This window comes from Pseudophryne corroboree, assembly GCF_028390025.1.
Source record: "Pseudophryne corroboree isolate aPseCor3 chromosome 3 unlocalized genomic scaffold, aPseCor3.hap2 SUPER_3_unloc_19, whole genome shotgun sequence".
NCBI lineage: Eukaryota > Metazoa > Chordata > Amphibia > Anura > Myobatrachidae > Pseudophryne > Pseudophryne corroboree.
This window is the reverse complement of record NW_026967507.1, coordinates 1878318-2022496: the sequence shown is the minus strand read 5'-3', so window position 1 is coordinate 2022496 and position 144179 is coordinate 1878318. Positions and strand designations below refer to the sequence as shown.

Below are 144179 nucleotides of genomic sequence, written 5' to 3'. Positions count from 1 at the left end.
TCTGCAGCATATGAGACAGTGTCCCTAGACATGTTGTCACATACACACCAATCACCCCACAAACACACAGGGTACTGGGTAGACAGAGTTTCCCCCCAAGAATGGCAGAGAGACAGAGATTGGAGCCAACCCACACACAGCGCTATTATAGGTATAGGGAGACCCCAAACCAGCGCTGACTGTGTCCCTTAATAGGAGACACAGCCTATACACAGCCTCCCCTCCCTTCTACAACCCCCTGGTACCGTACAGATAGCTGGAGTTGAGCAGGAGGGACCTGGCATCCACTGGCAGTGAGTTGCAGGCAGGAACATGGCGCTGAACACTGCTGGGTCCGCTCTGAGAAGCTCCGCCCCCTTAATAACGATGTCTTCCCGCTCCTGTGAGATTATACAGGCCCGAGGATTTGTTTGCTGGCTGAGATCCGAGGACCCCGACAGGCTGGAAATGGTCAGGTGCTGGCTCAGGGCGCCCCTCACAGTGCCGCACTGAAGTACCGCTGAGCCGTCCGGGAGCGCGGTTAATACCGCATTCCTAACCATACAGCCGCCCTCTTCACACTGACCCTCCGCTTGTATGGGGGGGAACAGTGACTCACTCACCAGTAAAAGCTCTGCAAGGGGGTGGCGGCTGGCTGTCGGGGTGAGCATTCCCCTGTGGCAGGGCGCGATCTGTCCCCTCAGGAGCTCAATGTCCAGTCAGCGGAGTCAGTGGCTCAGACCCCACAGGGCGGACACTGCTCCCCCTCTCAGTCCCTCGATGCAGGCAGGCTGTTGCCAGCAGCCTCCCTGTAAAAAAAATAAACTCTAACATAAACTTTTACCAGTAGAGCTGCCCTAGCTGTGACCGGCTCCTCCGGACACCTTTTCTAAACTGAGTCTGGTAGGAGGGGCATAGAGGGAGGAGCCAGCCCACACTATTAAACTCTTAAAGTGCCAGTGGCTCCTGGTGGACCCGTCTATACCTCATGGTACTAATATGGACCCCAGCATCCTTTAGGACGTAAGAGAAAAATACATTATTAAGGTATTGTTTTTTGGCCTATTTAGGGTGAATACCTGACTGATATAAAGGCAGAAGATATAGAGAGAGAAGAAGAGACGTATGTGACTGATATAAAGGCAGAAGATATAGAGGGAGAAGAAGAGACGTATGTGACTGATATAAAGGCAGAAGATATAGAGGGAGAAGAAGAGACGTATGTGACTGATATAAAGGCAGAAGATATAGAGGGAGAAGAAGAGACGTATGTGACTGATATAAAGGCAGAAGATATAGAGGGAGAAGAAGAGACGTATGTGACTGATATAAAGGCAGAAGATATAGAGGGAGAAGAAGAGACGTATGTGACTGATATAAAGGCAGAAGATATAGAGGAAGAAGAAGAGACGTATGTGACTGATATGAAGGCAGAAGATATAGAGGGAGAAGAAGAGACGTATGTGTCTGATATAAAGGAAGAAGATACAGAGGGAGAAGAAGAGACGTATGTGACTGATATAAAGGCAGAAGATATAGAGGGAGAAGAAGAGACGTATGTGACTGATATAAAGGCAGAAGATGCAGAGGGAGAAGAAGAGACGTGTGTGAGGGGTGATCAGCAGTGTAAGGAGGAGGAGATCCCTACAGATATTGGCACAGGTGAGTAATAAACACTTATTACAGAAAAGAGTCACATATTCTCATTGCTCAGTCACTACAGCAATCTCTTATCCTACACCCTCCTCTGTCAGTACAGACTAATGAGGGAGATGTATCTGCCCAGTGGGGGAGTCGGGAGCCATCAGCCCCTATTATACTCCTGCTCTCCCCCTCACATCATGTCACCTTGTGTTACCAGCCCATATATCTGACCAGTCTCCTCCCCACACTCTCTGGTGTGTCTCATACATCAGTAGACATCAGCCCCTATTATACTCCTGCTCTCCCCCGTCACATCATGTCACTGTGTGTTACCGGCCCAGAGATCTGACCAGTCTCTTCCCCACACTCTCTGGTGTATCTCATACTACAGGTGCCATCAGCCCCTCAGAGGCACTCGCAGTTGGTTGGCAAAACAGGAAGTAGCTCACATTCTCCCATGGGCCAAACACCATCTTCCGGCCATATCAGCGGTTTTCATACCAGGGACATTCAGCAGGGAAACTGACTTCTTCACATCATCAACTGGTCTCTACACACACAGAGGTCTTCCAACTCCTGGTGCACAAGTCGGGCAAGCCAGACGTGGACCTCATGGCCTCCCGACACAACTACAAGGTTACCGTGTACAGGTCCAGGAGAAGGGATCCAGAAGAACCCTTTGTGGATGCCGTGGCCATGAAATGGACCTTCCATCTGCTGTGCTTCTTCCGTCCAGTCTTCCTCTTTTTGGGTTCTTTGGAAGTTCCAGCAAGAAATACGCACCATCCTCTTGGGTAGCTGTAGCATGGCCCAGGCATCATCGCTCTACAGAGTCTCCATAGACGCTCTCTTTCTACTTTATGACCAGACCTGTTGCCTCAGGGTTCCTTTCTCCATCCAGACCTGGCCCCATCTGTCTTTTGATGGCATGGCTCATGAGGGTTCAAATTTTTCTCTCGCTCTGTGGTCCAGACCTTGCTCAAGGCGCGGAAGCCGGCCTCCACCTATATCTGTTACCGGGTGTGACATACGTACTTCCGGTGGTGCGCTACCCGACACCGGTTTTTAGTGTTTCCCGGATCCTTCCCTACAAGCTGGATTGGATCTCGGACCCCACCTGGCCTCTCTGAAAGTGCTCATCTGTGCCCTGTCAGTCTGGTTCCAATGCAGAATTGCTCCACTGCTGAATGTTGAATGTTCGCATCTTTCTCCAAGGTGTCCTCCGTGTTCAACCTCCCTTTGTCCCACCAGTGGCTCCATAGGATTTGTCAGTGGTTCACCAAGTGTTCCCTATTTGAACCCTTGGATTCAGTGGATCTCAAGTTGTTAACTGTGAAGACTCTTTGTTCTGGCTATTGCATCTGGCCGAAGGATGTCAGATTTTGAGGCGCTCTCCTGTCGCTCTCCTTTTCTGATTTTTCATTGGGACAGAGCTGTTTTTCTAAGTTGGCCTGGCTACCTTCCCAAGGTAGATTCCGATTTCCACCTTAATGAGGAACTTGTGGCACTGACCTTCCTCTCCCTGGAACTTCCTCGATTTGGTCTGTCTCTGCGGATCTACGTGGATCATACCAGTTCCATCAGGAAATTGAATTCCCTCTTTGTCCTTTATGGCTTCCATAAGAGGGGCTGGCCTGCTGACAAACAGGCTCTGGCCAGATGGCTTTGCATGACTATCTCACAGGCATTCTGACCTTCCTGTGCCTGCTACAGTCTCTGCTCATTCTACTTGCTCTGTGGGTCCTTCATGGGGTCAACTGTGCAAGGCGGCCATGTGGTCTTCTGTCCCCACCTTTCTTGGGTTTTATACCTTTGATACATTCGCTTCTCAAGATGTTTCATTTGGACACCGGATTATCCTATCTACTCAGGAGCATCCTCTCACTTGAACAACTGATTTGGGACATCTCCATTATCTCCCTTGTGGAAACTATGCAACCCGAAGAAGAAAAGGAGAGTTATGGTAGACTTACCTTGGTTAACCCACCCTGACGCACCTGACTTCTATGGGTCTCTTTCCTTGGTTACCATTTCCCTTTTCCTGTCCATGAGAGTGTGTTCTTTGTGTGTACCGTATCTTCCTTCTCTCCTATCCTGTTTCTGCCGTGGGCTTGTTGACAACACTGAAGAGCCTGAGCTGTGGGTGGGGTATAGGGAAAAGGACTGGAGCATCTTGGGATAACTAAGTTTAGCTGCTTGGTGCCCGGTCCTTTACCACCACCTACACCCCACTGTCTTCCTGTGAAGCCTATGGACCTTGAAGAAAGAGAGTTAACCAAGTTTAGTCTACCATAACGCTCCTTTTTTTGTATTTACTTTTAAGTTCTCCCCTTCATACACAACTGTTATACCCAGGTCTTAGGTCTCTTAGTAGATGTCCCTGAGGTGGTTATGCTTACTCCCATCTATCCAGAAGCGCCAGGGACCTTCCTCCATCTGCTACATACCTGCATTGTACCCACCCTTCCATTTGTTTCCCCTGTTCTCGTCACCATTCTGTCTTTTCTTTCTCTACTCTCACTTATTTCTTTCAACTATATATGTTCAATATACTTATGTTTGATGGGTGTTCTGTTCTCTGCAGATGGACATTGCAAAAGGACTACCTCACTTGGCTTACCTCCAGATGGGGAAATGGAAGATGACATCACACAAGCTTCTCTAAGAGAAAACTCTATTACTCCAATGATAAATTCCGTGCTGCTTGGTTCACATATGTCATCTAACCCCGCTTATCATGAGGAATGTTCCCCTGATAGTGTAACATCTATTATAGCTCCTAAAGCAAATAACACATTTTCCTGTTCTATAGATAAAACATATTTTACGCAGATAACAAATGCTATTACTCATCAGCGTACTAAGGCAGATGAGAACCCATTTCCATGTTCTAAGTGTGGGAAATGTTTTACAGAGGAATCAGCTCTTGTTATACATCAGAGAACTCACACAGGTGAGAAGCCATTTCCATGTTCTGAGTGTTTGAAATGTTTTAGAAACATATCATCTCTTGTTAGACACCAGAGAACTCACACAGGTGAGAGGCCATTTCCATGTTCTGAGTGTGGGAAATGTTTTACAGTGAAATCAAGTCTTGTTACACATCAGAGAACGCACATGAATGAAAAACCAATTCCATGTTCTGAGTGTGGGAAATGTTTTAGAAACATATCATCTCTTGTTAGACATCAGAGAAGTCACACAGGAGAGAGGACATTTCCATGTTCTGAGTGTGGGAAATGTTTTATAAACATATCATCTCTTGTTACACATCAGAGAAGTCACACAGGTGAGAAGCCATTTCCATGTTCTGAGTGTGGGAAATGTTTTACACGTATATCATCTCTTGTTAGACATCAGAGAAGTCACGCAGGTGAGAAGCCATTTCCATGTTCTGAGTGTGGGAAATGTTTTACAGTGAAATCAGATCTTGTCACACATCAGAGAAGTCACACATCTGTGAAGCCATTTTCATGTTCTGAGTGTGGGAAATGTTTTACAGTGAAATCAAATCTTGTAAGACATAAGAGAACTCACACAGGTGAGAAGCCATTTCCATGTTCAGAGTGTGGGAAATGTTTTACAATGAAATCAAGTCTTGTTACACATCAGAGAACGCACATGGATGAAAAACCATTTCCATGTGCTGAGTGTGGGAAATGTTTTACACGGAAATCAGATCTTGTCACACATCAGAGAAGTCACACAGCTGTGAAGCCATTTCCATGTTCTGAGTGTGGGAAATGTTTTACAGTAAAATCAAATCTTGTAAGACATAAGAGATCTCACACAGGTGAGAAGCCATTTCCATGTTCTGAGTGTGGGAAATGTTTTACACTGAAATCACATCTTGTAAGACATAAGAGAACTCACACTGGTGAAAAACCATTTCCATGTTCTGAGTGTGGGAAATGTTTTACACTGAAATCACATCTTGTAAGACATAAGAGAACTTACACACGTGAAAAGTCATTAACATGTTCTTAGAGTAGAAAATGTTTTATACTGAAATAACATGAGAGACAGAGAAGTAACAGGTGTGAAGCCATTTCTGTGTTCTGAGTGGGGAATGTTTTCCTCAGATATCAGATTAGAGACGTCACAGGGGTGATAAACCCTTTATATATTCTGAGTGTGGGAAATGTGTAATACTGGAATCATCTTGTTATACATGAGATGTCACATAGGTGAGAGGCTTCTTCTGTGTTCTGGGTGTGGGAAATTTCTTAATAAACATAAATCTCACAGGAATTTTTTTTTAATTGAGCTGATTGATAGACATAAAGCATTAGTACTGTAAATATGGAAGCCATTGATATTAATATAAATGATAAACACTCATACTTTTACAGAGTGTATTCCCAAAGGTGGTGTGATGTCACTGTGTTATGGACAACTTATTGCAAATTACCATCAGCAGGCATATGTGAAATATACAGTACTGTGCAAAAGTTTTAGGCAGGTGTGAGGGAAAAATGTTACGAAGTAAGAAAGCTTTCATACATAGAAGTGTTAATAGTTTATTTTTATCAACAAAGTGCAAATGAACAGAGAATGAAATCTAAAATCAATATTTGATGTGATCATCCCTTGCCTTCAAAACAGGGAGATTGTTCCAGACATCTTGGAGAACTAACCACAGATCTTATGTGGATGTAGGCTTGCTCAAATCCTTCTGTCTCTTCATGCAATCCCAGACAGACTCAATGATGTTGAGATTAGGGCTCTGTGCGGACCATATCATCACTTCCAGGACTCCTTGTTCTTCTTTACGCTGAAGATAGTTTTTAATAACATTGGCTGTATGTTTGTGGTTGTTGTCCTGCTTCAGAATAAATTTGGAGCCAATTAGATTCCTTCCTGATGTTATTGCATGATAAGTGAAGCTTGATTATACCCTTTCACTATATTTTTGATGTTCTATATAGTCACCAACTGCAGGGAACTGTTGCTTCACTGTAACTATTTACCAATTGCTCGGAGCCAAGAACTAGCACAATAACTGTCCACCAACTGTCCAGAGCCAGGAACTAGCACAGTAACTGTATCCACCAACTGCCCAGAGCCAGGAACTAGCACAGTAACTGTATCCACCAACTACCCAGAGCCAGGAACTAGCACAGTAACTGTATCCACCAACTGCCCAAAGCCAGGAACTAGCACAGTAACTATCCACCAACTGCCCAAAGCCAGGAACTAGCACAGTAACTATCCACCAACTGCCCAGAGCCAGGAACTAGCACCGTAACTATCCACCAACTGCCCAGAGCCAGGAACTAGCACAGTAACTGTATCCACCAACTGCCCAGAGCCAGGAACTAGCACAGTAACTGTATCCACCAACTGCCCAGAGCCAGGAACTAGCACAGTAACTGTATCCACCAACTGCCCAGAGCCAGGAACTAGCACAGTAACTATCCACCAACTGTCCAGTGGCAGGAACTAGCACAGTAACTGTATCCACCAACTGCCCAGAGCCAGGAACTAGCACAGTAACTGTATCCACCAACTACCCAGAGCCAGGAACTAGCACAGTAACTGTATCCACCAACTGCCCAGAGCCAGGAACTAGCACAGTAACTGTATCCACCAACTGCCCAGAGCCAGGAACTAACACAGTAACTGTATCCACCAACTGTCCAGAGCCAGGAACTAGCACAGTAACTGTATCCACCAACTGCCCAGAGCCAGGAACTAGCACAGTAACTGTATCCACCAACTGCCCAGAGCCAGGAACTAGCACAGTAACTATCCACCAACTGTCCAGAGGCAGGAACTAGCACAGTAACTGTATCCACCAACTGCCCAGAGCCAGGAACTAGCACAGTAACTGTATCCACCAACTGCTCAGAGCCAGGAACTAGCACAGTAACTGTATCCACCAACTGCCCAGAGCCAGGAACTAGCACAGTAACTGTATCCACCAACTACCCAGAGCCAGGAACTAGCACAGTAACTATCCACCAACTGCCCAGAGCCAGGAACTAGCACAGTAACTGTATCCACCAACTGCCCAGAGCCAGGAACTAGCACAGTAACTGTATCCACCAACTGCCCAGAGCCAGGAACTAGCACAGTAACCGTATCCACCAACTGTCCAGAGGCAGGAACTAGCACAGTAACTGTATCCACCAACTGCCCAGAGCCAGGAACTAGCACAGTAACTATCCACCAACTACCCAGAGCCAGGAACTAGCACAGTAACTGTATCCACCAACTGCCCAGAGCCAGGAACTAGCACAGTAACTGTATCCACCAACTGCCCAGAGCCAGGAACTAGCACAGTAACTATCCACCAACTGCCCAGAGCCAGGAACTAGCACAGTAACTGTATCCACCAACTGCCCAGAGCCAGGAACTAGCACAGTAACTATCCACCAACTGCCCAGAGCCAGGAACTAGCACAGTAACTATCCACCAACTGCCCAGAGCCAGGATTCAGCACAGTAACTGTATCCTCCAACTGCCCAGAGCCAGGAACTAGCACAGTAACTGTATCCACCAACTGCCCAGAGCCAGGAACTAGCACAGTAACTGTATCCACCATGTGCCCAGAGCCAGGAACTAGCACAGTAACTGTATCCACCAACTGCCCAGAGCCAGGAACTAGCACAGTAACTGTATCCACCAACTGCCCAGAGCCAGGAACTAGCACAGTAACTATCCACCAACTGTCCAGAGGCAGGAACTAGCACAGTAACTGTATCCACCAACTGCCCAGAGCCAGGAACTAGCACAGTAACTGTATCCACCAACTGCCCAGAGCCAGGAACTAGCACAGTAACTGTATCCACCAACTGCCCAGAGCCAGGAACTAGCACAGTAACTGTATCCACCAACTGCCCAGAGCCAGGAACTAGCACAGTAACTATCCACCAACTGTCCAGAGGCAGGAACTAGCACAGTAATTGTATCCACCAACTGCCCAGAGCCAGGAACTAGCACAGTAACTGTATCCTCCAACTGCCCAGAGCCAGGAACTAGCACAGTAACTGTATCCACCAACTGCCCAGAGCCAGGAACTAGCACAGTAACTATCCACCAACTGCCCAGAGCCAGGAACTAGCACAGTAACTATCCACCAACTGCCCAGAGCCAGGCACTAGCACAGTAACTATACACCAACTGCCCAGATCCAGGAACTAGCACAGTAACTGTATCCACCAACTGCCCAGAGCCAGGAACTAGCACAGTAACTGTATCCACCAACTGCCCAGAGCCCGGAACTAGCACAGTAACTGTATCCACCAACTGCCCAGAGCCAGGAACTAGCACAGTAACTGTATCCACCAACTGCCCAGAGCCAGGAACTAGCACAGTAACTGTATCCACCAACTACCCAGAGCCAGGAACTAGCACAGTAACTGTATCCACCAACTGCCCAGAGCCAGGAACTAGCACAGTAACTGTACCCACCAACTGCCCAGAGCCAGGAACTAGCACAGTAACTGTATCCACCAACTGCCCAGAGCCAGGAACTAGCACAGTAACTGTATCCACCAACTGCCCAGAGCCAGGAACTAGCACAGTAACTGTATCCTCCAACTGCCCAGAGCCAGGAACTAGCACAGTAACTGTATCCACCAACTGCCCAGAGCCAGGAACTAGCACAGTAACTGTATCCACCAACTACCCAGAGCCAGGAACTAGCACAGTAACTGTATCCACCAACTGCCCAGAGCCAGGAACTAGCACAGTAACTGTATCCACCAACTGCCCAGAGCCAGGAACTAGCACAGTAACTATCCACCAACTACCCAGAGCCAGGAACTAGCACAGTAACTGTATCCACCAACTACCCAGAGCCAGGAACTAGCACAGTAACTGTATCCACCAACTGCCCAGAGCCAGGAACTAGCACAGTAACTGTATCCACCAACTGCCCAGAGCCAGGAACTAGCACAGTAACTGTATCCACCAACTGCCCAGAGCCAGAAACTAGCACAGTAACTGTATCCACCAACTGCCCAGAGCCAGGAACTAGCACAGTAACTGTATCCACCAACTGCCCAGAGCCAGGAACTAGCACAGTAACTGTATCCACCAACTGCCCAGAGCCAGGAACTAGCACAGTAACTGTATCCACCAACTGCCCAGAGCCAGGAACTAGCACAGTAACTGTATCCACCAACTGCCCAGAGCCAGGAACTAGCACAGTAACTGTATCCATCAACTACCCAGAGCCAGGAACTAGCACAGTACCTGTATCCACCAACTGCCCAGAGCCAGGAACTAGCACAGTAACTGTATCCACCAACTGCCCAGAGCCAGGAACTAGCACAGTAACTGTATCCACCAACTGCCCAGAGCCAGGAAGTAGCACAGTAACTGTATCCACCAACTGCCCAGAGCCAGGAAATAGCACAGTAACTATCCACCAACTGCCGAGAGCCAGGAACTAGCACAGTAACTGTATCCACCAACTGCCCAGAGCCAGGAACTAGCACAGTAACTGTATCCACCAACTGCCCAGAGCCAGGAACTAGCACAGTAACTGTATCCACCAACTGCCCAGAGCCAGGAACTAGCACAGTAACTATCCACCAACTGCCCAGAGCCAGGAACTAGCACAGTAACTATCCACCAACTACCCAGAGCCAGGAACTATCACAGTAACTGTATCCACCAACTGCCCAGAGCCAGGAACTATCACAGTAACTGTATCCACCAACTGCCCAGAGCCAGGCACTAGCACAGTAACTGTATCCACCAACTGCCCAGAGCCAGGAACTAGCACAGTAACTGTATCCACCAACTGCCCAGAGCCAGGAACTAGCACAGTAACTGTATCCACCAACTGCCCAGAGCCAGGAACTAGCACAGTAACTGTATCCTCCAACTGCCCAGAGCCAGGAACTAGCACCGTAACTGTATCCACCAACTGCCCAGAGCCAGGAACTAGCACAGTAACTGTATCCACCAACTGTCCATAGGCAGGAACTAGCACAGTAACTGTATCCACCAACTACCCAGAGCCAGGAACTAGCACAGTAACTGTATCCACCAACTGCCCAGAGCCAGTAACTAGCACTGTAACTGTATCCACCAACTGCCCAGAGCCAGGAACTAGCACAGTAACTGTATCCACCAACTACCCAGAGCCAGGAACTAGCACAGTAACTATATCCACCAACTGCCCAGAGCCAGGAACTAGCACAGTAACTGTATCCACCAACTGTCCATAGGCAGGAACTAGCACAGTAACTGTATCCACCAACTACCCAGAGCCAGGAACTAGCACAGTAACTGTATCCACCAACTGCCCAGAGCCAGTAACTAGCACTGTAACTGTATCCACCAACTGCCCAGAGCCAGGAACTAGCACAGTAACTGTATCCACCAACTACCCAGAGCCAGGAACTAGCACAGTAACTATATCCACCAACTGCCCAGAGCCAGGAACTAGCACAGTAACTGTATCCACCAACTGCCCAGAGCCAGGAACTAGCACAGTAACTGTATCCACCAACTGTCCATAGGCAGGAACTAGCACAGTAACTGTATCCACCAACTACCCAGAGCCAGGAACTAGCACAGTAACTGTATCCACCAACTGCCCAGAGCCAGGAACTAGCACAGTAACTGTATCCACCAACTGTCCAGAGCCAGGAACTAGCACAGTAACTGTATCCACCAACTGTCCAGAGCCAGGAACTATCACAGTAACTGTATCCACCAACTACCCAGAGCCTGGAACTAGCACAGTAACTGTATCCACCAACTGCCCAGAGCCAGGAACTAGCACAGTAACTGTATCCACCAACTGCCCAGAGCCAGGAACTAGCACAGTAACTATCCACCAACTGCCCAGAGCCAGGAACTAGCACAGTAACTGTATCCACCAACTGCCCAGAGCCAGGAACTAGCACAGTAACTGTATCCACCAACTGCCCAGAGCCTGGAACTAGCACAGTAACTGTATCCACCAACTACCCGGAGCCAGGAACTAGCACAGTAACTGTATCCACCAACTACCCAGAGCCAGGAACTAGCACAGTAACTGTATCCACCAACTGCCCAGAGCCAGGAACTAGCACAGTAACTGTATCCACCAACTGCCCAGAGCCAGGAACTAGCACAGTAACTGTATCCACCAACTACCCAGAGCCAGGAACTAGCACAGTAACTATCCACCAACTGCCCAGAGCCAGGAACTAGCACAGTAACTATATCCACCAACTGCCCAGAGCCAGGAACTAGCACAGTAACTGTATCCACCAACTGCCCAGAGCCAGGAACTAGCACAGTAACTGTATCCACCAACTACCCAGAGCCAGGAACTAGCACAGTAACTATATCCACCAACTGCCCAGAGCCAGGAACTAGCACAGTAACTGTATCCACCATCTGCCCAGAGCCAGGAACTAGCACAGTAACTGTATCCACCAACTGCCCAGAGTCAGGAACTAGCACAGTAACTATCCACCAACTGCCCAGAGCCAGGAACTAGCACAGTACCTGTATCCTCCAACTGCCCAGAGCCAGGAACTAGCACAGTAACTGTATCCACCAACTGTCCAGAGCCAGGAACTAGCACAGTAACTGTATCCACCAACTGCCCAGAGCCAGGAACTAGCACAGTAACTATATCCACCAACTGCCCAGAGCCAGGAACTAGCACAGTAACTGTATCCACCAACTGCCCAGAGCCAGGAACTAGCACAGTAACTGTATCCACCAACTACCCAGAGCCAGGAACTAGCACAGTAACTGTATCCACCAACTGCGCAGAGCCAGGAACTAGCACAGTAACTGTATCCACCAACTGCCCAGAGCCAGGAACTAGCACAGTAACTATCCACCAACTGCCCAGAGCCAGGAACTAGCACAGTAACTGTATCCTCCAACTGCCCAGAGCCAGGAACTAGCACAGTAACTGTATCCATCAACTGCCCAGAGCCAGGAACTAGCACTGTAACTGTATCCACCAACTGCCCAGAGCCAGGAACTAGCACAGTAACTGTATCCACCAACTGCCCAGAGCCAGGAACTAGCACAGTAACTGTATCCATCAACTGCCCAGAGCCAGGAACTAGCACTGTAACTGTATCCACCAACTGCCCAGAGCCAGGAACTAGCACAGTAACTGTATCCACCAACTGCCCAGAGCCAGGAACTAGCACAGTAACTGTATCCACCAACTGCCCAGAGCCAGGAACTAGCACAGTAACTATCCACCAACTGCCCAGAGCCAGGAACTAGCACAGTGACTGTATCCACCAACTGCCCAGAGTCAGGAACTAGCACAGTAACTGTATCCACCAACTGCCCAGAGTCAGGAACTAGCACAGTAACTGTATCCACCAACAGCCCAGAGCCAGGAACGAGCACAGTAACTGTATCCACCAACTGCCCAGAGCCAGGAACTAGCACAGTAACTGTATCCACCAACTGCCCAGAGCCAGGAACTAGCACAGTAACTGTATCCACCAACTGCCCAGAGCCAGGAACTAGCACAGTAACTATCCACCAACTGCCCAGAGCCAGGAACTAGCACAGTAACTGTATCCACCAACTGCCCAGAGCCAGGAACTAGCACAGTAACTGTATCCACCAACTGCCCAGAGCCAGGAACTAGCACAGTAACTGTATCCACCAACTGCCCAGAGCCAGGAACTAGCACAGTAACTGTATCCACCAACTGCCCAGAGCCAGGAACTAGCACAGTAACTGTATCCTCCAACTGTCCAGAGCCAGGAACTAGCACAGTAACTGTATCCACCAACTGCCCAGAGCCAGGAACTAGCACAGTAACTGTATCCACCAACTACCCAGAGCCAGGAACTAGCACAGTAACTGTATCCACCAACTGTCCAGAGCCAGGAACTAGCACAGTAACTGTATCCATCAACTACCCAGAGCCAGGAACTAGCACAGTAACTGTATCCACCAACTGCCCAGAGCCAGGAACTAGCACAGTAACTATCCACCAACTGTCCAGAGCCAGGAACTAGCACAGTAACTGTATCCACCAACTACCCAGAGCCAGGAACTAGCACAGTAACTGTATCCACCAACTACCCAGAGCCAGGAACTAGCACAGTAACTATCCACCAACTGCCCAGAGCCAGGAACTAGCACAGTAACTGTATCCACCAACTGCCCAGAGCCAGGAACTAGCACAGTAACTGTATCCACCAACTGCCCAGAGCCAGGAACTAGCACAGTAACTGTATCCACCAACTGCCCAGAGCCAGGAACTAGCACAGTAACTATCCACCAACTGTCCAGAGCCAGGAACTAGCACAGTAACTGTATCTACCAACTGCCCAGAGCCAGGATCTAGCACAGTAACTGTATCCACCAACTGCCCAGAGCCAGGAACTAGCACAGTAACTATCCACCAACTGCCCAGAGCCAGGAACTAGCACAGTAACTGTATCCACCAACTGCCCAGAGCCAGGAACTAGCACAGTAACTGTATCCACCAACTGCCCAGAGCCAGGAACTAGCACAGTAACTGTATCCACCAACTACCCAGAGCCAGGAACTAGCACAGTAATTGTATCCACCAACAACCCAGAGCCAGGAACTAGCACAGTAACTGTATCCACCAACTGCCCAGAGCCAGGAACTAGCACAGTAACTGTATCCACCAACTACCCAGAGCCAGGAACTAGCACAGTAATTGTATCCACCAACAACCAAGAGCCAGGAACTAGCACAGTAACAGTATCCACCAACTGCCCAGAGCCAGGAACTACCACAGTAACTGTATCCACCAACAAGTCAGAGCCAGGAACTAGCACAGTAACTGTATCCACCAACTGCCCAGAGCCAGGAACTACCACAGTAACTGTATCCACCAAGTCAGAGCCAGGAACTACCACAGTAACTGTATCCACCAACTGCCCCGAGCCAGGAACTAGCACAGTAACTGTATCCACCAACTGCCCAGAGCCAGGAACTAGCACAGTAACTGTATCCACCAACTGCCCAGAGCCAGGAACTAGCACAGTAACTGTATCCACCAACTGCCCAGAGCCAGGAACTAGCACAGTAACTGTATCCACCAACTGCTCAGAGCCAGGAACTAGCACAGTAACTGTATCCTCCAACTGCCCAGAGCCAGGAACTAGCACAGTAACTGTATCCATCAACTGCCCAGAGCCAGGAACTAGCACAGTAACTGTATCCACCAACTACCCAGAGCCAGGAACTAGCACAGTAACTGTATCCACCAACTGCCCAGAGCCAGGAACTAGCACTGTAACTGTATCCACCAACTGCCCAGAGCCAGGAACTAGCACAGTAACTGTATCCTCCAACTGCCCAGAGCCAGGAACTAGCACAGTAACTGTATCCACCAACTGCCCAGAGCCAGGAACTAGCACAGTAACTATCCACCAACTGCCCAGAGCCAGGAACTAGCACAGTAACTGTATCCACCAACTGCCCAGAGCCAGGAACTAGCACAGTAACTGTATCCACCAACTGCCCAGAGCCAGGAACTAGCACAGTAACTGTATCCACCAACTGCCCAGAGCCGGGAACTAGCACAGTAACTGTATTCACCAACTGCCCAGAGCCAGGAACTAGCACAGTAACTGTATCCACCAACTGCCCAGAGCCAGGAACTAGCACAGTAACTGTATTCACCAACTACCCAGAGCCAGGAACTAGCACAGTAACTGTATCCACCAACTGCCCAGAGCCAGGAACTAGCACAGTAACTGTATCCTCCAACTGCCCAGAGCCAGGAACTAGCACAGTAACTGTATCCACCAACTACCCAGAGCCAGGAACTAGCAATGTAACTATCCACCAACTGCCCAGAGCCAGGAACTAGCACAGTAACTGTATCCACCAACTGCCCAGAGCCAGGAACTAGCACAGTAACTGTATCCACCAACTACCCAGAGCCAGGAACTAGCACAGTAACTGTATCCACCAACTGCCCAGAGCCAGGAACTAGCACAGTAACTGTATCCACCAACTGCCCAGAGCCAGGAACTAGCACAGTAACTGTATCCACCAACTGCCCAGAGCCAGGAACTAGCACAGTAACTGTATCCACCAACTGCCCAGAGCCAGGAACTAGCACAGTAACTGTATCCACCAACTGCCCAGAGCCAGGAACTAGCACAGTAACTGTATCCACCAACTGCCCAGAGCCAGGAACTAGCACAGTAACTGTATCCACCAACTGCCCAGAGCCAGGAACTAGCACAGTAACTGTATCCACCAACTACCCAGAGCCAGGAACTAGCACAGTAACTGTATCCACCAACTGCTCAGAGCCAGGAACTAGCACAGTAACTGTATCCACCAACTGCTCAGAGCCAGGAACTAGCACAGTAACTGTATCCACCAACTGCTCAGAGCCAGGAACTAGCACAGTAACTGTATCCACCAACTGCTCAGAGCCAGGAACTAGCACAGTAACTGTACCCACCAACTGCCCAGAGCCAGGAACTAGCACAGTAACTGTATCCACCAACTGCCCAGAGCCAGGAACTAGCACAGTAACTGTATTCACCAACTGCCCAGAGCCAGGAACTAGCACAGTAACTGTATCCACCAACTACCCAGAGCCAGGAACTAGCACAGTAACTGTATCCACCAACTGCCCAGAGCCAGGAACTAGCACAGTAACTGTATCCACCAACTACCCAGAGCCAGGAACTAGCACAGTAACTGTATCCACCAACTGCCCAGAGCCAGGAACTAGCACAGTAACTGTATCCACCAACTACCCAGAGCCAGGAACTAGCACAGTAACTATCCACCAACTGCCCAGAGCCAGGAACTAGCACAGTAACTGTATCCACCAACTGCCCAGAGCCAGGAACTAGCACAGTAACTATCCACCAACTGCCCAGAGCCAGGAACTAGCACAGTGACTGTATCCACCAACTGCCCAGAGTCAGGAACTAGCACAGTAACTGTATCCACCAACTGCCCAGAGTCAGGAACTAGCACAGTAACTGTATCCACCAACAGCCCAGAGCCAGGAACGAGCACAGTAACTGTATCCACCAACTGCCCAGAGCCAGGAACTAGCACAGTAACTGTATCCACCAACTGCCCAGAGCCAGGAACTAGCACAGTAACTGTATCCACCAACTGCCCAGAGCCAGGAACTAGCACAGTAACTATCCACCAACTGCCCAGAGCCAGGAACTAGCACAGTAACTGTATCCACCAACTGCCCAGAGCCAGGAACTAGCACAGTAACTGTATCCACCAACTGCCCAGAGCCAGGAACTAGCACAGTAACTGTATCCACCAACTGCCCAGAGCCAGGAACTAGCACAGTAACTGTATCCACCAACTGCCCAGAGCCAGGAACTAGCACAGTAACTGTATCCTCCAACTGTCCAGAGCCAGGAACTAGCACAGTAACTGTATCCACCAACTGCCCAGAGCCAGGAACTAGCACAGTAACTGTATCCACCAACTACCCAGAGCCAGGAACTAGCACAGTAACTGTATCCACCAACTGTCCAGAGCCAGGAACTAGCACAGTAACTGTATCCATCAACTACCCAGAGCCAGGAACTAGCACAGTAACTGTATCCACCAACTGCCCAGAGCCAGGAACTAGCACAGTAACTATCCACCAACTGTCCAGAGCCAGGAACTAGCACAGTAACTGTATCCACCAACTACCCAGAGCCAGGAACTAGCACAGTAACTGTATCCACCAACTACCCAGAGCCAGGAACTAGCACAGTAACTATCCACCAACTGCCCAGAGCCAGGAACTAGCACAGTAACTGTATCCACCAACTGCCCAGAGCCAGGAACTAGCACAGTAACTGTATCCACCAACTGCCCAGAGCCAGGAACTAGCACAGTAACTGTATCCACCAACTGCCCAGAGCCAGGAACTAGCACAGTAACTATCCACCAACTGTCCAGAGCCAGGAACTAGCACAGTAACTGTATCTACCAACTGCCCAGAGCCAGGATCTAGCACAGTAACTGTATCCACCAACTGCCCAGAGCCAGGAACTAGCACAGTAACTATCCACCAACTGCCCAGAGCCAGGAACTAGCACAGTAACTGTATCCACCAACTGCCCAGAGCCAGGAACTAGCACAGTAACTGTATCCACCAACTGCCCAGAGCCAGGAACTAGCACAGTAACTGTATCCACCAACTGCCCAGAGCCAGGAACTAGCACAGTAACTGTATCCACCAACTACCCAGAGCCAGGAACTAGCACAGTAATTGTATCCACCAACAACCCAGAGCCAGGAACTAGCACAGTAACTGTATCCACCAACTGCCCAGAGCCAGGAACTAGCACAGTAACTGTATCCACCAACTACCCAGAGCCAGGAACTAGCACAGTAATTGTATCCACCAACAACCAAGAGCCAGGAACTAGCACAGTAACAGTATCCACCAACTGCCCAGAGCCAGGAACTACCACAGTAACTGTATCCACCAACAAGTCAGAGCCAGGAACTAGCACAGTAACTGTATCCACCAACTGCCCAGAGCCAGGAACTACCACAGTAACTGTATCCACCAAGTCAGAGCCAGGAACTACCACAGTAACTGTATCCACCAACTGCCCCGAGCCAGGAACTAGCACAGTAACTGTATCCACCAACTGCCCAGAGCCAGGAACTAGCACAGTAACTGTATCCACCAACTGCCCAGAGCCAGGAACTAGCACAGTAACTGTATCCACCAACTGCCCAGAGCCAGGAACTAGCACAGTAACTGTATCCACCAACTGCTCAGAGCCAGGAACTAGCACAGTAACTGTATCCTCCAACTGCCCAGAGCCAGGAACTAGCACAGTAACTGTATCCATCAACTGCCCAGAGCCAGGAACTAGCACAGTAACTGTATCCACCAACTACCCAGAGCCAGGAACTAGCACAGTAACTGTATCCACCAACTGCCCAGAGCCAGGAACTAGCACTGTAACTGTATCCACCAACTGCCCAGAGCCAGGAACTAGCACAGTAACTGTATCCTCCAACTGCCCAGAGCCAGGAACTAGCACAGTAACTGTATCCACCAACTGCCCAGAGCCAGGAACTAGCACAGTAACTATCCACCAACTGCCCAGAGCCAGGAACTAGCACAGTAACTGTATCCACCAACTGCCCAGAGCCAGGAACTAGCACAGTAACTGTATCCACCAACTGCCCAGAGCCAGGAACTAGCACAGTAACTGTATCCACCAACTGCCCAGAGCCGGGAACTAGCACAGTAACTGTATTCACCAACTGCCCAGAGCCAGGAACTAGCACAGTAACTGTATCCACCAACTGCCCAGAGCCAGGAACTAGCACAGTAACTGTATTCACCAACTACCCAGAGCCAGGAACTAGCACAGTAACTGTATCCACCAACTGCCCAGAGCCAGGAACTAGCACAGTAACTGTATCCTCCAACTGCCCAGAGCCAGGAACTAGCACAGTAACTGTATCCACCAACTACCCAGAGCCAGGAACTAGCAATGTAACTATCCACCAACTGCCCAGAGCCAGGAACTAGCACAGTAACTGTATCCACCAACTGCCCAGAGCCAGGAACTAGCACAGTAACTGTATCCACCAACTACCCAGAGCCAGGAACTAGCACAGTAACTGTATCCACCAACTGCCCAGAGCCAGGAACTAGCACAGTAACTGTATCCACCAACTGCCCAGAGCCAGGAACTAGCACAGTAACTGTATCCACCAACTGCCCAGAGCCAGGAACTAGCACAGTAACTGTATCCACCAACTGCCCAGAGCCAGGAACTAGCACAGTAACTGTATCCACCAACTGCCCAGAGCCAGGAACTAGCACAGTAACTGTATCCACCAACTGCCCAGAGCCAGGAACTAGCACAGTAACTGTATCCACCAACTGCCCAGAGCCAGGAACTAGCACAGTAACTGTATCCACCAACTACCCAGAGCCAGGAACTAGCACAGTAACTGTATCCACCAACTGCTCAGAGCCAGGAACTAGCACAGTAACTGTATCCACCAACTGCTCAGAGCCAGGAACTAGCACAGTAACTGTATCCACCAACTGCTCAGAGCCAGGAACTAGCACAGTAACTGTATCCACCAACTGCTCAGAGCCAGGAACTAGCACAGTAACTGTACCCACCAACTGCCCAGAGCCAGGAACTAGCACAGTAACTGTATCCACCAACTGCCCAGAGCCAGGAACTAGCACAGTAACTGTATTCACCAACTGCCCAGAGCCAGGAACTAGCACAGTAACTGTATCCACCAACTACCCAGAGCCAGGAACTAGCACAGTAACTGTATCCACCAACTGCCCAGAGCCAGGAACTAGCACAGTAACTGTATCCACCAACTACCCAGAGCCAGGAACTAGCACAGTAACTGTATCCACCAACTGCCCAGAGCCAGGAACTAGCACAGTAACTGTATCCACCAACTACCCAGAGCCAGGAACTAGCACAGTAACTATCCACCAACTGCCCAGAGCCAGGAACTAGCACAGTAACTGTATCCATCAACTGCCCAGAGCCAGGAACTAGCACAGTAACTATCCACCAACTGCCCAGAGCCAGGAACTAGCACAGTAACTGTAACCACAAACTGCCCAGAGCCAAGAACTAGCACAGTAATTGTATCCACCAACTGCCCAGAGCCAGGAACTAGCACAGTAACTGTATCCACCAACTGCCCAGAGCCAGGAACTAGCACAGTAACTGTATCCACCAACTGCTCAGAGCCAGGAACTAGCACACTAACTGTATCCACCAACTGTCCAGAGCCAGGAACTAGCACAGTAACTATCCACCAACTGCCCAGAGCCAGGAACTAGCACAGTAACTGTATCCACCAACTGCCCAGAGCCAGGAACTAGCACAGTAACTATCCACCAACTGACCAGAGCCAGGAACTAGCACAGTAACTATCCACCAACTGCCCAGAGCCTGGAACTAGCACAGTAACTGTATCCACCAACTGTCCAGAGCCAGGAACTAGCACAGTAACTATCCACCAACTGCCCAGAGCCTGGTACTAGCACAGTAACTGTATCCACCAACTGCCCAAAGCCAGGAACTAGCACAGTAACTGTATCCACCAACTGCCCAGAGCCAGGAACAAGCACAGTAACGTTATCCACCAACTGCCCAGAGCCAGGAACTAGCACAGTAACTATCCACCAACTGCCCAGAGCCAGGAACTAGCACAGTAACTGTATCCACCAACTGCCCAGAGCCAGGAACTAGCACAGTAACTGTATCCACCAACTACCCAGAGCCAGGAACAAGCACAGTAACTGTATCCACCAACTGCCCGGAGCCAGGAACTAGCACAGTAACTGTATCCACCAACTACCCAGAGCCAGGAACTAGCACAGTAACTATCCACCAACTGCCCAGAGCCAGGATCTAGCACAGTAACTATCCACCAACTGCTCAGAGCCAGGAACTAGCACAGTAACTGTATCCACCAACTGCTCAGAGCCAGGAACTAGCACAGTAACTATCTACCAACTGCCTAGAGCCAGGAACTAGCACAGTAACTATCCACCAACTGCCTAGAGCCAGGAACTAGCACAGTAACTATATCTATCAACTGCCCTGAGCCAGGAACTAGCACAGTAACTGTATCCACCAACTGCCCAGAGCCAGGAGCTAGCACTGTAACTGTATCCACCAACTGCCCAGAGCCAGGAACTAGCACTGTAACTATCCACCAATTACCCAGAGCCAGGAACTATAACAGTAACTATCCACCAACTGCCCAAAGCCAGGAACTAGCACAGTAACTGTATCCACCAACTGCCCAGAGCCAGGAACTAGCACAGTAACTGTATCCACCAACTGCCCAAAGCCAGGAACTAGCACAGTAACTGTATCCACCAACTGCCCAGAGCCAGGAACTAGCACAGTAACGTTATCCACCAACTGCCCAGAGCCAGGAACTAGCACAGTAACTATCCACCAACTGCCCAGAGCCAGGAACTAGCACAGTAACGTTATCCACCAACTGCCCAGAGCCAGGAACTAGCACAGTAACTATCCACCAACTGCCCAGAGCCAGGAACTAGCACAGTAACTGTATCCACCAACTACCCAGAGCCAGGAACTAGCACAGTAACTATCCACCAACTGCCCAGAGCCAGGATCTAGCACAGTAACTATCCACCAACTGCTCAGAGCCAGGAACTAGCACAGTAACTGTATCCACCAACTGCTCAGAGCCAGGAACTAGCACAGTAACTATCTACCAACTGCCTAGAGCCAGGAACTAGCACAGTAACTATCCACCAACTGCCTAGAGCCAGGAACTAGCACAGTAACTATATCTATCAACTGCCCTGAGCCAGGAACTAGCACAGTAACTGTATCCACCAACTGCCCAGAGCCAGGAACTAGCACTGTAACTGTATCCACCAACTGCCCAGAGCCAGGAACTAGCACTGTAACTATCCACCAATTACCCAGAGCCAGGAACTATAACAGTAACTATCCACCAACTGCCCAAAGCCAGGAACTAGCACAGTAACTGTATCCACCAACTGCCCAGAGCCAGGAACTAGCACAGTAACTGTATCCACCAACTACCCAGAGCCAGAAACTAGCACAGTAACTGTATCCACCAACTGCCCAGAGCCAGAAACTAGCACAGTAACTGTATCCACCAACTGCCCAGAGCCAGGAACTAGCACAGTAACTGTATCCACCAACTGCCCAGAGCCAGGAACTAGCACAGTAACTGTATCCACCAACTACCCAGAGCCAGGAACAAGCACAGTAACTGTATCCACCAACTGCCCGGAGCCAGGAACTAGCACAGTAACTGTATCCACCAACTACCCAGAGCCAGGAACTAGCACAGTAACTATCCACCAACTGCCCAGAGCCAGGATCTAGCACAGTAACTATCCACCAACTGCTCAGAGCCAGGAACTAGCACAGTAACTGTATCCACCAACTGCTCAGAGCCAGGAACTAGCACAGTAACTATCTACCAACTGCCTAGAGCCAGGAACTAGCACAGTAACTATCCACCAACTGCCTAGAGCCAGGAACTAGCACAGTAACTATCCACCAACTGCCCTGAGCCAGGAACTAGCACAGTAACTGTATCCACCAACTGCCCAGAGCCAGGAACTAGCACTGTAACTGTATCCACCAACTGCCCAGAGCCAGGAACTAGCACTGTAACTATCCACCAATTACCCAGAGCCAGGAACTATAACAGTAACTGTATCCACCAACTGCCCAGAGCCAGGAACTAGCACAGTAACTGTATCCACCAACTGCCCAAAGCCAGGAACTAGCACAGTAACTGTATCCACCAACTGCCCAGAGCCAGGAACTAGCACAGTAACTGTATCCACCAACTACCCAGAGCCAGAAACTAGCACAGTAACTGTATCCACCAACTGCCCAGAGCCAGAAACTAGCACAGTAACTGTATCCACCAACTGCCCAGAGCCAGGAACTAGCACAGTAATTGTATCCACCAACTACCCAGAGCCAGGATCTAGCACAGTAACTGTATCCACCAACTGCCCAGAGGCAGGAACTAGCACAGTAACTGTATCCACCAACTGCCCAGAGCCTGGAACTAGCACAGTAACTATCCACCAACTACCCAGAGCCAGGAACTAGCACAGTAACTGTATCCACCAACTGCCCAGAGGCAGGAACTAGCACAGTAACTGTATCCACCAACTGCCCAGAGCCAGGAACTAGCACAGAAACTGTATCCACCAACTTGCCAGAGCCAGGAACTAGCACAGTAACTGTATCCACCAACTGCCCAGAGCCAGGAACTAGCACTGTAACTGTATCCACCAACTGCCCAGAGCCAGGAACTAGCACAGTAACTGTATCCACCAACTGCCCAGAGCCAGGAACTAGCACAGTAACTGTATCCACCAACTGCCCAGAGCCAGGAACTAGCACAGTAACTATCCACCAACAGGTCAGAGCCAGGAACTAGCACAGTAACTATATCCATCAACTGCTCAGAGCCAGGAACTAGCACAGTAACTGTATCCACCAACTGCCCAGAGCCAGGAACTAGCACAGTAACTGTATCCACCAACTGCTCAGAGCCAGGAACTAGCACAGTAACTATATCCATCAACTGCCCTGAACCAGGAACTAGCACAGTAACTATCCTCCAACTGCCCAGAGCCAGGAACTAGCAGAGTAACTGTATCCACCAACTACCCAGAGCCAGGAACTAGCACAGTAACTGTATCCACCAACTGCCCAGAGCCAGGAACTAGCACAGTAACTATCCTCCATCTACCCAGAGCCAGGAACTAGCACAGTAACTGTATCCACCATCTACCCAGAGCCAGGAACTAGCACAGTAACTGTATCCACCAACTGCCCAGAGCCAGGAAGTAGCACAGTAACTGTATCCACCAACTGCCCAGAGCCAAGAACTAGCACAGTAACTGTATCCACCAACTGCCCAGAGCCAGGAACTAGCACAGTAACTGTATCCACCAACTGCCCAGAGCCAGGAACTAGCACAGTAACTGTATCCACCTGTTATGATTCTAGTACTCAGGTCTGGGGTGATCTTATATGAAAGGACTTGAATACCAGAACGTAATGCTGGAAAAGGGGAAAGGAATGGGAATAGCCCCTGGCACCCTATCTCCGTTGTCTCGCCCGTGCCGTCAGTACACTCTTGCGAGACTATGGTTGCTTGAGCCCATGACAGCTGCGTTTGAAGGGCGGATTACGTCTACCCAACTCCGATGCCCCCTCAGGTCTTAATGAGAGACAAAGAGTGAACCGAGACAGGGAGATAACAAGGGGCCCTCTAACTAAACAACAAGGCCAGGGGCTACTGACAAACCTAAAACTAAAGTATGCGCGGATTACCGCCAGGGAAAAGGACAGCCAAAGTACTCCACTTTTCCACTCTCCTACACGGCACCGCCGAGTACCGGAGAGGACTGTGGAAGCGGATACCTCCGCAAATGCTCCAAAACCAGCAAACAATATTAAGCGGCCTAGGCCGCAGCACGCAGCAGAGCCGCCACTCAGGAAACCAAACGAGATCCTCTATAGACGGTCACAGGTAAATGAGGACCAGGAGAACTCCTTGGGATGAGATGACAAACACCAAGACTCAGGAACTCAGAGGACTGGAACGACCGGGCACAGCAGACCAGGAACAGACATTCACCAAACATGAGCAGCATACAGGAAGCTATCACCGGCGTCTGTGTGAGGCACTGAGAAGGCATTTAGCAGGGAATCCTCCAATCAGAGTCCAGAGCCTGATTACAATGAATGTCGTGCAGCTGCCCTGCTGCACGACCAGAAAACATGTGTGCACAGTTAATTTAACCAATCCTGCAACGGGGAACGTGGTCCGCCCGTGGCGTCCCCGTTGCTAGGGTCCCGGCGGCTTGGCGCGCCCGGCGTCCTAGCGTTGCTAGGGAGCCGGCGACTCAGCGCGCACGGCGTCCTAGCGTTGCTAGGGACCCGGCGGCTAGCGCGCTCTGTGTCCCTAGTTGCTAGGCGCCGGGCTTGGAGGAAGTCCCGGACCGCGGCGCCTAACAGTAACCCCCTCTTGAGGAGGGGTCAACGAACCCCTAAAGCCAGGTTTCTGAGGAAATTCCTGAAAAAATAATCTCTTGTCTAGGGGCATGCAGATCCTTATCCAGGACCCAAGACCTTTCCTCCGGACCATAGCCTTTCCAGTGAACCAAAATATAAAGCCGGCCCCGGGACACTTTAGAATCTAAAACCTTCTCTACCAAGAACTCATGTTGTCCCTGCACATCCACTGGTCCTTCGAGGAAATCTCGTGGAAGAAACATATTGTTTCAACAGGGAACAGTGGAAAGTATTTCCAATTCTGAGAGATCTTGGCAAGCGTAGCCAAAAAGCAACTGGGTTGACCTTCTTAATGATAAGAAATGGTCCAATAAATTTAGGTCCCAGTCTAGCCGAGGGTTGTCGGAGCTTGATGTTACGAGTTGACAACCATACCTTATCTCCCACCTTAAAAGTGCAAGGACGTCAGAGTCTATCAGAAAATTTATTTTCTCGGAAGGCCGCTTTTCTGAGGGCAAGGTGCACTTTTCTCCAAATTGCTCTGAGATGGGAGGTTAAGGTCAACGAGGAAACTGGAGAATGATGGGAAAAAGAGTTGGCTCAATAATGAAAACCAAAGACTGAAAAGAATGGGGACTCCTTGGTGGAGGAATGACCAATTATAAGCAAATTCGGCCAAAGGAAGAAACTCGGACCAATCATTCTGGAGTTTGGCCGAATACAAGCGTAAGTACTGTTTTAATGACTGGTTGACTCGTTCGGTTTGCCCGTTAGACTGTGGATGGTAACCAGATGTTAAAGACAGTTTCATCTTCAATGAGGCACAAAAACGTTTCCAAAATCGTGCGATGAATTGCAGACCCCGATCAGAGACAACATCAGTGGGCAAACCATGGAGCCTGAACACATGGCGGAGGAACAAAACTGCCAACCCTTGAGCAGAGGGTAATCGGGGAAGAGCAATGAAATGAGCCATTTTACTAAAACGGTCCACTACCACCCAAATGACTCGCAATCCGGCTGAAAGGGGAAGGTCCACCACGAAATCCATGGAAATATGAGACCATGGCCTGAGAGGAACGGCTAAAGGCATGAGATGCCTGATGGGCAACGAATGAGGAACCTTAAGCTGTGCACAAACCTGACAGGAATGGACGAATTCCTTAACGTCTTTAGAAAGACTCGGCCACCACACTGAGCGAGAGACTAGCTCCAAGGTCTTAGTGATACCCGGATGCCCCGAGACTTTGTTGTCATGAAACTCAGTTAAAACAGTGCCTCTCAAAAATTTAGGGACAAAAAGATGACCAGCAGGAGTAAGTCTAGGAGCTTGGTGTTGAAGCTGGTTTAACTGAGTAAATAAATCCTGTGTGAGGCCTGCCCGGATGACTGAAGATGGAACTATGGGGGTAGTAACAGGATTGCTATTGTGAACAGGAAGAAAGCAACGTAACGGCATCAGCTTTCGTATTCTTGGAACCAGGTGATTATAAACCTGAAACGAGTAAAAAACAATGCTCAACGTGCCTGCTGAGCATTAAGCCGTTTAGCTGACTCAATATATTGCAGGTTCTTATGGTCAGTAAAAACAGTAATAGTATGCCTAGCTCCCTCCAGCCAATGCCTCCATTCCTCGAAAGCCCATTTTACTGCCAGTAATTCCTGTTTACCAACGTCATAGTTGGATTCAGCGGAGGAGAATTTCCTGGATATGAAGGCACAAGGATGTAACTCCTGAGACTCCGGATCTTCCTGAGAAAGGATAGCCCCCACTCCAACCTCTGAGGCATCAACCTCCACAATAAAGGGAAGCTCCGGATTAGGATGGCTGAGGACAGGAGCCGAAAAAAAGGCCTGTTTCAAGTCCCGGAAGGCTAACTCCGCTTCATGCGACCAATTGGAGGGATCCGCTCCTTTTTTAGTCAAACCTACTATGGGGGCGACCAGGTCAGAAAAAGTATGAATGAACCACCTATAATAATTAGCAAACCCTAAAAAGCGCTGAATTTCTTTTAAATTAGTGGGTTGCACCCAATTAAGGATGGCCTGGAGTTTTTTCGGTTCCATGAAAAATCCCTGGGGAGAAATAATGTACCCCAAGAAAGACACCTCTGTGATGTGAAAATCACACTTCTCAAGCTTAGCATATAAATGATTTTCTCGTAATTTTTGAAGAACCAGACGCACCTGGGTAACATGTTGTTCCATAGACTCAGAGTTTATCAAAATGTCGTCTATATAAATGACCACGAACTTCCCAAGGAAGTCACGGAGAACATCGTTAATGAGGTCTTGAAAAACCGCTGGAGCATTTGACAGGCCGAACGACATCACCAGGTATTCATAGTGACCCGACTGAGTGCTGAAAGCCGTCTTCCACTCATCCCCAGACTTTATTCGGATGAGGTTGTAAGCTCCCCTAAGATCAATTTTCGAAAAGATCACGGCGGAACGTAACTGATCAAAAAGCACTGAAATTAATGGCAAAGGATAGGTGTTTTTCACAGAGATCTTATTCAGGGCCCTAAAATCAATACATGGTCTAAGCGACCCATCTTTTTTCTCAACAAAGAAAAATCCTGCACTCAACTGAGATTTTGAAGGCCTAATAAAACCTTTCTTAAGACTTTCCTGAATGTAATTATTCATGGCCGTGGTTTCTGGCCCGGACAGGGCATATAATCTCCTCTTAGGCAAAGTGGCACCTGGTACTAACTCAATTGCACAGTTGTAGGACCGATGGGGAGGCAGAATGTCCGCATTGCCTTTGGAGAACACATCGGCAAAATCCTGATATTCCACAGGAATAAGCTCTGGGACGACTGCTGCAACCCGGACTGGATGAGAAATACATTCCTTAACACAAAAAGGACCCCATTGGGAAATCTCCCCGGACCACCAATCAATGGTGGGATTATGAAAGGCACGCCAAGGGTGACCCAAAACTACAGGAACTGCTGGACAACGTGTAAGGTAGAATTCTATATCTTCAGAATGTAAGGCTCCTACTGTAAGTAATACTGGAGGTGTGCGGTGAGTAATTATCCCATTGGAAAGTGGACCCCCATCTAACCCGTGCATGGTGATACGTTTATCCAACAGTATCTGAGGAATGCCTAAGGCCTTAGCCCAAGTTAAATCCATAAAATTTCCTGCAGCTCCACTGTCGACAAAGGCCGACACCAATGAACTGAGGCTGCCAAAGGAAATCTTAACAGGAACTAAGAGAGAGTCATTTGAGGAGATAAGCTGCAGACCTAAGTGAACCCCCTCACAATTCACTTGGTCAGAGCGTTTCCCGACTTGTTCGGATAGTTGCGAGCAATATGTCCCTTACCACCACAGTACAAACAGAGACCAGAACTAAATCTTCTGGTTCTTTCCTCTGGGGACAGCCGGGAGAGACTCATTTGCATGGGCTCCTCGACGTCCTCTGGAAAGGTATAAACACAAGGACTAGGCCTAAAAGTTGTTCCTCTTTCAGCCCTCCGCTCTCGGAGACGACGATCTATTTTAATAGCAAGCTCCATGAGTTTATCGAGAGTCTCAGGAGCGGGGTACTGAAGGAGACTGTTCAGATAAACCGAGGCGAAACTGACTGCACAGGGCCAGGTCATTCCAGCCACAGTCGTTCGACCAACGGCGAAATTCGGTACAATACACCTCTGCAGGATTTTTACCTTGTTTAAGAGCACGCAGGTGACTCTCAGCTGACACCTCTCTATCTGGGTCATCATACAACAAACCTAATGATTTAAAAAAGGCGTCTACTGATAACAAAGCAGGATCTTCAGTCTTTAACCCAAACGCCCAGGTCTGTGGATCCCCCTGGAGCAACGATATATTAATCCCAACCCGCTGAGATTCAGTACCAGAGGAACTAGGCCTTAAACGAAAATATAGCTTACAAGCTTCTTTAAAATTAAAAAAATCTTTTCGGTTACCCGAAAAACGGTCGGGTAAATGCATCTTTGGTTCTGGGACCACTCTCGGGGAGGCTCGCAAAAGATCTTCCTGTGATCTCACCCGAAGAGTAAGGTCCTGAACCATCTGAGTTAGTTCTTGAATTTGGTTAACTAAAAGCTGATCGGGATTTGGTCCAAACCCTGCCGGATTCATGAAGCCAGATTTTACTCTCACCAAAACAGAATGGGAAAAAATGTAAAACCCCATATTTTTCATTTTTTTATTTTTTTTTAACGTTTTTTGGGCCGGTGATAATGTTATGATTCTAGTACTCAGGTCTGGGGTGATCTTATATGAAGGGACCTGAATACCAGAACGGAATGCTGGGAAAGGAATGGGAATAGCCCCTGGCACCCTATCTCCGTTGTCTCGCCCGTGCCGTCAGTACACTCTTGCGAGACTATGGTTTCTTGAGCCCATGGCAGCCGCGTTTAAAGGGCGGATTACGTCTGCCCAACTCCGATGCCCCCTCAGGTCTTAATGAGAGACAAAGAGTGAACCGAGACAGGGAGATAACAAGAGGCCCTCTAACTAAACAACAAGGCCAGGGGCTACTAACAAACCTAAAACTAAAGTATGCACGGATTACCGCCAGGGAAAAGGACAACCAAAATACTCCACTTGTCCACTCTCCTACACGGCACCGCCGAGTACCGGAGAGGACTGTGGAAGCGGAAACCTCCACAAATGCTCCAAAACCAGAAAACAATGTGAAGCGGCCTAGGCCGCAGCACGCAGCAGAGCCGCCACTCACGAAACCAAACGAGATCCTCTATAGATGGTCACAGGTAAATGAGGACCAGGAGAACTCCTTGGGATGAGATGACAAACACCAAGACTCAGTAACTCAGAGGACTGGAACGACCAGGCACAGCAGACCAGGAACAGACATTCACCAAACATGAGCAGCATACAGGAAGCTATCACCGGCGTCTGTGTGAGGCACTGAGAAGGCATTTAGCAGGGAATCCTCCAATCAGAGTCCAGAGCCTGATTACAATGAATGTCGTGCAGCTGCCCTGCTGCACGACCAGAAAACATGTGTGCACAGTAAATTTAACCAACTCTGCAACGGAGAACGCAGTCCGCCCGTGGCGTCCCCATTGCTAGGGTCCCAGTGGCTCGGCGCTCCCGGCGTCCTAGCGTTGCTAGGGAGCCGGCGGCTCAGCGCGCACGGCGTCCTAGCGTTGCTAGGGACCCGGCGGCTAACGCGCTCTGCGTCCCTAGTTGCTAGGCGCCAGACCGGGAGGAAGTCCCGGACCGCGGCGCCTAACACCACCAACTGCCCAGAGCCAGGAACTAGCACAGTAACTATCCACTAACTGTCCAGAGCCAGGAACTAGCACAGTAACTGTATCCACCAACTGCCCAGAGCCAGGAACTAGCACCGTAACTGTATCCTCCAACTACCCAGAGCCAGGAACTACCACAGTAACTGTATCCACCAACTGCCCAGAGCCAGGAACTAGCACAGTAACTGTATCCACCAACTACCCAGAGCCAGGAACTAGCACAGTAACTGTATCCACCAACTGCCCAGAGCCAGGAACTAGCACAGTAACTGTATCCACCAACTGCCCAGAGCCAGGAACTAGCACAGTAACTGTATCCACCAACTGCTCAGAGCCAGGAACTAGCACAGTAACTATCCACCAACTGCCCAGAGCCAGGAACTAGCACAGTAACTACACCAACTGTCCAGAGCCAGGAACTAGCACAGTAACTGTATCCACCAACTGCCCAGAGCCAGGAACTAGCACAGTATCTGTATCCACCAACTGCCCAGAGCCAGGAACTAGCACAGTAACTGTATCCACCAACTGCCCAGAGCCAGGAACTAGCACAGTAACTGTATCCACCAACTGCCCAGAGCCAGGAACTAGCACAGTAACTATCCACCAACTGCCCAGAGCCAGGAACTAGCACTGTAACTGTATCCACCAACTGCCCAGAGCCAGGAACTAGCACAGTAACTGTATCCACCAACTGCCCAGAGCCAGGAACTAGCAGAGTAACTATCCACCAACTGCCCAGAGCCAGGAACTAGCACAGTAACTGTATCCACCAACTGCCCAGAGCCAGGAACTAGCACAGTAACTGTATCCACCACCTGCCCAGAGTCAGGAACTAGCACAGTAACTATCCACCAACTGCCCAGAGCCAGGATCTAGCACAGTAACTATATCCACCAACTGCCCAGAGACAGGAACTAGCACAGTAACTGTATCCTCCAACTTCCCAGAGCCAGGAACTAGCATAGTAACTGTATCCACCAACTACCCAGAGCCAGGAACTAGCACAGTAACTATCCACCAACTGCCCAGAGCCAGGAACTAGCACAGTAACTGTATCCACCATCTGCCCAAAGCCAGGAACTAGCACAGTAACTGTACCCACCAACTGCCCAGAGCCAGGAACTAGCACAGTAACTGTATCCACCAACTGCCCAGAGCCAGGAAATAGCACAATAACTATCCACCAACTGCCCAGAGCCAGGAACTAGCACAGTAACTGTATCCACCAACTACCCAGAGCCAGGAACTAGCACAGTAACTATCCACCAACTGCCCAGAGCCTGGAACTAGCACAGTAACTGTATCCACCAACTGCCCAGAGCCAGGAACAAGCACAGTAACTGTATCCACCATCTGCCCAGAGCCAGGAACTAGCACAGTAACTGTATTCACCAACTGCCCAGAGCCAGGAACTAGCACAGTAACTGTATCCACCAACTGCCCAGAGCCAGGAACTAGCACAGTGACTGTATCCACCAACTGCCCAGAGCCAAGAACTAGCACAGTAACTGTATCCACCGACTGCCCAGAGCCAGGAACTAGCACAGTAACTGTATCCACCAACTACCCAGAGCCAGGAACTAACACAGTAACTGTATCCACCAACTGTCCAGAGCCAGGAACTAGCACAGTAACTATCCACCAACTGCCCCGAGCCAGGAACTAGCACAGTAACTGTATCCACCAACTGCCCAGAGCCAGGAACTAGCACAGTAACTGTATCCACCAACTGCCCAGAGCCAGGAACTAGCACAGTAACTGTATCCACCAACTGCCCAGAGCCAGGAACTAGCACAGTAACTGTATCCACCAACTGCCCAGAGCCAGGAACTAGCACAGTAACTGTATCCACCAACTACCCAGAGCCAGGAACTAGCACAGTAACTGTATCCACCAACTGCCCGGAGCCAGGAACTAGCACAGTATCTGTATCCACCAACTGCCCAGAGCCAGGAACTAGCACAGTAACTGTATCCACCAACTGCCCCGAGCCAGGAACTAGCACAGTAACTGTATCCACCAACTGCCCAGAGCCAGGAACTAGCACAGTAACTGTATCCACCAACTGCCCAGAGCCAGGAACTAGCACAGTAACTGTATCCACCAACTGCCCAGAGCCAGGAACTAGCACAGTAACTGTATCCACCAACTGCCCAGAGCCAGGAACTAGCACAGTAACTGTATCCACCAACTGCCCAGAGCCAGGAACTAGCACAGTAACTGTATCCACCAACTGCCCAGAGCCAGGAACTAGCACAGTAACTGTATCCACCAACTGCCCAGAGCCAGGAACTAGCACAGTAACTGTATCCACCAACTGCCCAGAGCCAGGAACTAGCACAGTAACTGTATCCACCAACTACCCAGAGCCAGGAACTAGCACAGTAACTGTATCCACCAACTGCCCAGAGCCAGGAACTAGCACAGTAACTGTATCCACCAACTGCCCAGAGCCAGGAACTAGCACAGTAACTGTATCCACCAACTGCCCAGAGCCAGGAACTAGCACAGTAACTATCCACCAACTGTCCAGAGCCAGGAACTAGCAGAGTAACTGTATCCACCAACTGCCCAGAGCCAGAAACTAGCACAGTAACTGTATCCACCAACTACCCAGAGCCAGGAACTAGCACAGTAACTGTATCCACCAACTGCCCAGAGCCAAGAACTAGCACAGTAACTATCCACCAACTGCCCAGAGCCTGGAACTAGCATAGTAACTGTATCCACCAACTACCCAGAGCCAGGAACTAGCACAGTAACTGTATCCACCGACTGCCCAGAGCCAGGAACTAGCACAGTAACTATCCACCAACTGCCCAGAGCCAGGAACTAGCACAGTAACTGTATCCACCAACTGTCCAGAGCCAGGAACTAGCACAGTAACTGTATCCACCAACTACCCAGAGCCAGGAACTAGCACAGTAACTGTATCCACCGACTGCCCAGAGCCAGGAACTAGCACAGTAACTGTATCCACCAACTACCCAGAGCCAGGAACTAGCACAGTAACTATCCACCAACTGCCCAGAGCCAGGAACTAGCACAGTAACTGTATCCACCAACTGCCCGGAGCCAGAAACTAGCACAGTAACTATCCACCAACTGCCCAGATCCAGGAACTAGCACAGTAACTGTATCCACCAACTGCCCGGAGCCAGGAACTAGCACAGTAACTGTATCCACCAACTGCCCAGAGCCAGGAACTAGTACAGTAACTGTATCCACCAACTGCCCAGAGCCAGGAACTAGCACAGTAACTGTATCCACCAACTGCCCAGAGCCAGGAACTAGCACAGTAACTGTATCCACCAACTGCCCAGAGCCAGGAACTAGCACAGTAACTATCCACCAACTGCCCGGAGCCAGGAACTAGCACAGTAACTGTATCCACCAACTGCCCAGAGCCAGGAACAAGCACAGTAACTGTATCCACCAACTGCCCAGAGCCAGGAACTAGCACAGTAACTGTATCCACCAACTGTCCAGAGCCAGGAACTAGCACAGTAACTGTATCCACCAACTGTCCAGAGCCAGGAACTAGCACAGTAACTGTATCCACCAACTGCCCAGAGCCAGGAACTAGCACAGTAACTGTATCCACCAACTGCCCAGAGCCAGGAACTAGCACAGTAACTGTATCCACCACCTGCCCAGAGCCAGGAACTAGCACAGTGACTGTATCCACCAACTGCCCAGAGCCAGGAACTAGCACAGTAACTGTATCCACCAACTGCCCAGAGCCAGGAACTAGCACAGTAACTGTATCCACCATGTGCCCAGAGCCAGGAACTAGCACAGTAACTGTATCCAACTACCCAGAGCCAGGAACTAGCACAGTAACTATCCACCAACTGCCCAGAGCCAGGAACTAGCACAGTAACTGTATCCACCAACTGCCCAGAGCCAGGAACTAGCACAGTAACTATCCACCAACTGCCCAGAGCCAGGAACTAGCACAGCAACTGTATCCACCAACTGCCCAGAGCCAGGAACTAGCACAGTATCCACCAACTGCCCAGAGCCAGGATCTAGCACAGTAACTGTATCCACCAACTGCCCAGAGCCAGGAACTAGCACAGTAACTGTATCCACCAACTGCCCAGAGCCTGGAACTAGCACAACTGCCCAGAGCCAGGAACTAGCCTAGTAACTATCCACCAACTGCCCGGAGGCAGGAACTAGCATATTTACAGTATCCAACTACCTTGACCAATTAACTAGTGCTCAGGTTCTCAAACTCGGTCCTCAGGACCCCACACAGTGCATGTTTTGCAGGTCTCACAGAATCGCAAGTGAAATAACTCCACCTGTGGATCTTTTAAAATGGGTCAGTGAGTAATGAATACACCTGTGCACCTGCTGGGTTACCTGCAAAACATGCACTGTGTGGGGTCCTGAGGACCGAGTTTGAGAACCTATGAACTAGTGCAATGGATGGATTCACGAATAGACCTACAAACACGTTAAACAGAATATTGTAGAATGATGCATTTATCGGTTTAGGCCCCTTATGTACATGTGTGGGTGCACTGGGGCAATAATAAAAGTTCAATCTTTATTGGTATACATGAAAAAAAAAATTGCATAATGTGAAATTCCACATTGTGCTAAATTCTTTTAATGTATACCAATAAAGATTGAACTTTTTTTTTTTAACTTCAAGAATGTTTTTTGAGAAAAAATATAAATTTTTATGGGGTACAGAAAAGAAAAGAGGGGATGAGTAGTACATCATACAACATAGTATATAGGTATACAGTAAGACATAAATAAAACGGAGGGATACAGGAGGGGGGGGGGACGGTAGGGAGCATCCTGTAAATCCAGAGTCCTTGTACTCTCACGAGCTAGAGAGGAATCAAGAGAACTTCCTTGAGAAAAAGAGGGGCAGAATACTCCCAACAGGTATAGATGTAATACTAGAGATCCTAAAGCTATAGTACGAGGAGGAAGAGAGTTACAAAGGGAAACCTAAATTCCAGCACAGTGAATAGATGCTGTGGAAGAAAAAGAAAGAGGAGGAAGGTATGTAGGAATGTGCGGAGGGCCCATCGGTGCACTAACAGAAGAAAGAGGAGGAAGGTATGTAGGAATGTGCAGAGGGCCCATCGGTGCACTAACAGAAGAAAGAAGAGGAAGGTATGTAGGAATGTGCAGAGGGCCCATCGGTGCACTAACAGAAGAAAGAAGAGGAAGGTATGTAGGAATGTGCAGACGGCCCATCGGTGCACTAACAGAAGAAAGAAGAGTAAGGTATGTAGGAATGTGCAGAGGACCCATCGGTGCACTAACAGAAGAAAGAGGAGGAAGGTATGTAGGAATGTGTGGAGGGCCCATCGGTGCACTAACAGAAGAAAGAGGAGGAAGGTATGTAGGAATGTGTGGAGGGCCCATCGGTGCACTAACAGAAGAAAGAGGAGGAAGGTATGTAGGAATGTGCAGAGGACCCATCGGTGCACTAACAGAAGAAAGAGAAGGAAGGTATGTAGGAATGTGTGGAGGGCCCATCGGTGCACTAACAGAAGAAAGAGGAGGAAGGTATGTAGGAATGTGCAGAGGACCCATCGGTGCACTAACAGAAGAAAGAGGAGGAAGGTATGTAGGAATGTGCAGAGGACCCATCGGTGCACTAACAGAAGAAAGAGGAGGAAGGTATGTAGGAATGTGCAGAGGACCCATCGGTGCACTAACAGAAGAAAGAGGAGGAAGGTATGTAGGAATGTGTGGAGGGCCCATCGGTGCACTAACAGAAGAAAGAGGAGGAAGGTATGTAGGAATGTGCAGAGGACCCATCGGTGCACTAACAGAAGAAAGAGGAGGAAGGTATGTAGGAATATGTGGAGGGCCCATCGGTGCACTAACAGAAGAAAGAGGAGGAAGGTATGTAGGAATGTGCAGAGGACCCATCGGTGCACTAACAGAAGAAAGAGGAGGAAGGTATGTAGGAATGTGCAGAGGACCCATCGGTGCACTAACAGAAGAAAGAGGAGGAAGGTATGTAGGAATGTGTGGAGGGCCCATCGGTGCACTAACAGAAGAAAGAGGAGGAAGGTATGTAGGAATGTGCAGAGGACCCATCGGTGCACTAACAGAAGAAAGAGGAGGAAGGTATGTAGGAATGTGTGGAGGGCCCATCGGTGCACTAACAGAAGAAAGAGGAGGAAGGTATGTAGGAATGTGTGGAGGGCCCATCGGTGCACTAACAGAAGAAAGAGGAGGAAGGTATGTAGGAATGTGTGGAGGGCCCATCGGTGCACTAACAGAAGAAAGAGGAGGAAGGTATGTAGGAATGTGTGGAGGGCCCATCGGTGCACTAACAGAAGAAAGAGGAGGAAGGTATGTAGGAATGTGCAGAGGACCCATCGGTGCACTAACAGAAGAAAGAGGAGGAAGGTATGTAGGAATGTGCAGAGGGCCCATCGGTGCACTAACAGAAGAAAGAAGAGGAAGGTATGTAGGAATGTGCAGAGGGCCCATCGGTGCACTAACAGAAGAAAGAAGAGGAAGGTATGTAGGAATGTGCAGAGGACCCATCGGTGCACTAACAGAAGAAAGAGGAGGAAGGTATGTAGGAATGTGTGGAGGGCCCATCGGTGCACTAACAGAAGAAAGAGGAGGAAGGTATGTAGGAATGTGTGGAGGGCCCATCGGTGCACTAACAGAAGAAAGAGGAGGAAGGTATGTAGGAATGTGCAGAGGACCCATCGGTGCACTAACAGAAGAAAGAGGAGGAAGGTATGTAGGAATGTGTGGAGGGCCCATCGGTGCACTAACAGAAGAAAGAGGAGGAAGGTATGTAGGAATGTGCAGAGGACCCATCGGTGCACTAACAGAAGAAAGAGGAGGAAGGTATGTAGGAATGTGCAGAGGACCCATCGGTGCACTAACAGAAGAAAGAGGAGGAAGGTATGTAGGAATGTGCAGAGGACCCATCGGTGCACTAACAGAAGAAAGAGGAGGAAGGTATGTAGGAATGTGCAGAGGACCCATCGGTGCACTAACAGAAGAAAGAGGAGGAAGGTATGTAGGAATGTGCAGAGGGCCCATCGGTGCACTAACAGAAGAAAGAGGAGGAAGGTATGTAGGAATGTGCAGAGGACCCATCGGTGCACTAACAGAAGAAAGAGGAGGAAGGTATGTAGGAATGTGCAGAGGGCCCATCGGTGCACTAACAGAAGAAAGAAGAGGAAGGTATGTAGGAATGTGCAGAGGGCCCATCGGTGCACTAACAGAAGAAAGAGGAGGAAGGTATGTAGGAATGTGCAGAGGACCCATCGGTGCACTAACAGAAGAAAGAGGAGGAAGGTATGTAGGAATGTGTGGAGGGCCCATCGGTGCACTAACAGAAGAAAGAGGAGGAAGGTATGTAGGAATGTGCGGAGGGCCCATCGGTGCACTAACAGAAGAAAGAGGAGGAAGGTATGTAGGAATGTGCAGAGGACCCATCGGTGCACTAACAGAAGAAAGAAGAGGAAGGTATGTAGGAATGTGCAGAGGACCCATCGGTGCACTAACAGAAGAAAGAGGAGGATGGTATGTAGGAATGTGGAGAGGACCCATCGGTGCACTAACAGAAGAAAGAGGAGGAAGGTATGTAGGAATCTTCGGAGGTCCCATCAGTGCACTAACAGAAGAAAGAGGAGGAAGGTATGTAGGAATGTGTGGAGGGCCCATCGGTGCACTAACAGAAGAAAGAGGAGGAAGGTATGCAGGAATGTGCAGAGGACCCATCGGTGCACTAACAGAAGTAAGAGGAGGAAGGTATGTAGGAATGTGCAGAGGACCCATCGGTGCACTAACAGAAGAAAGAGGAGGAAGGTATGTAGGAATGTGCAGAGGGCCCATCGGTGCACTAACAGAAGAAAGAGGAGGAAGGTATGTAGGAATGTGTGGAGGGCCCATCGGTGCACTAACAGAAGAAAGAGGAGGAAGGTATGTAGGAATGTGCAGAGGACCCATCGGTGCACTAACAGAAGAAAGAGGAGGAAAGTATGTAGGAATGTGCAGAGGGCCCATCGGTGCACTAACAGAAGAAAGAGGAGGAAGGTATGTAGGAATGTGCAGAGGACCCATCGGTGCACTAACAGAAGAAAGAGGAGGAAGGTATGTAGGAATGTGCAGAGGACCCATCGGTGCACTAACAGAAGAAAGAGGAGGAAGGTATGTAGGAATGTGCAGAGGGCCCATCGGTGCACTAACAGAAGAAAGAGGAGGAAGGTATGTAGGAATGTGCAGAGGACCCATCGGTGCACTAACAGAAGAAAGAGGAGGAAGGTATGTAGGAATGTGCAGAGGGCCCATCGGTGCACTAACAGAAGAAAGAAGAGGAAGGTATGTAGGAATGTGCAGAGGGCCCATCGGTGCACTAACAGAAGAAAGAGGAGGAAGGTATGTAGGAATGTGCAGAGGACCCATCGGTGCACTAACAGAAGAAAGAGGAGGAAGGTATGTAGGAATGTGTGGAGGGCCCATCGGTGCACTAACAGAAGAAAGAGGAGGAAGGTATGTAGGAATGTGCGGAGGGCCCATCGGTGCACTAACAGAAGAAAGAGGAGGAAGGTATGTAGGAATGTGCAGAGGACCCATCGGTGCACTAACAGAAGAAAGAAGAGGAAGGTATGTAAGAATGTGCAGAGGACCCATCGGTGCACTAACAGAAGAAAGAGGAGGATGGTATGTAGGAATGTGGAGAGGACCCATCGGTGCACTAACAGAAGAAAGAGGAGGAAGGTATGTAGGAATCTTCGGAGGTCCCATCAGTGCACTAACAGAAGAAAGAGGAGGAAGGTATGTAGGAATGTGTGGAGGGCCCATCGGTGTACTAACAGAAGAAAGAGGAGGAAGGGATGTAGGAATGTGCAGAGGACCCATCGGTGCACTAACAGAAGTAAGAGGAGGAAGGTATGTAGGAATGTGCAGAGGACCCATCGGTGCACTAACAGAAGAAAGAGGAGGAAGGTATGTAGGAATGTGCAGAGGGCCCATCGGTGCACTAACAGAAGAAAGAGGAGGAAGGTATGTAGGAATGTGTGGAGGGCCCATCGGTGCACTAACAGAAGAAAGAGGAGGAAGGTATGTAGGAATGTGCAGAGGACCCATCGGTGCACTAACAGAAGAAAGAGGAGGAAAGTATGTAGGAATGTGCAGAGGGCCCATCGGTGCACTAACAGAAGAAAGAGGAGGAAGGTATGTAGGAATGTGTGGAGGGCCCATCAGTGCACTAACAGAAGAAAGAGGAGGAAGGTATGTAGGAATGTGCAGAGGGCCCATCGGTGCACTATCAAAAGAAAGAGGAGGAAGGTATGTAGGAATGTGTGGAGGGCCCATCGGTGCACTAACAGAAGAAAGAGGAGAAAGGTATGTAGGAATGTGCAGAGGACCCATCGGTGCACTAACAGAAGTAAGAGGAGGAAGGTATGTAGGAATGTGTGGAGGGCCCATCGGTGCACTAACAGAAGAAAGAGGAGGACGGTATGTAGGAATGTGTGGAGGGCTCATCGGTGCACTAACAGAAGAAAGAGGTAGTGTTAATCTGAAATAGTTTGAGGAGGAATCTCAGCAAGCAGGCGCAGCAACTCTTTACTCACTGTCCGGTTATTCAATTAAACTAGCCTGAGGAGGGTCGCTCGGAGAGGGGTTGCGAAAATAATGGGAGCCCTCACCAACCGTAACAAACTGATGCCACAGAGACCAATTTTTCCTAGGAGAGGGTGATCTGTCGGGGGTGGGGGGATATATTTAGTTTCCATAAGAAAGTGGTGATTCGTTTTGTGGATTACTTTTAGTAAAGTAGGGGGCGCAGGGTGTTTCCAGAGTTGGGCCAAGTTAGAGCAAGCGGCAATCAAAATGTGGCCTAATACATATCTGCTAGTTGGGGGGACCGACGAGGGAACAATATGTAATAACGAGAGGGCAGGGTCCGGGGTTAGGTGAGTATCGAGAACTCTATTAATCAGGTCAAAAACTTCAGTCCAATATGTAAGAAGGTGTGGGAAGGACCAAAATATGTGGAAGATGTGTCCCACAGAGCCGCAAAGCCTCCAGCATTTATTACTGCAGGAGGGCCAAAATCTGTGCAGTCGGTTGGGGGTCAAATATATTCTGTGGATTAGTTTTATGTGCATCTCGGTATGGTTCAGGCTTCGGGACATGGAGTGGGAGGCTAAAAAGACTTTTTCGCCAGTCAATCGGAGATAGCGTTCTGCCTAAATCTGATTCCCATTTCAATTGTGCATTAGATTTGGAAGGGGAAATAGGAGTAATCAGTAGTTTATACCAGAATGTGATATCACCTCTAGATTTATTTAAGGAGAGACAAGACAAAATCAGTTGTGAGGTCGTGTCCGATGACAGCGAGATATTGGGAATCGATCTCCACCAGTGCACGATTTGCAAGTAGTGAAACAGTTCTGAAGCGGGTAGGGGGAACTTAAGTTGAAGAGCAAGAAAGGGCAATAGAGAAAGTCCATTGAAAAGAGCATTTAGACATGCTATACCTCAGTGTTTCCATTTAGAAAGATTCAGATGGGGTATCATCCTTGTGAGTGTAGTGACGGAGATCTGATTGAGACAACGGGTAGGGGTCTGTAGAGTGGCAGATAGTTTGTCCCAGGATGTTAGCGCAGTTTGTGTGGATGGAAGCAGGTGTGGAAAGGCAGGTCGGAGCGTTTTGGGGATGCGGAATAGATCTGCAAGAGGAAGCGAGTGGGCTCAAGTCTGTTCAAGGTCCACCCAACCTATCTGGGTGTTGACATTGAAATAGTGTTTAAGAGAAGCCAGAAGACAGGCTTCCTGATATAGGAAGATGTTAGGTAGATATAGACCTCCTAGTGCTTTAGGTAGAACTAATTTAGAATGTGCCAGGGAAGGCGGCTTCGAGGACCAAACATATCTAGTCATTATAGAGGAACAGGTCCGGAGGGCCTTCTTTGGAAAGTTATATGGGATCGTGCGGAACAGGTACATTAATTTGGGGAGAAGAGACATTTTAAATGCAGCCATACGGCTTAGCCAGGAGACCTCATAGGAGGTCCAGGATTTAGCCAGGGCCTCAAGTGTCTCTATTAGAGGGGAGAGATTGGAAGTGAAAACATTAGGAATGTGGGTGGGATGTTAATACCAAGGTATTTTATCATATGGTTCTGCCAATTATATGAGTAAGATGATTGGAGGGCTGGCAAGGAGTGGCAAAGGTTGATGGGTAAGGCGTCTGTCTTAGTGGTGTTGAGCTTATAATATGAAGCCTGGCTATATGCATCTAAAGTAGAGTGTAAGAGATGAAGAGTGTTGACGGGATCAGAAATAAAAAGGAGAACATTATCCGCAAAGAGACTTAATTTGTGTTGGGAAGATCCAAATTGCAATGCCGGAAAATGGGGATTATTCCGGATTGAGATGGCTAGAGGTTCAATTGATAAGACAAATATTAGGGGAGAAAGGGGACACCCTTGTCTGGTACCATTGGTGATTGGAAAGGAGTCAGAGAGGAATCTATTGCTGAGCACCCGGGCAGTGGGGGAGCAATATAGCGCCAAAACAGAGGTCAAGATACGATCTCTAAAGCCAAAACGAAGAACATCATGCTTATACGTCCAGTTCAGTCTATTGAAGGCCTTCTCAGCATCCAAGACAGCAAGAGAAGGCCCTGGTCATTTGAGAGTGAGTCGATCAAGTTAAAGACTCTGCACGTATTATCTGACACTTGTCTCCCAAGCACAAAACCAGTTTGGTCCGGGTGCACCAGCAATGGAAGAAATTGGTTAACACGTGTCGCAATCAACTTGGCATACAGTTTAATGTCATAATGGAGCAGTTAACACCATACGTGTGTGTGATATAAGTTGTCATGTCTAAGAGAGGCAAGGGTGAGGAGGATACACTCTCCACAGCAACACCTACATTAATATATTTTGCTTGTCCTGCAAAGCAGGGTTAACCTCTCAAGATCTGGTACAAAATGGGTTATGTGCAAATTGTTATAGATTCCATCAAAGCCTCCTTAATAAACCAATGTTGTTAGGCACAGGTTCAATCAGAACCTCCATGGGCATCTGTTGCACAAACATCCAGTATAGCTGGGCGAATAATGCCAGCTCCAGTACCAGATATACCCAATTAACCCTTACATGCAACATTCCCTCTGGGTCATGACACATCCCGTTCAGGAATCTGCAGCCTTTCAACAAAAACAGGCTGACAGGCCTATAGAAATGAAATCACAGAGACATGAAACAACCTTTTCACAGTCTACACATTTCAGAAGAGGACACTTCTGAAGATGAAGCTGATCCCTCTCATTCTGGGTCTGCATACAGAGATGATGAATGTTGCATACAGTGCATACAGTGGAGCTAATGAATGCAATGAAAGCCATTCTGTCTTAACAGGAGGCAGCAGAGCCTTTGTTAAAATCTAAGGCACCTGTGTTTGAATGTCCCAAAACGGTCAGAACAGAATTTCCAGAGTCAGAACAGCTGACGGAAATCATGCAAGAGGCTTGGGTCACACCCAGTAAGAAGTTCCGAATTCCTAAGAAATGGAATTCTCGTTATCCTCTTCCGGCCGGGGACGGTTTGAAAAGGGAGATTCCTCCCAAAGTAGATGCACATGGGATTCGACTGGTGCGTAAATCTACATTACCCCTGGCTTCAACATCATTAAATGATGTAACAGAAAAGTAGATGCTTTTCTTAAAACTGTTTTTTCTCTGTTAGGGGCAGTTGTGAGACCGGCCATGGCCACAGCCTGGATGGCGAAAGCAGTGGCGGTCTGGGCTGATGCATTGGAAGATGATTTTTCATTGGCTACTAGAGAACAAAAGTCCCATATTGCACATATTAAACAGGCAGCTGTCTTTATGGAAGAAGCAGCCTTGGACAAGGGTATAGTAGCTCCTCAAGCATCAGCTTCAGCAGTAGCAGCTCGCAGGGCTGTTTGGCTGCGTACATGGAAGGCCGACTCAGAATCCCAAAAGGTCTTTGCCATTTGTGGAGATATTCTGTTTGGTACAGAATTAAACAACATTCTGGAGTCTGAAGCAGACTCTAAGACAGTGAAGTTTCCTTCTACATATAAACCTAAACCCAGGTTTCCGGCTTTTCGGTCCTTTTGGACACAAGTTAAAGCAAAAGGAAAGTGTTACGGCAAACAATCCCAATCAGATAAGTTTAGGAAGACTAAGAAGCATTGGGCAACCAGAGAGGGCCACCATCCAAATCAGCCTGATGGCACGGGCCTCCACCTGGGGGACATTAGGGTGGGAGGCCAACTTCGCACAGATCTGGCAGAAGTCCACCACAGATGCCTGGGTGCAAGAAGCAGTGTCTCATGGTTATGCGTTTGCCTTCAAGAAACAACTAACGAATCCTTAATAAAGGAAAATAAATCAGGCGCTCCACCAATTATAATCCACACTAATCTAATCAAATAGACCAATTATTTGACAACAGCTGCTCTCATAGGGTGTTCTGAAAACCCTGGTAAACAAAACTGGTATTGTCTATAATATATAAACAATTTTAGAGCGCGTATAGATAGTTAAAAATATATACAATTTATTGTTTTATTGATACACAATTAAAAATAAAGTATTAATACATATTAGATAAGAGGAACCGCACTGATGGAAAACCACTGAAAATAACTGGAAAAGACACTTATAGTCCCATCCTGATATAGAAAATACAATTGTTCTCAGACAGAGAAGGATCTATGCGCTCTCTAAAATTGTTTATATATTATAGACAATACCAGCCTTCAAGAAACACCCTCCATAAAGGTTTTTTTGTACCAGCCCGCCTTCAGTGGAAACGAAGGCCAAGGTGCTTCAAGAGGCAGTTCAGAAGTTATTACAATCAGGGGTGATAGCACCGGTCCCTCCTGCACAGCAGGGACAAGGTTTCTATTCCAACCCGTTTCTAGTACAGAAACCGAATGGGTCGTTCCGGCCCATTCTCAATCTCACAGCTCTGAACAAGTACATTTGGATGCATTGTTTTCATATGGAGACCTTACATTCCATTATTTTGACTATAGAGCCGGGGGGATTTTATGGTATCCCTGGATATCCGGGATGCTTACCTGCATGTTCCTATAGCACTGTCCCATCAGTGCTATCTCAGGTTTTCTATTCTTCGCAAACATTTTCAGTTTCAGGCTCTACCCTTTGGACTGGCCACAGCTCCAAGAGTGTTCACCAAAATTATGGTGGTAATGGCGGCTTATCTCCGTCAGCAGGGGATAAGAATTTTCCTATACTTAGATGACCTGCTAATCTTTGCTCAGTCCCAGGAAACTTTGCAGGGCCATCTTCAACTGACAATATCCTGTTTACAAAGCCACGGTTGGCTCATAAATTGTGCAAAGTCATCCCTGGTTCCGTCACAATGTATGACGCATCTAGGGGCTGTATTGGATTCCAGTCTTCAGAGAATCTTTCTACATCTGAAAAAAATATCCACAATACAGATGAGGATTCAGGGGCTACTAGACAGTCGGAGAGTATCCATTCATGCAGCAGTGCTAGTGATGGGATCAATGGTGTCAACATTCGACATGGTGGAATATGCTCAATTCCACTTGAGGCCCCTTCAACATCTGATTCTTTCCAAATGGAATGCACTGCATAAGACGATAAAAACCCAGACTATGCTTCTTCCTCAGGAAGTGCAGCGGTCGTTTAGCCTGGTGGCTACAGACATCCCATCTGGACAAAGGGAGACCCTTTTGGATCTCAGACTGAGAGGTTCTGACAACGGACGCCAGTCTTTGGGGTTGGGGAGCTGTGACAATACGGTGCTTCTTCCAGGGACAGTGGGCCAAGGAAGAAAGTTGCCTGGCAGTCAATATACTGGCACTTCAGGCCATATACATGGCACTCAGGCAGGCAAAGCCAGTTCACAGCAAGCCAATTCAAATTTGCTTGGACAATGCAACAGCAGTAGCGTACCTCAATCACCAAGGAGGAACTTGTACCCGAAAGGCAATGAAGGAGGTAAGCCGCACGTTAGGGTGGGCAGAACATCATCATCCAGCCATGTCCGCAGTGTTCATACCGGGAATCCTAATTTGGGAAGTGGACTTTCTCAGCCAGCATGCCATTCAGGCAAGCGAATGGTCCTTACACCCAGATGTCTTTCAGACCCTGGTAAACAAATGGGGGCTACCAGAAGTAGACCTCATGTGTTCTCGTCAGAACAACAAAGCACCTGCATACTGGAAAAGAACAAAGGATCCCAAAGCAATCTTTGTGGATGACCTGTCAGTGAAATGGAGTTTCATCTGGCTTATGTGTTTTCACCGATCTCCCTGTTGCCCAGGGCGATTCAAAAATTCCAACAAGAAAAGGGCGCCATGATATTATTAGCATTGGCATGGCCCAGACGACATTGGTACACAGATCTGCAGAGGCTGTCCGCGGACCCTCCGTTTCTACTGCCTCAATGTCCAGATCTACTGTCCCAGGCTTCTTGTCTCTTCAAACACCTGGATCGGCTGTCTTTGACGGCGTGGCTCTTGAGACATCCATCCTGAAAGCTAAGGGGTTTTCACAACAGGTAATTCAAAAAATGCTTAAAGCAAGGAAACCATCCTCTTCTCGGATTTATTACCGAATATGGCATGCTTATATTCAGTGGTGCAGTGGCAGGAAATATGACCCTAGGTCTGTCAGAGTCTCAAGAGTCCTAACATTGCTTCAGGCAAGAATAGACAAAGGTCTCCGTGTGTCTTCCTTGAGAGTACAAGTGTCGGCATTACCTGTATGGTTCCAAAAGAAAATTACTAGCCTACAGGATGTTCGCACTTTTTTTTCCAAGGAATGCTCCACATTCAACCTTCTTTTGTTCCCCCTACAGCCCCTTGGGATCTAGAGTTAGTCCTAAGGGTGCTTCAAGTTGCCCCATTTGAACCACTGCATAAAGTGGATTTGAAATGGTTGACAGTGAAAGTTCTCTTTCTACTGGCAATTGCTTCAGCTAGAAGAGTCTTAGATTTAGGGGCATTTTTATGTCGCCCTCCTTTTCTGATTTTTCATCCAGATAGAGCAGTTCTTCGAACTAAATCTGGTTATCTTACTAAGGTGGTCTCTAAATTCCACCTTAATGAAGAAATTGGTGTTCCAGCCTTTCAGGGACCGGACCTCTCTGCGGGAGATGCATCATTGGACGTAGTTTGTGCTTTAAGGATCTACGTGGATTGTACCAGTGCCATCAGAAAGACAGATACTCTCTTCATTCTCTACAGATTTTGCAAGAGAGGATGGCCTGCTGACAAGCAAACACTGGCAAGATGGCTTCGGATGACTATCTCGGAAGCATATTCTCAAGCTGATCTCCCTATCCCGGCTAATGTCTCTGCCCACTCTACCCGTAAGGTAGGTCCATCTTGGTCAGCACTTCGTGGCACCTTAGCTGAGCAGATATATAAGGCAGCCACATGGTCTACCATTAACATATTCATTATATGCCTTTGATACCTGTGCCCTTCAGGACACTACAGTTGGGCAAAGGATTCTCCTGTCCAATCAGGAGCGTCCCCTCCACTAAATTCTGCTTTGGGACGTCCCAAGGTATATTCTGTGGATACCACTGTGGACCCTCGGGAGGAATAAGAAGTTATGGTAGGCTTACCGTCAATAACTCTATTTCTCCAAAGTCCACAGTATCCACAGGGATCCCACCCTAATGCACCTGATTTGAGGATCCTTACACTTACTAACCTCTTCCTTCTTGTATGGAGGTATGTACTTCTCACCTGATTAGGGCTCTCCATTATGCTCCTGTCTTGAGCTTTGGGAAAACAGCTGAATTGCCTGAGCCAGGAGGTGGGGATATAGGGGACTGGCCTATTGAATCCTTTGAGTCTGAAAAGCTAAGATCATTGGTGCCAATCCGCTGTTGCTACCTCATATCCCAAGGTGTATCCTGTGGATACTGTGGACTTAAGAGAAACAGAGTTATCGATGGTAAGTCTACCATAACTTCTTATTTATATATGTATATGTATCGATATATGCACCATCCAGATGTCGTGTGTATCATCACTTGAGTAATACCAGTGACAAGTAGTAAGAGTGTGGAATCGATACGTGAATACTCTTTTTTTATATTTAGTCAGTAATATTATATTGATACAAGTAAAACACCAGGCACCTCAGTGACATATACAGCAATTTATATATAGTATCATTATTTTTCATATTGTCATTTATTTTTTAAGCAATTGCAGAGTATTTATGTGGATCTGCAATGAGAGATGAACTAAAAAGGCAAAACAGATCAAACTCATTAAGCATTATGACTACCAATCAAAAGTCCCCTGGAGGGATATATGGAAGCTCCAGCAACATGTCAACCAACCTCTGATGAAACTGTAAGTGGGTGTAGAAACGAGTCAGGTACTCGTGGACTGCAAGCCGGAAGCCCCAAAAACCGTCAGCATTGGACCGCGTGTCTGTCAGCGTTTGCTGGCAAGATTCTGTTTGGGAGCAGAGGTCCCTCTGCCTTGGGTCCCAGCACTGTCATGTTACAGGGCTGGGTTAGAAAAAGAAGTTAGCTGATTGGCTGGTGCATTATCAACTTCCACTTTATCACCTTATCTCTTCTCCAGGCTTCATACATCTGCCCGTATATGCCTTGATTACCTGCCAAACTGCAACTCTGCAATTATATTTTCTATGAACACTTTTTTCCTAGACGGATCCATGCAAACCATATTAATTGTGTTTATGAGCTATTGATAATCTGTCCCCCTTGCGTATATATTGTTAGAAAGGTTTTTTATATTCATTTTTGTGTTTTATTGAAATTAAATAATAAATATTTTATACTGTATTCAGACCAGCAGCATTGAAGGAGCACTCATATTTCTTTCTTATTTTAAAATATTAGCAAAAGAAATAGAAAATCCATAGCAAAATATACTACCATCTCTCATAACCACCCATCAGGTAGGATTTACACAAAACAGATATGTGGTAAGCTACAATAATTGCCTTGGATGGAATCAACTATCCTAGAATACCAAATGTGTTTGTAAGCTTAGGTGTGGAGAAAGCTTTTGATAAGGTATCATGGAATCACTTGCAAAATAATTTTTGAATACAGAATTTTTGCTCAATTTATAAAATTTCTTTATACAACACTGGTGACATCTTTAATTATTAATGAGATAGGTTCTGCACCACTGATGGTGTTTAGAGGCAAAAGACGGGGATCCCTTTTTATCACCATTATGTCATTTAGCAATAGATCCATCGATTCACACTTTTCACCTTAATTCTAATTTTGAGAGAATGAAAAGAGAGTATGAACTTACAATGACTGCATTTGCTGGCAATGTTTTTTTTATTTATAATCCATTACATGCATATTTAAGATGATTTCACAATTTGGTGACATTTCAGGATTTTCAGTTAATTGGGATAAATCAAATGCATTACAAGGACATAGAGAAACATAACCACCATTGAATTGAGCAATTTCTTCAATAAAATATTTGAGAGTGCAGATACCGAAAGATATTTCTAAGATATGTAGGAAGTTAACCTGGAACAACAAGTGGCCACGTATAGCTTTAATTAAATGCAAGCAAAAGATCTCAAGGAGGAATAAACTTCCCTAATATTAGGATATATAATTGGGATAGCATAATGCCATATTAGAGATTGGTTACATAATAGGGTGATGCTAATACACCATTGAAACAATCATTTCTACCAGATATGTCATCGATATAATGTCTCCACTCTTTGAGATCTGACTTTACTGTAGTGATGAGCGAGGTTCGGTTTTACTCGGTTCTCAAAACGGCATCTTATTGGCTATCCAAAACACGTGACATCCGTGAGCCAATAAGATGCCGTTTTGAGAACCGAGTAAAACCGAGTAAAACCGAATCCGCTCATCACTACTTTACTGTAGAAGTCCGCAGCAATCCATTATTGATGACCACATGGAAGACATGGAAATGTATAAGAACAATACAGTACATACAGGGTTTAATAGAAGCTCCAACTGGTAATTCTATGCAAACTAATGAATGGGCAATATTGGGGGTTATTGACCCTAAAATAAGATTTACTAAAGGGAGCAGAAACTACTCATGATAGTACCAGCAGTGATAATATGTATACTATAACAGTATATTGTCCTAATCCTCCATTATCATTTTAAATGAATTATTCTTTGTGTTCCATATTGGATGGATAGAAACTTTACCACACAGAGAAACATACAGAAATATTGCTTGAAACATGGGAAGGATTTATTAACTTTTCACCTATATTTTTGCAGATAGTTACATAAATGCTTTGAGAGAACAGAATGATATGAAACAAGAATTTTATTAGAGGATCCACCTATTGTCATGACTGACTAGACAGGGGTACAGTAAAACTACGTAACCCCTGGTTTTCTGTATATACCTTGTACTTATCCTATATTGTTTCAACTGTGCTTAATTTTTTGTTTTGCTCATTTGTTTATGTACTCTGTAATGGGCGCTGCGGATCCCTTGTGGCACCATATAAATAAAAGATAATAATAATGTGAAGTTATTCTTTTTAAGAACGTATAATAAGCCACACCTGGTATAAATGGGCATAGAACTCTATAAAGAATTTATTATCTGTATATTTCTTGTTAAGATGATATATATGTCTTTGTACTATTTAAAACTTTTTTTGCAAGGTTTTTTAATTGAATTTTTTGCAGAAATTTATAAAGATCGGAAAACCCCCCAGAATAAAGCATTTGTGACAAAGTAATTGTTTTTTTGCTGTCAGCAACGAGGCACAGGACCGGATTGGACAGAGCAAAATGAAACAGGAGGTTGTTAGTGCAGGGCCCCTATAAGATGTTTGTAGCTCCTCCCTTTTATATGCTAATTGAATGATGAGGTTTTGTATTGGCATCCTATCACATTTAAGGAGGGTATGGTTTTTAGGTTTATAGTATTAGCTTCAGCCATTTGAAGCATCTTGCCTTCAGGAAACCCCAATTTTTTTTTGTGCCTTTCTTGTGGTAGTAAGAACACTTTCAGATGTGATGTGCAATCCTCAACCAATCATTTATATGATTACATCCCGTCATGGCATTTAGCACCACCCATCTGGGTGTGTCTAATATTGGTGAGCGGTATACCAGTGATTGAGTTCTGTATGCAAGATTGTTTCATGTTTTATGTTGTCTGCTCTGGTTGCCCACCATAATAAGCAAAAATAATTTGTATATATCAAATAAATTTGATCTAATTTGAAGCAAATGTAAAAACAAAATCAGTTTATACAGCATGTAGAGTGGAACAGATCTTTATAGCATCTTGTCTTGGCTAAGGACAGAGTATATAGAGCAGGGCTGGCCAAACCGGTCCTCGAGATCTACCAAGAGTTCATGTTTTCCAGGCCTCCTGGAGATCTGTAGAATGGTCAGTTAGGAATGAATGCAGCACATCTTAATTAGTAATGACTACACCTGTGCACCAGCTAGGTGGTCTGGAAAATGTGAACTGTTGGTAGATCTCGAGGACTGGTTTGGCCAGCCCTGATATAGAGGGTACTGTCCCTCGAAATACAGAAATATACACATATGGTACTGGTTATCCCACCCATAGCTCCTGGAATACTCGCACATAGTACAGTCCTAATTCCTCATTGCTCTGTGCAGAAGATCCTAAAGTCCATTTATATTTAAGCAAATAAAGCTCAGATTTTACTAAGTGTCTGCTTATTGCTCAGGGAACCTGGCCTTCTAGCCGGCTTCCAGTAGATATTACAGTGGGGAACACAACTTTTGGTGATGGAGATGTTAGATGCTTTTTGGGGTAATTTAGGGTCGTAGATTCTGAAAATGACATTAGTTTTTGTCCGTCTGCTTATCAAGATATGACATATATCTATACAAATGTATACATATTGTATTGTACATGTAATGAATGCCAATCAAACAAAGGTACGAAGATCAATCCCAAGAAGCCTAGAACACAAACAAAATTAAAGTTTCTTCACTGAGACGTTGCTGAAACTGCTTATGTGATTTCCTGTGATGAGATCTTCCTGGACATTCGTGGTGGATGCTCTAACAATAGTCCGCCATCACATGTGTATCCCATCATCCACGGTGTCGGTCTTCTATGATTCTTATTTCCTGGTGAAATTGCTCACCCTGTTCGTTGCTTACATCACCAAGACAATGTGGAAATCTATCCAAATGACAGTGGAGGTGATGCACTTTGATGCTCACCACCAAGTGTACGGAAAGAAGTGAGCGTATTCTCCATGAGTTCGGTGTCATTAGTGGACTTATAGTTCCCAAGAAAAGTCTGAACATGTACAGTACACACGCAAACATCAACAGAACATCAGCAAAATAAATAAGTATATATAAAGTAATTATAAGAACAATAAGTAATGACGTCAGCAGGATATAAAAAAACTAGAGTTCCTAGAACAGAATGGATGGTATTATTGGAATTAGTGGCAAATATATACAGAATCAGGTATAAAACTCCAGGCACCATGTAAAAATATATTTTCCCCCCAGTGTTATGGCAGGAACTGGTCTGTCAGGTTTCAGTAATTATGGTCTAATGGGTGTAGTATGGTTTGCCGGTGGTCGGGGTCCCAGTGACCAGCATACCGGCACTGGAATCCCAACCGCCGGCATACCAACAGCTGGGCGAGCGCAAATGAGCCCCTAGCGGGCTCGTTGCGCTCGCCACGCTGCGGGAACGGTGGCATGCAACACTATCTATTCTCCCTCCAGGGACGTCGTGAACCCCCAAGAGGGAGAAAAGTTGTCGGGATTCTGGCGCCGGTATGGTGGTAGCCGGGAGCCCAGCCGCCGGCAACCTCAAGACCACCCATGGTCTAATATTAGCCAGTGAGAAGTTACCCTCAGACACCTCCATGAGCCATGTGCATGTCCTTCCTCACTTGGGAGATCCAATTCGGGACCCTCTTATACCTGCATCAATGTGGACTTACTTCCCCTCACTCTGTGCAGATGTGATCCTGTCATATGGTTAATATAAAGAATGACACACACATGAATATAACCTGAACAGTAATAGGGACAATGCTTTATTCAAAGACAAAGGGCAGGATGTATTAAGATACATCGCCGCCCCTCGCAGCGACGTTGATCGCATATGTACTAGCATATGCGATCAATATCGCAATGCGGTGACGGAGGCCCCCGACGATACCTGTGAGGCGGTCTGCAAGGGGGTAGGAGGAGGTGCCGGGGACAGCCTGCTGCTGCTTCCCGGTGTGGGGGGAGTGTGAAGACCCCTGGGAGGTGACGGAGACCCCCCCATCTCCTTCACCTCCCAGGGGTCTTCACACTCCCCCCACACTGGGAAGCAGCAGCAGGCTGTCCCCGGCACCACCTCCTACCCCCTGCAGCCGGAAGGACCTCCGGCTGCTTTTCCCCGGGGGGAGAAGATTACCTTCCGGTACCAGGGCTGCCTGGAGGAAGACATGCCAGGGAGGAGGGGTGTCGGCATCTGTGGCGGTCGTCGATAAGAAGCCCATAGACTTCTATAGGGTATCGCCATCTTTGCCCTGGATGGCGAAAACCCGGCGGTAGGGTCTTAGTACATTTGAAAATGCGGTAAAACCCCCATTTTCGGGGGTTTTACAGCATTTTTTCCTTTAGTACATCCCGCCCAAAATGTAAGGACAATGAAGAGCTCATTGTGTATGGGATGATATTTTTAACAACTTTTTGACTCCATTTTGTCTTTGTATGACATCATTGCTTATGTTGAGATTATACAGATGGAGCCTCAGTCATCTTGGCTTCTCTGCTGCACCTAGGTGCACCAAGGTCTATTAGCATAAGCCGTTCATCTATTATTCTCAGCTGCAATACAGAGAGAACAATACAGCAGGGGATTAAATCCGACAGCCCAGTCTCAGTTACTCCTATGACAGGGATAGATGAGCAGGGCTCCATCTGTATATACATGTACTTTTTTATTAGGGTCAGTGCTTTGCAGACATATAGGCACCAGCTAGACATATAGGTCCACTGTAAGTAACCAGCTATCTTTCACCATTGACCTAGTGCGCAGGACGTAGTGAGAGGGAAGAATATACACAGCTTTTAGGCTGGCTGATTATAATAGATATATCTTCCTATTATCAGTATCTCAGATGGAAACTGTCTAGTAAGCAGTTTGAGGTATTGTATTCATAAGTAGGTGAAAGGGGACAGTTGTCCAGGATAAGATAAATTACGTTATACTGAATGACTACTGCACCCAGCATCACAGACCCTGAATGTAATATCTGGTAAGACAACGTTAGCATATTCCTACAGGAGGGTTATGAAGCCTAGAGACTTACACATAGCAGATCAGTTCCATTTGAAGATGGTTCTGTCTGCAGCAGATCTAGTCTTCTACAAATCCCCTCCAGATTTTAACTTGCGATGAAGTTATAACACGGGAAGCTGAAGATTGTCTGAATTTTTATTCTGGGACAGATCTTAAAACAAGCCCGAGTATTTCATTTGTTCTTGCTATTATTGTAACTGAGTATACCTTGTTATTATCTGTATTTTTTCATTGTTGTAAATTAGACAATAAAGGCTTATCTTTGCTTGAAATGTCCTGTGTCAGTCTCCATATTTAACACATTGTATCCCAGAACCTGGTTGCTTTGCGTTTTTCAACCAACAACACCATGTCAGGAGAAATATTATATATTCTTAGATTTATTCTTTAGATAAAATAATTCCGCGTGCAAACACAGAACATATTACATATAAATGTGTGTGAATAATGTATATCTTACAAAGATCAGACATGTGTTATTTCCTACACTACCTGTGTGATGTGAATTCTGTGTAAAACATTTTCCACACTCAGCATGTAAATGGGTACTCACCTGTGTGACTTATCTGATGTCTAACAAGATTTGAATTCTGTGTAAAACATTTCCCACATGCAGAACATGGAAATAGCTTCAAACCTGTGTGGGTTCTTTTATGTCTCACAAGAATTGATTTCTGTGTAAAACATTTGCCACACTCAGAACACTGGAATGGTTTTTCACCTGTGTGACATCTCTGATGTTTAACAAGAGTTGACTTCAGTGTGAAACATTTCCCACACTCAGAGCATGGAAATGGTTTCTCACCTGTGTGACTTCTCTCATGTCTACTCAGGTTTGCTTTCTGTGTAAAACATTTCCCACACTCAGTACATGGAAATAACTTCCCATCAGTGTGAATTTTCTCATGTGTAACAAGATGTGATTTCTGTATAAAACATTTCCCACACTCAGAGCATGAAAATGGTTTCTCTCCTGTGTGATATCTCTGATGTGTAACAAGATCTGATTTCTCTGTAAAACATTTCCCACACTCAGTACATGGAAATGGTTTGACACCTGTGTGAAGTCTATGATGTCTAGTGAGATGTGATTTATGTGTAAAATATTTCCCACACTCAGAACATGAATATGGTGTCTCACCTGTGTGACCTCTCTGATGTATAACAAGAGCTGACATCTTTCTAAAACATTTCCCGCACTCATAGCAGGAAAACGGTTTCTCACCTGAGTGAGTTCTCCGATGTTTAACAAGCGCTGATCTCTCTGTAAAACATTTCCCACACTCAGAACATGAAAATGGTTTTTCACCTGTGTGATATCTCTCATGTCTAACAAGATATGATTTCTTTCTAAAACATTTCCCACACTCAGAACATGTAAATGGCTTCTCGCCTGTATGACTTCTTCCATGTATAACAAGATCTGATTTATGTGTAAAACATTTCCCACACTCAGAGCATAGAAATGGTTTCTCACCTGTGTGAATTTTCTCATGTGTAACAAGATGTTTTTTCTGTATAAAACATTTCCCACACTCAGTGCATAGAAATGGCCTCTCACCTGTGTGATGTCTCTGATGTATAACAAGATCTGATTCCTGTGCAAAACATTTCCCACAGTCCGCACATGGAAATAGCTTGTCACCTGTGTGATTTCTCTCGTGCCTAACAAGAGACGATTTTGTTATAAAACATTTCCCACACTCAGAGCATGGAAAAGGTCTCTCACCTGTGTGACTTCTCTGATGTCTATCAAGATTTGATTTCTGTGTAAAACATTTCCCACACTGAGAACATGGAAATTGCTTACCTGCCTTAGTTGGCTGATAGGTAATAGGCTTTGTGATCTGTGTAAAATATTTCTTATCTATAGAACAGGGAAATGTGTTATCTACTTTAAGAGCTGTAATAGATGTAACACTGTCAGGGAAACACTGCTCATGATAAGTGGGATCATATGACATATGAGAACTAAGTAGTACTGTATTAATCATTGAAGTAATAGAGTTTTCTCCTAGAGAAACTTGTGTGATGTCATCTGCGATTTCACCATCAGGGGATAAGTAGAGATGTTCCTTTGAGGTAGTCCTCTTGCAGTGTGCATCTGCGGAGAATAACAAAATAAATACTCTGATAAAGACTGAAAGGTCCCCAAAGTGGTTACCAAATTATAAGAAATTACTAAATTAGACGTTTGATGGGACAATTTATTACTAACCATGCAGGGTGGTGTTTTCCACATGGAACTACTCTTCTTCTACATGCTTCCATCAGCTAAGAGTCCTATTATCTTGGGTTATGTTTACATGCCCCCATCTTAGATTGAAGCAAACCCCAAATTATGTCCTGGGGATCTCAATGCCATCAGAGATGCTAGCCAGTAGTCAGACCTCTGCATCAAGTCATTCAGGGTACCACCATCTCTCAAGAAGATGCCCTGCCAGTTCCCTATCAGTTCTTCAGAGATGTGTTCAACAAGAGAGCCACTAAAACACTACCCGTTCATTGGGAATAGGACTGTTCTACCGACATGTTACCCAGGACAGTACATGCTTGGGGAAGAGTCTTCCCTCTGTCAGTACCTGAGACCCAGGCAGTATCTGAATATATTAGGGAAATTTATGAATGGGGATTCATGAGGAAGTCTAAGTCACCAACTAATGCTGAAATCTTTTTAATTAAAAAGACTGGGGTTTCAGACACTGTATTGATTAGCATGGTCTTAACACCATCCTATACTTCTAATGTCCACCAGATGTTTAACAGAAATACATATATAGCATCTTCCGGGACCTTCGTTAAAAATATGTCATCTATCTGAATGATATCCTGATATTTTCCAAGGATATAGCAAATCACCGTGAACATGTATGCAAAGTCTTGTCTTGGATACAAGAAAACCAGCTATGTTGTAAGTTGGAGAAGTGTATATTTCGAGTAGGAGAGAATTGTAGTCTGCGGATGGATCATTAGACGCTCACGTCTGTGGAGGAATATGGAGAAGACCAAGTCTTATCTCTATGCCACGGGAGACTAGGAACTACTAGTTTATCAAATTGGCTTTGCAAGAATGGTGCCAGTGACTACACAGACCACAAAAACTTATACCTCATAAGAGTTCACTATTTGAACTATCACCAGGCCAGAAAGTAATTGTTCTTCGATCAGTTTAATCTAGTTTCACCTTTTTCCAGGAAACAAAAACATCAAGGTTGTAGCATTGTCTCGAGCATTCAGTTCCTCAGAGGAAGAAACTTTTGAAAATAAACCAATACTGAATCCCACTTATGGTGTTTCTGTAACCAACAAAGTTAAGATTCCTCCAGGGAAGACTTCAGAAATGGCAAAACTTTGTTTATAGCTGCTCCAGTGGGCTCATGTATTTCACAGGTTGTGCGGGGGAAGGGAGGGGGGTAAAAAATACTCTGGATTTAGTCCTCAAAGGTTTTCAGTAGCCACTCATTTGTCAGGATTTTAGGGGCTTTGTGGCTGCTTGTCCTACCTGTGCTCAGAATAAAGTTACACCCTGAAACCCTATGGGTCTTTTACATCCATTACCAGTTCCTGACTGTTCATAGATGTCTATTTCCATGGATTTTTTTGAAGGCTCTGCCTTTCATACAAGGGTTCAACACCATTTGGGTGGTGGAGGACAGGTTTTCAAAGGCAGCTCATTTTACTCCTTTAAAAGAATTGCCCTCAGCTCCCAAACCGGCAGATCTTTAAGCTACATGGGTTCCGTAAGGACATTGTTTCAGATTTAAGGGTACAGTTTACCTCCAAATTCTGGTAAGCTATATGCAAGTGTTTTAATATCAACCTGAGCTTCTCTTCAGGTTGCTATCCACAAATCAATGGTCAGATCGAAAGACTGAACCCTGATCTCGAAAAAATTTTTTAGCAGAATTTATGTATCTTCTAAACAAGACAATTAGGTCTCTGCTACCGGGGGCTGATTTCACCAATGTAACATTCTGCACCCACTCTGCAAATATTTTTATCTTATTAGTCTGTACTGGCAGAGGAGGGTGTAGGATAAGAGATTGCTGTAGTGACTGAGCAAGGAGAATAAGTGACTCTTTTCTGTAATAATTGTTTACTACTCACCTGTGCTGATATCTGTAGGGATTTCCTCCTCTTTACACTGCTGATCACCCCTCACACACGTCTCTTCTTCTTCCTCTGTATCTTCTACCTTTATAACAGTTATATACGTCTCTTCTTCTCCCTCTATATCTTCTGTCTTTATTTCAGTCACATAGGTCTCTTCTTCTCCCTCTACATCTTCTGCCTTTATATCAGTCACATACGTCTCTTCTTCTCCCTCTATATCTTCTGCCTTTATATCAGTCACATACGTCTCTTCTTCTCCCTCTATATCTTCTGCCTTCATATCAGTCACATACGTCTCTTCTTCTCCCTCTATATCTTCTGTCTTTATATCAGTCACATAAGTCTCTTCTTCTCCCTCTATATCTTCAGCCTTTATATCAGTCTCTTCTTCTCCCTCTGTATCTTCTGTATTCATATCTGACAGACCTTCTACCTATAAAACCCCCAAAAAATATAACGACATTTGCATGGCATCAAATTAACTCGAAATAGTATAACACACAGCTCCTCTACAGATCATATAGTGAGTGTCACTTTGGTATATGGGCAAGACCCTAAATCCCACCTACCTGATCCTCCTGTGGGATCCTGTGATTCTCCTCTGTACAATCCTGGGAATACAGAGGACGGGGACATCTCTCTGGGGTATCTCTGTTACTGGGCCCATCTGTAGGAGACACACAGTGACTGAGTACAGTGTATATATGTGATTATCAGATGATGTGTGTATATAGGAGCCCCCCATACCTGCCCTCCCCTGTACAATACATGACAGTCTCCTCTTACCCAATGATGTGAGGGGTCGGTGATTCTCCATCATCAATTCCTTGTACAGACCTCTGTGTTCCTCTATATACTCCGCCTCCTGCATGGAGACATAGACAGTGACATCCTGACACCTTATAGGAACCTGACACCCACAGTGATACAGTCATCACCCAGACACGTCCCCTGGTGTTACTGTATAATAACCCAATCCCATCAGTCACCTCTCCAGTCATCACCCAGACACGTCCCCCGATGTTACTGTATAATACCCCATTCCCAGCAGTCACCACTCCAGTCATCACCCAGATACATCCCCCGGTGTTACTGTATAATGCCCCATTCCCAGCAGTCACCTCTCCAGTCATCACCCAGACACGTCCCCTGGTGTTACTGTATAATGTCCCATTCCCAACAGTCACCTCTCCAGTCATCACCCAGACACATCCCCTGGTGTTACCGTATAATGTCCCATTCCCAGCAGTCACTTCTCCAGTCATCACCCAGATACATTCCCTGTGTTACTGTATAATGCCCCATTCCCAGCAGTCACCTCTCCAGTAATCACCCAGACACGTCCCCTGGTGTTACTGTATAATGTCCCATTCCCAACAGTCACCTCTCCAGTCATCACCCAGACACATCCCCTGGTGTTACTGTTTAATGTCCCATTCCCAGCAGTCACTTCTCCAGTCATCACCCAGACACTTTCCCTGGTGTTACTGTATAATACCAGATTCCCAGCAGTCACCGCTCCAGTCATCACCCAGACACGTCCCCCGGTGTTGGTGTATAATACCAGATTCCCAGCAGTCACCTCTCCAGTCATCACCCAGACACGCTCTGCGGTGTTACTGTATAATGCCCCATTCCCAGCAGTCACCTCTCCAGTCATCACCCAGACACTCCCCTGGTGTTACTGTATAATGTCCCTTTCTCAGCAGTCACCTCTCCAGTCATCACCCAGACACGTCCCCTGGTGTTACTGTATAATGTCCCATTCCCAACAGTCACCTCTCCAGTCATCACCCAGACACGTCCCCTGGTGTTACTGTATAATGTCCCATTCCCAGCAGTCACTTCTCCAGTCATCACCCAGACACTTTCCCTGGTGTTACTGTATAATACCAGATTCCCAGCAGTCACCTCTCCAGTCATCACCCAGACACGTCCCCCGGTGTTACTGTATAATACCAGATTCCCAGCAGAAACCTCTCCAGTCATCACCCAGACACGCTCTGCGGTGTTACTGTATAATGCCCCATTCCCAGCAGTCACCTCTCCAGTCATCACCCGGACACTCCCCTGGTGTTACTGTATAATGTTTCATTCCCAGCAGTCACCTCTCCAGTCATCACCCAGACACTCCCCTGGTGTTACTGTATAATGTCACATTTCCAGCAATCACCTCTCCAGTCATCACCCAGACACATTCCCTGGTGTTACTGTATAATGTCCCATTCCCAGCAGTCACCTCTCCAGTCATCACCCAGACACATTCCCCCGGTGTTACTGTATAATGCTCCATCCCCAGCAGTCACCTCTCCGGTCATCACCCAGACACGTCCCCCGGTGTTACTGTACAATGCCCCATTCCCAGCAGTCACCTCTCCAGTCATCACCCAGACACATCCCCTGGTGTTACTGTATAATGTCACATTCCCAGCAGTCACTTCTCCAGTCATCACCCAGATACATTCCCTGGTGTTACTGTATAATACCCCATTCCCAGCAGTCACCTCTCCAGTCATCACCCAGATACATCCCCAGGAGTTACTGTATAATGCCCCATTCCCAGCAGTCACCTCTCCAGTAATCACCCAGACACGTCCCCTGGTGTTACTGTATAATGTCCCATTCCCAACAGTAACCTCTCCAGTCATCACCCAGACACATCCCCTGGTGTTACTGTATAATGCCCCATTCCCAGCAGTCACCTCTCCAGTCATCACCCAGACACGTCCCCTGGTGTTACTGTATAATGTCCCATTCCCAACAGTAACCTCTCCAGTCATCACCCAGACACATCCCCTGGTGTTACTGTATAATGCCCCATTCCCAGCAGTCACCTCTCCAGTTATCACCCAGACACATCCCCTGGTGTTACTGTTTAATGTCCCATTCCCAGCAGTCACTTCTCCAGTCATCACCCAGACACTTTCCCTGGTGTTACTGTATAATACCAGATTCCCAGCAGTCACCTCTCCAGTCATCACCCAGACACTTCCCCCGGTGTTACTGTATAATACCAGATTCCCAGCAGAAACCTCTCCAGTCATCACCCAGACACGCTCTGCGGTGTTACTGTATAATGCCCCATTCTCAGCAGTCACCTCTCCAGTCATCACCCGGACACTCCCCTTGTGTTACTGTATAATGTTTCATTCCCAGCAGTCACCTCTCCAGTCATCACCCAGACACTCCCCTGGTGTTACTGTATAATGTCCCTTTCTCAGCAGTCACGTCTCCAGTCATCACCCAGACACGTCCCCTGGTGTTACTGTATAATGTCCCATTCCCAACAGTCACCTCTCCAGTCATCACCCAGACACATCCCCTGGTGTTACTGTATAATGTCACATTCCCAGCAGTCACTTCTCCAGTCATCACCCAGATACATTCCCTGGTGTTACTGTATAATACCCCATTCCCAGCAGTCACCTCTCCAGTCATCACCCAGATACATCCCCCGGAGTTACTGTATAATGCCCCATTCCCAGCAGTCACCTCTCCAGTAATCACCCAGACACGTCCCCTGGTGTTACTGTATAATGTCCCATTCCCAACAGTAACCTCTCCAGTCATCACCCAGACACATCCCCTGGTGTTACTGTATAATGCCCCATTCCCAGCAGTCACCTCTCCAGTCATCACCCAGACACGTCCCCTGGTGTTACTGTATAATGTCCCATTCCCAACAGTAACCTCTCCAGTCATCACCCAGACACATCCCCTGGTGTTACTGTATAATGCCCCATTCCCAGCAGTCACCTCTCCAGTCATCACCCAGACACATCCCCTGGTGTTACTGTTTAATGTCCCATTCCCAGCAGTCACTTCTCCAGTCATCACCCAGACACTTTCCCTGGTGTTACTGTATAATACCAGATTCCCAGCAGTCACCTCTCCAGTCATCACCCAGACACGTCCCCCAGTGTTACTGTATAATACCAGATTCCCAGCAGAAACCTCTCCAGTCATCACCCAGACACGCTCTGCGGTGTTACTGTATAATGCCCCATTCTCAGCAGTCACCTCTCCAGTCATCACCCGGACACTCCCCTTGTGTTACTGTATAATGTTTCATTCCCAGCAGTCACCTCTCCAGTCATCACCCAGACACTCCCCTGGTGTTACTGTATAATGTCCCTTTCTCAGCAGTCACGTCTCCAGTCATCACCCAGACACGTCCCCTGGTGTTACTGTATAATGTCCCATTCCCAACAGTCACCTCTCCAGTCATCACCCAGACACATCCCCTGGTGTTACTGTATAATGCCCCATTCCCAACAGTCACCTCTCCAGTCATCACCCAGACACATCCCCTGGTGTTACTGTTTGGTAACAAGAACAAAAATTACACCTACCTACTAAATGGGGTAAAATTAGGGGATTCTGTACTGGAAAAGGACTTAGGTGTCCTCATAGATAGCAAGCTAAGCAGTAGTACCCAAAGTAGGACTGCAGCAAAGAAGGCTAATAAGATATTAGCATGCATAAAACGGGGTATTGATGCTAGGGCCGAGAGTATTATACTCCCGTTATATAAATCACTAGTGAGGCCACACCTTGAATACTGTGTACAGTTCTGGGCACCGTACTACAAAAAGGATATCCTGGAGCTTGAAAAGGTACAGAGGAGGGCGACCAAACTAAAAAAGGGCATGGAGACGATGGAATACAAAGAAAGGCTTGAAAGACTAGGCATGTTTACATTGGAAAAGCGGAGACTAAGAGGGGATATGATCAACATCTACAAATATATAAGGGGACAATACACAGAGCTTGCGCGGGACCTGTTTTTGGTTAGATCAACACAGAGGACTCGTGGACACTCGCTCAGGTTAGAGGAGAGGAGATTCCGCACAATACGGCGTAAAGGCTTTTTCACGGTAAGGACAATACGTGTTTGGAATTCCCTGCCCGAGGGAGTTGTAATGGCGGAATCTGTCAACACCTTTAAGAATGGGTTAGATAAATTCCTATTGGATAAGGATATCCAGGGGTATGGTGCATAGTCATGCATTATAGTTACTATAAATAGGGATAAAATGCAATGGCTGACAGCAGCATCAGTCAGAAATTTTAGTCAAATCATCATGCATAGGACACCACAAATAGGTTGAACTCGATGGACAATTGTCTTTTTTCAACCTCAGATACTATGTTACTATGTTACTATGTCCCATTCCCAGCAGTCACTTCTCCAGTCATCACCCAGACACTTTCCCTGGTGTTACTGTATAATACCAGATTCCCAGCAGTCACCTCTCCAGTCATCACCCAGACACGTCCCCCGGTGTTACTGTATAATACCAGATTCCCAGCAGAAACCTCTCCAGTCATCACCCAGACACGCTCTGCGGTGTTACTGTATAATGCCCCATTCCCAGCAGTCACCTCTCCAGTCATCACCTGGACACTCCCCTGGTGTTACTGTATAATGTTTCATTCCCAGCAGTCACCTCTCCAGTCATCACCCAGACACATCCCCCCGGTGTTATTGTATAATGTCCCATTCCCAGCAGTCACTTCTCCAATCATCACCCAGACACATTCCCCCGGTGTTACTGTATAATGCCCCGTCCCCAGCAGTCACCTCTCCGGTCATCACCCAGACACATCCCTCGGTATTACTGTATAATGCCCCATTCCCAGCAGTCACCTCTCCAGTCATCACCCAGACACGTCCCCTGGTGTTACTGTATAATGTCACATTCCCAGCAGTTATCTCTCCAATCATCACCCAGAAACATCCCCTGGTGTTACTGTATAATGTTCCATTCCCAGCAGTCACCTCTCCAGTCATCACCCAGACACGTCCCCCGGTGTAACTGTATAATGTCCCATTCCCAGCAGTCACCTCTCCAGTCATCACCCAGACACATCCCCTGGTGTTACTGTATAATGCCCCATTCCCAGCAGTCACCTCTCCAGTCATCACCCAGACACGTCCCCTGGTGTTACTGTATAATGTCACATTCCCAGCAGTTATCTCTCCAATCATCACCCAGAAACATCCCCTGGTGTTACTGTATAATGTTCCATTCCCAGCAGTCACCTCTCCAGTCATCACCCAGACACGTCCCCCGGTGTAACTGTATAATGTCCCATTCCCAGCAGTCACCTCTCCAGTCATCACCCAGACACATCCCCTGGTGTTACTGTATAATGCCCCATTCCCAACAGTCACCTCTCTAGTCATCACCCAGACACGTCCCCTGGTGTTACTGTATAATGTCCCATTCCCAACAGTCACCTCTCTAGTCATCACCCAGACACGTCCCCTGGTGTTACTGTATAATGCCCCATTCCCAGCAGTCACCTCTCCAGCCATCACCCAGATACATCCCCCGGTGTTACTGTATAATGTCCCATTCCCAGCAGTCACCTCTCCAGTCATCACCCAGACATGTCCCCTGGTGTTACTGTATAATGTCCCATTCCCAACAGTCACCTCTCTAGTCATCACCCAGACACGTCCCCTGGTGTTACTGTATAATGTCCCATTCCCAGCAGTCACCTCTCCAGTCATCACCCAGACACATCCCCCGGTGTTACTGTATAATGCCCCATTCCCATCAGTCACCTCTCCAGTCATCACCCAGACACATCCCCTGGTGTTACTGTATAATGCCCCATTCCCAGCAGTCACCTCTCTAGTCATCACCCAGACACGTCCCCTGGTGTTACTGTATAATGTCCCATTCCCAGCAGTCACCTCTCCAGTCATCACCCAGACACGTCCCCTGGTGTTACTGTATAATGTCCCATTCCCAGCAGTCACCTCTCCAGTCATCACCCAGACACATCCCCTGGTGTTACTGTATAATGTCCCATTCCCAGCAGGCACCTCTCCAGTCATCACCCAGACACATCCCTGGTGTTACTGTATAATGCCCCATTCCCAGCAGTCACCTCTCCAGTCATCACCCAGACACATCCCCTGGTGTTACTGTATAATGTCCCATTCCCAGCAGTCACCTCTCCAGTCATCACCCAGACACATCCCCCAGTGTTACTGTATAATGTCCCATTCCCAGCAGTCACCTCTCCAGTCATCACCCAGACACGTCCCCTGGTGTTACTGTATAATGCCCCATTCCCAGCAGTCACCTCTCCAGTCATCACCCAGACACGTTCCCTGGTGTTACTGTATAATGTCCCATTCCCAGCAGTCACCTCTCCAGTCATCACCCAGACACATCCCCTGGTGTTACTGTATAATGCCCCATTCCCAGCAGTCACCTCTCCAGTCATCACCCAGACACATCCCCTGGTGTTACTGTATAATGCCCCATTCCCAGCAGTCACCTCTCCAGTCATCACCCAGACACGTTCCCTGGTGTTACTGTATAATGTCCCATTCCCAGCAGTCACCTCTCCAGTCATCACCCAGACACGTTCCCTGGTGTTACTGTATAATGCCCCATTCCCAGCAGTCACCTCTCCAGTCATCACCCAGACACGTCCCCTGGTGTTACTGTATAATGCCCCATTCCCAGCAGTCACCTCTCCAGTCATCACCCAGACACATCCCCTGGTGTTACTGTATAATGCCCCATTCCCAGCAGTCACCTCTCCAGTCATCACCCAGACACGTTCCCTGGTGTTACTGTATAATGTCCCATTCCCAGCAGTTACCTCTCCAGTCATCACCCAGACACGTCCCCCGGTGTTACTGTATAATGTCCCATGCCCAGCAGTCACCTCTCCAGTCATCACCCAGACACGTCCCCCGGTGTTACTGTATAATGTCCCATTCCCAGCAGTCACCTCTCCAGTCATCACCCAGACACGTCCCCTGGTGTTACTGTATAATGCCCCATTCCCAGCAGTCACCTCTCCAGTCATCACCCAGACACGTTCCCTGGTGTTACTGTATAATGTCCCATTCCCAGCAGTCACCTCTCCAGTCATCACCCAGACACGTCCCCTGGTGTTACTGTATAATGCCCCATTCCCAGCAGTCACCTCTCCAGTCATCACCCAGACACGTTCCCTGGTGTTACTGTATAATGTCCCATTCCCAGCAGTCACCTCTCCAGTCATCACCCAGACACATCCCCTGGTGTTACTGTATAATGTCCCATTCCCAGCAGTCACCTCTCCAGTCATCACCCAGACACGTCCCCTGGTGTTACTGTATAATGCCCCATTCCCAGCAGTCACCTCTCCAGTCATCACCCAGACACGTTCCCTGGTGTTACTGTATAATGTCCCATTCCCAGCAGTCACCTCTCCAGTCATCACCCAGACACGTCCCCTGGTGTTACTGTATAATGCCCCATTCCCAGCAGTCACCTCTCCAGTCATCACCCAGACACGTTCCCTGGTGTTACTGTACAATGTCCCATTCCCAGCAGTCACCTCTCCAGTCATCACCCAGACACATCCCCTGGTGTTACTGTATAATGTCCTATTCCCAGCAGTCACCTCTCCAGTCATCACCCAGACACATCCCCTGGTGTTACTGTATAATGTCCCATTCCCAGCAGTCACCTCTCCAGTCATCACCCAGACACGTCCCCTGGTGTTACTGTATAATGCCCCATTCCCAGCAGTCACCTCTCCAGTCATCACCCAGACACGTCCCCTGGTGTTACTGTATAATGCCCCATTCCCAGCAGTCACCTCTCCAGTCATCACCCAGACACGTTCCCTGGTGTTACTGTATAATGTCCCATTCCCAGCAGTCACCTCTCCAGTCATCACCCAGACACGTCCCCTGGTGTTACTGTATAATGCCCCATTCCCAGCAGTCACCTCTCCAGTCATCACCCAGACACGTTCCCTGGTGTTACTGTATAATGTCCCATTCCCAGCAGTCACCTCTCCAGTCATCACCCAGACACATCCCCTGGTGTTACTGTATAATGTCCCATTCCCAGCAGTCACCTCTCCAGTCATCACCCAGACACGTCCCCTGGTGTTACTGTATAATGCCCCATTCCCAGCAGTCACCTCTCCAGTTATCACCCAGACACGTTCCCTGGTGTTACTGTATAATGTCCCATTCCCAGCAGTCACCTCTCCAGTCATCACCCAGACACGTTCCCTGGTGTTACTGTATAATGTCCCATTCCCAGCAGTCACCTCTCCAGTCATCACCCAGACACGTCCCCTGGTGTTACTGTATAATGCCCCATTCCCAGCAGTCAACTCTCCAGTCATCACCCAGACACGTTCCCTGGTGTTACTGTATAATGTCCCATTCCCAGCAGTCACCTCTCCAGTCATCACCCAGACACATCCCCTGGTGTTACTGTATAATGTCCTATTCCCAGCAGTCACCTCTCCAGTCATCACCCAGACACATCCGCTGGTGTTACTGTATAATGTCCCATTCCCAGCAGTCACCTCTCCAGTCATCACCCAGACACATCCCCTGGTGTTACTGTATAATGTCCCATTCCCAGCAGTCACCTCTCCAGTCATCACCCAGACACGTCCCCTGGTGTTACTGTATAATGTCCCATTCCCAGCATTCACCTCTCCAGTCATCACCCAGACACATCCCCTGGTGTTACTGTATAATGTCCTATTCCCAGCAGTCACCTCTCCAGTCATCACCCAGACACATCCGCTGGTGTTACTGTATAATGTCCCATTCCCAGCAGTCACATCTCCAGTCACCCAGACACGTCCCCCGGTGTTACTGTATAATGCCCCATTCCCGGCAGTCATCTCTCCAATCACCCAGACACGTCCCCCGGTGTTACTGTATAATGCCCCATTCCCGGCAGTCACCTCTCCAGTCATCACCCAGACACGTCCCCTGGTGTTACTGTATAATGTCCCATTCCCAGCAGTCACCTCTCCAGTCATCACCCAGACACATCCCCTGGTGTTACTGTATAATGTCCCATTCCCAGCAGTCACCTCTCCAGTCATCACCCAGACACGTCCCCTGGTGTTACTGTATAATGCCCCATTCCCAACAGTCACCTCTCTAGTCATCACCCAGACACATCCCCCGGTGTTACTGTATAATGCCCCATTCCCAGCAGTCACCTCTCCAGTCATCACCCAGACACGTCCCCTGGTGTTACTGTATAATGCCCCATTCCCAGCAGTCACCTCTCCAGTCATCACCCAGACACGTCCCCTGGTGTTACTGTATAATGCCCCATTCCCAGCAGTCACCTCTCCAGTCATCACCCAGACACGTCCCCTGGTGTTACTGTATAATGCCCCATTCCCAGCAGTCACCTCTCCAGTCATCACCCAGACACGTTCCCTGGTGTTACTGTATAATGTCCCATTCCCAGCAGTCACCTCTCCAGTCATCACCCAGACACGTCCCCTGGTGTTACTGTATAATGCCCCATTCCCAGCAGTCACCTCTCCAGTCATCACCCAGACACGTTCCCTGGTGTTACTGTATAATGTCCCATTCCCAGCAGTCACCTCTCCAGTCATCACCCAGACACCTCCCCTGGTGTTACTGTATAATGTCCCATTCCCAGCAGTCACCTCTCCAGTCATCACCCAGACACGTCCCCTGGTGTTACTGTATAATGCCCCATTCCCAGCAGTCACCTCTCCAGTCATCACCCAGACACGTTCCCTGGTGTTACTGTATAATGTCCCATTCCCAGCAGTCACCTCTCCAGTCATCACCCAGACACGTTCCCTGGTGTTACTGTATAATGTCCCATTCCCAGCAGTCACCTCTCCAGTCATCACCCAGACACGTTCCCTGGTGTTACTGTATAATGTCCCATTCCCAGCAGTCACCTCTCCAGTCATCACCCAGACACGTTCCCTGGTGTTACTGTATAATGTCCCATTCCCAGCAGTCACCTCTCCAGTCATCACCCAGACACATCCCCTGGTGTTACTGTATAATGTCCTATTCCCAGCAGTCACCTCTCCAGTCATCACCCAGACACATCCGCTGGTGTTACTGTATAATGTCCCATTCCCAGCAGTCACCTCTCCAGTCATCACCCAGACACGTCCCCTGGTGTTACTGTATAATGTCCCATTCCCAGCAGTCACCTCTCCAGTCTTCACCCAGACACGTCCCCTGGTGTTACTGTATAATGTCCCATTCCCAGCAGTCACCTCTCCAGTCATCACCCAGACACGTCCCCTGGTGTTACTGTATAATGTCCCATTCCCAGCATTCACCTCTCCAGTCATCACCCAGACACATCCCCTGGTGTTACTGTATAATGTCCTATTCCCAGCAGTCACCTCTCCAGTCATCACCCAGACACATCCGCTGGTGTTACTGTATAATGTCCCATTCCCAGCAGTCACATCTCCAGTCACCCAGACACGTCCCCCGGTGTTACTGTATAATGCCCCATTCCCGGCAGTCACCTCTCCAATCACCCAGACACGTCCCCCGGTGTTACTGTATAATGTCCCATTCCCAGCAGTCACCTCTCCAATCACCCAGACACGTCCCCCGGTGTTACTGTATAATGCCCCATTCCCGGCAGTCACCTCTCCAGTCATCACCCAGACACGTCCCCTGGTGTTACTGTATAATGTCCCATTCCCAGCATTCACCTCTCCAGTCATCACCCAGACACATCCCCTGGTGTTACTGTATAATGTCCTATTCCCAGCAGTCACCTCTCCAGTCATCACCCAGACACATCCGCTGGTGTTACTGTATAATGTCCCATTCCCAGCAGTCACATCTCCAGTCACCCAGACACGTCCCCCGGTGTTACTGTATAATGCCCCATTCCCGGCAGTCACCTCTCCAATCACCCAGACACGTCCCCCGGTGTTACTGTATAATGCCCCATTCCCGGCAGTCACCTCTCCAGTCATCACCCAGACACGTCCCCTGGTGTTACTGTATAATGTCCCATTCCCAGCAGTCACCTCTCCAGTCATCACCCAGACACATCCCCTGGTGTTACTGTATAATGTCCCATTCCCAGCAGTCACCTCTCCAGTCATCACCCAGACACGTCCCCTGGTGTTACTGTATAATGCCCCATTCCCAACAGTCACCTCTCCAGTCATCACCCAGACACATCCCCCGGTGTTACTGTATAATGCCCCATTCTCAGCAGTCACCTCTCCAGTCATCACCCAGACACGTCCCCTGGTGTTACTGTATAATGCTCCATTACCAGCAGTCACCTCTCCAGTCATCATCCAGACACGTCCCCTGGCGTTACTGTATAATGCCCCATTCCCAGCAGTCACCTCTCCAGTCATCACCCAGACACGTCCCCTGGTGTTACTGTATAATGCCCCATTCCCAGCAGTCACCTCTCCAGTCATCACCCAGACACGTTCCCTGGTGTTACTGTATAATGTCCCATTCCCAGCAGTCACCTCTCCAGTCATCACCCAGACACGTCCCCTGGTGTTACTGTATAATGCCCCATTCCCAGCAGTCACCTCTCCAGTCATCACCCAGACACGTTCCCTGGTGTTACTGTATAATGTCCCATTCCCAGCAGTCACCTCTCCAGTCATCACCCAGACACCTCCCCTGGTGTTACTGTATAATGTCCCATTCCCAGCAGTCACCTCTCCAGTCATCACCCAGACACGTCCCCTGGTGTTACTGTATAATGCCCCATTCCCAGCAGTCACCTCTCCAGTCATCACCCAGACACGTTCCCTGGTGTTACTGTATAATGTCCCATTCCCAGCAGTCACCTCTCCAGTCATCACCCAGACACGTTCCCTGGTGTTACTGTATAATGTCCCATTCCCAGCAGTCACCTCTCCAGTCATCACCCAGACACGTTCCCTGGTGTTACTGTATAATGTCCCATTCCCAGCAGTCACCTCTCCAGTCATCACCCAGACACGTTCCCTGGTGTTACTGTATAATGTCCCATTCCCAGCAGTCACCTCTCCAGTCATCACCCAGACACATCCCCTGGTGTTACTGTATAATGTCCTATTCCCAGCAGTCACCTCTCCAGTCATCACCCAGACACATCCGCTGGTGTTACTGTATAATGTCCCATTCCCAGCAGTCACCTCTCCAGTCATCACCCAGACACGTCCCCTGGTGTTACTGTATAATGTCCCATTCCCAGCAGTCACCTCTCCAGTCTTCACCCAGACACGTCCGCTGGTGTTACTGTATAATGTCCCATTCCCAGCAGTCACCTCTCCAGTCATCACCCAGACACGTTCCCTGGTGTTACTGTATAATGTCCCATTCCCAGCAGTCACCTCTCCAGTCATCACCCAGACACGTTCCCTGGTGTTACTGTATAATGTCCCATTCCCAGCAGTCACCTCTCCAGTCATCACCCAGACACATCCCCTGGTGTTACTGTATAATGTCCTATTCCCAGCAGTCACCTCTCCAGTCATCACCCAGACACATCCGCTGGTGTTACTGTATAATGTCCCATTCCCAGCAGTCACCTCTCCAGTCATCACCCAGACACGTCCCCTGGTGTTACTGTATAATGTCCCATTCCCAGCAGTCACCTCTCCAGTCTTCACCCAGACACGTCCCCTGGTGTTACTGTATAATGTCCCATTCCCAGCAGTCACCTCTCCAGTCTTCACCCAGACACGTCCCCCGGTGTTACTGTATAATGCCCCATTCCCGGCAGTCACCTCTCCAATCACCCAGACACGTCCCCCGGTGTTACTGTATAATGCCCCATTCCCGGCAGTCACCTCTCCAGTCATCACCCAGACACGTCCCCTGGTGTTACTGTATAATGTCCCATTCCCAGCAGTCACCTCTCCAGTCATCACCCAGACACATCCCCTGGTGTTACTGTATAATGTCCCATTCCCAGCAGTCACCTCTCCAGTCATCACCCAGACACGTCCCCTGGTGTTACTGTATAATGCCCCATTCCCAACAGTCACCTCTCTAGTCATCACCCAGACACGTCCCCTGGTGTTACTGTATAATGCCCCATTCCCAGCAGTCACCTCTCCAGTCATCACCCAGATACATCCCCCGGTGTTACTGTATAATGTCCCATTCCCAGCAGTCACCTCTCCAGTCATCACCCAGACACGTCCCCTGGTGTTACTGTATAATGTCCCATTCCCAACAGTCACCTCTCTAGTCATCACCCAGACACGTCCCCTGGTGTTACTGTATAATGTCCCATTCCCAGCAGTCACCTCTCCAGTCATCACCCAGACACATCCCCCGGTGTTACTGTATAATGCCCCATTCCCAGCAGTCACCTCTCCAGTCATCACCCAGACACGTCCCCTGGTGTTACTGTATAATGTCCCATTCCCAGCAGTCACCTCTCCAGTCATCACCCAGACACATCCCTGGTGTTACTGTATAATGCCCCATTCCCAGCAGTCACCTCTCCAGTCATCACCCAGACACATCCCCCAGTGTTACTGTATAATGTCCCATTCCCAGCAGTCACCTCTCCAGTCATCACCCAGACACGTCCCCTGGTGTTACTGTATAATGCCCCATTCCCAGCAGTCACCTCTCCAGTCATCACCCAGACACGTTCCCTGGTGTTACTGTATAATGTCCCATTCCCAGCAGTCACCTCTCCGGTCATCACCCAGACACATCCCCTGGTGTTACTGTATAATGCCACATTCCCAGCAGTCACCTCTCCAGTCATCACCCAGACACGTTCCCTGGTGTTACTGTATAATGTCCCATTCCCAGCAGTCACCTCTCCAGTCATCACCCAGACACGTTCCCTGGTGTTACTGTATAATGTCCCATTCCCAGCAGTCACCTCTCCAGTCATCACCCAGACACATCCCCCAGTGTTACTGTATAATGTCCCATTCCCAGCAGTCACCTCTCCAGTCATCACCCAGACACATCCCCTGGTGTTACTGTATAATGCCCCATTCCCAGCAGTCACCTCTCCAGTCATCACCCAGACACATCCCCTGGTGTTACTGTATAATGCCCCATTCCCAGCAGTCACCTCTCCAGTCATCACCCAGACACGTTCCCTGGTGTTACTGTATAATGTCCCATTCCCAGCAGTTACCTCTCCAGTCATCACCCAGACACGTCCCCCGGTGTTACTGTATAATGTCCCATTCCCAGCAGTCACCTCTCCAGTCATCACCCAGACACGTCCCCTGGTGTTACTGTATAATGTCCCATTCCCAGCAGTCACCTCTCCAGTCATCACCCAGACACATCCCCCGGTGTTACTGTATAATGCCCCATTCCCAGCAGTCACCTCTCCAGTCATCACCCAGACACGTCCCCTGGTGTTACTGTATAATGTCCCATTCCCAGCAGTCACCTCTCCAGTCATCACCCAGACACATCCCTGGTGTTACTGTATAATGCCCCATTCCCAGCAGTCACCTCTCCAGTCATCACCCAGACACATCCCCCAGTGTTACTGTATAATGTCCCATTCCCAGCAGTCACCTCTCCAGTCATCACCCAGACACGTCCCCTGGTGTTACTGTATAATGCCCCATTCCCAGCAGTCACCTCTCCAGTCATCACCCAGACACGTTCCCTGGTGTTACTGTATAATGTCCCATTCCCAGCAGTCACCTCTCCGGTCATCACCCAGACACATCCCCTGGTGTTACTGTATAATGCCACATTCCCAGCAGTCACCTCTCCAGTCATCACCCAGACACGTTCCCTGGTGTTACTGTATAATGTCCCATTCCCAGCAGTCACCTCTCCAGTCATCACCCAGACACGTTCCCTGGTGTTACTGTATAATGTCCCATTCCCAGCAGTCTCCTCTCCAGTCATCACCCAGACACATCCCCCAGTGTTACTGTATAATGTCCCATTCCCAGCAGTCACCTCTCCAGTCATCACCCAGACACATCCCCTGGTGTTACTGTATAATGCCCCATTCCCAGCAGTCACCTCTCCAGTCATCACCCAGACACATCCCCTGGTGTTACTGTATAATGCCCCATTCCCAGCAGTCACCTCTCCAGTCATCACCCAGACACGTTCCCTGGTGTTACTGTATAATGTCCCATTCCCAGCAGTTACCTCTCCAGTCATCACCCAGACACGTCCCCCGGTGTTACTGTATAATGTCCCATTCCCAGCAGTCACCTCTCCAGTCATCACCCAGACACGTTCCCTGGTGTTACTGTATAATGTCCCATTCCCAGCAGTCACCTCTCCAGTCATCACCCAGACACGTCCCCTGGTGTTACTGTATAATGCCCCATTCCCAGCAGTCACCTCTCCAGTCATCACCCAGACACGTTCCCTGGTGTTACTGTATAATGTCCCATTCCCAGCAGTCACCTCTCCAGACATCACCCAGACACATCCCCTGGTGTTACTGTATAATGTCCCATTCCCAGCAGTCACCTCTCCAGTCATCACCCAGACACGTCCCCTGGTGTTACTGTATAATGCCCCATTCCCAGCAGTCACCTCTCCAGTCATCACCCAGACACGTTCCCTGGTGTTACTGTATAATGTCCCATTCCCAGCAGTCACCTCTCCAGTCATCACCCAGACACGTCCCCTGGTGTTACTGTATAATGCCCCATTCCCAGCAGTCACCTCTCCAGTCATCACCCAGACACGTTCCCTGGTGTTACTGTATAATGTCCCATTCCCAGCAGTCACCTCTCCAGTCATCACCCAGACACATCCCCTGGTGTTACTGTATAATGTCCTATTCCCAGCAGTCACCTCTCCAGTCATCACCCAGACACATCCCCTGGTGTTACTGTATAATGTCCCATTCCCAGCAGTCACCTCTCCAGTCATCACCCAGACACGTCCCCTGGTGTTACTGTATAATGCCCCATTCCCAGCAGTCACCTCTCCAGTCATCACCCAGACACGTTCCCTGGTGTTACTGTATAATGTCCCATTCCCAGCAGTCACCTCTCCAGTCATCACCCAGACACGTCCCCTGGTGTTACTGTATAATGCCCCATTCCCAGCAGTCACCTCTCCAGTCATCACCCAGACACGTTCCCTGGTGTTACTGTATAATGTCCCATTCCCAGCAGTCACCTCTCCAGTCATCACCCAGACACATCCCCTGGTGTTACTGTATAATGTCCCATTCCCAGCAGTCACCTCTCCAGTCATCACCCAGACACGTCCCCTGGTGTTACTGTATAATGCCCCATTCCCAGCAGTCACCTCTCCAGTCATCACCCAGACACGTTCCCTGGTGTTACTGTATAATGTCCCATTCCCAGCAGTCACCTCTCCAGTCATCACCCAGACACGTTCCCTGGTGTTACTGTATAATGTCCCATTCCCAGCAGTCACCTCTCCAGTCATCACCCAGACACGTCCCCTGGTGTTACTGTATAATGCCCCATTCCCAGCAGTCACCTCTCCAGTCATCACCCAGACACGTTCCCTGGTGTTACTGTATAATGTCCCATTCCCAGCAGTCACCTCTCCAGTCATCACCCAGACACGTCCCCTGGTGTTACTGTATAATGCCCCATTCCCAGCAGTCACCTCTCCAGTCATCACCCAGACACGTTCCCTGGTGTTACTGTATAATGTCCCATTCCCAGCAGTCACCTCTCCAGTCATCACCCAGACACGTTCCCTGGTGTTACTGTATAATGTCCCATTCCCAGCAGTCACCTCTCCAGTCATCACCCAGACACGTTCCCTGGTGTTACTGTATAATGTCCCATTCCCAGCAGTCACCTCTCCAGTCATCACCCAGACACGTCCCCTGGTGTTACTGTATAATGCCCCATTCCCAGCAGTCACCTCTCCAGTCATCACCCAGACACGTTCCCTGGTGTTACTGTATAATGTCCCATTCCCAGCAGTCACCTCTCCAGTCATCACCCAGACACATCCCCTGGTGTTACTGTATAATGTCCTATTCCCAGCAGTCACCTCTCCAGTCATCACCCAGACACATCCGCTGGTGTTACTGTATAATGTCCCATTCCCGGCAGTCACCTCTCCAGTCATCACCCAGACACGTCCCCTGGTGTTACTGTATAATGTCCCATTCCCAGCAGTCACCTCTCCAGTCATCACCCAGACACGTCCCCTGGTGTTACTGTATAATGTCCCATTCCCAGCAGTCACCTCTCCAGTCATCACCCAGACACGTCCCCTGGTGTTACTGTATAATGTCCCATTCCCAGCATTCACCTCTCCAGTCATCACCCAGACACATCCCCTGGTGTTACTGTATAATGTCCTATTCCCAGCAGTCACCTCTCCAGTCATCACCGAGACACATCCGCTGGTGTTACTGTATAATGTCCCTTTCCCAGCAGTCACATCTCCAGTCACCCAGACACGTCCCCCGGTGTTACTGTATAATGCCCCATTCCCGGCAGTCACCTCTCCAATCACCCAGACACGTCCCCCGGTGTTACTGTATAATGTCCCATTCCCAGCAGTCACCTCTCCAATCACCCAGACACGTCCCCCGGTGTTACTGTATAATGTCCCATTCCCAGCAGTCACCTCTCCAGTCATCACCCAGACACATCCCCTGGTGTTACTGTATAATGTCCCATTCCCAGCAGTCACCTCTCCAGTCATCACCCAGACACGTCCCCTGGTGTTACTGTATAATGCCCCATTCCCAACAGTCACCTCTCCAGTCATCACCCAGACACATCCCCCGGTGTTACTGTTTAATGCCCCATTCCCAGCAGTCACCTCTCCAGTCATCACCCAGACACGTCCCCTGGTGTTACTGTATAATGCCCCATTCCCAGCAGTCACCTCTCCAGTCATCACCCAGACACGTTCCCTGGTGTTACTGTATAATGTCCCATTCCCAGCAGTCACCTCTCCAGTCATCACCCAGACACGTCCCCTGGTGTTACTGTATAATGCCCCATTCCCAGCAGTCACCTCTCCAGTCATCACCCAGACACGTTCCCTGGTGTTACTGTATAATGTCCCATTCCCAGCAGTCACCTCTCCAGTCATCACCCAGACACCTCCCCTGGTATTACTGTATAATGTCCCATTCCCAGCAGTCACCTCTCCAGTCATCACCCAGACACGTCCCCTGGTGTTACTGTATAATGCCCCATTCCCAGCAGTCACCTCTCCAGTCATCACCCAGACACGTCCCCCGATGTTACTGTATAATACCCCATTCCCAGCAGTCACCACTCCAGTCATCACCCAGATACATCCCCCGGTGTTACTGTATAATGCCCCATTCCCAGCAGTCACCTCTCCAGTCATCACCCAGACACGTCCCCTGGTGTTACTGTATAATGTCCCATTCCCAACAGTCACCTCTCCAGTCATCACCCAGACACGTTCCCTGGTGTTACCGTATAATGTCCCATTCCCAGCAGTCACTTCTCCAGTCATCACCCAGATACATTCCCTGTGTTACTGTATAATGCCCCATTCCCAGCAGTCACCTCTCCAGTAATCACCCAGACACGTCCCCTGGTGTTACTGTATAATGTCCCATTCCCAACAGTCACCTCTCCAGTCATCACCCAGACACATCCCCTGGTGTTACTGTATAATGCCCCATTCCCAGCAGTCACCTCTCCAGTCATCACCCAGACACATCCCCTGGTGTTACTGTTTAATGTCCCATTCCCAGCAGTCACTTCTCCAGTCATCACCCAGACACTTTCCCTGGTGTTACTGTATAATACCAGATTCCCAGCAGTCACCGCTCCAGTCATCACCCAGACACGTCCCCCGGTGTTAGTGTATAATACCAGATTCCCAGCAGTCACCTCTCCAGTCATCACCCAGACACGCTCTGCGGTGTTACTGTATAATGCCCCATTCCCAGCAGTCACCTCTCCAGTCATCACCCGGACACTCCCCTGGTGTTACTGTATAGTGTTTCATTCCCAGCAGTCACCTCTCCAGTCATCACCCAGACACTCCCCTGGTGTTACTCTATAATGTCACATTTCCAGCAATCACCTCTCCAGTCATCACCCAGACACATTCCCTGGTGTTACTGTATAATGTCCCATTCCCAGCAGTCACCTCTCCAGTCATCACCCAGACACATTCCCCCGGTGTTACTGTATAATGCTCCATCCCCAGCAGTCACCTCTCCGGTCATCACCCAGACACGTCCCCCGGTGTTACTGTACAATGCCCCATTCCCAGCAGTCACCTCTCCAGTCATCACCCAGACACATCCCCTGGTGTTACTGTATAATGTCACATTCCCAGCAGTCACTTCTCCAGTCATCACCCAGATACATTCCCTGGTGTTACTGTATAATACCCCATTCCCAGCAGTCACCTCTCCAGTCATCACCCAGATACATCCCCCGGAGTTACTGTATAATGCCCCATTCCCAGCAGTCACCTCTCCAGTAATCACCCAGACACGTCCCCTGGTGTTACTGTATAATGTCCCATTCCCAACAGTAACCTCTCCAGTCATCACCCAGACACATCCCCTGGTGTTACTGTATAATGCCCCATTCCCAGCAGTCACCTCTCCAGTCATCACCCAGACACGTCCCCTGGTGTTACTGTATAATGTCCCATTCCCAACAGTAACCTCTCCAGTCATAACCCAGACACATCCCCTGGTGTTACTGTATAATGCCCCATTCCCAGCAGTCACCTCTCCAGTCATCACCCAGACACATCCCCTGGTGTTACTGTTTAATGTCCCATTCCCAGCAGTCACTTCTCCAGTCATCACCCAGACACTTTCCCTGGTGTTACTGTATAATACCAGATTCCCAGCAGTCACCTCTCCAGTCATCACCCAGACACGTCCCCCGGTGTTACTGTATAATACCAGATTCCCAGCAGAAACCTCTCCAGTCATCACCCAGACACGCTCTGCGGTGTTACTGTATAATGCCCCATTCTCAGCAGTCACCTCTCCAGTCATCACCCGGACACTCCCCTTGTGTTACTGTATAATGTTTCATTCCCAGCAGTCACCTCTCCAGTCATCACCCAGACACTCCCCTGGTGTTACTGTATAATGTCCCTTTCTCAGCAGTCACGTCTCCAGTCATCACCCAGACACGTCCCCTGGTGTTACTGTATAATGTCCCATTCCCAACAGTCACCTCTCCAGTCATCACCCAGACACATCCCCTGGTGTTACTGTATAATGTCACATTCCCAGCAGTCACTTCTCCAGTCATCACCCAGATACATTCCCTGGTGTTACTGTATAATACCCCATTCCCAGCAGTCACCTCTCCAGTCATCACCCAGATACATCCCCCGGAGTTACTGTATAATGCCCCATTCCCAGCAGTCACCTCTCCAGTAATCACCCAGACACGTCCCCTGGTGTTACTGTATAATGTCCCATTCCCAACAGTAACCTCTCCAGTCATCACCCAGACACATCCCCTGGTGTTACTGTATAATGCCCCATTCCCAGCAGTCACCTCTCCAGTCATCACCCAGACACGTCCCCTGGTGTTACTGTATAATGTCCCATTCCCAACAGTAACCTCTCCAGTCATCACCCTGACACATCCCCTGGTGTTACTGTATAATGCCCCATTCCCAGCAGTCACCTCTCCAGTCATCACCCAGACACATCCCCTGGTGTTACTGTTTAATGTACCATTCCCAGCAGTCACTTCTCCAGTCATCACCCAGACACTTTCCCTGGTGTTACTGTATAATACCAGATTCCCAGCAGTCACCTCTCCAGTCATCACCCAGACACGTCCCCCGGTGTTACTGTATAATACCAGATTCCCAGCAGAAACCTCTCCAGTCATCACCCAGACACGCTCTGCGGTGTTACTGTATAATGCCCCATTCTCAGCAGTCACCTCTCCAGTCATCACCCGGACACTCCCCTTGTGTTACTGTATAATGTTTCATTCCCAGCAGTCACCTCTCCAGTCATCACCCAGACACTCCCCTGGTGTTACTGTATAATGTCCCTTTCTCAGCAGTCACGTCTCCAGTCATCACCCAGACACGTCCCCTGGTGTTACTGTATAATGTCCCATTCCCAACAGTCACCTCTCCAGTCATCACCCAGACACATCCCCTGGTGTTACTGTATAATGCCCCATTCCCAACAGTCACCTCTCCAGTCATCACCCAGACACATCCCCTGGTGTTACTGTTTGGTAACAAGAACAAAAATTACACCTACCTACTAAATGGGGTAAAATTAGGGGATTCTGTACTGGAAAAGGACTTAGGTGTCCTCATAGATAGCAAGCTAAGCAGTAGTACCCAAAGTAGGACTGCAGCAAAGAAGGCTAATAAGATATTAGCATGCATAAAACGGGGTATTGATGCTAGGGCCGAGAGTATTATACTCCCGTTATATAAATCACTAGTGAGGCCACACCTTGAATACTGTGTACAGTTCTGGGCACCGTACTACAAAAAGGATATCCTGGAGCTTGAAAAGGTACAGAGGAGGGCGACCAAACTAAAAAAGGGCATGGAGACGATGGAATACAAAGAAAGGCTTGAAAGACTAGGCATGTTTACATTGGAAAAGCGGAGACTAAGAGGGGATATGATCAACATCTACAAATATATAAGGGGACAATACACAGAGCTTGCGCGGGACCTGTTTTTGGTTAGATCAACACAGAGGACTCGTGGACACTCGCTCAGGTTAGAGGAGAGGAGATTCCGCACAATACGGCGTAAAGGCTTTTTCACGGTAAGGACAATACGTGTTTGGAATTCCCTGCCCGAGGGAGTTGTAATGGCGGAATCTGTCAACACCTTTAAGAATGGGTTAGATAAATTCCTATTGGATAAGGATATCCAGGGGTATGGTGCATAGTCATGCATTATAGTTACTATAAATAGGGATAAAATGCAATGGCTGACAGCAGCATCAGTCAGAAATTTTAGTCAAATCATCATGCATAGGACACCACAAATAGGTTGAACTCGATGGACAATTGTCTTTTTTCAACCTCAGATACTATGTTACTATGTTACTATGTCCCATTCCCAGCAGTCACTTCTCCAGTCATCACCCAGACACTTTCCCTGGTGTTACTGTATAATACCAGATTCCCAGCAGTCACCTCTCCAGTCATCACCCAGACACGTCCCCCGGTGTTACTGTATAATACCAGATTCCCAGCAGAAACCTCTCCAGTCATCACCCAGACACGCTCTGCGGTGTTACTGTATAATGCCCCATTCCCAGCAGTCACCTCTCCAGTCATCACCTGGACACTCCCCTGGTGTTACTGTATAATGTTTCATTCCCAGCAGTCACCTCTCCAGTCATCACCCAGACACATCCCCCCGGTGTTATTGTATAATGTCCCATTCCCAGCAGTCACTTCTCCAATCATCACCCAGACACATTCCCCCGGTGTTACTGTATAATGCCCCATCCCCAGCAGTCACCTCTCCGGTCATCACCCAGACACATCCCTCGGTATTACTGTATAATGCCCCATTCCCAGCAGTCACCTCTCCAGTCATCACCCAGACACGTCCCCTGGTGTTACTGTATAATGTCACATTCCCAGCAGTTATCTCTCCAATCATCACCCAGAAACATCCCCTGGTGTTACTGTATAATGTTCCATTCCCAGCAGTCACCTCTCCAGTCATCACCCAGACACGTCCCCCGGTGTAACTGTATAATGTCCCATTCCCAGCAGTCACCTCTCCAGTCATCACCCAGACACATCGCCTGGTGTTACTGTATAATGCCCCATTCCCAGCAGTCACCTCTCCAGTCATCACCCAGACACGTCCCCTGGTGTTACTGTATAATGTCACATTCCCAGCAGTTATCTCTCCAATCATCACCCAGAAACATCCCCTGGTGTTACTGTATAATGTTCCATTCCCAGCAGTCACCTCTCCAGTCATCACCCAGACACGTCCCCCGGTGTAACTGTATAATGTCCCATTCCCAGCAGTCACCTCTCCAGTCATCACCCAGACACATCCCCTGGTGTTACTGTATAATGCCCCATTCCCAACAGTCACCTCTCTAGTCATCACCCAGACACGTCCCCTGGTGTTACTGTATAATGTCCCATTCCCAACAGTCACCTCTCTAGTCATCACCCAGACACGTCCCCTGGTGTTACTGTATAATGCCCCATTCCCAGCAGTCACCTCTCCAGTCATCACCCAGATACATCCCCCGGTGTTACTGTATAATGTCCCATTCCCAGCAGTCACCTCTCCAGTCATCACCCAGACACGTCCCCTGGTGTTACTGTATAATGTCCCATTCCCAACAGTCACCTCTCTAGTCATCACCCAGACACGTCCCCTGGTGTTACTGTATAATGTCCCATTCCCAGCAGTCACCTCTCCAGTCATCACCCAGACACATCCCCCGGTGTTACTGTATAATGCCCCATTCCCATCAGTCACCTCTCCAGTCATCACCCAGACACATCCCCTGGTGTTACTGTATAATGCCCCATTCCCAGCAGTCACCTCTCTAGTCATCACCCAGACACGTCCCCTGGTGTTACTGTATAATGTCCCATTCCCAGCAGTCACCTCTCCAGTCATCACCCAGACACGTCCCCTGGTGTTACTGTATAATGTCCCATTCCCAGCAGTCACCTCTCCAGTCATCACCCAGACACATCCCCTGGTGTTACTGTATAATGCCCCATTCCCAGCAGTCACCTCTCTAGTCATCACCCAGACACATTCCCTGGTGTTACTGTAAAATGTCCCATTCCCAGCAGTCACCTCTCCAGTCATCACCCAGACACATCCCTGGTGTTACTGTATAATGCCCCATTCCCAGCAGTCACCTCTCCAGTCATCACCCAGACACATCCCCTGGTGTTACTGTATACTGTCCCATTCCCAGCAGTCACCTCTCCAGTCATCACCCAGACACATCCCTGGTGTTACTGTATAATGCCCCATTCCCAGCAGTCACCTCTCCAGTCATCACCCAGACACATCCCCTGGTGTTACTGTATAATGTCCCATTCCCAGCAGTCACCTCTCCAGTCATCACCCAGACACATCCCCCAGTGTTTCTGTATAATGTCCCATTCCCAGCAGTCACCTCTCCAGTCATCACCCAGACACGTCCCCTGGTGTTACTGTATAATGCCCCATTCCCAGCAGTCACCTCTCCAGTCATCACCCAGACACGTTCCCTGGTGTTACTGTATAATGTCCCATTCCCAGCAGTCACCTCTCCAGTCATCACCCAGACACATCCCCTGGTGTTACTGTATAATGCCCCATTCCCAGCAGTCACCTCTCCAGTCATCACCCAGACACATCCCCTGGTGTTACTGTATAATGCCCCATTCCCAGCAGTCACCTCTCCAGTCATCACCCAGACACGTTCCCTGGTGTTACTGTATAATGTCCCATTCCCAGCAGTCACCTCTCCAGTCATCACCCAGACACATCCCCCAGTGTTACTGTATAATGTCCCATTCCCAGCAGTCACCTCTCCAGTCATCACCCAGACACATCCCCTGGTGTTACTGTATAATGCCCCATTCCCAGCAGTCACCTCTCCAGTCATCACCCAGACACGTTCCCTGGTGTTACTGTATAATGCCCCATTCCCAGCAGTCACCTCTCCAGTCATCACCCATACACGTTCCCTGGTGTTACTGTATAATGTCCCATTCCCAGCAGTTACCTCTCCAGTCATCACCCAGACACGTCCCCCGGTGTTACTGTATAATGTCCCATTCCCAGCAGTCACCTCTCCAGTCATCACCCAGACACGTCCCCTGGTGTTACTGTATAATGTCCCATTCCCAGCAGTCACCTCTCCAGTCATCACCCAGACACGTCCCCTGGTGTTACTGTATAATGCCCCATTCCCAGCAGTCACCTCTCCAGTCATCACCCAGACACGTTCCCTGGTGTTACTGTATAATGTCCCATTCCCAGCAGTCACCTCTCCAGTCATCACCCAGACACGTCCCCTGGTGTTACTGTATAATGCCCCATTCCCAGCAGTCACCTCTCCAGTCATCACCCAGACACGTTCCCTGGTGTTACTGTATAATGTCCCATTCCCAGCAGTCACCTCTCCAGTCATCACCCAGACACGTCCCCTGGTGTTACTGTATAATGCCCCATTCCCAGCAGTCACCTCTCCAGTCATCACCCAGACACGTTCCCTGGTGTTACTGTATAATGTCCCATTCCCAGCAGTCACCTCTCCAGTCATCACCCAGACACGTTCCCTGGTGTTACTGTATAATGCCCCATTCCCAGCAGTCACCTCTCCAGTCATCACCCAGACACATCCCCTGGTGTTACTGTATAATGTCCCATTCCCAGCAGTCACCTCTCCAGTCATCACCCAGACACATCCCTTGTGTTACTGTATAATGCCCCATTCCCAGCAGTCACCTCTCCAGTCATCACCCAGACACATCCCCTGGTGTTACTGTATAATGTCCCATTCCCAGCAGTCACCTCTCCAGTCATCACCCAGACACATCCCCCAGTGTTACTGTATAATGTCCCATTCCCAGCAGTCACCTCTCCAGTCATCACCCAGACACGTCCCCTGGTGTTACTGTATAATGCCCCATTCCCAGCAGTCACCTCTCCAGTCATCACCCAGACACGTTCCCTGGTGTTACTGTATAATGTCCCATTCCCAGCAGTCACCTCTCCAGTCATCACCCAGACACATCCCCTGGTGTTACTGTATAATGCCCCATTCCCAGCAGTCACCTCTCCAGTCATCACCCAGACACATCCCCTGGTGTTACTGTATAATGCCCCATTCCCAGCAGTCACCTCTCCAGTCATCACCCAGACACGTTCCCTGGTGTTACTGTATAATGTCCCATTCCCAGCAGTCGCCTCTCCAGTCATCACCCAGACACGTTCCCTGGTGTTACTGTATAATGTCCCATTCCCAGCAGTCACCTCTCCAGTCATCACCCAGACACGTCCCCCGGTGTTACTGTATAATGTCCCATTCCCAGCAGTCACCTCTCCAGTCATCACCCAGACACGTCCCCTGGTGTTACTGTATAATGCCCCATTCCCAGCAGTCACCTCTCCAGTCATCACCCAGACACGTTCCCTGGTGTTACTGTATAATGTCCCATTCCCAGCAGTCACCTCTCCAGTCATCACCCAGACACGTCCCCTGGTGTTACTGTATAATGCCCCATTCCCAGCAGTCACCTCTCCAGTCATCACCCAGACACATCCCCTGGTGTTACTGTATAATGCCCCATTCCCAGCAGTCACCTCTCCAGTCATCACCTAGACACGTTCCCTGGTGTTACTGTATAATGTCCCATTCCCAGCAGTTACCTCTCCAGTCATCACCCAGACACGTCCCCCGGTGTTACTGTATAATGTCCCATTCCCAGCAGTCACCTCTCCAGTCATCACCCAGACACGTCCCCCGGTGTTACTGTATAATGTCCCATTCCCAGCAGTCACCTCTCCAGTCATCACCCAGACACGTCCCCTGGTGTTACTGTATAATGCCCCATTCCCAGCAGTCACCTCTCCAGTCATCACCCAGACACGTTCCCTGGTGTTACTGTATAATGTCCCATTCCCAGCAGTCACCTCTCCAGTCATCACCCAGACACGTCCCCTGGTGTTACTGTATAATGCCCCATTCCCAGCAGTCACCTCTCCAGTCATCACCCAGACACGTTCCCTGGTGTTACTGTATAATGTCCCATTCCCAGCAGTCACCTCTCCAGTCATCACCCAGACACATCCCCTGGTGTTACTGTATAATGTCCCATTCCCAGCAGTCACCTCTCCAGTCATCACCCAGACACATCCCCTGGTGTTACTGTATAATGCCCCATTCCCAGCAGTCACCTCTCCAGTCATCACCCAGACACGTTCCCTGGTGTTACTGTATAATGTCCCATTCCCAGCAGTCACCTCTCCAGTCATCACCCAGACACGTCCCCTGGTGTTACTGTATAATGCCCCATTCCCAGCAGTCACCTCTCCAGTCATCACCCAGACACGTTCCCTGGTGTTACTGTATAATGTCCCATTCCCAGCAGTCACCTCTCCAGTCATCACCCAGACACATCCCCTGGTGTTACTGTATAATGTCCTATTCCCAGCAGTCACCTCTCCAGTCATCACCCAGACACGTTCCCTGGTGTTACTGTATAATGTCCCATTCCCAGCAGTCACCTCTCCAGTCATCACCCCGACACGTCCCCTGGTGTTACTGTATAATGCCCCATTCCCAGCAGTCACCTCTCCAGTCATCACCCAGACACGTTCCCTGGTGTTACTGTATAATGTCCCATTCCCAGCAGTCACCTCTCCAGTCATCACCCAGACACATCCCCTGGTGTTACTGTATAATGTCCTATTCCCAGCAGTCACCTCTCCAGTCATCACCCAGACACATCCCCTGGTGTTACTGTATAATGTCCCATTCCCAGCAGTCACCTCTCCAGTCATCACCCAGACACGTCCCCTGGTGTTACTGTATAATGCCCCATTCCCAGCAGTCACCTCTCCAGTCATCACCCAGACACGTCCCCTGGTGTTACTGTATAATGCCCCATTCCCAGCAGTCACCTCTCCAGTCATCACCCAGACACGTTCCCTGGTGTTACTGTATAATGTCCCATTCCCAGCAGTCACCTCTCCAGTCATCACCCAGACACGTCCCCTGGTGTTACTGTATAATGCCCCATTCCCAGCAGTCACCTCTCCAGTCATCACCCAGACACGTTCCCTGGTGTTACTGTATAATGTCCCATTCCCAGCAGTCACCTCTCCAGTCATCACCCAGACACATCCCCTGGTGTTACTGTATAATGTCCCATTCCCAGCAGTCACCTCTCCAGTCATCACCCAGACACGTCCCCTGGTGTTACTGTATAATGCCCCATTCCCAGCAGTCACCTCTCCAGTCATCACCCAGACACGTTCCCTGGTGTTACTGTATAATGTCCCATTCCCAGCAGTCACCTCTCCAGTCATCACCCAGACACGTTCCCTGGTGTTACTGTATAATGTCCCATTCCCGGCAGTCACCTCTCCAGTCATCACCCAGACACGTCCCCTGGTGTTACTGTATAATGCCCCATTCCCAGCAGTCACCTCTCCAGTCATCACCCAGACACGTTCCCCGGTGTTACTGTATAATGTCCCATTCCCAGCAGTCACCTCTCCAGTCATCACCCAGACACATCCCCTGGTGTTACTGTATAATGTCCTATTCCCAGCAGTCACCTCTCCAGTCATCACCCAGACACATCCCCTGGTGTTACTGTATAATGTCCTATTCCCAGCAGTCACCTCTCCAGTCATCACCCAGACACATCCGCTGGTGTTACTGTATAATGTCCTATTCCCAGCAGTCACCTCTCCAGTCATCACCCAGACACGTCCCCTGGTGTTACTGTATAATGTCCCATTCCCAGCAGTCACCTCTCCAGTCATCACCCAGACACGTCCCCTGGTGTTACTGTATAATGTCCCATTCCCAGCAGTCACCTCTCCAGTCATCACCCAGACACATCCCCTGGTGTTACTGTATAATGTCCCATTCCCAGCAGTCACCTCTCCAGTCATCACCCAGACACGTCCCCTGGTGTTACTGTATAATGTCCCATTCCCAGCATTCACCTCTCCAGTCATCACCCAGACACATCCCCTGGTGTTACTGTATAATGTCCTATTCCCAGCAGTCACCTCTCCAGTCATCACCCAGACACATCCGCTGGTGTTACTGTATAATGTCCCATTCCCAGCAGTCACATCTCCAGTCACCAAGACACGTCCCCCGGTGTTACTGTATAATGCCCCATTCCCGGCAGTCACCTCTCCAATCACCCAGACACGTCCCCCGGTGTTACTGTATAATGCCCCATTCCCGGCAGTCACCTCTCCAGTCATCACCCAGACACGTCCCCTGGTGTTACTGTATAATGTCCCATTCCCAGCAGTCACCTCTCCAGTCATCACCCAGACACATCCCCTGGTGTTACTGTATAATGTCCCATTCCCAGCAGTCACCTCTCCAGTCATCACCCAGACACGTCCCCTGGTGTTACTGTATAATGCCCCATTCCCAACAGTCACCTCTCCAGTCATCACCCAGACACATCCCCCGGTGTTACTGTATAATGCCCCATTCCCAGCAGTCACCTCTCCAGTCATCACCCAGACACGTCCCCTGGTGTTACTGTATAATGCCCCATTCCCAGCAGTCACCTCTCCAGTCATCACCCAGACACGTCCCCTGGTGTTACTGTATAATGCCCCATTCCCAGCAGTCACCTCTCCAGTCATCACCCAGACACGTCCCCTGGTGTTACTGTATAATGCCCCATTCCCAGCAGTCACCTCTCCAGTCATCACCCAGACACGTTCCCTGGTGTTACTGTATAATGTCCCATTCCCAGCAGTCACCTCTCCAGTCATCACCCAGACACCTCCCCTGGTGTTACTGTATAATGTCCCATTCCCAGCAGTCACCTCTCCAGTCATCACCCAGACACGTCCCCTGGTGTTACTGTATAATGCCCCATTCCCAGCAGTCACCTCTCCAGTCATCACCCAGACACGTTCCCTGGTGTTACTGTATAATGTCCCATTCCCAGCAGTCACCTCTCCAGTCATCACCCAGACACGTTCCCTGGTGTTACTGTATAATGTCCCATTCCCAGCAGTCACCTCTCCAGTCATCACCCAGACACGTTCCCTGGTGTTACTGTATAATGTCCCATTCCCAGCAGTCACCTCTCCAGTCATCACCCAGACACGTTCCCTGGTGTTACTGTATAATGTCCCATTCCCAGCAGTCACCTCTCCAGTCATCACCCAGACACATCCCCTGGTGTTACTGTATAATGTCCTATTCCCAGCAGTCACCTCTCCAGTCATCACCCAGACACATCCGCTGGTGTTACTGTATAATGTCCCATTCCCAGCAGTCACCTCTCCAGTCATCACCCAGACACGTCCCCTGGTGTTACTGTATAATGTCCCATTCCCAGCAGTCACCTCTCCAGTCTTCACCCAGACACGTCCCCTGGTGTTACTGTATAATGTCCCATTCCCAGCAGTCACCTCTCCAGTCATCACCCAGACACGTCCCCTGGTGTTACTGTATAATGTCCCATTCCCAGCATTCACCTCTCCAGTCATCACCCAGACACATCCCCTGGTGTTACTGTATAATGTCCTATTCCCAGCAGTCACCTCTCCAGTCATCACCCAGACACATCCGCTGGTGTTACTGTATAATGTCCCATTCCCAGCAGTCACATCTCCAGTCACCCAGACACGTCCCCCGGTGTTACTGTATAATGCCCCATTCCCGGCAGTCACCTCTCCAATCACCCAGACACGTCCCCCGGTGTTACTGTATAATGTCCCATTCCCAGCAGTCACCTCTCCAATCACCCAGACACGTCCCCCGGTGTTACTGTATAATGCCCCAATCCCGGCAGTCACCTCTCCAGTCATCACCCAGACACGTCCCCTGGTGTTACTGTATAATGTCCCATTCCCAGCAGTCACCTCTCCAGTCATCACCCAGACACATCCCCTGGTGTTACTGTATAATGTCCCATTCCCAGCAGTCACCTCTCCAGTCATCACCCAGACACGTCCCCTGGTGTTACTGTATAATGCCCCATTCCCAACAGTCACCTCTCTAGTCATCACCCAGACACGTCCCCTGGTGTTACTGTATAATGCCCCATTCCCAGCAGTCACCTCTCCAGTCATCACCCAGACACATCCCCTGGTGTTACTGTATAATGCCCCATTCCCAGCAGTCACCTCTCTAGTCATCACCCAGACACGTCCCCTGGTGTTACTGTATAATGTCCCATTCCCAGCAGTCACCTCTCCAGTCATCACCCAGACACGTCCCCTGGTGTTACTGTATAATGTCCCATTCCCAGCAGTCACCTCTCCAGTCATCACCCAGACACATCTCCTGGTGTTACTGTATAATGCCCCATTCCCAGCAGTCACCTCTCTAGTCATCACCCAGACACATCCCCTGGTGTTACTGTATAATGTCCCATTCCCAGCAGTCACCTCTCCAGTCATCACCCAGACACATCCCTGGTGTTACTGTATAATGCCCCATTCCCAGCAGTCACCTCTCCAGTCATCACCCAGACACATCCCCTGGTGTTACTGTATAATGCCCCATTCCCAGCAGTCACCTCTCCAGTCATCACCCAGACACGTTCCCTGGTGTTACTGTATAATGCCCCATTCCCAGCAGTCACCTCTCCAGTCATCACCCAGACACGTCCCCTGGTGTTACTGTATAATGCCCCATTCCCAGCAGTCACCTCTCCAGTCATCACCCAGACACGTTCCCTGGTGTTACTGTATAATGTACCATTCCCAGCAGTCACCTCTCCAGTCATCACCCAGACACGTCCCCTGGTGTTACTGTATAATGCCCCATTCCCAGCAGTCACCTCTCCAGTCATCACCCAGACACGTTCCCTGGTGTTACTGTATAATGTCCCATTCCCAGCAGTCACCTCTCCAGTCATCACCCAGACACGTTCCCTGGTGTTACTGTATAATGTCCCATTCCCAGCAGTCACCTCTCCAGTCATCACCCAGACACGTCCCCTGGTGTTACTGTATAATGCCCCATTCCCAGCAGTCACCTCTCCAGTCATCACCCAGACACGTTCCCTGGTGTTACTGTATAATGTCCCATTCCCAGCAGTCACCTCTCCAGTCATCACCCAGACACATCCCCTGGTGTTACTGTATAATGTCCTATTCCCAGCAGTCACCTCTCCAGTCATCACCCAGACACATCCGCTGGTGTTACTGTATAATGTCCCATTCCCAGCAGTCACCTCTCCAGTCATCACCCAGACACGTCCCCTGGTGTTACTGTATAATGTCCCATTCCCAGCAGTCACCTCTCCAGTCATCACCCAGACACATCCCCTGGTGTTACTGTATAATGTCCCATTCCCAGCAGTCACCTCTCCAGTCATCACCCAGACACGTCCCCTGGTGTTACTGTATAATGTCCCATTCCCAGCATTCACCTCTCCAGTCATCACCCAGACACATCCCCTGGTGTTACTGTATAATGTCCTATTCCCAGCAGTCACCTCTCCAGTCATCACCCAGACACATCCGCTGGTGTTACTGTATAATGTCCCATTCCCAGCAGTCACATCTCCAGTCACCCAGACACGTCCCCCGGTGTTACTGTATAATGCCCCATTCCCGGCAGTCACCTCTCCAATCACCCAGACACGTCCCCCGGTGTTACTGTATAATGCCCCATTCCCGGCAGTCACCTCTCCAGTCATCACCCAGACACGTCCCCTGGTGTTACTGTATAATGTCCCATTCCCAGCAGTCACCTCTCCAGTCATCACCCAGACACATCCCCTGGTGTTACTGTATAATGTCCCATTCCCAGCAGTCACCTCTCCAGTCATCACCCAGACACGTCCCCTGGTGTTACTGTATAATGCCCCATTCCCAACAGTCACCTCTCCAGTCATCACCCAGACACGTCCCCTGGTGTTACTGTATAATGCCCCATTCCCAGCAGTCACCTCTCCAGTCATCACCCAGACACGTCCCCTGGTGTTACTGTATAATGCCCCATTCCCAGCAGTCACCTCTCCAGTCATCACCCAGACACGTCCCCTGGTGTTACTGTATAATGTCCCATTCCCAGCAGTCACCTCTCCAGTCATCACCCAGACACGTCCCCTGGTGTTACTGTATAATGCCCCATTCCCAGCAGTCACCTCTCCAGTCATCACCCAGACACGTTCCCTGGTGTTACTGTATAATGCCCCATTCCCAGCAGTCACCTCTCCAGTCATCACCCAGACACATCCCCTGGTGTTACTGTATAATGTCCCATTCCCAGCAGTCACCTCTCCAGTCATCACCCAGACACGTCCCCTGGTGTTACTGTATAATGCCCCATTCCCAGCAGTCACCTCTCCAGTCATCACCCAGACACGTTCCCTGGTGTTACTGTATAATGTCCCATTCCCAGCAGTCACCTCTCCAGTCATCACCCAGACACGTTCCCTGGTGTTACTGTATAATGTCCCATTCCCAGCAGTCACCTCTCCAGTCATCACCCAGACACGTCCCCTGGTGTTACTGTATAATGCCCCATTCCCAGCAGTCACCTCTCCAGTCATCACCCAGACACATCCCCTGGTGTTACTGTACAATGTCCCATTCCCAGCAGTCACCTCTCCAGTCATCACCCAGACACATCCCCTGGTGTTACTGTATAATGTCCTATTCCCAGCAGTCACCTCTCCAGTCATCACCCAGACACATCCGCTGGTGTTACTGTATAATGTCCCATTCCCAGCAGTCACCTCTCCAGTCATCACCCAGACACGTCCCCTGGTGTTACTGTATAATGTCCCATTCCCAGCAGTCACCTCTCCAGTCATCACCCAGACACATCCCCTGGTGTTACTGTATAATGTCCCATTCCCAGCAGTCACCTCTCCAGTCATCACCCAGACACGTCCCCCGGTGTTACTGTATAATGTCCCATTCCCAGCATTCACCTCTCCAGTCATCACCCAGACACATCCCCTGGTGTTACTGTATAATGTCCTATTCCCAGCAGTCACCTCTCCAGTCATCACCCAGACACATCCGCTGGTGTTACTGTATAATGTCCCATTCCCAGCAGTCACATCTCCAGTCACCCAGACACGTCCCCCGGTGTTACTGTATAATGCCCCATTCCCGGCAGTCACCTCTCCAATCACCCAGACACGTCCCCCGGTGTTACTGTATAATGCCCCATTCCCGGCAGTCACCTCTCCAGTCATCACCCAGACACGTTCCCTGGTGTTACTGTATAATGTCCCATTCCCAGCAGTCACCTCTCCAGTCATCACCCAGACACATCCCCTGGTGTTACTGTATAATGTCCTATTCCCAGCAGTCACCTCTCCAGTCATCACCCAGACACATCCGCTGGTGTTACTGTATAATGTCCCATTCCCAGCAGTCACCTCTCCAGTCATCACCCAGACACGTCCCCTGGTGTTACTGTATAATGTCCCATTCCCAGCAGTCACCTCTCCAGTCATCACCCAGACACATCCCCTGGTGTTACTGTATAATGCCCCATTCCCAGCAGTCACCTCTCCAGTCATCACCCAGACACGTCCCCTGGTGTTACTGTATAATGTCCCATTCCCAGCATTCACCTCTCCAGTCATCACCCAGACACATCCCCTGGTGTTACTGTATAATGTCCTATTCCCAGCAGTCACCTCTCCAGTCATCACCCAGACACATCCGCTGGTGTTACTGTATAATGTCCCATTCCCAGCAGTCACATCTCCAGTCACCCAGACACGTCCCCCGGTGTTACTGTATAATGCCCCATTCCCGGCAGTCACCTCTCCAATCACCCAGACACGTCCCCCGGTGTTACTGTATAATGCCCCATTCCCGGCAGTCACCTCTCCAGTCATCACCCAGACACGTCCCCTGGTGTTACTGTATAATGTCCCATTCCCAGCAGTCACCTCTCCAGTCATCACCCAGACACGTCCCCTGGTGTTACTGTATAATGTCCCATTCCCAGCAGTCACCTCTCCAGTCATCACCCAGACACGTCCCCTGGTGTTACTGTATAATGCCCCATTCCCAACAGTCACCTCTCCAGTCATCACCCAGACACATCCCCCGGTGTTACTGTATAATGCCCCATTCCCAGCAGTCACCTCTCCAGTCATCACCCAGACACGTCCCCTGGTGATACTGTATAATGCCCCATTCCCAGCAGTCACCTCTCCAGTCATCACCCAGACACGTCCCCTGGTGTTACTGTATAATGCCCCATTCCCAGCAGTCACCTCTCCAGTCATCACCCAGACACGTCCCCTGGTGTTACTGTATAATGCCCCATTCCCAGCAGTCACCTCTCCAGTCATCACCCAGACACGTCCCCTGGTGTTACTGTATAATGTCCCATTCCCAGCAGTCACCTCTCCAGTCATCACCCAGACACGTCCCCTGGTGTTACTGTATAATGCCCCATTCCCAGCAGTCACCTCTCCAGTCATCACCCAGACACGTTCCCTGGTGTTACTGTATAATGTCCCATTCCCAGCAGTCACCTCTCCAGTCATCACCCAGACACCTCCCCTGGTGTTACTGTATAATGTCCCATTCCCAGCAGTCACCTCTCCAGTCATCACCCAGACACGTTCCCTGGTGTTACTGTATAATGTCCCATTCCCAGCAGTCACCTCTCCAGTCATCACCCAGACACGTTCCCTGGTGTTACTGTATAATGTCCCATTCCCAGCAGTCACCTCTCCAGTCATCACCCAGACACGTTCCCTGGTGTTACTGTATAATGTCCCATTCCCAGCAGTCACCTCTCCAGTCATCACCCAGACACGTTCCCTGGTGTTACTGTATAATGTCCCATTCCCAGCAGTCACCTCTCCAGTCATCACCCAGACACGTTCCCTGGTGTTACTGTATAATGTCCCATTCCCAGCAGTCACCTCTCCAGTCATCACCCAGACACATCCCCTGGTGTTACTGTATAATGTCCTATTCCCAGCAGTCACCTCTCCAGTCATCACCCAGACACGTCCGCTGGTGTTACTGTATAATGTCCCATTCCCAGCAGTCACCTCTCCAGTCATCACCCAGACACGTCCCCTGGTGTTACTGTATAATGTCCCATTCCCAGCAGTCACCTCTCCAGTCTTCACCCAGACACGTCCCCTGGTGTTACTGTATAATGTCCCATTCCCAGCAGTCACCTCTCCAGTCATCACCCAGACACGTTCCCTGGTGTTACTGTATAATGTCCCATTCCCAGCAGTCACCTCTCCAGTCATCACCCAGACACGTTCCCTGGTGTTACTGTATAATGTCCCATTCCCAGCAGTCACCTCTCCAGTCATCACCCAGACACATCCCCTGGTGTTACTGTATAATGTCCTATTCCCAGCAGTCACCTCTCCAGTCATCACCCAGACACATCCGCTGGTGTTACTGTATAATGTCCCATTCCCAGCAGTCACCCAGACACGTCTCCTGGTGTTACTGTATAATGTCCCATTCCCAACAGTCACCTCTCCAGTCATCACCCAGACACATCCCCCGGTGTTACTGTATAATGCCCCATTCCCATCAGTCACCTCTCCAGTCATCACCCAGACACATCCCCCGGTGTTACTGTATAATGCCCCATTCCCAGCAGTCACCTCTCTAGTCATCACCCAGACACGTCCCCTGGTGTTACTGTATAATGTCCCATTCCCAGCAGTCACCTCTCCAGTCATCACCCAGACACATCTCCTGGTGTTACTGTATAATGTCCCATTCCCAGCAGTCACCTCTCCAGTCATCACCCAGACACATCTCCTGGTGTTACTGTATAATGCCCCATTCCCAGCAGTCACCTCTCCAGTCATCACCCAGACACATCTCCTGGTGTTACTGTATAATGCCCCATTCCCAGCAGTCACCTCTCCAGTCATCACCCAGACACATCCCCTGGTGTTACTGTATAATGCCCCATTCCCAGCAGTCACCTCTCTAGTCATCACCCAGACACGTCCCCTGGTGTTACTGTATAATGTCCCATTCCCAGCAGTCACCTCTCCAGTCATCACCCAGACACATCTCCTGGTGTTACTGTATAATGCCCCATTCCCAGCAGTCACCTCTCTAGTCATCACCCAGACACATCCCCTGGTGTTACTGTATAATGTCCCATTCCCAGCAGTCACCTCTCCAGTCATCACCCAGACACATCCCTGGTGTTACTGTATAATGCCCCATTCCCAGCAGTCACCTCTCCAGTCATCACCCAGACACATCCCCCAGTGTTACTGTATAATGCCCCATTCCCAGCAGTCACCTCTCCAGTCATCACCCAGACACGTCCCCTGGTGTTACTGTATAATGCCCCATTCCCAGCAGTCACCTCTCCAGTCATCACCCAGACACGTTCCCTGGTGTTACTGTATAATGTCCCATTCCCAGCAGTCACCTCTCCAGTCATCACCCAGACACATCCCCTGGTGTTACTGTATAATGCCCCATTCCCAGCAGTCACCTCTCCAGTCATCACCCAGACACATCCCTGGTGTTACTGTATAATGCCCCATTCCCAGCAGTCACCTCTCCAGTCATCACCCAGACACATCCCCCAGTGTTACTGTATAATGTCCCATTCCCAGCAGTCAACTCTCCAGTCATCACCCAGACACGTCCCCTGGTGTTACTGTATAATGCCCCATTCCCAGCAGTCACCTCTCCAGTCATCACCCAGACACGTTCCCTGGTGTTACTGTATAATGTCCCATTCCCAGCAGTCACCTCTCCAGTCATCACCCAGACACATCCCCTGGTGTTACTGTATAATGCCCCATTCCCAGCAGTCACCTCTCCAGTCATCACCCAGACACGTCCCCTGGTGTTACTGTATAATGCCCCATTCCCAGCAGTCACCTCTCCAGTCATCACCCAGACACGTTCCCTGGTGTTACTGTATAATGTCCCATTCCCAGCAGTCACCTCTCCAGTCATCACCCAGACACATCCCCTGGTGTTACTGTATAATGTCCCATTCCCAGCAGTCACCTCTCCAGTCATCACCCAGACACGTCCCCTGGTGTTACTGTATAATGCCCCATTCCCAGCAGTCACCTCTCCAGTCATCACCCAGACACGTTCCCTGGTGTTACTGTATAATGTCCCATTCCCAGCAGTCACCTCTCCAGTCATCACCCAGACACGTTCCCTGGTGTTACTGTATAATGTCCCATTCCCAGCAGTCACCTCTCCAGTCATCACCCAGACACGTCCCCTGGTGTTACTGTATAATGCCCCATTCCCAGCAGTCACCTCTCCAGTCATCACCCAGACACGTTCCCTGGTGTTACTGTATAATGTCCCATTCCCAGCAGTCACCTCTCCAGTCATCACCCAGACACATCCCCTGGTGTTACTGTATAATGTCCTATTCCCAGCAGTCACCTCTCCAGTCATCACCCAGACACATCCGCTGGTGTTACTGTATAATGTCCCATTCCCAGCAGTCACCTCTCCAGTCATCACCCAGACACGTCCCCTGGTGTTACTGTATAATGTCCCATTCCCAGCAGTCACCTCTCCAGTCATCACCCAGACACATCCCCTGGTGTTACTGTATAATGTCCCATTCCCAGCTGTCACCTCTCCAGTCATCACCCAGACACGTCCCCTGGTGTTACTGTATAATGTCCCATTCCCAGCATTCACCTCTCCAGTCATCACCCAGACACATCCCCTGGTGTTACTGTATAATGTCCTATTCCCAGCAGTCACCTCTCCAGTCATCACCCAGACACATCCGCTGGTGTTACTGTATAATGTCCCATTCCCAGCAGTCACATCTCCAGTCACCCAGACACGTCCCCCGGTGTTACTGTATAATGCCCCATTCCCGGCAGTCACCTCTCCAATCACCCAGACACGTCCCCCGGTGTTACTGTATAATGCCCCATTCCCGGCAGTCACCTCTCCAGTCATCACCCAGACACGTCCCCTGGTGTTACTGTATAATGTCCCATTCCCAGCAGTCACCTCTCCAGTCATCACCCAGACACGTCCCCTGGTGTTACTGTATAATGTCCCATTCCCAGCAGTCACCTCTCCAGTCATCACCCAGACACGTCCCCTGGTGTTACTGTATAATGCCCCATTCCCAACAGTCACCTCTCCAGTCATCACCCAGACACATCCCCCGGTGTTACTGTATAATGCCCCATTCCCAGCAGTCACCTCTCCAGTCATCACCCAGACACGTCCCCTGGTGTTACTGTATAATGCCCCATTCCCAGCAGTCACCTCTCCAGTCATCACCCAGACACGTCCCCTGGTGTTACTGTATAATGCCATTCCCAGCAGTCACCTCTCCAGTCATCACCCAGACACGTCCCCTGGTGTTACTGTATAATGCCCCATTCCCAGCAGTCACCTCTCCAGTCATCACCCAGACACGTTCCCTGGTGTTACTGTATAATGTCCCATTCCCAGCAGTCACCTCTCCAGTCATCACCCAGACACGTCCCCTGGTGTTACTGTATAATGCCCCATTCCCAGCAGTCACCTCTCCAGTCATCACCCAGACACGTTCCCTGGTGTTACTGTATAATGTCCCATTCCCAGCAGTCACCTCTCCAGTCATCACCCAGACACCTCCCCTGGTGTTACTGTATAATGTCCCATTCCCAGCAGTCACCTCTCCAGTCATCACCCAGACACGTTCCCTGGTGTTACTGTATAATGTCCCATTCCCAGCAGTCACCTCTCCAGTCATCACCCAGACACGTTCCCTGGTGTTACTGTATAATGTCCCATTCCCAGCAGTCACCTCTCCAGTCATCACCCAGACACGTTCCCTGGTGTTACTGTATAATGTCCCATTCCCAGCAGTCACCTCTCCAGTCATCACCCAGACACGTTCCCTGGTGTTACTGTATAATGTCCCATTCCCAGCAGTCACCTCTCCAGTCATCACCCAGACACGTTCCCTGGTGTTACTGTATAATGTCCTATTCCCAGCAGTCACCTCTCCAGTCATCACCAAGACACGTCCGCTGGTGTTACTGTATAATGTCCCATTCCCAGCAGTCACCTCTCCAGTCATCACCCAGACACGTCCCCTGGTGTTACTGTATAATGTCCCATTCCCAGCAGTCACCTCTCCAGTCTTCACCCAGACACGTCCCCTGGTGTTACTGTATAATGTCCCATTCCCAGCAGTCACCTCTCCAGTCATCACCCAGACACGTTCCCTGGTGTTACTGTATAATGTCCCATTCCCAGCAGTCACCTCTCCAGTCATCACCCAGACACGTTCCCTGGTGTTACTGTATAATGTCCCATTCCCAGCAGTCACCTCTCCAGTCATCACCCAGACACATCCCCTGGTGTTACTGTATAATGTCCTATTCCCAGCAGTCACCTCTCCAGTCATCACCCAGACACATCCGCTGGTGTTACTGTATAATGTCCCATTCCCAGCAGTCACCTCTCCAGTCATCACCCAGACACGTCCCCTGGTGTTACTGTATAATGTCCCATTCCCAGCAGTCACCTCTCCAGTCTTCACCCAGACACGTCCCCCGGTGTTACTGTATAATGCCCCATTCCCGGCAGTCACCTCTCCAATCACCCAGACACGTCCCCCGGTGTTACTGTATAATGTCCCATTCCCAGCAGTCACCTCTCCAGTCATCACCCAGACACGTTCCCTGGTGTTACTGTATAATGTCCCATTCCCAGCAGTCACCTCTCCAGTCATCACCCAGACACATCCCCTGGTGTTACTGTATAATGTCCCATTCCCAGCAGTCACCTCTCCAGTCATCACCCAGACACATCCCCTGGTGTTACTGTATAATGTCCCATTCCCAGCAGTCACCTCTCCAGTCATCACCCAGACACGTCCCCTGGTGTTACTGTATAATGCCCCATTCCCAACAGTCACCTCTCTAGTCATCACCCAGATACATCCCCTGGTGTTACTGTATAATGCCCCATTCCCAGCAGTCACCTCTCCAGTCATCACCCAGATACATCCCCCGGTGTTACTGTATAATGTCCCATTCCCAACAGTCACCTCTCTAGTCATCACCCAGACACGTCCCCTGGTGTTACTGTATAATGTCCCATTCCCAACAGTCACCTCTCCAGTCATCACCCAGACACATCCCCCGGTGTTACTGTATAATGCCCCATTCCCATCAGTCACCTCTCCAGTCATCACCCAGACACGTTCCCTGGTGTTACTGTATAATGTCCCATTCCCAACAGTCACCTCTCCAGTCATCACCCAGACACATCCCCCGGTGTTACTGTATAATGCCCCATTCCCAACAGTCACCTCTCTAGTCATCACCCAGATACATCCCCTGGTGTTACTGTATAATGCCCCATTCCCAGCAGTCACCTCTCCAGTCATCACCCAGACACATCCCCCGGTGTTACTGTATAATGCCCCATTCCCAGCAGTCACCTCTCTAGTCATCACCCAGACACGTCCCCTGGTGTTACTGTATAATGTCCCATTCCCAGCAGTCACCTCTCCAGTCATCACCCAGACACATCTCCTGGTGTTACTGTATAATGTCCCATTCCCAGCAGTCACCTCTCCAGTCATCACCCAGACACGTTCCCTGGTGTTACTGTATAATGCCCCATTCCCAGCAGTCACCTCTCCAGTCATCACCCAGACACATCTCCTGGTGTTACTGTATAATGCCCCATTCCCAGCAGTCACCTCTCCAGTCATCACCCAGACACATCCCCTGGTGTTACTGTATAATGCCCCATTCCCAGCAGTCACCTCTCTAGTCATCACCCAGACACGTCCCCTGGTGTTACTGTATAATGTCCCATTCCCAGCAGTCACCTCTCCAGTCATCACCCAGACACATCTCCTGGTGTTACTGTATAATGCCCCATTCCCAGCAGTCACCTCTCTAGTCATCACCCAGACACATCCCCTGGTGTTACTGTATAATGTCCCATTCCCAGCAATCACCTCTCCAGTCATCACCCAGACACATCCCTGGTGTTACTGTATAATGCCCCATTCCCAGCAGTCACCTCTCCAGTCATCACCCAGACACATCCCCCAGTGTTACTGTATAATGTCCCATTCCCAGCAGTCACCTCTCCAGTCATCACCCAGACACGTCCCCTGGTGTTACTGTATAATGCCCCATTCCCAGCAGTCACCTCTCCAGTCATCACCCAGACACGTCCCCTGGTGTTACTGTATAATGCCCCATTCCCAGCAGTCACCTCTCCAGTCATCACCCAGACACGTTCCCTGGTGTTACTGTATAATGTCCCATTCCCAGCAGTCACCTCTCCAGTCATCACCCAGACACGTTCCCTGGTGTTACTGTATAATGCCCCATTCCCAGCAGTCACCTCTCCAGTCATCACCCAGACACGTTCCCTGGTGTTACTGTATAATGTCCCATTCCCAGCAGTCACCTCTCCAGTCATCACCCAGACACGTCCCCCAGTGTTACTGTATAATGCCCCATTCCCAGCAGTCACCTCTCCAGTCATCACCCAGACACGTTCCCTGGTGTTACTGTATAATGCCCCATTCCCAGCAGTCACCTCTCCAGTCATCACCCAGACACGTCCCATGGTGTTACTGTATAATGCCCCATTCCCAGCAGTCACCTCTCCAGTCATCACCCAGACACGTTCCCTGGTGTTACTGTATAATGCCCCATTCCCAGCAGTCACCTCTCCAGTCATCACCCAGACACATTCCCTGGTGTTACTGTATAATGTCCCATTCCCAGCAGTCACCTCTCCAGTCATCACCCAGACACATCCCCTGGTGTTACTGTATAATGTCCTATTCCCAGCAGTCACTAATGTCCCATTCCCAGCAGTCACCTCTCCAGTCATCACCCAGACACGTCCCCTGGTGTTACTGTATAATGTCCCATTCCCAGCAGTCACCTCTCCAGTCATCACCCAGACACGTCCCCTGGTGTTACTGTATAATGCCCCATTCCCAGCAGTCACCTCTCCAGTCATCACCCAGACACGTCCCCTGGTGTTACTGTATAATGCCCCATTCCCAGCAGTCACCTCTCCAGTCATCACCCAGACACGTTCCCTGGTGTTACTGTATAATGTCCCATTCCCAGCAGTCACCTCTCCAGTCATCACCCAGACACGTCCCCTGGTGTTACTGTATAATGCCCCATTCCCAGCAGTCACCTCTCCAGTCATCACCCAGACACGTTCCCTGGTGTTACTGTATAATGTCCCATTCCCAGCAGTCACCTCTCCAGTCATCACCCAGACACATCCCCTGGTGTTACTGTATAATGTCCCATTCCCAGCAGTCACCTCTCCAGTCATCACCCAGACACGTCCCCTGGTGTTACTGTATAATGCCCCATTCCCAGCAGTCACCTCTCCAGTCATCACCCAGACACGTTCCCTGGTGTTACTGTATAATGTCCCATTCCCAGCAGGCACCTCTCCAGTCATCACCCAGACACGTTCCCTGGTGTTACTGTATAATGTCCCATTCCCAGCAGTCACCTCTCCAGTCATCACCCAGACACGTTCCCTGGTGTTACTGTATAATGTCCCATTCCCAGCAGTCACCTCTCCAGTCATCACCCAGACACGTCCCCTGGTGTTACTGTATAATGCCCCATTCCCAGCAGTCACCTCTCCAGTCATCACCCAGACACGTTCCCTGGTGTTACTGTATAATGTCCCATTCCCAGCAGTCACCTCTCCAGTCATCACCCAGACACATCCCCTGGTGTTACTGTATAATGTCCTATTCCCAGCAGCCACCTCTCCAGTCATCACCCAGACACATCCGCTGGTGTTACTGTATAATGTCCCATTCCCAGCAGTCACCTCTCCAGTCATCACCCAGACACGTTCCCTGGTGTTACTGTATAATGTCCCATTCCCAGCAGTCACCTCTCCAGTCATCACCCAGACACGTCCCCTGGTGTTACTGTATAATGTCCCATTCCCAGCAGTCACCTCTCCAGTCATCACCCAGACACGTCCCCTGGTGTTACTGTATAATGCCCCATTCCCAGCAGTCACCTCTCCAGTCATCACCCAGACACGTTCCCTGGTGTTACTGTATAATGTCCCATTCCCAGCAGTCACCTCTCCAGTCATCACCCAGACACGTTCCCTGGTGTTACTGTATAATGTCCCATTCCCAGCAGTCACCTCTCCAGTCATCACCCAGACACGTTCCCTGGTGTTACTGTATAATGTCCCATTCCCAGCAGTCACCTCTCCAGTCATCACCCAGACACGTCCCCTGGTGTTACTGTATAATGCCCCATTCCCAGCAGTCACCTCTCCAGTCATCACCCAGACACGTTCCCTGGTGTTACTGTATAATGTCCCATTCCCAGCAGTCACCTCTCCAGTCATCACCCAGACACATCCCCTGGTGTTACTGTATAATGTCCTATTCCCAGCAGTCACCTCTCCAGTCATCACCCAGACACATCCGCTGGTGTTACTGTATAATGTCCCATTCCCAGCAGTCACCTCTCCAGTCATCACCCAGACACGTCCCCTGGTGTTACTGTATAATGTCCCATTTCCAGCAGTCACCTCTCCAGTCATCACCCAGACACGTCCCCTGGTGTTACTGTATAATGTCCCATTCCCAGCAGTCACCTCTCCAGTCATCACCCAGACACATCCCCCAGTGTTTCTGTATAATGTCCCATTCCCAGCAGTCACCTCTCCAGTCATCACCCAGACACGTCCCCTGGTGTTACTGTATAATGCCCCATTCCCAGCAGTCACCTCTCCAGTCATCACCCAGACACGTTCCCTGGTGTTACTGTATAATGTCCCATTCCCAGCAGTCACCTCTCCAGTCATCACCCAGACACATCCCCTGGTGTTACTGTATAATGCCCCATTCCCAGCAGTCACCTCTCCAGTCATCACCCAGACACATCCCCTGGTGTTACTGTATAATGCCCCATTCCCAGCAGTCACCTCTCCAGTCATCACCCAGACACGTCCCCCGGTGTTACTGTATAATGTCCCATTCCCAGCAGTCACCTCTCCAGTCATCACCCAGACACATCCCCCAGTGTTACTGTATAATGTCCCATTCCCAGCAGTCACCTCTCCAGTCATCACCCAGACACATCCCCTGGTGTTACTGTATAATGCCCCATTCCCAGCAGTCACCTCTCCAGTCATCACCCAGACACGACATCCCCCGGTGTTACTGTTTAATGCCCCATTCCCAGCAGTCACCTCTCCAGTCATCACCCAGACACGTCCCCTGGTGTTACTGTATAATGCCCCATTCCCAGCAGTCACCTCTCCAGTCATCACCCAGACACGTTCCCTGGTGTTACTGTATAATGTCCCATTCCCAGCAGTCACCTCTCCAGTCATCACCCAGACACGTCCCCTGGTGTTACTGTATAATGCCCCATTCCCAGCAGTCACCTCTCCAGTCATCACCCAGACACGTTCCCTGGTGTTACTGTATAATGTCCCATTCCCAGCAGTCACCTCTCCAGTCATCACCCAGACACCTCCCCTGGTGTTACTGTATAATGTCCCATTCCCAGCAGTCACCTCTCCAGTCATCACCCAGACACGTCCCCTGGTGTTACTGTATAATGCCCCATTCCCAGCAGTCACCTCTCCAGTCATCACCCAGACACGTTCCCTGGTGTTACTGTATAATGTCCCATTCCCAGCAGTCACCTCTCCAGTCATCACCCAGACACATCCCCTGGTGTTACTGTATAATGTCCCATTCCCAGCAGTCACCTCTCCAGTCATCACCCAGACACGTCCCCTGGTGTTACTGTATAATGCCCCATTCCCAGCAGTCACCTCTCCAGTCATCACCCAGACACGTTCCCTGGTGTTACTGTATAATGTCCCATTCCCAGCAGTCACCTCTCCAGTCATCACCCAGACACGTTCCCTGGTGTTACTGTATAATGTCCCATTCCCAGCAGTCACCTCTCCAGTCATCACCCAGACACGTTCCCTGGTGTTACTGTATAATGTCCCATTCCCAGCAGTCACCTCTCCAGTCATCACCCAGACACATCCCCTGGGGTTACTGTATAATGCCCCATTCCCAACAGTCATCACCCAGACACGTACCCCGGTGTTACTGTATAATGCCCCATTCCCAGCAGTCACCTCTCCAGTCATCACCCAGACACGTCCCCTGGTGTTACTGTATAATGCCCCATTCCCAGCAGTCACCTCTCCAGTCATCACCCAGACACATCCCCTGGTGTTACTGTATAATGTCCCATTCCCAGCAGTCACCTCTCCAGTCATCACCCAGACACGTCCCCTGGTGTTACTGTATAATGTCCCATTCCCAGCAGTCACCTCTCCAGTCATCACCCAGACACATCCCTGGTGTTACTGTATAATGCCCCATTCCCAGCAGTCACCTCTCCAGTCATCACCCAGACACATCCCCTGGTGTTACTGTATAATGTCCCATTCCCAGCAGTCACCTCTCCAGTCATCACCCAGACACATCCCCCAGTGTTACTGTATAATGTCCCATTCCCAGCAGTCACCTCTCCAGTCATCACCCAGACACGTCCCCTGGTGTTACTGTATAATGCCCCATTCCCAGCAGTCACCTCTCCAGTCATCACCCAGACACGTTCCCTGGTGTTACTGTATAATGTCCCATTCCCAGCAGTCACCTCTCCAGTCATCACCCAGACACATCCCCTGGTGTTACTGTATAATGCCCCATTCCCAGCAGTCACCTCTCCAGTCATCACCCAGACACATCCCCTGGTGTTACTGTATAATGCCCCATTCCCAGCAGTCACCTCTCCAGTCATCACCCAGACACGTTCCCTGGTGTTACTGTATAATGTCCCATTCCCAGCAGTCACCTCTCCAGTCATCACCCAGACACATCCCCCAGTGTTACTGTATAATGTCCCATTCCCAGCAGTCACCTCTCCAGTCATCACCCAGACACATCCCCTGGTGTTACTGTATAATGCCCCAATCCCGGCAGTCACCTCTCCAGTCATCACCCAGACACGTCCCCTGGTGTTACTGTATAATGTCCCATTCCCAGCAGTCACCTCTCCAGTCATCACCCAGACACATCCCCTGGTGTTACTGTATAATGTCCCATTCCCAGCAGTCACCTCTCCAGTCATCACCCAGACACGTCCCCTGGTGTTACTGTATAATGCCCCATTCCCAACAGTCACCTCTCTAGTCATCACCCAGACACGTCCCCTGGTGTTACTGTATAATGCCCCATTCCCAGCAGTCACCTCTCCAGTCATCACCCAGACACATCCCCTGGTGTTACTGTATAATGCCCCATTCCCAGCAGTCACCTCTCTAGTCATCACCCAGACACGTCCCCTGGTGTTACTGTATAATGTCCCATTCCCAGCAGTCACCTCTCCAGTCATCACCCAGACACGTCCCCTGGTGTTACTGTATAATGTCCCATTCCCAGCAGTCACCTCTCCAGTCATCACCCAGACACATCTCCTGGTGTTACTGTATAATGCCCCATTCCCAGCAGTCACCTCTCTAGTCATCACCCAGACACATCCCCTGGTGTTACTGTATAATGTCCCATTCCCAGCAGTCACCTCTCCAGTCATCACCCAGACACATCCCTGGTGTTACTGTATAATGCCCCATTCCCAGCAGTCACCTCTCCAGTCATCACCCAGACACATCCCCTGGTGTTACTGTATAATGCCCCATTCCCAGCAGTCACCTCTCCAGTCATCACCCAGACACGTTCCCTGGTGTTACTGTATAATGCCCCATTCCCAGCAGTCACCTCTCCAGTCATCACCCAGACACGTCCCCTGGTGTTACTGTATAATGCCCCATTCCCAGCAGTCACCTCTCCAGTCATCACCCAGACACGTTCCCTGGTGTTACTGTATAATGTCCCATTCCCAGCAGTCACCTCTCCAGTCATCACCCAGACACGTCCCCTGGTGTTACTGTATAATGCCCCATTCCCAGCAGTCACCTCTCCAGTCATCACCCAGACACGTTCCCTGGTGTTACTGTATAATGTCCCATTCCCAGCAGTCACCTCTCCAGTCATCACCCAGACACGTTCCCTGGTGTTACTGTATAATGTCCCATTCCCAGCAGTCACCTCTCCAGTCATCACCCAGACACGTCCCCTGGTGTTACTGTATAATGCCCCATTCCCAGCAGTCACCTCTCCAGTCATCACCCAGACACGTTCCCTGGTGTTACTGTATAATGTCCCATTCCCAGCAGTCACCTCTCCAGTCATCACCCAGACACATCCCCTGGTGTTACTGTATAATGTCCTATTCCCAGCAGTCACCTCTCCAGTCATCACCCAGACACATCCGCTGGTGTTACTGTATAATGTCCCATTCCCAGCAGTCACCTCTCCAGTCATCACCCAGACACGTCCCCTGGTGTTACTGTATAATGTCCCATTCCCAGCAGTCACCTCTCCAGTCATCACCCAGACACATCCCCTGGTGTTACTGTATAATGTCCCATTCCCAGCAGTCACCTCTCCAGTCATCACCCAGACACGTCCCCTGGTGTTACTGTATAATGTCCCATTCCCAGCATTCACCTCTCCAGTCATCACCCAGACACATCCCCTGGTGTTACTGTATAATGTCCTATTCCCAGCAGTCACCTCTCCAGTCATCACCCAGACACATCCGCTGGTGTTACTGTATAATGTCCCATTCCCAGCAGTCACATCTCCAGTCACCCAGACACGTCCCCCGGTGTTACTGTATAATGCCCCATTCCCGGCAGTCACCTCTCCAATCACCCAGACACGTCCCCCGGTGTTACTGTATAATGCCCCATTCCCGGCAGTCACCTCTCCAGTCATCACCCAGACACGTCCCCTGGTGTTACTGTATAATGTCCCATTCCCAGCAGTCACCTCTCCAGTCATCACCCAGACACATCCCCTGGTGTTACTGTATAATGTCCCATTCCCAGCAGTCACCTCTCCAGTCATCACCCAGACACGTCCCCTGGTGTTACTGTATAATGCCCCATTCCCAACAGTCACCTCTCCAGTCATCACCCAGACACGTCCCCTGGTGTTACTGTATAATGCCCCATTCCCAGCAGTCACCTCTCCAGTCATCACCCAGACACGTCCCCTGGTGTTACTGTATAATGCCCCATTCCCAGCAGTCACCTCTCCAGTCATCACCCAGACACGTCCCCTGGTGTTACTGTATAATGTCCCATTCCCAGCAGTCACCTCTCCAGTCATCACCCAGACACGTCCCCTGGTGTTACTGTATAATGCCCCATTCCCAGCAGTCACCTCTCCAGTCATCACCCAGACACGTTCCCTGGTGTTACTGTATAATGCCCCATTCCCAGCAGTCACCTCTCCAGTCATCACCCAGACACATCCCCTGGTGTTACTGTATAATGTCCCATTCCCAGCAGTCACCTCTCCAGTCATCACCCAGACACGTCCCCTGGTGTTACTGTATAATGCCCCATTCCCAGCAGTCACCTCTCCAGTCATCACCCAGACACGTTCCCTGGTGTTACTGTATAATGTCCCATTCCCAGCAGTCACCTCTCCAGTCATCACCCAGACACGTTCCCTGGTGTTACTGTATAATGTCCCATTCCCAGCAGTCACCTCTCCAGTCATCACCCAGACACGTCCCCTGGTGTTACTGTATAATGCCCCATTCCCAGCAGTCACCTCTCCAGTCATCACCCAGACACATCCCCTGGTGTTACTGTACAATGTCCCATTCCCAGCAGTCACCTCTCCAGTCATCACCCAGACACATCCCCTGGTGTTACTGTATAATGTCCTATTCCCAGCAGTCACCTCTCCAGTCATCACCCAGACACATCCGCTGGTGTTACTGTATAATGTCCCATTCCCAGCAGTCACCTCTCCAGTCATCACCCAGACACGTCCCCTGGTGTTACTGTATAATGTCCCATTCCCAGCAGTCACCTCTCCAGTCATCACCCAGACACATCCCCTGGTGTTACTGTATAATGTCCCATTCCCAGCAGTCACCTCTCCAGTCATCACCCAGACACGTCCCCCGGTGTTACTGTATAATGTCCCATTCCCAGCATTCACCTCTCCAGTCATCACCCAGACACATCCCCTGGTGTTACTGTATAATGTCCTATTCCCAGCAGTCACCTCTCCAGTCATCACCCAGACACATCCGCTGGTGTTACTGTATAATGTCCCATTCCCAGCAGTCACATCTCCAGTCACCCAGACACGTCCCCCGGTGTTACTGTATAATGCCCCATTCCCGGCAGTCACCTCTCCAATCACCCAGACACGTCCCCCGGTGTTACTGTATAATGCCCCATTCCCGGCAGTCACCTCTCCAGTCATCACCCAGACACGTTCCCTGGTGTTACTGTATAATGTCCCATTCCCAGCAGTCACCTCTCCAGTCATCACCCAGACACATCCCCTGGTGTTACTGTATAATGTCCTATTCCCAGCAGTCACCTCTCCAGTCATCACCCAGACACATCCGCTGGTGTTACTGTATAATGTCCCATTCCCAGCAGTCACCTCTCCAGTCATCACCCAGACACGTCCCCTGGTGTTACTGTATAATGTCCCATTCCCAGCAGTCACCTCTCCAGTCATCACCCAGACACATCCCCTGGTGTTACTGTATAATGTCCCATTCCCAGCAGTCACCTCTCCAGTCATCACCCAGACACGTCCCCTGGTGTTACTGTATAATGTCCCATTCCCAGCATTCACCTCTCCAGTCATCACCCAGACACATCCCCTGGTGTTACTGTATAATGTCCTATTCCCAGCAGTCACCTCTCCAGTCATCACCCAGACACATCCGCTGGTGTTACTGTATAATGTCCCATTCCCAGCAGTCACATCTCCAGTCACCCAGACACGTCCCCCGGTGTTACTGTATAATGCCCCATTCCCGGCAGTCACCTCTCCAATCACCCAGACACGTCCCCCGGTGTTACTGTATAATGCCCCATTCCCGGCAGTCACCTCTCCAGTCATCACCCAGACACGTCCCCTGGTGTTACTGTATAATGTCCCATTCCCAGCAGTCACCTCTCCAGTCATCACCCAGACACATCCCCTGGTGTTACTGTATAATGTCCCATTCCCAGCAGTCACCTCTCCAGTCATCACCCAGACACGTCCCCTGGTGTTACTGTATAATGCCCCATTCCCAACAGTCACCTCTCCAGTCATCACCCAGACACATTCCCCGGTGTTACTGTATAATGCCCCATTCCCAGCAGTCACCTCTCCAGTCATCACCCAGACACGTCCCCTGGTGATACTGTATAATGCCCCATTCCCAGCAGTCACCTCTCCAGTCATCACCCAGACACGTCCCCTGGTGTTACTGTATAATGCCCCATTCCCAGCAGTCACCTCTCCAGTCATCACCCAGACACGTCCCCTGGTGTTACTGTATAATGCCCCATTCCCAGCAGTCACCTCTCCAGTCATCACCCAGACACGTCCCCTGGTGTTACTGTATAATGTCCCATTCCCAGCAGTCACCTCTCCAGTCATCACCCAGACACGTCCCCTGGTGTTACTGTATAATGCCCCATTCCCAGCAGTCACCTCTCCAGTCATCACCCAGACACGTTCCCTGGTGTTACTGTATAATGTCCCATTCCCAGCAGTCACCTCTCCAGTCATCACCCAGACACCTCCCCTGGTGTTACTGTATAATGTCCCATTCCCAGCAGTCACCTCTCCAGTCATCACCCAGACACGTTCCCTGGTGTTACTGTATAATGTCCCATTCCCAGCAGTCACCTCTCCAGTCATCACCCAGACACGTTCCCTGGTGTTACTGTATAATGTCCCATTCCCAGCAGTCACCTCTCCAGTCATCACCCAGACACGTTCCCTGGTGTTACTGTATAATGTCCCATTCCCAGCAGTCACCTCTCCAGTCATCACCCAGACACGTTCCCTGGTGTTACTGTATAATGTCCCATTCCCAGCAGTCACCTCTCCAGTCATCACCCAGACACGTTCCCTGGTGTTACTGTATAATGTCCCATTCCCAGCAGTCACCTCTCCAGTCATCACCCAGACACGTCCCCTGGTGTTACTGTATAATGTCCTATTCCCAGCAGTCACCTCTCCAGTCATCACCCAGACACGTCCGCTGGTGTTACTGTATAATGTCCCATTCCCAGCAGTCACCTCTCCAGTCATCACCCAGACACGTCCCCTGGTGTTACTGTATAATGTCCCATTCCCAGCAGTCACCTCTCCAGTCTTCACCCAGACACGTCCCCTGGTGTTACTGTATAATGTCCCATTCCCAGCAGTCACCTCTCCAGTCATCACCCAGACACGTTCCCTGGTGTTACTGTATAATGTCCCATTCCCAGCAGTCACCTCTCCAGTCATCACCCAGACACGTTCCCTGGTGTTACTGTATAATGTCCCATTCCCAGCAGTCACCTCTCCAGTCATCACCCAGACACATCCCCTGGTGTTACTGTATAATGTCCTATTCCCAGCAGTCACCTCTCCAGTCATCACCCAGACACATCCGCTGGTGTTACTGTATAATGTCCCATTCCCAGCAGTCACCCAGACACGTCTCCTGGTGTTACTGTATAATGTCCCATTCCCAACAGTCACCTCTCCAGTCATCACCCAGACACATCCCCCGGTGTTACTGTATAATGCCCCATTCCCATCAGTCACCTCTCCAGTCATCACCCAGACACATCCCCCGGTGTTACTGTATAATGCCCCATTCCCAGCAGTCACCTCTCTAGTCATCACCCAGACACGTCCCCTGGTGTTACTGTATAATGTCCCATTCCCAGCAGTCACCTCTCCAGTCATCACCCAGACACATCTCCTGGTGTTACTGTATAATGTCCCATTCCCAGCAGTCACCTCTCCAGTCATCACCCAGACACATCTCCTGGTGTTACTGTATAATGCCCCATTCCCAGCAGTCACCTCTCCAGTCATCACCCAGACACATCTCCTGGTGTTACTGTATAATGCCCCATTCCCAGCAGTCACCTCTCCAGTCATCACCCAGACACATCCCCTGGTGTTACTGTATAATGCCCCATTCCCAGCAGTCACCTCTCTAGTCATCACCCAGACACGTCCCCTGGTGTTACTGTATAATGTCCCATTCCCAGCAGTCACCTCTCCAGTCATCACCCAGACACATCTCCTGGTGTTACTGTATAATGCCCCATTCCCAGCAGTCACCTCTCTAGTCATCACCCAGACACATCCCCTGGTGTTACTGTATAATGTCCCATTCCCAGCAGTCACCTCTCCAGTCATCACCCAGACACATCCCTGGTGTTACTGTATAATGCCCCATTCCCAGCAGTCACCTCTCCAGTCATCACCCAGACACATCCCCCAGTGTTACTGTATAATGCCCCATTCCCAGCAGTCACCTCTCCAGTCATCACCCAGACACGTCCCCTGGTGTTACTGTATAATGCCCCATTCCCAGCAGTCACCTCTCCAGTCATCACCCAGACACGTTCCCTGGTGTTACTGTATAATGTCCCATTCCCAGCAGTCACCTCTCCAGTCATCACCCAGACACATCCCCTGGTGTTACTGTATAATGCCCCATTCCCAGCAGTCACCTCTCCAGTCATCACCCAGACACATCCCTGGTGTTACTGTATAATGCCCCATTCCCAGCAGTCACCTCTCCAGTCATCACCCAGACACATCCCCCAGTGTTACTGTATAATGTCCCATTCCCAGCAGTCAACTCTCCAGTCATCACCCAGACACGTCCCCTGGTGTTACTGTATAATGCCCCATTCCCAGCAGTCACCTCTCCAGTCATCACCCAGACACGTTCCCTGGTGTTACTGTATAATGTCCCATTCCCAGCAGTCACCTCTCCAGTCATCACCCAGACACATCCCCTGGTGTTACTGTATAATGCCCCATTCCCAGCAGTCACCTCTCCAGTCATCACCCAGACACGTCCCCTGGTGTTACTGTATAATGCCCCATTCCCAGCAGTCACCTCTCCAGTCATCACCCAGACACGTTCCCTGGTGTTACTGTATAATGTCCCATTCCCAGCAGTCACCTCTCCAGTCATCACCCAGACACATCCCCTGGTGTTACTGTATAATGTCCCATTCCCAGCAGTCACCTCTCCAGTCATCACCCAGACACGTCCCCTGGTGTTACTGTATAATGCCCCATTCCCAGCAGTCACCTCTCCAGTCATCACCCAGACACGTTCCCTGGTGTTACTGTATAATGTCCCATTCCCAGCAGTCACCTCTCCAGTCATCACCCAGACACGTTCCCTGGTGTTACTGTATAATGTCCCATTCCCAGCAGTCACCTCTCCAGTCATCACCCAGACACGTCCCCTGGTGTTACTGTATAATGCCCCATTCCCAGCAGTCACCTCTCCAGTCATCACCCAGACACGTTCCCTGGTGTTACTGTATAATGTCCCATTCCCAGCAGTCACCTCTCCAGTCATCACCCAGACACATCCCCTGGTGTTACTGTATAATGTCCTATTCCCAGCAGTCACCTCTCCAGTCATCACCCAGACACATCCGCTGGTGTTACTGTATAATGTCCCATTCCCAGCAGTCACCTCTCCAGTCATCACCCAGACACGTCCCCTGGTGTTACTGTATAATGTCCCATTCCCAGCAGTCACCTCTCCAGTCATCACCCAGACACATCCCCTGGTGTTACTGTATAATGTCCCATTCCCAGCTGTCACCTCTCCAGTCATCACCCAGACACGTCCCCTGGTGTTACTGTATAATGTCCCATTCCCAGCATTCACCTCTCCAGTCATCACCCAGACACATCCCCTGGTGTTACTGTATAATGTCCTATTCCCAGCAGTCACCTCTCCAGTCATCACCCAGACACATCCGCTGGTGTTACTGTATAATGTCCCATTCCCAGCAGTCACATCTCCAGTCACCCAGACACGTCCCCCGGTGTTACTGTATAATGCCCCATTCCCGGCAGTCACCTCTCCAATCACCCAGACACGTCCCCCGGTGTTACTGTATAATGCCCCATTCCCGGCAGTCACCTCTCCAGTCATCACCCAGACACGTCCCCTGGTGTTACTGTATAATGTCCCATTCCCAGCAGTCACCTCTCCAGTCATCACCCAGACACGTCCCCTGGTGTTACTGTATAATGTCCCATTCCCAGCAGTCACCTCTCCAGTCATCACCCAGACACGTCCCCTGGTGTTACTGTATAATGCCCCATTCCCAACAGTCACCTCTCCAGTCATCACCCAGACACATCCCCCGGTGTTACTGTATAATGCCCCATTCCCAGCAGTCACCTCTCCAGTCATCACCCAGACACGTCCCCTGGTGTTACTGTATAATGCCCCATTCCCAGCAGTCACCTCTCCAGTCATCACCCAGACACGTCCCCTGGTGTTACTGTATAATGCCATTCCCAGCAGTCACCTCTCCAGTCATCACCCAGACACGTCCCCTGGTGTTACTGTATAATGCCCCATTCCCAGCAGTCACCTCTCCAGTCATCACCCAGACACGTTCCCTGGTGTTACTGTATAATGTCCCATTCCCAGCAGTCACCTCTCCAGTCATCACCCAGACACGTCCCCTGGTGTTACTGTATAATGCCCCATTCCCAGCAGTCACCTCTCCAGTCATCACCCAGACACGTTCCCTGGTGTTACTGTATAATGTCCCATTCCCAGCAGTCACCTCTCCAGTCATCACCCAGACACCTCCCCTGGTGTTACTGTATAATGTCCCATTCCCAGCAGTCACCTCTCCAGTCATCACCCAGACACGTTCCCTGGTGTTACTGTATAATGTCCCATTCCCAGCAGTCACCTCTCCAGTCATCACCCAGACACGTTCCCTGGTGTTACTGTATAATGTCCCATTCCCAGCAGTCACCTCTCCAGTCATCACCCAGACACGTTCCCTGGTGTTACTGTATAATGTCCCATTCCCAGCAGTCACCTCTCCAGTCATCACCCAGACACGTTCCCTGGTGTTACTGTATAATGTCCCATTCCCAGCAGTCACCTCTCCAGTCATCACCCAGACACGTTCCCTGGTGTTACTGTATAATGTCCTATTCCCAGCAGTCACCTCTCCAGTCATCACCAAGACACGTCCGCTGGTGTTACTGTATAATGTCCCATTCCCAGCAGTCACCTCTCCAGTCATCACCCAGACACGTCCCCTGGTGTTACTGTATAATGTCCCATTCCCAGCAGTCACCTCTCCAGTCTTCACCCAGACACGTCCCCTGGTGTTACTGTATAATGTCCCATTCCCAGCAGTCACCTCTCCAGTCATCACCCAGACACGTTCCCTGGTGTTACTGTATAATGTCCCATTCCCAGCAGTCACCTCTCCAGTCATCACCCAGACACGTTCCCTGGTGTTACTGTATAATGTCCCATTCCCAGCAGTCACCTCTCCAGTCATCACCCAGACACATCCCCTGGTGTTACTGTATAATGTCCTATTCCCAGCAGTCACCTCTCCAGTCATCACCCAGACACATCCGCTGGTGTTACTGTATAATGTCCCATTCCCAGCAGTCACCTCTCCAGTCATCACCCAGACACGTCCCCTGGTGTTACTGTATAATGTCCCATTCCCAGCAGTCACCTCTCCAGTCTTCACCCAGACACGTCCCCCGGTGTTACTGTATAATGCCCCATTCCCGGCAGTCACCTCTCCAATCACCCAGACACGTCCCCCGGTGTTACTGTATAATGTCCCATTCCCAGCAGTCACCTCTCCAGTCATCACCCAGACACATCCCCTGGTGTTACTGTATAATGTCCCATTCCCAGCAGTCACCTCTCCAGTCATCACCCAGACACATCCCCTGGTGTTACTGTATAATGTCCCATTCCCAGCAGTCACCTCTCCAGTCATCACCCAGACACGTCCCCTGGTGTTACTGTATAATGCCCCATTCCCAACAGTCACCTCTCTAGTCATCACCCAGATACATCCCCTGGTGTTACTGTATAATGCCCCATTCCCAGCAGTCACCTCTCCAGTCATCACCCAGATACATCCCCCGGTGTTACTGTATAATGTCCCATTCCCAACAGTCACCTCTCTAGTCATCACCCAGACACGTCCCCTGGTGTTACTGTATAATGTCCCATTCCCAACAGTCACCTCTCCAGTCATCACCCAGACACATCCCCCGGTGTTACTGTATAATGCCCCATTCCCATCAGTCACCTCTCCAGTCATCACCCAGACACATCCCCCGGTGTTACTGTATAATGCCCCATTCCCAGCAGTCACCTCTCTAGTCATCACCCAGACACGTCCCCCGGTGTTACTGTATAATGTCCCATTCCCAGCAGTCACCTCTCCAGTCATCACCCAGACACATCTCCTGGTGTTACTGTATAATGTCCCATTCCCAGCAGTCACCTCTCCAGTCATCACCCAGACACATCTCCTGGTGTTACTGTATAATGCCCCATTCCCAGCAGTCACCTCTCCAGTCATCACCCAGACACATCTCCTGGTGTTACTGTATAATGCCCCATTCCCAGCAGTCACCTCTCCAGTCATCACCCAGACACATCCCCTGGTGTTACTGTATAATGCCCCATTCCCAGCAGTCACCTCTCTAGTCATCACCCAGACACGTCCCCTGGTGTTACTGTATAATGTCCCATTCCCAGCAGTCACCTCTCCAGTCATCACCCAGACACATCTCCTGGTGTTACTGTATAATGCCCCATTCCCAGCAGTCACCTCTCTAGTCATCACCCAGACACATCCCCTGGTGTTACTGTATAATGTCCCATTCCCAGCAGTCACCTCTCCAGTCATCACCCAGACACATCCCTGGTGTTACTGTATAATGCCCCATTCCCAGCAGTCACCTCTCCAGTCATCACCCAGACACATCCCCCAGTGTTACTGTATAATGTCCCATTCCCAGCAGTCACCTCTCCAGTCATCACCCAGACACGTCCCCTGGTGTTACTGTATAATGCCCCATTCCCAGCAGTCACCTCTCCAGTCATCACCCAGACACGTCCCCTGGTGTTACTGTATAATGCCCCATTCCCAGCAGTCACCTCTCCAGTCATCACCCAGACACGTTCCCTGGTGTTACTGTATAATGTCCCATTCCCAGCAGTCACCTCTCCAGTCATCACCCAGACACATCCCCTGGTGTTACTGTATAATGCCCCATTCCCAGCAGTCACCTCTCCAGTCATCACCCAGACACGTTCCCTGGTGTTACTGTATAATGTCCCATTCCCAGCAGTCACCTCTCCAGTCATCACCCAGACACGTCCCCCAGTGTTACTGTATAATGCCCCATTCCCAGCAGTCACCTCTCCAGTCATCACCCAGACACGTTCCCTGGTGTTACTGTATAATGCCCCATTCCCAGCAGTCACCTCTCCAGTCATCACCCAGACACGTCCCATGGTGTTACTGTATAATGCCCCATTCCCAGCAGTCACCTCTCCAGTCATCACCCAGACACGTTCCCTGGTGTTACTGTATAATGCCCCATTCCCAGCAGTCACCTCTCCAGTCATCACCCAGACACATTCCCTGGTGTTACTGTATAATGTCCCATTCCCAGCAGTCACCTCTCCAGTCATCACCCAGACACATCCCCTGGTGTTACTGTATAATGTCCTATTCCCAGCAGTCACTAATGTCCCATTCCCAGCAGTCACCTCTCCAGTCATCACCCAGACACGTCCCCTGGTGTTACTGTATAATGTCCCATTCCCAGCAGTCACCTCTCCAGTCATCACCCAGACACGTCCCCTGGTGTTACTGTATAATGCCCCATTCCCAGCAGTCACCTCTCCAGTCATCACCCAGACACGTCCCCTGGTGTTACTGTATAATGCCCCATTCCCAGCAGTCACCTCTCCAGTCATCACCCAGACACGTTCCCTGGTGTTACTGTATAATGTCCCATTCCCAGCAGTCACCTCTCCAGTCATCACCCAGACACGTCCCCTGGTGTTACTGTATAATGCCCCATTCCCAGCAGTCACCTCTCCAGTCATCACCCAGACACGTTCCCTGGTGTTACTGTATAATGTCCCATTCCCAGCAGTCACCTCTCCAGTCATCACCCAGACACATCCCCTGGTGTTACTGTATAATGTCCCATTCCCAGCAGTCACCTCTCCAGTCATCACCCAGACACGTCCCCTGGTGTTACTGTATAATGCCCCATTCCCAGCAGTCACCTCTCCAGTCATCACCCAGACACGTTCCCTGGTGTTACTGTATAATGTCCCATTCCCAGCAGTCACCTCTCCAGTCATCACCCAGACACGTCCCCTGGTGTTACTGTATAATGTCCCATTCCCAGCAGTCACCTCTCCAGTCATCACCCAGACACGTCCCCTGGTGTTACTGTATAATGCCCCATTCCCAGCAGTCACCTCTCCAGTCATCACCCAGACACGTCCCCTGGTGTTACTGTATAATGCCCCATTCCCAGCAGTCACCTCTCCAGTCATCACCCAGACACGTTCCCTGGTGTTACTGTATAATGTCCCATTCCCAGCAGTCACCTCTCCAGTCATCACCCAGACACGTCCCCTGGTGTTACTGTATAATGCCCCATTCCCAGCAGTCACCTCTCCAGTCATCACCCAGACACGTTCCCTGGTGTTACTGTATAATGTCCCATTCCCAGCAGTCACCTCTCCAGTCATCACCCAGACACATCCCCTGGTGTTACTGTATAATGTCCCATTCCCAGCAGTCACCTCTCCAGTCATCACCCAGACACGTCCCCTGGTGTTACTGTATAATGCCCCATTCCCAGCAGTCACCTCTCCAGTCATCACCCAGACACGTTCCCTGGTGTTACTGTATAATGTCCCATTCCCAGCAGGCACCTCTCCAGTCATCACCCAGACACGTTCCCTGGTGTTACTGTATAATGTCCCATTCCCAGCAGTCACCTCTCCAGTCATCACCCAGACACGTTCCCTGGTGTTACTGTATAATGTCCCATTCCCAGCAGTCACCTCTCCAGTCATCACCCAGACACGTCCCCTGGTGTTACTGTATAATGCCCCATTCCCAGCAGTCACCTCTCCAGTCATCACCCAGACACGTTCCCTGGTGTTACTGTATAATGTCCCATTCCCAGCAGTCACCTCTCCAGTCATCACCCAGACACATCCCCTGGTGTTACTGTATAATGTCCTATTCCCAGCAGCCACCTCTCCAGTCATCACCCAGACACATCCGCTGGTGTTACTGTATAATGTCCCATTCCCAGCAGTCACCTCTCCAGTCATCACCCAGACACGTTCCCTGGTGTTACTGTATAATGTCCCATTCCCAGCAGTCACCTCTCCAGTCATCACCCAGACACGTCCCCTGGTGTTACTGTATAATGTCCCATTCCCAGCAGTCACCTCTCCAGTCATCACCCAGACACGTCCCCTGGTGTTACTGTATAATGCCCCATTCCCAGCAGTCACCTCTCCAGTCATCACCCAGACACGTTCCCTGGTGTTACTGTATAATGTCCCATTCCCAGCAGTCACCTCTCCAGTCATCACCCAGACACGTTCCCTGGTGTTACTGTATAATGTCCCATTCCCAGCAGTCACCTCTCCAGTCATCACCCAGACACGTTCCCTGGTGTTACTGTATAATGTCCCATTCCCAGCAGTCACCTCTCCAGTCATCACCCAGACACGTCCCCTGGTGTTACTGTATAATGCCCCATTCCCAGCAGTCACCTCTCCAGTCATCACCCAGACACGTTCCCTGGTGTTACTGTATAATGTCCCATTCCCAGCAGTCACCTCTCCAGTCATCACCCAGACACATCCCCTGGTGTTACTGTATAATGTCCTATTCCCAGCAGTCACCTCTCCAGTCATCACCCAGACACATCCGCTGGTGTTACTGTATAATGTCCCATTCCCAGCAGTCACCTCTCCAGTCATCACCCAGACACGTCCCCTGGTGTTACTGTATAATGTCCCATTTCCAGCAGTCACCTCTCCAGTCATCACCCAGACACGTCCCCTGGTGTTACTGTATAATGTCCCATTCCCAGCAGTCACCTCTCCAGTCATCACCCAGACACGTCCCCTGGTGTTACTGTATAATGTCCCATTCCCAGCATTCACCTCTCCAGTCATCACCCAGACACATCCCCTGGTGTTACTGTATAATGTCCTATTCCCAGCAGTCACCTCTCCAGTCATCACCCAGACACATCCGCTGGTGTTACTGTATAATGTCCCATTCCCAGCAGTCACATCTCCAGTCACCCAGACACGTCCCCCGGTGTTACTGTATAATGCCCCATTCCCGGCAGTCACCTCTCCAATCACCCAGACACGTCCCCCGGTGTTACTGTATAATGTCCCATTCCCAGCAGTCACCTCTCCAATCACCCAGACACGTCCCCCGGTGTTACTGTATAATGTCCCATTCCCAGCAGTCACCTCTCCAGTCATCACCCAGACACATCCCCTGGTGTTACTGTATAATGTCCCATTCCCAGCAGTCACCTCTCCAGTCATCACCCAGACACGTCCCCTGGTGTTACTGTATAATGCCCCATTCCCAACAGTCACCTCTCCAGTCATCACCCAGACACATCCCCCGGTGTTACTGTTTAATGCCCCATTCCCAGCAGTCACCTCTCCAGTCATCACCCAGACACGTCCCCTGGTGTTACTGTATAATGCCCCATTCCCAGCAGTCACCTCTCCAGTCATCACCCAGACACGTTCCCTGGTGTTACTGTATAATGTCCCATTCCCAGCAGTCACCTCTCCAGTCATCACCCAGACACGTCCCCTGGTGTTACTGTATAATGCCCCATTCCCAGCAGTCACCTCTCCAGTCATCACCCAGACACGTTCCCTGGTGTTACTGTATAATGTCCCATTCCCAGCAGTCACCTCTCCAGTCATCACCCAGACACCTCCCCTGGTGTTACTGTATAATGTCCCATTCCCAGCAGTCACCTCTCCAGTCATCACCCAGACACGTCCCCTGGTGTTACTGTATAATGCCCCATTCCCAGCAGTCACCTCTCCAGTCATCACCCAGACACGTTCCCTGGTGTTACTGTATAATGTCCCATTCCCAGCAGTCACCTCTCCAGTCATCACCCAGACACATCCCCTGGTGTTACTGTATAATGTCCCATTCCCAGCAGTCACCTCTCCAGTCATCACCCAGACACGTCCCCTGGTGTTACTGTATAATGCCCCATTCCCAGCAGTCACCTCTCCAGTCATCACCCAGACACGTTCCCTGGTGTTACTGTATAATGTCCCATTCCCAGCAGTCACCTCTCCAGTCATCACCCAGACACGTTCCCTGGTGTTACTGTATAATGTCCCATTCCCAGCAGTCACCTCTCCAGTCATCACCCAGACACGTTCCCTGGTGTTACTGTATAATGTCCCATTCCCAGCAGTCACCTCTCCAGTCATCACCCAGACACATCCCCTGGGGTTACTGTATAATGCCCCATTCCCAACAGTCATCACCCAGACACGTACCCCGGTGTTACTGTATAATGCCCCATTCCCAGCAGTCACCTCTCCAGTCATCACCCAGACACGTCCCCTGGTGTTACTGTATAATGCCCCATTCCCAGCAGTCACCTCTCCAGTCATCACCCAGACACATCCCCTGGTGTTACTGTATAATGTCCCATTCCCAGCAGTCACCTCTCCAGTCATCACCCAGACACGTCCCCTGGTGTTACTGTATAATGTCCCATTCCCAGCAGTCACCTCTCCAGTCATCACCCAGACACATCCCTGGTGTTACTGTATAATGCCCCATTCCCAGCAGTCACCTCTCCAGTCATCATCCAGACACATCCCCTGGTGTTACTGTATAATGTCCCATTCCCAGCAGTCACCTCTCCAGTCATCACCCAGACACATCCCCCAGTGTTACTGTATAATGTCCCATTCCCAGCAGTCACCTCTCCAGTCATCACCCAGACACGTCCCCTGGTGTTACTGTATAATGCCCCATTCCCAGCAGTCACCTCTCCAGTCATCACCCAGACACGTTCCCTGGTGTTACTGTATAATGTCCCATTCCCAGCAGTCACCTCTCCAGTCATCACCCAGACACATCCCCTGGTGTTACTGTATAATGCCCCATTCCCAGCAGTCACCTCTCCAGTCATCACCCAGACACGTTCCCTGGTGTTACTGTATAATGTCCCATTCCCAGCAGTCACCTCTCCAGTCATCACCCAGACACGTCCCCTGGTGTTACTGTATAATGTCCCATTCCCAGCAGTCACCTCTCCAGTCATCACCCAGACACGTCCCCTGGTGTTACTGTATAATGCCCCATTCCCAGCAGTCACCTCTCCAGTCATCACCCAGACACGTTCCCTGGTGTTACTGTATAATGTCCCATTCCCAGCAGTCACCTCTCCAGTCATCACCCAGACACGTCCCCTGGTGTTACTGTATAATGCCCCATTCCCAGCAGTCACCTCTCCAGTCATCACCCAGACACGTTCCCTGGTGTTACTGTATAATGTCCCATTCCCAGCAGTCACCTCTCCAGTCATCACCCAGACACATCCCCTGGTGTTACTGTATAATGTCCCATTCCCAGCAGTCACCTCTCCAGTCATCACCCAGACACGTCCCCTGGTGTTACTGTATAATGCCCCATTCCCAGCAGTCACCTCTCCAGTCATCACCCAGACACGTTCCCTGGTGTTACTGTATAATGTCCCATTCCCAGCAGTCACCTCTCCAGTCATCACCCAGACACGTCCCCTGGTGTTACTGTATAATGTCCCATTCCCAGCAGTCACCTCTCCAGTCATCACCCAGACACGTCCCCTGGTGTTACTGTATAATGCCCCATTCCCAGCAGTCACCTCTCCAGTCATCACCCAGACACGTCCCCTGGTGTTACTGTATAATGCCCCATTCCCAGCAGTCACCTCTCCAGTCATCACCCAGACACGTTCCCTGGTGTTACTGTATAATGTCCCATTCCCAGCAGTCACCTCTCCAGTCATCACCCAGACACGTCCCCTGGTGTTACTGTATAATGCCCCATTCCCAGCAGTCACCTCTCCAGTCATCACCCAGACACGTTCCCTGGTGTTACTGTATAATGTCCCATTCCCAGCAGTCACCTCTCCAGTCATCACCCAGACACATCCCCTGGTGTTACTGTATAATGTCCCATTCCCAGCAGTCACCTCTCCAGTCATCACCCAGACACATCCCCTGGTGTTACTGTATAATGTCCCATTCCCAGCAGTCACCTCTCCAGTCATCACCCAGACACGTCCCCTGGTGTTACTGTATAATGCCCCATTCCCAACAGTCACCTCTCTAGTCATCACCCAGATACATCCCCTGGTGTTACTGTATAATGCCCCATTCCCAGCAGTCACCTCTCCAGTCATCACCCAGATACATCCCCCGGTGTTACTGTATAATGTCCCATTCCCAACAGTCACCTCTCTAGTCATCACCCAGACACGTCCCCTGGTGTTACTGTATAATGTCCCATTCCCAACAGTCACCTCTCCAGTCATCACCCAGACACATCCCCCGGTGTTACTGTATAATGCCCCATTCCCATCAGTCACCTCTCCAGTCATCACCCAGACACATCCCCCGGTGTTACTGTATAATGCCCCATTCCCAGCAGTCACCTCTCTAGTCATCACCCAGACACGTCCCCTGGTGTTACTGTATAATGTCCCATTCCCAGCAGTCACCTCTCCAGTCATCACCCAGACACATCTCCTGGTGTTACTGTATAATGTCCCATTCCCAGCAGTCACCTCTCCAGTCATCACCCAGACACATCTCCTGGTGTTACTGTATAATGCCCCATTCCCAGCAGTCACCTCTCCAGTCATCACCCAGACACATCTCCTGGTGTTACTGTATAATGCCCCATTCCCAGCAGTCACCTCTCCAGTCATCACCCAGACACATCCCCTGGTGTTACTGTATAATGCCCCATTCCCAGCAGTCACCTCTCTAGTCATCACCCAGACACGTCCCCTGGTGTTACTGTATAATGTCCCATTCCCAGCAGTCACCTCTCCAGTCATCACCCAGACACATCTCCTGGTGTTACTGTATAATGCCCCATTCCCAGCAGTCACCTCTCTAGTCATCACCCAGACACATCCCCTGGTGTTACTGTATAATGTCCCATTCCCAGCAGTCACCTCTCCAGTCATCACCCAGACACATCCCTGGTGTTACTGTATAATGCCCCATTCCCAGCAGTCACCTCTCCAGTCATCACCCAGACACATCCCCCAGTGTTACTGTATAATGTCCCATTCCCAGCAGTCACCTCTCCAGTCATCACCCAGACACGTCCCCCAGTGTTACTGTATAATGTCCCATTCCCAGCAGTCACCTCTCCAGTCATCACCCAGACACGTTCCCTGGTGTTACTGTATAATGTCCCATTCCCAGCAGTCACCTCTCCAGTCATCACCCAGACACGTCCCCCAGTGTTACTGTATAATGCCCCATTCCCAGCAGTCACCTCTCCAGTCATCACCCAGACACGTTCCCTGGTGTTACTGTATAATGCCCCATTCCCAGCAGTCACCTCTCCAGTCATCACCCAGACACGTCCCATGGTGTTACTGTATAATGCCCCATTCCCAGCAGTCACCTCTCCAGTCATCACCCAGACACGTTCCCTGGTGTTACTGTATAATGCCCCATTCCCAGCAGTCACCTCTCCAGTCATCACCCAGACACATTCCCTGGTGTTACTGTATAATGTCCCATTCCCAGCAGTCACCTCTCCAGTCATCACCCAGACACATCCCCTGGTGTTACTGTATAATGTCCTATTCCCAGCAGTCACTAATGTCCCATTCCCAGCAGTCACCTCTCCAGTCATCACCCAGACACGTCCCCTGGTGTTACTGTATAATGTCCCATTCCCAGCAGTCACCTCTCCAGTCATCACCCAGACACGTCCCCTGGTGTTACTGTATAATGCCCCATTCCCAGCAGTCACCTCTCCAGTCATCACCCAGACACGTCCCCTGGTGTTACTGTATAATGCCCCATTCCCAGCAGTCACCTCTCCAGTCATCACCCAGACACGTTCCCTGGTGTTACTGTATAATGTCCCATTCCCAGCAGTCACCTCTCCAGTCATCACCCAGACACGTCCCCTGGTGTTACTGTATAATGCCCCATTCCCAGCAGTCACCTCTCCAGTCATCACCCAGACACGTTCCCTGGTGTTACTGTATAATGTCCCATTCCCAGCAGTCACCTCTCCAGTCATCACCCAGACACATCCCCTGGTGTTACTGTATAATGTCCCATTCCCAGCAGTCACCTCTCCAGTCATCACCCAGACACGTCCCCTGGTGTTACTGTATAATGCCCCATTCCCAGCAGTCACCTCTCCAGTCATCACCCAGACACGTTCCCTGGTGTTACTGTATAATGTCCCATTCCCAGCAGTCACCTCTCCAGTCATCACCCAGACACGTTCCCTGGTGTTACTGTATAATGTCCCATTCCCAGCAGTCACCTCTCCAGTCATCACCCAGACACGTTCCCTGGTGTTACTGTATAATGTCCCATTCCCAGCAGTCACCTCTCCAGTCATCACCCAGACACGTCCCCTGGTGTTACTGTATAATGCCCCATTCCCAGCAGTCACCTCTCCAGTCATCACCCAGACACGTTCCCTGGTGTTACTGTATAATGTCCCATTCCCAGCAGTCACCTCTCCAGTCATCACCCAGACACATCCCCTGGTGTTACTGTATAATGTCCTATTCCCAGCAGTCACCTCTCCAGTCATCACCCAGACACATCCGCTGGTGTTACTGTATAATGTCCCATTCCCAGCAGTCACCTCTCCAGTCATCACCCAGACACGTTCCCTGGTGTTACTGTATAATGTCCCATTCCCAGCAGTCACCTCTCCAGTCATCACCCAGACACGTCCCCTGGTGTTACTGTATAATGTCCCATTCCCAGCAGTCACCTCTCCAGTCATCACCCAGACACGTCCCCTGGTGTTACTGTATAATGCCCCATTCCCAGCAGTCACCTCTCCAGTCATCACCCAGACACGTTCCCTGGTGTTACTGTATAATGTCCCATTCCCAGCAGTCACCTCTCCAGTCATCACCCAGACACGTTCCCTGGTGTTACTGTATAATGTCCCATTCCCAGCAGTCACCTCTCCAGTCATCACCCAGACACGTTCCCTGGTGTTACTGTATAATGTCCCATTCCCAGCAGTCACCTCTCCAGTCATCACCCAGACACGTCCCCTGGTGTTACTGTATAATGCCCCATTCCCAGCAGTCACCTCTCCAGTCATCACCCAGACACGTTCCCTGGTGTTACTGTATAATGTCCCATTCCCAGCAGTCACCTCTCCAGTCATCACCCAGACACATCCCCTGGTGTTACTGTATAATGTCCTATTCCCAGCAGTCACCTCTCCAGTCATCACCCAGACACATCCGCTGGTGTTACTGTATAATGTCCCATTCCCAGCAGTCACCTCTCCAGTCATCACCCAGACACGTCCCCTGGTGTTACTGTATAATGTCCCATTCCCAGCAGTCACCTCTCCAGTCATCACCCAGACACGTCCCCTGGTGTTACTGTATAATGTCCCATTCCCAGCAGTCACCTCTTCAGTCATCACCCAGACACGTCCCCTGGTGTTACTGTATAATGTCCCATTCCCAGCATTCACCTCTCCAGTCATCACCCAGACACATCCCCTGGTGTTACTGTATAATGTCCTATTCCCAGCAGTCACCTCTCCAGTCATCACCCAGACACATCCGCTGGTGTTACTGTATAATGTCCCATTCCCAGCAGTCACATCTCCAGTCACCCAGACACGTCCCCCGGTGTTACTGTATAATGCCCCATTCCCGGCAGTCACCTCTCCAATCACCCAGACACGTCCCCCGGTGTTACTGTATAATGTCCCATTCCCAGCAGTCACCTCTCCAATCACCCAGACACGTCCCCCGGTGTTACTGTATAATGTCCCATTCCCAGCAGTCACCTCTCCTGTCATCACCCAGACACATCCCCTGGTGTTACTGTATAATGTCCCATTCCCAGCAGTCACCTCTCCAGTCATCACCCAGACACGTCCCCTGGTGTTACTGTATAATGCCCCATTCCCAACAGTCACCTCTCCAGTCATCACCCAGACACATCCCCCGGTGTTACTGTTTAATGCCCCATTCCCAGCAGTCACCTCTCCAGTCATCACCCAGACACGTCCCCTGGTGTTACTGTATAATGCCCCATTCCCAGCAGTCACCTCTCCAGTCATCACCCAGACACGTTCCCTGGTGTTACTGTATAATGTCCCATTCCCAGCAGTCACCTCTCCAGTCATCACCCAGACACGTCCCCTGGTGTTACTGTATAATGCCCCATTCCCAGCAGTCACCTCTCCAGTCATCACCCAGACACGTTCCCTGGTGTTACTGTATAATGTCCCATTCCCAGCAGTCACCTCTCCAGTCATCACCCAGACACCTCCCCTGGTGTTACTGTATAATGTCCCATTCCCAGCAGTCACCTCTCCAGTCATCACCCAGACACGTCCCCTGGTGTTACTGTATAATGCCCCATTCCCAGCAGTCACCTCTCCAGTCATCACCCAGACACGTTCCCTGGTGTTACTGTATAATGTCCCATTCCCAGCAGTCACCTCTCCAGTCATCACCCAGACACATCCCCTGGTGTTACTGTATAATGTCCCATTCCCAGCAGTCACCTCTCCAGTCATCACCCAGACACGTCCCCTGGTGTTACTGTATAATGCCCCATTCCCAGCAGTCACCTCTCCAGTCATCACCCAGACACGTTCCCTGGTGTTACTGTATAATGTCCCATTCCCAGCAGTCACCTCTCCAGTCATCACCCAGACACGTTCCCTGGTGTTACTGTATAATGTCCCATTCCCAGCAGTCACCTCTCCAGTCATCACCCAGACACGTTCCCTGGTGTTACTGTATAATGTCCCATTCCCAGCAGTCACCTCTCCAGTCATCACCCAGACACATCCCCTGGGGTTACTGTATAATGCCCCATTCCCAACAGTCATCACCCAGACACGTACCCCGGTGTTACTGTATAATGCCCCATTCCCAGCAGTCACCTCTCCAGTCATCACCCAGACACGTCCCCTGGTGTTACTGTATAATGCCCCATTCCCAGCAGTCACCTCTCCAGTCATCACCCAGACACATCCCCTGGTGTTACTGTATAATGTCCCATTCCCAGCAGTCACCTCTCCAGTCATCACCCAGACACGTCCCCTGGTGTTACTGTATAATGTCCCATTCCCAGCAGTCACCTCTCCAGTCATCACCCAGACACATCCCTGGTGTTACTGTATAATGCCCCATTCCCAGCAGTCACCTCTCCAGTCATCACCCAGACACATCCCCTGGTGTTACTGTGTAATGTCCCATTCCCAGCAGTCACCTCTCCAGTCATCACCCAGACACATCCCCCAGTGTTACTGTATAATGTCCCATTCCCAGCAGTCACCTCTCCAGTCATCACCCAGACACGTCCCCTGGTGTTACTGTATAATGCCCCATTCCCAGCAGTCACCTCTCCAGTCATCACCCAGACACGTTCCCTGGTGTTACTGTATAATGTCCCATTCCCAGCAGTCACCTCTCCAGTCATCACCCAGACACATCCCCTGGTGTTACTGTATAATGCCCCATTCCCAGCAGTCACCTCTCCAGTCATCACCCAGACACATCCCCTGGTGTTACTGTATAATGCCCCATTCCCAGCAGTCACCTCTCCAGTCATCACCCAGACACGTTCCCTGGTGTTACTGTATAATGTCCCATTCCCAGCAGTCACCTCTCCAGTCATCACCCAGACACATCCCCTGGTGTTACTGTATAATGTCCTATTCCCAGCAGTCACCTCTCCAGTCATCACCCAGACACGTCCCCTGGTGTTACTGTATAATGCCCCATTCCCAGCAGTCACCTCTCCAGTCATCACCCAGACACATCCCCTGGTGTTACTGTATAATGTCCCATTCCCAGCAGTCACCTCTCCAGTCATCACCCAGACACGTTCCCTGGTGTTACTGTATAATGTCCCATTCCCAGCAGTCACCTCTCCAGTCATCACCCAGACACGTTCCCTGGTGTTACTGTATAATGTCCCATTCCCAGCAGTCACCTCTCCAGTCATCACCCAGACACGTCCCCTGGTGTTACTGTATAATGCCCCATTCCCAGCAGTCACCTCTCCAGTCATCACCCAGACACGTTCCCTGGTGTTACTGTATAATGTCCCATTCCCAGCAGTCACCTCTCCAGTCATCACCCAGACACATCCCCTGGTGTTACTGTATAATGTCCTATTCCCAGCAGTCACCTCTCCAGTCATCACCCAGACACATCCGCTGGTGTTACTGTATAATGTCCCTTTCCCAGCAGTCACCTCTCCAGTCATCACCCAGACACGTCCCCTGGTGTTACTGTATAATGTCCCATTCCCAGCAGTCACCTCTCCAGTCATCACTCAGACACATCCCCTGGTGTTACTGTATAATGTCCCATTCCCAGCAGTCACCTCTCCAGTCATCACCCAGACACGTCCCCTGGTGTTACTGTATAATGTCCCATTCCCAGCATTCACCTCTCCAGTCATCACCCAGACACATCCCCTGGTGTTACTGTATAATGTCCTATTCCCAGCAGTCACCTCTCCAGTCATCACCCAGACACATCCCCTGGTGTTACTGTATAATGTCCCATTCCCAGCAGTCACATCTCCAGTCACCCAGACACGTCCCCCGGTGTTACTGTATAATGCCCCATTCCCGGCAGTCACCTCTCCAATCACCCAGACACGTCCCCCGGTGTTACTGTATAATGTCCCATTCCCAGCAGTCACCTCTCCAATCACCCAGACACGTCCCCCGGTGTTACTGTATAATGCCCCATTCCCGGCAGTCACCTCTCCAGTCATCACCCAGACACGTCCCCTGGTGTTACTGTATAATGTCCCATTCCCAGCAGTCACCTCTCCAGTCATCACCCAGACACATCCCCTGGTGTTACTGTATAATGTCCCATTCCCAGCAGTCACCTCTCCAGTCATCACCCAGACACGTCCCCTGGTGTTACTGTATAATGCCCCATTCCCAACAGTCACCTCTCCAGTCATCACCCAGACACGTCCCCCGGTGTTACTGTATAATGCCCCATTCCCAGCAGTCACCTCTCCAGTCATCACCCAGACACGTCCCCTGGTGTTACTGTATAATGCCCCATTCCCAGCAGTCACCTCTCCAGTCATCACCCAGACACGTCCCCTGGTGTTACTGTATAATGCCCCATTCCCAGCAGTCACCTCTCCAGTCATCACCCAGACACGTCCCCTGGTGTTACTGTATAATGCCCCATTCCCAGCAGTCACCTCTCCAGTCATCACCCAGACACGTTCCCTGGTGTTACTGTATAATGTCCCATTCCCAGCAGTCACCTCTCCAGTCATCACCCAGACACGTCCCCTGGTGTTACTGTATAATGCCCCATTCCCAGCAGTCACCTCTCCAGTCATCACCCAGACACGTTCCCTGGTGTTACTGTATAATGTCCCATTCCCAGCAGTCACCTCTCCAGTCATCACCCAGACACATCCCCTGGTGTTACTGTATAATGTCCCATTCCCAGCAGTCACCTCTCCAGTCATCACCCAGACACGTCCCCTGGTGTTACTGTATAATGCCCCATTCCCAGCAGTCACCTCTCCAGTCATCACCCAGACACGTTCCCTGGTGTTACTGTATAATGTCCCATTCCCAGCAGTCACCTCTCCAGTCATCACCCAGACACGTCCCCTGGTGTTACTGTATAATGCCCCATTCCCAGCAGTCACCTCTCCAGTCATCACCCAGACACGTTCCCTGGTGTTACCGTATAATGTCCCATTCCCAGCAGTCACCTCTCCAGTCATCACCCAGACACATCCCCTGGTGTTACTGTATAATGTCCTATTCCCAGCAGTCACCTCTCCAGTCATCACCCAGACACATCCGCTGGTGTTACTGTATAATGTCCCATTCCCAGCAGTCACCTCTCCAGTCATCACCCAGACACGTCCCCTGGTGTTACTGTATAATGTCCCATTCCCAGCAGTCACCTCTCCAGTCATCACCCAGACACATCCCCTGGTGTTACTGTATAATGTCCCATTCCCAGCAGTCACCTCTCCAGTCATCACCCAGACACGTCCCCTGGTGTTACTGTATAATGTCCCATTCCCAGCATTCACCTCTCCAGTCATCACCCAGACACATCCCCTGGTGTTACTGTACAATGTCCTATTCCCAGCAGTCACCTCTCCAGTCATCACCCAGACACATCCGCTGGTGTTACTGTATAATGTCCCATTCCCAGCAGTCACATCTCCAGTCACCCAGACACGTCCCCCGGTGTTACTGTATAATGCCCCATTCCCGGCAGTCACCTCTCCAATCACCCAGACACGTCCCCCGGTGTTACTGTATAATGTCCCATTCCCAGCAGTCACCTCTCCAATCACCCAGACACGTACCCCGGTGTTACTGTATAATGCCCCATTCCCGGCAGTCACCTCTCCAGTCATCACCCAGACACGTCCCCTGGTGTTACTGTATAATGTCCCATTCCCAGCAGTCACCTCTCCAGTCATCACCCAGACACATCCCCTGGTGTTACTGTATAATGTCCCATTCCCAGCAGTCACCTCTCCAGTCATCACCCAGACACGTCCCCTGGTGTTACTGTATAATGCCCCATTCCCAACAGTCGCCTCTCCAGTCATCACCCAGACACATCCCCCGGTGTTACTGTATAATGCCCTATTCCCAGCAGTCACCTCTCCAGTCATCACCCAGACACGTACCCCGGTGTTACTGTATAATGTCCCATTCCCAGCAGTCACCTCTCCAGTCATCACCCAGACACGTCCCCTGGTGTTACTGTATAATGCCCCATTCCCAGCAGTCACCTCTCCAGTCATCACCCAGACACATCCCCTGGTGTTACTGTATAATGTCCCATTCCCAGCAGTCACCTCTCCAGTCATCACCCAGACACGTCCCCTGGTGTTACTGTATAATGCCCCATTCCCAGCAGTCACCTCTCCAGTCATCACCCAGACACATCCCCCGGTGTTACTGTATAATGTCCCATTCCCAGCAGTCACCTCTCCAGTCATCACCCAGACACATCCCCCGGTGTTACTGTATAATGCCCCATTCCCAGCAGTCACCTTTCCAGTCATCACCCAGACACATCCCCTGGTGTTACTGTATAATGCCCCATTCCCAACAGTCACCTCTCCAGTCATCACCCAGACACGTCCCCTTGTGTTACTGTATAATGCCCCATTCCCAGCAGTCACCTCTCCAGTCATCACCCAGACACATCCCCTGGGGTTACTGTATAATGCCCCATTCCCAGCAGTCACCTCTCCAGTCATCACCCAGACACGTCCCCTGGTGTTACTGTATAATGCCCCATTCCCAGCAGTCACCTCTCCAGTCATCACCCAGACACATCCCCTGGGGTTACTGTATAATGCCCCATTCCCAACAGTCACCTCTCCAGTCATCACCCAGACACGTCCCCTGGTGTTACTGTATAATGTCCCATTCCCAACAGTCACCTCTCTAGTCATCACCCAGACACGTCCCCTGGTGTTACTGTATAATGTCCCATTCCAAGCAGTCACCTCTCCAGTCATCACCCAGACACATACCCTGGTGTTACTGTATAATGTCCCATTCCCAGCAGTCACCTGCGGTTGACCGAAAGTGACCTCACCGCTGAGCAGAAAGTTCCCACCATTGGTTACAATGGAGCGCATAGGCGCTACATTGTAACACTGCCGTGTGCTGCCTGTCAGTCAGTACAGGAGCACACAGCCGATCAGGAGGGTGCCAAACGTGGCGCTCCCTGATTGGCTGAAGAAACCCACTTAGACAGAAGTCAGAGTGGGTTTCTGGCATTCGGGGAAAGGGGACCCATGCGCAAACATGGGTCCCCTTTCAGTGCGTGGCTCGGGTCTCCGTTTTTTTATTTTAATCAAGTACCTGGATTACAAATGGATGCTACGAGGAGCCTGGGACCCTGGATCTGGTGAGTATAATTTATTCCACAGGTACACCATGGATTCTACTGGAGAAGAGGACCGACCTCCGTGGGGCCATAGGTAAGTATGTATGTATGTTTGTGTGGATGTATGTAATAAATCTTTACTTTCAAGGTGTGTGTGTCTTGTCTTTTTTTGGGTATTTTTTTAGTAATAGTACTACAGGTACCAGCGGGCCCGTTTTTCCGCCGCATGCTGGTACTTGTGGTTCTCCAAGTACCAGCATGCGGGGGAGGCTTGCTGGGACTTGTAGTACTGCTACTAAAAACAATCTTTACATTTTCAACAAAGGCTATCAGCCCCCCATCCGCAGCCCATTGGATGGGGGGGACAGCCTCGGGCTTCACCCCTGGCCCTTGGGTGGCTGGGGGGATGGGACCCCTTGATTGAAGGGGTCCCCACTCCCCCAGGGTACCCCGGCCAGGGGTGACTAGTTGGATATTTGATGCCACGGCCGCAGGGCACTATATAAAAGTGACCCCCGGCTGTGGCATTATCTGTCCAGCTAGTGGAGCCCGGTGCTGGTTTTAAAAATACGGGGGACCCATACTCTTTTTGTCCCCCGTATTTTTGGAACCAGGACCAGGCGCAGAGCCCGATGCTGGTTGCTTAAATATGGGGGAACCCCTGTCAATTTTTTCCCCATATTTCTGCAACCAGGATCGGCTCAAAGATCCCGAGGCTGGTTATGCTTAGGAGGGGGGACCCCACGCATTTTGTTTTTGGAAAATAACCACTTTCCCACCCCTTCCCACTGATATACATGCACGGATCTCATGGATCCGTGCATGCCTATCCAATCACGGTAAAAAAAAGCAGGTCTGGTTTTTTTTAGCACTTTTTTACGAGTTGTAATTTTTCACAGCAGTGTTTTATTTTTTTTTGCTTTGCACTTCTTAGTAAATGACCGAGATTCATACTTAAACAGCCGCGTTTTGACCGATGGTGTATTCATTCATAATTTTTTTCTTGGACTTCCAAAAAAATACGAATGGCCTCATCACTGCCGTGATTTGAGTTTAGTAAATTACCGAGATAACACTTTGAAGAAAAAACGGCATCTCGGTCAAAATCGGGATCTTAGTAAATATACCCCCTTGTGCGTGAATTTAGTGAGTTTGACTTCCTGACGAATTTCAAAATAAATTTTTCTAAATCAGTGGCCGAAAATGTGTCGGCTCCTTCTCAATCCCTGGGGAATCTTAAATTTTCCTTTTATTTGGCACCCCAATAGCTTCAAGTATCTGGGAGTTACATTGCATACCGATCCTACACGCCTTTTTGACGAAAACTTCAAACCCCTACTTACTACCCTCCATTCAGAATTTAGGGACTGGGGTACCCGAAGGCTCTCTTGGTTAGGTGGACTTAGTGTAATCATGATGAATGTACTCCTCAGAGTCCTTTATATTCTCCAGACACTACCGATCCACATCCCCGAGTATTGGTTTAGAGACTTGCATAACGCGGTCCGAGACTTCGTATGGGGGGGAGCAAGAGACCACGATTCCAACATGCTATACTTTTTCGACATAAATATATGGGTGGCCTTCAGCTGCCCCACTTCTCTTTATACTATGACGCTATTTTTCTTAATAGGATAATGGAATGGTCCCGCACAACTGACATCAAACAATGGGTGCTTATAGAAAGTGCCGCCGTCGTACCACCAATATGTCACTATTCTTGGCTTTTGAGACTTCACGCTGTTTTCCATCCCACTGTTAGCCCTACATTAACCAGATGGAGCAGACTACGAACCCTTTCCTGTGTGTCTTCGAAACTTTCTCCCTTGACTCCTTTATTTTGTAATCCAGGTTTCCCCCCTGGAATCACCGGTCGGGGATTTGAGGCATGGTCGCAAAATGGGATTTCACGTGTCGGCCAGCTGGTGGAGAATGGGGAAACACTTACTTTCCCTTCTCTACAACTGAAATGGAGCCTTTCGTCGTCCGAAATTTGGAGGTACCTTCAATTAAAATACTTTGTAGTGGGGAACAAGATACGTCCTGACATAGCTAGACCGGTGACTATATTTGAGAGTATGTGTCTTGACTCCTCCTGCCCTGCACATTTTCTATCCAAATGCTATAAAATCCTGATTGAGCATAAGTTCCCGGCCCTCCCTAAATACACTTGTGCTTGGGGTAGGGATTTGCGGGTTGAGCTGTTGGAAAAGGAATGGACTCGTTGTTTTCAGGCCACCTTTGGCAGCTCAAGTAGTTACTCTGTACTCGAGACGCACTTCAAAGTTCTGACGCGTTGGTATAGATGGCCCCTGACACTTGCCAAAACGTTCCCTGGTGTCCCGGACTTGTGTTGGCGCTGTAACTCTGAGACTGGCTCCCCGCTACACATCTGGTGGGATTGTCAATCGATCCGCCCCTTTTGGGATAATGTGATTTCTATCTCTAGATTTATTGTGGGACTTGAGGTTTCCTCTGATCTTGCTTTTTGGTTCCTAAATCTAGTCACCGGTCCTTTGATAACATATGAAAGATCCCTCTTGAAATTTCTCAACAGCACCGCCAAAGCGGTGATCCCTGTTCCCTGGCGTAACATTGCCCCTCCCTCAGTTAAAGAGTGGTTTAATAGGATAGACATGTACATGTCAATGGAGGCATTACGAGTGACTCCTGAAAGCCAACAGAGATTCACAGCTACCTGGTACCCCTGGTTAGACATCAAATCCTCGCCGACATACCTATTGCATATGTCATGAGTGCATATCTCACATACTGGATTATTCTCAGGCAATTTACCAACCTCCCAATGTTCGGGAAGCATCCCCTCATTACCAGTTTTACTGGTTATCTGACCTTCCGCACAACAACCCCCCACCCCTCTTTTATCTCCCTCTTGTTCTTCTCTGCCCTCTTCTCTTTTACTTCCAAAAATTTCGTTTTTTCTACTGGTTTCTCTCTCTGATTTACACAATTTGTATTGGATTTTTGTATGTCCAAGCAGGATCTGTAATGTGTTTCAACAGGTTGCTTGTTTCATGGTGGCCATTGTCTTGAAGAATGAAAACTATCTTGTAGTTAGGTATCTTCCTACTTGACATTTACCGCAGCTTTTTGAATATATAATGTTCTCCTCTTGTACCTGCTTATATGTTTATATGTCTCTATTGTTTTTCTCTGTAAAAAACTTAATAAACTTTTATTGGGGAAAAAAAGGACACCACAGGCCACTCCCCCAGTATAATAATAATAACAGGACACCACAGGCTGCTCCCCCTGTATAATAATAATGACAGGACACCACAGGCTGCTCACCCTGTATAATAATAATAGTAACAGGACACCACAGACTACTCCCCCTGTATAATAACAATAACAATAATAATAATAATAATAAAAACAGGACACCACAGGCTGCTCCCTCTGTATAATAATAATGACAGGACACCACAGGCTGCTCACCCTGTATAATAATAATAACAACAGGACACCACAGACTACTCCCCCTGTATAATAACAATAACAATAATAATAAAAACAGGACACTACAGGCTGATCCTCCTGTATTATAACAACAACAACAACAACAACAACAACAACAGGACACCACAGGCTGCTCCGCCTGTATTATAATAATAATAACAACAACAACAACTACTACAGGACACCACAGCCTGATCCTCCTGTTTAATAATAATAATAATAATAATAATAGGACCACAGGCTGCTCCCCCTACGTAATAATAATAACAACAACAACAACAACAGGACACCACAGGCTGCTCCCCCTGTATAATAATAATAATAATAATAATAATAACAACAGAACAATACAGGCCGCTCTCCCTGTATAATAATAATAATAATAATAATAACAACAACAGGACTATACAGGCCACTCCCCCTGTATAATAATAACAGGACACCACAGGCCACTCCCCCTGTATAATAATAACAGGACACCACATGCCGCTTCTCCGGTATAATAATAATAACAGGACACCACAGACTGCTCTCCCTGTATAATAATAATAATAACAACAACAACAACAACAGACACCACAGGCTGCTCCCCCTGTATAATAATAATAATAATAATAATAATAATAATAGGACACCACAGACTGCTCTACCTGTATAATAATAATAATTATAATAATAATAATAACAACAACAGGACACCACAGGCTGCTCCTCCTGTATAATAATAATAATAGGACACCACAGGCTGCTCAACCTGTATAATAATAATAATAATAGGACACCACAGGCTGCTCCCCCGTATAATAATAATAATTATAGGACACCACAGGCTGCTCCCCCTGTATAATAATAATAATAATAATAATAACAACAACAACAGGACACCACAGGCTGCTCCTCCTGTATAATGATTATGATAATAATAATAATAATAATAACAACAGGACACCAGACTGCTCCTCCTGTATTCTAATAATAATAATAATAATAATAATAATAATACACTACAGACTGCTCCTCCTGTATAATAATAGAAACAGGACACCACAGGTTGCTTCCCCTGTATAATAATAACAATAATAATAATAATAATAATAATAATAATAACAACAACATGACACTAAAGGCTGCTCCCCCTGTATAATAATAACAATAATAATAATAATAATAATAATAATGATAACAACAGGACACCACAGGCTGCTCCCCCTGAATTATAATTACAGGCCATCAGAGGATGCTCCCCCTGCATAATAATAATGATAACAACAGGACACCACAGGCTGCTCCCCCTGAATAATAATAACAGGACACCACAGGCTGCTCCCCCTGAATAATAATAACAGGACACCACAGGCTGCTCCCCCTGAATAATAATAACAGGACATCACAGGCTGCTCCCCCTGCATAATAATAATAATAACAGGACACCACTGGCTGCCACTGTACAACATCATTACCGTCTCTTCTGTGTCCTCACCACTCTTCCCCATTCACCCGGATACTAAAACAAAACTTCCGGTCTTTGAAACGCACCACTGGAATGTAAAGTGCAACGCACAGAGCGGAAGTCGGGTGGAACGCACAGAGCGGAAGTCGGGTGGAACGCACAGAGCGGAAAACAGGTGGAACGCACAGAGCGGAAGTCGGGTGGACCGCACAGAGCGGAAAACAGGTGGACCGCACAGAGCGGAAAACAGGTGGACCGCACAGAGCGGAAAACAGGTGGACCGCACAGAGCGGAAGTCGGGTGGAACGCACAGAGCGGAAGTCATCCTTGTAACAGTTTCCGGGTGAGGGAATGCGTTAGCTGGCGGGAGTGAGTATGTACATAGATAACTGGAGATAACTCCACATACACATATATCATACTTACACATGTACCTCACAAACATGTTATACCCCTGTACTGCTTCCCTAATCACCTGTATACCCCTGTACTGCTACCCTAATCACCTGTATACCCCTGTACTGCTGCCCTAATCACCTGTATACTCCTGTACTGCTACCCTAATCACCTGTATACCCCTGTACTGCTACCCTAATCACCTGTATACTCCTGTACTGCTGCCATAATCACCTCCTGTATACCCCTGTACTGCTGCCCCAATCACCTGTATACTCCTGTACTGCTACCCTAATCACCTGTATACCCCTGTACTGCTACCCTAATCACCTGTATACTCCTGTACTGCTGCCATAATCACCTGTATACCCCTGTACTGCTTCCCTAATCACCTCCTGTATACCCCTGTACTGCTGCCCCAATCACCTGTATACTCCTGTACTGCTACCCTAATCACCTCCTGTATGCCCCTGTACTGCTGCCCTAATCACCTGTATACCCCTGTACTGCTGCCCTAATCACCTCCTGTATACTCCTGTACTGCTGCCCTAATCACCTGTATACCCCTGTACTGCTGCCCTAATCACCTGTATACCCCTGTACTGCTGCCCTAATCACCTGTATACCCCTGTACTGCTGCCCTAATCACCTGTATACCCCTGTACTGCTGCCCTAATCACCTGTATACCCCTGTACTGCTGCCCTAATCACCTGTATACCCCTGTACTGCTGCCCTAATCACCTGTATACCCCTGTACTGCTACCCTAATCACCTGTATACTCCTGTACTGCTGCCATAATCACCTGTATACCCCTGTACTGCTACCCTAATCACCTCCTGTATACCCCTGTACTGCTTCCCTAATCACCTCCTGTATACCCCTGTACTGCTTCCCTAATCACCTCCTGTATACCCCTGTACTGCTGCCCTAATCACCTGTATACCCCTGTACTGCTGCCCTAATCACCTCCTGTATACTCCTGTACTGCTACCCTAATCACCTGTATACTCCTGTACTGCTGCCATAATCACCTGTATACCCCTGTACTGCTACCCTAATCACCTCCTGTATACCCCTGTACTGCTTCCCTAATCACCTCCTGTATACCCCTGTACTGCTGCCCTAATCACCTGTATACTCCTGTACTGCTACCCTAATCACCTCCTGTATGCCCCTGTACTGCTGCCCTAATCACCTGTATACTCCTGTACTGCTACCCTAATCACCTCCTGTATGCCCCTGTACTGCTGCCCTAATCACCTGTATACCCCTGTACTGCTTCCCCAATCACCTGTATACCCCTGTACTGCTACCCTAATCACCTGTATACCCCTGTACTGCTACCCTAATCACCTGTATACTCCTGTACTGCTGCCATAATCACCTGTATACCCCTGTACTGCTACCCTAATCACCTCCTGTATACCCCTGTACTGCTTCCCTAATCACCTCCTGTATACCCCTGTACTGCTGCCCCAATCACCGGTATACTCCTGTACTGCTACCCTAATCACCTGTATACCCCTGTACTGCTACCCTAATCACCTGTATACTCCTGTACTGCTGCCATAATCACCTCCTGTATACCCCTGTACTGCTGCCCCAATCACCTGTATACTCCTGTACTGCTACCCTAATCACCTGTATACCCCTGTACTGCTACCCTAATCACCTGTATACTCCTGTACTGCTGCCATAATCACCTGTATACCCCTGTACTGCTACCCTAATCACCTTCTGTATACCCCTGTACTGCTTCCCTAATCACCTCCTGTATATCCCTGTACTGCTGCCCCAATCACCTGTATACTCTACTGCTACCCTAATCACCTCCTGTATGCCCCTGTACTGCTGCCCTAATCACCTGTATACCCCTGTACTGCTGCCCTAATCACCTCCTGTATACTCCTGTACTGCTGCCCTAATCACCTGTATACCCCTGTACTGCTGCCCTAATCACCTGTATACCCCTGTACTGCTGCCCTAATCACCTGTATACCCCTGTACTGCTGCCCTAATCACCTGTATACCCCTGTACTGCTGCCCTAATCACCTGTATACCCCTGTACTGCTACCCTAATCACCTGTATACTCCTGTACTGCTGCCATAATCACCTGTATACCCCTGTACTGCTACCCTAATCACCTCCTGTATACCCCTGTACTGCTTCCCTAATCACCTCCTGTATACCCCTGTACTGCTTCCCTAATCACCTCCTGTATACCCCTGTACTGCTGCCTTAATCACCTGTATACTCCTGTACTGCTACCCTAATCACCTCCTGTATGCCCCTGTACTGCTGCCCTAATCACCTGTATACCCCTGTACTGCTGCCCTAATCACCTGTATACCCCTGTACTGCTACCCTAATCACCTGTATACTCCTGTACTGCTGCCATAATCACCTGTATACCCCTGTACTGCTACCCTAATCACCTCCTGTATACCCCTGTACTGCTTCCCTAATCACCTCCTGTATACCCCTGTACTGCTGCTCTAATCACCTGTATACTCCTGTACTGCTACCCTAATCACCTCCTGTATGCCCCTGTACTGCTGCCCTAATCACCTGTATACCCCTGTACTGCTGCTCTAATCACCTCCTGTATACTCCTGTACTGCTGCCCTAATCACCTGTATACCCCTGTACTGCTGCCCTAATCACCTGTACACCCCTGTACTGCTGCCCTAATCACCTGTATACCCCTATACTGCTGCCCTAATCACCTGTATACCCCTGTACTGCTGCCCTAATCACCTCCTGTATACCCCTGTACTGCTGCCCTAATCACCTCCTGTATACCCCTGTACTGCTACCCTAATCACCTCCTGTATACCCCTGTACTGCTGCCCTAATCACCTCCTGTATACCCCTGTACTGCTGCCCTAATCACCTCCTGTATACCCCTGTACTGCTGCCCTAATCACCTCCTGTATACCCCTGTACTGCTGCCCTAATCATCTCCTGTATACCCCTGTACTGCTACCCTAATCACCTCCTGTATACCCCTGTACTGCTGCCCTAATCACCTCCTGTATACCCCTGTACTGCTGCCCTAATCATCTCCTGTATACTCCTGTACTGCTACCCTAATCACCTCCTGTATACCCCTGTACTGCTGCCCTAATCACCTGCTGTATACTCCTGTACTGCTGCCCTAATCACCTGTATACCCCTGTACTGCTACCCTAATCACCTGTATACCCCTGTACTGCTGCCCTAATCACCTGTATACCCCTGTATTGCTTCCCTAATCACCTGTATACCCCTGTACTGCTGCCCTAATCACCTGTATACCCCTGTACTGCTGCCCTAATCACCTCCTGTATACCCCTGTACTGCTGCCCTAATCACCTGTATACCCCTGTACTGCTACCCTAATCACCTATATACCCCTGTACTGCTGCCCTAATCACCCATACTGCTACCCTAATCACCTCCTGTATACCCCTGTACTGCTGCCCTAATCACCTGTATACCCCTGTACTACTGCCCTAATCACCTGTATACCACTGTACTGCTGCCCTAATGACCTCCTGTATACCCCTGTACTGCTGCCCTAATCACCTGTATACCCCTGTACTGCTGCCCTAATCACCTGTATACCCCTGTACTGCTGCCCTAATCACCTCCTGTATACCCCTGTACTGCTGCCCTAATCACCTGTATACCCCTGTACTGCTACCCTAATCACCTGTATACCCCTGTACTGCTGCCCTAATCACCCATACTGCTACCCTAATCACCTCCTGTATACCCCTGTACTGCTGCCCTAATCACCTGTATACCCCTGTACTGCTACCCTAATCACCTGTATACCCCTGTACTGCTGCCCTAATCACCTGTATACCCCTGTACTGCTGCCCTAATCACCTCCTGTATACCCCTGTACTGCTACCCTAATCACCTGTATACCCCTGTACTGCTGCCCTAATCACCTGTATACCCCTGTACTGCTACCCTAATCACCTGTATACCCCTGTACTGCTGCCCTAATCACCTGTATACCCCTGTACTGCTGCCCTAATCACCTGTATACCCCTGTACTACTGCCCTAATCACCTGTATACCACTGTACTGCTGCCCTAATGACCTCCTGTATACCCCTGTACTGCTGCCCTAATCACCTGTATACCCCTGTACTGCTGCCCTAATCACCTGTATACCCCTGTACTGCTGCCCTAATCACCTGTATACCCCTGTACTGGTGCCCTAATCACCTGTATACCCCTGTACTGCTGCCCTAATCACCTGTATACCCCTGTACTGCTGCCCTAATCACCTCCTGTATACCCCTGTACTGCTGCCCTAATCACCTCCTGTATACCACTGTACTGCTGCCCTAATCACCTGTATACCCCTGTACTGCTGCCCTAATCATCTCCTGTATACCCCTGTACTGCTACCCTAATCACCTCCTGTATACCCCTGTACTGCTTCCCTAATCACCTCCTGTATACCCCTGTACTGCTACCCTAATCACCTCCTGTATACCCCTGTACTGCTACCCTAATCACCTCCTGTATACCCCTGTACTGCTGCCCTAATCACCTGTATACCCCTGTACTGCTGCCCTAATCACCTCCTGTATAGCCCTGTACTGCTGCCCTAATCATTTCCATTAGACCTCTGTACTGCTGCCCTAATCACCTCCTGTATACCCCTGTACTGCTGCCCTAATCACCTCCTGTATACCCCTGTACTGCTGCCCTAATCACCTCCTGTATACCCCTGTACTGCTGCCCTAATCACCTCCTGTATAGCTCTATACCGCTGTCCTAAGTACCTCCTGTATACCCCTATATTGCCGATTTATTTTCTCTTATTTAATTCTGTACTGCTGCCCTAGTCAAAATACAATAATAATAATCTATCAGATGTGCCTGGAGATCCATAAAATGTGCAGTACCCTCATCTATAGTATAGGAAAACTTAATAGGGCTACAGGAAGAATTATGGGTCTTCGTAAAAGTCGTAAATTGTTTTTTAGTGCCCATCCAGATCATGGATATATCATCTGTGTATCTGGCATAAAATCCAGTCATGACAGATAGAGCTTCATTGTTAAAAAATATGTCTTGCTCAGCCTGAAACATGTTTATGAATTAACATAGGATGGGGTCACATTTGACCCCATCGCACAACCAGACAATTGCAAGTAGAGCTTGCTGTCATCAAAGACGTAGTTCCGGGTCATAGTCATTAATAAGGTCATATGTAGACGGCTCTCTAGAATCATCTGCTGTACTGTTCTGGTATAGCGCTAGGTATATTTTGCCATTCCGCTATATAACTATACCGGTACATGAGGATAAATCCTGTCATTCTCCTGCTGATAGATAATTCCGTAGCCTGACACAAGTTGTAGAAGACGCGGTAAGGTCATATACATCATGATCCAACATTGGAATGAAAGTCTTTATGGCGGCACTCTTGGTAGTAGGATCAAAGGTGGATTTGCATTGTAATTTGCGCACTTGTGGCGAGATCCCAGACGTGGATGATTCTGTCGGTAAGGACTTGATGCCACGAAAGTGTTCATACTGTTTAAGTTGTCTATTAAGTTGGTATTTTCCATCTTCCCATTCCATACCATCATAACGTGCGTTCGGCACAAACGATAGGTCACTGCTTAGTGAGCGGGACGATAGATTAAAGATGTTTATTTCGGCGGTAAGGGAGGTCTCCTTGCCTTCTACTGCCTCCATTGACAATCTCTCCTTGTATATTTCCTCCTCGTTCTCACCATAAAGGGTCCTCTGATTTGTTCCCCAACCATTACCAGAGTCATTAGTGGAAATTGACTACGCTTCCGAATCCATTCTAGTTTTGTTTGTTTCTCTGACGTCCTAGTGGATGCTGGGACTCCGTAAGGACCATGGGGAATAGCGGCTCCGCAGGAGACAGGGCACAAAATAAAAGCTTAAGGATCAGGTGGTGTGCACTGGCTCCTCCCCCTATGACCCTCCTCCAAGCCTCAGTTAGATTTTTGTGCCCGGCCGAGAAGGGTGCAATCTAGGTGGCTCTCCTGAGCTGCTTAGAATAAAAGTTTAGTTTAGGTTTTTTATTTTCAGTGAGTCCTGCTGGCAACAGGCTCACTGCATCGTGGGACTAAGGGGAGAAGAAACGGACTCACCTGAGTGCAGAGTGGATCGGGTTTCTTAGGCTACTGGACATTAGCTCCAGAGGGACGATCACAGGTTCAGCCTGGATGGGTCACCGGAGCCGCGCCGCCGTCCCCCTTACAGAGCCAGAAGAGACGAAGAGGTCCGGTGAAATCGGCGGCAGAAGACATCCTGTCTTCAGACTAAGGTAGCGCACAGCACCGCAGCTGTGCGCCATTGCTCTCAGCACACTTCACACTCCGGTCACTGAGGGTGCAGGGCGCTGGGGGGGAGCGCCCTGAGACGCAATATAACAGTATATACCTTAGGTGGCAAAAAGAATACATCACATATA

General features: G+C 49.6%; 2 protein-coding genes across 5 annotated transcripts in view; one reads left to right on the top strand and one right to left on the bottom strand.

Annotated features, from left to right (window-relative positions):
• LOC134983582 (zinc finger protein 883-like) overlaps window positions 1–5874 on the top strand; it is a 246888-nt gene extending 241014 nt beyond the window's left edge. For all 4 annotated transcript variants that reach the window (XM_063949243.1, XM_063949247.1, XM_063949245.1 and 1 more), the window contains 2 exons: window positions 1050–1641; window positions 4208–5874. In XM_063949243.1, coding sequence (XP_063805313.1) covers window positions 1050–1641; window positions 4208–5610 — 1995 coding nt within the window. In that variant the 3' untranslated portion in view covers window positions 5611–5874. The remainder of the gene's footprint in view (window positions 1–1049; window positions 1642–4207) is intronic.
• A 46901-nt stretch (window positions 5875–52775) lies between these two features.
• Window positions 52776–137377, bottom strand: LOC134983584 (oocyte zinc finger protein XlCOF6-like). Its single transcript, XM_063949248.1, has 5 exons — window positions 137331–137377; window positions 58610–58688; window positions 58393–58490; window positions 57818–58256; window positions 52776–55814 (listed from the first exon to the last, which is right to left on the bottom strand). The coding sequence occupies exons 1-5, from the start codon at window positions 137361–137363 to the stop codon at window positions 54241–54243; spliced, it is 2223 nt and encodes a 740-aa protein (XP_063805318.1). The 5' UTR covers window positions 137364–137377; the 3' UTR covers window positions 52776–54240.
• Between the last annotated feature and the right edge of the window lie 6802 nt (window positions 137378–144179).

Coding starts and splice junctions, on each gene's coding strand:
- LOC134983584 (XM_063949248.1), bottom strand. CDS start 137,363: ATGGGGAAGAGTGGTGAGGACACAGAAGAGACG. Junction 58,257..58,392: donor GGATCCCACAGGAGGATCAG/GTAGGTGGGATT, acceptor GGGGTTTTATAG/GTAGAAGGTCTGTCAGATAT. Junction 55,815..57,817: donor CCCTACAGATATCAGCACAG/GTGAGTAGTAAA, acceptor TATTCTCCGCAG/ATGCACACTGCAAGAGGACT.